General features: G+C 38.9%; 1 protein-coding gene and 2 long non-coding RNA genes across 3 annotated transcripts; 1 reads left to right on the forward strand and 2 right to left on the reverse strand.

Annotated features, from left to right (window-relative positions):
* Positions 1–18,402: 18,402 nt before the first annotated feature.
* Positions 18,403–58,832, reverse strand: LOC115215753 (polyunsaturated fatty acid lipoxygenase ALOX15B-like). The gene is made up of 9 exons (XM_036505696.1): positions 58,344–58,832; positions 54,794–54,835; positions 50,794–50,922; positions 40,379–40,479; positions 37,719–37,851; positions 35,342–35,437; positions 28,466–28,562; positions 20,427–20,544; positions 18,403–18,621 (listed from the first exon to the last, which is right to left on the reverse strand). The coding sequence occupies exons 1-9, from the start codon at positions 58,830–58,832 to the stop codon at positions 18,558–18,560; spliced, it is 1,269 nt and encodes a 422-aa protein (XP_036361589.1). The 3' UTR covers positions 18,403–18,557.
* A 15-nt stretch (positions 58,833–58,847) lies between these two features.
* LOC115215569 lies at positions 58,848–80,175 on the reverse strand. Its single transcript, XR_003882009.2, has 3 exons — positions 80,128–80,175; positions 68,899–69,009; positions 58,848–58,942 (listed from the first exon to the last, which is right to left on the reverse strand). It is a non-coding gene; the product is annotated as an uncharacterized LOC115215569 (long non-coding RNA).
* A 31,336-nt stretch (positions 80,176–111,511) lies between these two features.
* LOC118764744 lies at positions 111,512–121,395 on the forward strand. The gene is made up of 3 exons (XR_005000540.1): positions 111,512–111,523; positions 120,479–120,486; positions 121,183–121,395. It is a non-coding gene; the product is annotated as an uncharacterized LOC118764744 (long non-coding RNA).
* Positions 121,396–144,179: the final 22,784 nt, after the last annotated feature.

Here is a 144,179-nt window from a genome sequence, read left to right on the forward strand (position 1 = left end):
TGGACTGTTATTTCTGCAACGTTAATGTATGTGGGTTTACTGTAAAGACCAAGCATAAGATTGTGTATCCCAACTTGGAATCAGCAAGAACACCAGCAAGATGAAGATCTTCTTATTCTAATACCACCAGAAAATGGCCTTCAGATGTTTGACGAAGGCGTATTTCCTGAAGAAAAAACTACTGCTGTGGAAGAGACCGAAGTGGATGCAGATTTCATGAGTGAAAATGAAGACGTACCACAGAAATTTTTTCAAGGAGAGTTAAATGATTTAGTTAGAGACTTGCCATTGTTGAAGGATAAAGTTGAACTTGGCTACAAGAAAAGTGTCTGCTTAAGAAATATGTTTGTATTACTCATTTCAGGAAGAGAAATAGGGATCTGACTTCATGCTTCTCTGTTGATGTTTCAGTAATAACAATGATGAGTTATTTCGCTGTTTGTTCCAAGAGCATGTTCCAGCCGAATGGCGCTTATTCATTGATTGATCTAAGAGAAGCCTCAAGGCAGTACTACTACACACTGGCAATAAGAAAACATCCATTCCCATAGGACATTCAGTGCACGTGAAGGAGTGTTATGAAAACATGCAAGTACTCCTCAATGCCATAAAGTATACAAACTACAGCTGGAAAATATGTGGAGACTTGAAGGTGATTGGAATGTTGATGGGAATGCAATTTGGGTTCACCAAATATTGTTGCTTTTTATGCCTATGGGACAGTCGTGAAACTAACAAGCAATCAGAGTGACCTTTGCGAAAATCATATGAGCAGGGAGTCTCTAGCGTCCCGAGAAAGCCATTTTAAACCCAGAAAATATTCTTCTCCCTCTTCACATAAAGCTTCGCCTCATGAAACAATTCATGAAGACACTTACCAGAAAAAGCTCAAAAGGTTTTGAATATGTGAAGGTTAAATTTCCAAAAATCCCCGAGGCAAAACTGAAGGAGGGCATATTCATAGGTCCACAGATAAAAGAACTCCTGAATGACAACCACTTCCTCACAGCACTGGATGAGATTAAGCTTAAAGCCTGGGAATCTTTCAAATGGCTCTGTGAAAATTTCCCAGGCAACAAGAGATCTCTAGAGTTTAGAAATGGAGTGAAATGTCTTCTAGACTCCAACACTGCAATGGACTGTCGGATCTCCATTTCCTTGATTCTGGACTTTTTTGCAGGGAACCTTGGAGCAGTGTTTGATGAGATGGGGAACGCTTTCATCAAGATATTGCATCGATGGAACATCGATATCAAGGATTTTGGAATGCAGGAATGTTAGCTGACTACTGTTGGATGTTATACAGGGATGAACCAGAGACAAAACAACATAGAAAGTCCAAATCCCAAAGATTTTAAGTTGTTATGCATTTGAGTGTATTCTAAATTATTTTTACACAATAATTTTAATTTTGTACAATAAAAATCCATGAAATCATCGTATCTTGTATTCAATATACTTTATATAGACATGCTTTACGTATCCTATAAGTTAAAACAGCAGGCATCATTAACATGAAAATGTGACCTGACAGAGGAAATCGGACTTCAGATTCGTAACCAGCATCAAAATTTAACCCAGAAAAGTTAATCAGCAACTCTGATGATTAAAAAAGGTTTCATTTTGTTGACCAGTGTATTCTAGATAGTTGCTTGGCTAACCAGAAACAGCAGTCAAATCTCCTTCTAATCGCACACTTACGCTTCAATCTTAATGAATCTCTCCACCAATTTTGTCCTATTCTTCTTTATAATTTGATTCATATCCAAAATGTTTTATAGAGATTCTAATTCGCACCAACACCAACAACAAGTAGTTGACGACTATATTGTGTAATCCACTCCTAAGATAATTAAAAGTTAAGGTGGCCTCCATAGGATTTGAATTCAGATCATTAAGGACCAAAAATAAAAATAAAAACACCAAGGTATATTTTCTGTTATTCTAATGATTTTACAATCCACTGTAAAAAGAAAAGCAAAAAACAAAAAAAAAAGTATTTAAAAAATGAAACTAAAGAGCCATAACGGGACTAAGCAACGTCAGCAGCAGCAGCAGCAGCAGCAGCAGCAACAGCAGCAGCAGCAGCAGCAGCAGCAGCAGCAGCAGCAACAGCAGCAGCAGCAACAGCAACAAGATTTTACTTTGTATAGAATTATGAACAGGAAATACCTTCAATCCACCTCTGCTTGGCACGGACATATTTTCTACCCAATCCTGCAACTCTCCGTCCCCATCAACATCTTCATCCTTTTCTGAAATTATAAATAAATGGGGAATACGATTGTTAGTCGCAGTCAGTTGCAGGAGAGAACTGACACGTTCCTCTCAACTCCTCAGGTGTATGAAGCAGTTGGCCTCCTACAAAAATTTCTCAGTCAATTCCCGATTCTTTCCACACATTTTTGGTAGTGCTCTCTCTCTCTCTCTCTCTCTCTCTCTCTCTCTCTCTCTCTCTCTCTCTCTCACACACACACACACACACACACACACACACACACACACACACACACACGCTATAATGAATTAAAAGCAGCACTAGTGTTGTGAACATTATCGACCGCACATACTCAATGGATGTGTTTTGCTTGTTCACTGGTACGCTCTGACATAGCGCTGTGGGGACGACTCCCTCTTAACACTGAGTGAAAACCACTGAAAGTCATAGACAGGCGAGACAACTCGTCCCCCGATCGCATTCAGGAGCGATGGCTGCTGATATTTCGCCATTTCTGTAGTTTATCAATATAACGGACCCGAATTGAACCAGGGACAAGAAATATGAGTGGACAGATGAAAGAAAGAAGCACTCAACGCGGCTGGTTGGAGTTGTATGTATTTTATAACATTTACACTCAGCTCTACATCACTTACAATTTGTGATTGTAGAACACGTGCACATCCTGAGATGTTCGGAGACAGAGTAGAGGAATTTTTAAAAGATTTAGAAAACTTCGAGGTGAGATTGTTTAGGCTTCCGTTGGCCTGTCACCTTAGAAAAAATTGGTGAAAGCAATGTTTTCGTCATAGACGTCAGCAAATCTTTGGACCGTGTCTGGTATGCAGAATCCTCTCGCCTAAGATTTCCACCAGTCTCTCATCTCTTGGATCGGTAGTTTTCTATCAGATCACATTAATGTGAGGGACGAAACCGGATATGGACGGGTACGGCTTTGACTTGTCTGGGTGAGTAACCGTACCGTTTAAGTAACTTGACCGTGTGCTGGACCTGATTCTGTGACTGCACACCCGTTAGAGATTGAAGAATTTGGGAGAAGCGAATGAGATGTTGGGGGTTGATAATAAGGTATGATGAGGCAAAGACCAAGAGAGAGGAAACAGTAAAATTAAAGAGAGCAGAAGAACTGAGGATGGAGTGTGTGTGTGTAGGGGGGAGTAGATGGAGAGAGAGAGAGAGAAAGAAAGTGAGAGAGAGAGCTGTTCAGGAGCTTAGAGATTTCAGAGATAACAGAGTGAATTCGAGAGAGTTAAGTAAGGAGAAAAGAGGACAAAAGAAACAAAGGAATCGAGTTGTAATCGAGAGAGAGAGAGAGAGAGAAGGATGGCAACGAGCTATTGTAACTAAATTTCTGGTATTTCTTTTGTCCAATACTGTGTTGACTCCTCCTCTCCCATCCATTTCTATTTATATCTTATAAATAAGATGAATGAATAATCGAATATAATTACCATAGTGGAGATCTATATAGCTGGACACGTACTTATATACACAGTCGTACAATAAAAGCGAATCATCTCTGAAATAGTATTTGGGCAAAACTTTCGGATCGTCAACCTGAAATATGAGAGCAAAGAGTGATATCTTCATAGATAAAACGTGCCAGACAAATGTTTTCTTTTTATGCTTCATTAACCTTGCTGAGGAATTGTTTATTAATAATGAAACCTCATGCCAAGTTGCCTAAGAGACTGACTGCGTCTTGCTTTCACGTAGAACGAAATCCTTTATGAATATGTATTTGTGTATTCATTGAGTTTGCAAGCGTTGAGTGTATGGAATAACGTTTCATGTACCCCAGGATAGATGTGCATATGATATATAACTTACGTATTACAACCCAGAAATATATGTGTATGTGCTTATATCATATGTACGAAAATACTGGAGTCAGCTGAAGAGTTCATCGACTGATCAAGATGGTCTCATGGAACGTGACCAAATGAGGTGTATTTTTCAAGATGTCCTCCTTGCAGTCTACACACTTCTTCCATCGGCGTTGCAGTGCTTGGATCTCATTGGTTGAGAAGCTTTCATCCGACTGGTAAAAAATGTCATCAACAGCAGATATGATGTCATCAACGTTGCGATACTGGTTCCGAGGCAAGTGTTTTATCAGATGAAAGTCAGATGGGATCCAAATCATAGAATGAGGATGGAGAGAGTGATCAATCAGTTCAAAGCCACAGTGACGCATAGCAACCATTGAAACCAAAGACTTGTCTTGATGACCACTTTCACCAAACCAAAATAATAATAATAATTACTCATTTACGAAGACGACGAACTGGCAGACTCGTTAGCACGTCGGGCGAAATGCTTAGCAGTATTCCGTCCGTATTCATGTTCTGAGTTCAAATTCTGCCGAGATCGACTTTGCCTTTCATCCTTTCGGGGTCGATAAATTAAGCACCAGTGAAACACTGGGGTCGATATAATCGACTAGTCTCCTCCCCCAAAATTTCAGACCATGTGTCTATAGTAGAACGGATTATTTTGGGAAGATTGATTTAATTGAAGCTAATGAAACAATTGCAAGCTAAACAATAAACGGCGTTTGATAACTTTTTTCTTTGATGTTCTTTTGATATATATATATATATATATATATATATATATATATATATACTATGTGGTGTTTTGTGGACTTTCGGATTGCTAGTGTAACGTGCTCCAGAGGGATATCTCCACTTTCCAACTTCCATACAGCCACCATTAATACAAGTTCTTCATGAGGAAAATGCCGGGATCACACAGCGACATATAAATAAGAATACAAAGCTGGCTCTTTACAAATCATTTGTCTTACTGTCCCTGTTGTATTCTTGTGAAACATGGACTTGTTATAAAAGGCATTTTAAACTGTTAGAACAATTCCACCAGAAATGCCTTCATTGCATTTTAAAAATTAAATGGAGTTCTTTTACTCCAAACACAGATGTTCTTGTTTCTGCAGGCATCACCCCAATTAAAGCTATGATTTTGAGGAACCAACTGAAATGGTGTGGCCATATTGTTCAATGAAAGATGAACGCATGCCGAAACAGCTGTTTTATGGTGAGCTTGCAGAGGGGAAACGCTATCGACATAAACCTAAAAAAAAAGGACTACTATGAAGTTACTTGGAATGGTTCCAGAAGATATAGAAACCCTTGCTTCGGATCGAGTTGGATGGCGAACAAAGGTGTGGAGTAGAGTGAAAGCATTTGAAGAGGCCAGGATAACACAAGTAAGACTCAAAAGAGGTCCAAGGAAGGATGTCACGATCGAGACGGTGAATCACAATGTCTTTCTTTTGTGCTGGGCTCAGATCTCATTTGCGAACTCATGGAAAACGAACCTCTACCAACTATTCTGCCTATATGTCTGTGCACACCTTTGAATGCAATGTATGCCTGAAGGTTTGCAAATCCAACGGAGGATTCAAAAGACATTTGAGGATCCACAAAGATTAGAATTTAACTGCAGCTCTTGGTGGTCCAAATCAGAGGTGCAATCTAGGTGGGTGTCTTTTCAGAACACTGTCTGGTTTAAAAAGCTACATCAGACACCATGATGGACCTAAGGTGTCTATACAGAAGGTGATCAGACTCTGCATAAGGAGTAGACACCCACCATATATATATATTTATAAATACACACACACACACACACACACACACACACACATTCATACACACATGTGTGTGTTTGTATGTATGTATATATAAATACATACATGCATATACACACACACATACACATATGTATATGTATAGTCTGAGTATCCTGTCGTTGCCGGATAATTTTCACAATAGAATGCCTTGGCGGACTTTTGAAATAGCATAAGTTGGATTTTCTCCCTTTTCTCGTTTTTTTTTAATGAAAATTTATGAACCTTCCTTCTTCCTCCCATTCAGGATCGATTTTGGCCATTGCGTTTTTTGCACAATGCACTTAAAACATGCGATAAGAGAAGCCTTGATGGTTGAAAAAAATGGAATTCGGTGATTATCTTTACAATTCCCACTTCCTTTATTTTCAAAGAGAAAATGAAACGTAATTTTAATAAATAGTGAAATTCTTTCATTAAGAATATACTCTAAAATTTCGGGGGTTTTTTTTCCCAAAAATATTGTTTAATCATATTTTTAAAATACGAACAGTGTGAATCTGTAATTTGTTTCCGTTTATAATTTCAAATCAATTTCCAGAGGAAAAAGTTGATTTTAAGGGAGAATTAGCAGTTGTTTCGTGAACATCCCACGGGTACCTTGATATCTTCTTTGTTTCTTTGTCATTCTGACATGTATTGATGTTTTTCAGTATTCTTCACTCCCCAAAAACACATTTTATGAAATGATAAAGCAATGATCTATTGCTAAGATGTAAGCAACAACAAAAAATTGTAATTGTGTGTGTGTGTGTGTGTGTGTGTGTGTGTGTGTGTGTGTGTGTGCGCACGCTCGCTTCAGTAAGAAAAAGCATTTACTAACAGAAAAGCATGTTATTAAAATAAGTTATCTTTTAAATACCTTTTTAAATCAATGTTGACCTAATGAAGCTCCTTACTCATGTGCACACACCCACACACTCAGCGTGAGCGATATACTTTTATTGAGAGTGAGAAAGTTTATCATGAGAAAATGAAAGATGAATTTCGAAATTTTTAAAATTAAGTGAAAAATTTCAAATTTGGTATATTGTACTTTTTCACGACGAATCCAAGTTCGTGATTCGTTTATTCCTGAAAGATCTTAGTAAAGTGTTACAGAGGTTTAAAGTTTCATAATTTTAATCTAATGGGAAAACAGAATTTGGAAGCTAAGCATTTTTTGTGTGATAAATTGTGTATCATAAAATGAAAGTGAGCATTAGAAGACCAGGTTTTAAACAAAATGAAGGCTATGTGTGAGAATTAATACATATACGAGTAAGAGTGAGTATCAAAGAGCATGGTAAATACAGATAGATTGATGGAGATAGAGACTGGGAGAATTGTCGATCTAAAAGTCGAGTTATTTCTCATAGAAAATTACATTTTTTAATTATTATTAACGGACAGCATTGTCTTTGGGATGCAGATTTTGAAAATGAAATTAATTTTTCTCGAAGATGCACTGTTTCAGAGCCTTCTAGGGCTAAACACACATACACGTGCATTGTATTTTTTACACACACACACACACACACATATATATAGATATTTCTATATAAGAAGTTTGTAATTTAATGTGTCTCACTACAAAGGATAATAGAAAGGAAAGTTCAATAGTCTGCAAGTGAAGTCAGCGCACGCTTCTCCAAAGACGTGTTTTACTGGCAACAACAAGTCCAATTTAAAAATACTAGGATCATTTGAAGAGTACAGTTCTTTGATTCACTCCGACCATTTTGAAGCGGGAGCAACAATGAACAGCATCAATTATACCCAGAGAAAATAGTAATCATCGGAATTCTCTTGATTAGATATGTGCATGGCAGGGGTTAACTTGACGTTAAACAACACCTCAGATGTGTATGATCTGCCAGAGAGATGTAAGAAACGTGCATAGCGAAAAATGCAAGAAACGTACAAAGTGAAAAATGTAAGAAATGTTTCACGTACGTTATACAATGTAGTCTTAGATTATTCTAAGTAGAATGAATAATTAGAGAGAGAATACTTCGAAGAATGATCGTGAATCTGTCGCCTCAATGAAGATTTACCTGGGGTTAAACCAAAATAATAAGCAACAAAAGAATTACTTACTTTTCGGTTTGTAAAATCATTAGCAGGAATTCTATCTCGATAAAAGTCCCATTCTTGTATTCTGAAAAAAGTATATATGCATGTGTATATGTAAATATTATACCAGTATGTTATAAAAATATTTTTGCTATTCCTGAAAATTATTCTTCCAAGCACTTGAAAGACTGTTGAAAAGTAGTGGATACCTACCAGGTATAAAAGCTAAATTGACTTCGGTGGAATTTGAACTCAGAAATTAAAGACGGAAGAAATTCTGCTAAGCATATCACCCAGCATGCTAACGATTCTGCCAGCTCGCCGCATTAATAATAATAATAATAATAATAATAATAATAATAATAATAATAATAATAAGAAGAAGAAGAAGAAGAAGAAGAAGAAGAAGAAGAAGAAGAAACAACAACAAAAGCTATAAAACAAATGAAATCGAAACTAAAACTAGAACAACAACGGACCATGATAAAACGATGGCAAGAAAAACTAAATGCAAAAGAAATAGATAAAGAAAAATCCCAGGATTGGTTGAGAAGCTCAGGACTCAAAGCAGAGACGGAAGGATTTTTAATTGCAGCACAAGACCAAAGCCTCCCCACCAGAAATTACCAAAAACATGTAATGAAAAGAAATATGACAAGTAACTGCAGAATATGTGGAGATGGACAAGAAACAATAAATCATATTATCTCTGGCTGCCCAGTCCTGGCTAGGAAGGAATATATTCACAGACATGACAGAGTTGGGACCTACATACACTGGAAGCTATGCCAACATTATGGAATAACAACAGAAAAAAGATGGTATAGGCACACTCCAGAGAAGGTCACAGAAAACGAGACGAGAAAGCAACCATACTCTGGGATATGCCAATACACACAGATAGAGAAATTAAGGCCAATAGGCCAGATATAGTTGTTAGGGATCATGAAGAAAAAGTGCTTTCTAATTGATGTATCAATACCAGCAGATGACAGTGTCTCTAAAAGAAATGGAGAAACTTTCAAAATACAAGGACCTGGAAATAGAGGTAACCCGAATGTGGAATCTAAAAACAGAAACAATTCCTATCATAGTAGGCGCATAAGGTAATATAAAAAATAAAAATAAAAAAAATAATAATAATGATGATGATGATGATGATGATGATGATGATGATGATGATGATGATGATGATGATGATGGAATGTTATTGCAGAGTAAGAGAATACTCAAGACAGAGCTGAATGTGAGAAACAGGATCGAAGCGATCAATGCTTTAGCCAAACCAGTTGTGCCTTACAGTTTCAATATTGTTACCTGGTCAATTACTAAAATATGTAATCTTGACAGAAAAATACGAAAATTGTTGACAATGCATAGAATGCACCACCCTAAGGCAGATATAGAACGACTTTATCTGCCAAGAAAAGAGGGAGGCCGTGGACTTTTACAACTGGAAATAACAACGAAGATTGCTACAATTGGCCTAGACACCTACCTGAAAAACTTTGAGGACTGGATGTTAAAACTTGTCTCAAAACATGAAAACAAGAAAGCATCATACTCCGTAACAAAACAGGTAAAGGAATATCTAAGTGAATTCCGAATACAACAAATTTCGGAATTAGCCATACAAGAAACAAGCACAGAAAAAGCTAAGCGCATGAAAACCCGTGCTAAAACTGCTGCTTTAGATATTCTGAATGATAAATGGCAAGAAAAACCTCTCTATGGCAAATACGCAAAGAGAGAGAATAATGCAGATATTGACAAAGCCCTGACCCATCAATGGCTAATGGCCTTTCGCTTAAAATCTGAAACAGAAGGGTTTATCATAGCAGCTCAAGATCAATGCCTACCTACAAGGAACTATCAGGCCAACATATTAAAGAACGGCAGTAGCCCAACATGTCGTGTATGTCAACAACAAAATGAAACCATTGATCATGTTGTCTCCAAGTGCAGTCTTCTAGCGCCTACAGAGTATCTCAACAGGCATGATAGGGCAGCACAATATATTCACTGGGTAATTTGCAAAAACCTGGATTTGCCCCATGAAAAAAACTGGTGGGAACACAATCCACCTCCTGTGCTTGAAAATGACCACATCTCACTCCTCTGGAACTTCACCATTCAAACTGACAGGAAGATAGATGCAAATAGGCCAGACATCATATTGAAAGACTTCAGACAAAGAAAATGCCTCCTCATTGATATGACTGCCCCAATCGATATAAACGTATCTGTCAAGACCTACCAAAAACTGAGCAAATATAAAGATCTTGAAATAGAAATCAGCAAAATGTGGAAACTGAAGACTAAAACAATACCTGTTGTTATAGGTGCCCCGGGAATGATAGCAAAAGGGGCTGATTGCTACCTAACTCAGATACCAGGAAACCCAAAAATGGCAGAAATTCAAAAGATAATGCTCATGGGAACTGCTCATATCCTACGCAAAATACTTTCTATATAATCTCAAGTTTTAAAACAAACATAATTTTCGTATGTTTTTTTTAGACATTCACTAGTAAAACACTAAATACAAAACCAAATATATGGCACACTAGGCATAACAACAACAGGAACTTCCAACCTGTTGTCTCTTGAGGTCTCTGGGTAAGACTTGAGCCAACTTGTACAAATGTAAAGCAAAAGTCAAACATAATATGATGATGATGATAATAATAATAATAATAATAATAATAATAATAATAATAATAATAATAATAATAATAATAATAATAATAATAATAATAATAATAATAATAATAATAATAATAATTATTATTATTATTATTATTATTATATAATAATAATAATAATAATAATAATAATAATACTGTGACTACACATAAAACAATATCATTGGTGATGATGGTGGTGATGGTGATGGTGATGATGATAATGATGATGGTAATGGTGGTGATAATGATGATAGTGATGGTAATGGTGATGATAATAACAATAATAAGCCGACTACGGCTGCTATAATGGTACGATTATAATTGTAACGGCAATGATGGCCGTCTCCCCACGAGCCAATCAAAGCTAAAAAAATGATAACATTATCGTAGCACCAAAATGTGTTTGGAAACTAAAAGGAAAACTAAATCAGTATACCAAATCGCTTGTCCTATGGTTAATCTGGAAGCGCGTCCCCCAGGGAAGAGCCAGCCTGGGATCGAAAAGTCATCAACTGGCACAAACTCTTCTCCGAATACGGACATGGATGGTCACTTGAACGGGAAATCCCCCAACTCGAGCCCTCCAAGTTCACCACCACAACCACCACAGAAAGAAAAATGTAAGCGGAACAAATGGACCCGAGAAGAGTATAAAGAAGTAATATACGCTTATTACTATGCATTAGGTAGGCCATCTCAAGAGAGACACACCGCAAACTCTTACAGTATATGGAGAACACGGAATCAAGACAGTAGGCCCTATTTGGACGAGAACAAATTAGCAAATGTGAGGAGGGATATCTTTAGAAATAACAGACTCACAGACAGTGAAATAAGCGCGATCAAGCACGCAACGGAAAATGACATAAATATAAGACACAAAGGAAATGAAGAATCAGATGAACAGTATAGCCCGCCACGAGGCTTAATTGAAACACTGCCATCTGACCAAAGTACGCAAAGGCCTGAAGATACAAGAAATTCTATTGTACCTGTTAAAGATAGCCAGGAAAACGAAAAAACAACAGTAACTGAAGATCTCGCATTTGCTGAAGAACACAGAGAGTCCATGGCAGAAATGAGGCAGAAAATCCTGAATACGCTTGAAGTTGTAAGACATACAAGTATGAATGATAGAGAACCGCTTCATAAACTCTCAAATACAAACCAAAATAAAAAACAAATCCAAATTGGCAACTATGTAACAAATGAAATAATACGAGAATTAAAACCTGATTTTACTGAGTTAAATGAAATTATTTACGCTTCTGCTAGGGCAATTGAAACCAGCTGTATGCCCCCGAAAAAACAAAGAAAACAAAACCTGGGAAGAAATCAAACCTGGAGAAGTAAAATTGAAAAAGAGATTGAATTTATGAGAGGGGAAATATCAATATTAAATGAACTAATATGTGGAAATGATGTAAGATCCAGAACAGGAAGAAAGATGAAGAGAAAATTTGGATCCTCACCAAGAGAAGAACTGATATCAATAAAAGAAACGCTGAAACAAAAAGTCCAAGCAAAAGCCCAAAGAATACGAAGATTTGAGAAGAGAAACAAGTTTTAAAGCAAAATAAGCTGTTCACATCCAATGCCAAAAAATTCTACAGAGAAATAGGGAAGGAGAAAGTAACCGTTAAAGACCCCCCTCCCATGGAAGAAGTTCAAAACTTTTGGAAAAGGATTTGGAGTGACAAGAAGACGTACAACATAAATGCAGACTGGATTATACAAACTGAAGGATCCTACCAAAATTTACAACAACAAGCATGGGAAGACATCACAATAGCAGACCTAAGAAAAGCACTCACGAAGGCCCATAATTGGAAATCCCCCGGTAAAGATAGGGTGCCGAATTTCTGGCTCGCATCGCTCCCGTGCGCACACGGTAAGCTAGTTCAGCTGCTCAATGGAATTATGAGAGACCCAAAGAAAACACCTGAATGGTTAGCAAGTGGCATTACTTACCTACTCCCAAAGAATAACGAAACCAACCTTCCAAAAAACTATCGGCCTATAACCTGTCTATCCACCACGTATAAAATCCTAACATCTATCCTGGCGGAGAAAACATATGCATTCATGGAGAAGAACGATATTTTCCCCATTGAACAAAAAGGGTGCCGCCGAGGCTCTTACGGATGCAAAGATCAACTGCTAATCAATCGTATGATCCTTGAGAACTGTCACAACAAGCGCAGAAATCTCAGCACCGCATGGATTGACTATAAAAAGGCCTTCGACAGTATACCGCATCCATGGATCTTGAGATCGCTGGACATCTTCAAAATTTCCCCTGTGATTTCAAACTTCCTGAAGCACAATATGTCGTTGTGGAATACGAATCTCCAATTATACCACTCTAATGGAGTACTTGCCTCAGAAAATATAAACATCAACTGTGGAATTTTTCAAGGTGACTCACTTTCACCTTTAATATTCTGCATAGCCCTAATACCCCTAACAAGTGAATTAAACAGAACAGGGTATGGGTATAAAATTGCCAATAAAAAAATAAGCCATCTATTTTATATGGATGACTTAAAACTTTATGGTAAAGACAATAATGAACTTGAAGGCCTATTGCGCACCGTGAAAGCATTCAGCGATGACATCGGGATGGAGTTTGGACTTGAGAAGTGTGCCAAGGCCACTTTCCAGAAAGGGAAAGTGAAGACCACAAATTCAGTCGTGTTAGATGTTGACACAGTCATAAGAGAGCTTGAGCAAGAACAAACATACAAATATTTAGGGATAAATGAAGGCTCTGGTATTCAGCATGCAAGCATGAAAGAGAAAATCAGGAAGGAATGTTATAGGAGAGTTCGTGCAGTCCTGAAATCTGAACTAAATGCACGTAACAAGGTGTTAGCTATAAATTCCTTAGCAGTTCCAGTTGTTACTTATAGCTACAATGTGTTGAACTGGAATATGAGTGAAGTAAAGAATATAGATAGAAAAATACGCAAGCTGCTGAGTTGTAATAGGATGCACCACCCAAAGGCAGACGTAGATCGCCTTTACCTTCCCAGAGCCCAAGGAGGTCGAGGCCTGATCCAATTTGAACTAGCTTACAAAACAACCACAATTGGACTGGCCAAATATCTCGAAATATCGAATGACTGGATGCTAAAGCTCGTGGAAAATCACGAGAGACGAAAGAAGCTTCATTCTATCATCAAGGAAAGCAAAAAATTTGCTATTGATCTCGTGCAGGATACCCAAACTGAACAACCCGAGGGAAGTACGGCAACTATTGTTGCAAAGAAGGTGAAAATGATGGCAATGAAAAAAGCGCACGAGCAATTGGCTGATAGGTGGGAGGAGAAACCTCTGCACGGCAAATATGTGACCCGCAGCAAACAAGCTGATGTTGACCAGAAGCAAACCCATCAGTGGCTGCGGAGCTCAGGGCTAAAAGCAGAGAGCGAAGGTTTCATCCTGGCTGCTCAAGACCAAAGCCTATTAACCCGGAACTACCAGGCCAATGTGATGAAAAATGGAGCAGACCCAAAATGCCGATTCTGCAACGACATGATTGAAACAGTGGACCACCTAATCTCTGGATGTAAAGTCTTAGCACCAGTGGAGTATAAATTAAGACATGACAGAGTTGGCCAATATCTCCACTGGCTAATAAGTCGGCATTACAATATCAAAACTGCCGACAAGTGGTATAATCACCACCCTGAGGCTGTAACTGAAGGAGAAAATGTAACCATTCTGTGGGACTTTCCAGTACATACAGACCGAACCATCAAGGCCAATAAACCAGATATTGTTGTGAAAGACCAAAACAATAAAGTTTGCTTATTGATCGACATGAGCATCCCCTGTGATCATAATATCTCAGCGAAAGAGTTTGACAAGCTCAGAAAATATAAAGACCTACTCATTGAAATTGAGAAAATGTGGCATCTCAAGGCGGTTACAATACCAGTGATCGTAGGAGCACTAGGAATGATCAAGAAGGGAACCGAAAATTATATGAGAATGATCCCTGGCTTACCATCCCTGCAAGAAGTGCAAAAGATTGTCTTAACTGGTACATCACACGTATTGAGAAGAGCATTGTCGATGTGAGAACTGTTGCTGCTCATGTATTTTAATTTAACTTTAAAAAAAAAAATTTTTTCAATATGAACGAAATACTGAGTTTGGTTTAATGGCCTACCAATATACACTATGAGTTTCTTTGCCCTAGGAGTCGGGAAGACACTCGGCAAGAAATGGAAGAAAATTTGAAAGAAGAAAAAAAAAGTAACAACAACAACAACAACAACAACAACAACAACAACAACAACAGCAACAACAACAACTATAATAATAATAATAATAATAATAATAATAATAATAATAATAATAACAACAATAATGGTAATAATATATGGTTGAGGTAACTCCTCCAGAAGATACAGAAGCAACAAAAGAAGAGTGTCATTGTTATGAAGTGAATGATATTTCGACATCTCGTTTGTTTTGCACAGGTTCAAAAAAATAAACTTGTCAATCTACTTCCTTTATTGCCCACAATGGCCTAAACACAGAGGAGACAAACAAGGACAGACAAATGAGTTTCGAGTCCAGTGCTCAACTGGTACTTAATTTATCGACCCCGAAAGGATGAAAGGCAAAGTCGACCTCGGCGGAATTTGAACTCAGAACGTAACAGCAGACATAATACCACTAAGCATTTCGTCCGGCGTGATAACGTTTCTGCCAGCTCGCCGCTTTTGTTTGAGTTTATCTTGGCTTTATATAGTCTCTGATAAATTTATCTTTTCGGATATAGATGGAGCTCTATTGGATGATAAGTGTATCACTTCAGGTCTGGAGGTTGAAATCGAATAAAAGAAATCATTTTAAAAACATAGTCCACAAACTTTACCTCTCCAAAAGACAATGGTAAAATTTTCTTAGTCGTAATCAAATAACATCAAGAAAAATTAACTCCGGGCTAGAAGTCTGCTGACCAACCAAGCTGTCCATCTACATACATCTTTTTGTGAACCCTAAAGAACAAGGTAAGAAAATTTTTATAAATCTCTTAAATAAAGCTCAAATAATATCAACAAATAAAGGAATTTGCTGACCAACTAACCTTTCCGCCTACTGTCTTTTCTGAACTCTAGATAATCAAATTTCTAAGCTTAAATCTTCATGACCTAAAGCTGATATGCTTAAATAAACACACCGAATCACAAAATTTTACATGTTGGACAGAACGCTGCACAATAACTTCTAACTTCATAAAACAAACAAGTTAAGTACAGATAGCAACAACAACAATAACTCAACCTACTTACTTAGCTGCAGAATAACTTATAACTTCTCACCTACCTTCATTTTCTTGTGAACCCTAAAAAACAAGCTCAGAAGCTGACACACATAAACAGACACACCTGATTGCAATGTTGTACACATGCCACTGAACTCTAAACAATAACACAACTCCAACGTTTATTAATAAAAATCTACTGTAATATTATTGTATCAAACCTCGTCATACAACCAGAGCTCCATCTACAGCAGAAAAAAAAACCCAAACTTACTGGAGACTATATATGACCCAGAATATCTGAGTCCGCGGAAGGCTAAAACTTCAAAGTCACTGACAACACTATTCTTGTAATATATATATATATATATCACCGTGATCACTGTGACCGACCAGGCTATCAGATGTTGCTACATATCGCTGGTCACAATGCGCTTCGCATTATTTTAGCCTTCAAATGACGCCACCTCGCTGGCTAAGCGAGCAGGCCAATATATATATATATACGTTCAGCAAAATTTAGATTCAAATGAACATGGTACTTCAGTTAGATGCGCCAGAATTTTGTACGGTGTTATCCATATAAATCCATGGGGTGATTATAATCAAAATAAGCAACAAGAATATCTTCAGTAATTTGGTACGATCGTTTCACGCTACTTCATTTTATTAAGCATTGTAAGTATTACAACAGTTTTAAAATGTTGAGCAATCATCAGCCATTAATAGAGGTTTTCCATCAATACATATACTTATTTTCTTGTTAATTGATAATATTATAAAGCGGGTAGATATACGGACAGAGATGTTGATTTGAATGTTAAGAACATTAAGGTCTTAGAATTTATCTTCTGACTGAAGAATATTCTTTAAGTTATATGGAAATGCTAGAAAGTGGGGAGGGATGTTCTGTTGGATGGAGACAAAAGAGATTTTCTATTTATAGAAGTAGGTAGGGGTGAAATGTCAGAAATTATTCCTAAAGAAAATTAAAGTGGAAGGGGTTATATTGTCTTAGAGGCTGTTTACTCCTATTTGGCAATGCGATTTTGTATCAAGAAAACTAGGTCAATGCTAAATGATCACAATGGCCATCCATAAACTAAATAGTTACAGAAAATACAGAGATTCCTTTATACTTATACAAACATATACAAATATGCATCCGCTTTAATCTATAAGATTATACTTGGCTAGTAGGGGTTGATTATTTCAATAAGTTGGATTAAAAGAGAATTATAAATCTAATATTTATTAAGATCGTACCAGATTACCGAAGATATTCTTGTTGCTTATTTGGATATATATATATATATATATATATATATATATATATATATATATATATATATATATATATATATATATATGAAAGGAGGTGCGAAAATGCAATTTTAAAAGATGTCTATTCACTTGACCGGTTTCACTTTTTTAGAAAAAGATTATCAAAAGTAAACTGTAAAGCTTTGTTGTGTTAAGTACTGGTTGTCACAAAAATATTACAATATATATATATATACATTCTTTGATAATAATAAGAACATGTTAAAAACAGTTTACAATGAAAAATCTTGGGAAAATATAAAAAAAAGTTCATTAAAATATTGGGCACAAAAAATTACAATACATATATACATTCTTTGATAATAAGAAAATGTTAAAAACAGTTTACAGAAAAAATTTTTTTTGAGAAATTATATATATATATATATACATATATATATACTCTTTTACTCGTTTCAGTCATTTGACTGCGGCCATGCTGGAGCACCGCCTTTTAGTCGAGCAAATCGATCACAGGACTTATTCTTTGGAAGCCTAGTACTTATTGTATTGGTCTCTTTGCCAAACCACTAAGTTACGAGGACATAAACATACCAGCATCGGTTGTCAAGCGATGTTTGGGGGACAAACACAGACACAAATATATGCACACACACATACATATATAAATGTATATATACACATATATACGACGGGCTTCTTTCAGTTTCCGTCTACCAAATCCACTCACAAGGCTTTGGTCTGCTCGAGACTATAGTAGAAGACACTTGCCCAAGGTGTCACGCGGTGGGACTGAACCCGGAACCATGTGATTGGTAAGCAAGCTACTTACCACACAGCCAATACTAGTAATATCAAATATATTTGTATATGCAAACATGTGCATATATATGTGTGTTACACACACATACACACATACATATGTAAGTCAATGTATGTATACATATATACCCATGTATATCTATGTGTGTGTGTATATATATATATGCATATATGTATACATACGTATAAATGTGTGTATGCGTCTGTGTGTGTATACACATATAGATATATACATGTATATATATATGATATAGGTGTGAATGTACACACACATACACACATATAGATATATAAACATGGGTGTACACATATAAATGAATAGATATGCTTACATTAATGTAGATACATATGCGTTTAAATAAATATTTATGGGGGTAGATGGACGGGTATTTATATGTGTATGTGTGTGTGTGTGTGTGTGTGTGTGTGTGTGTGTGTGTGTGTGTGTGTGTGTGTGTGTGTGTGTGTGTGTGTGTGTGTGCGTGCGTGCGTTCAGCATCTACCTTACCCTTTACAAACCAGTTTTATCATTCCCTCCTATCCAATGGTCATTGTTTGGTCGACCCAAGCACCAGGATTTATAAGTTTCTTGAATGCGAAACTGCAAAAACATAGATTCAGGAGAAAAAATGTATTAATTCACATAATAATACTGTAGAGAGGAATATTTTTAATATATATATATATAATAAAAAACGATTACCTATGTACTAATTAGTTTCACTCGTTAATATTTACGTATATGGACATGCAAACATCTGCAAGATCATCAGCATCTGTCGTTAATTTTAAATAAAAAAATGTTCTCTAACCGGTAAATTGACTGCTGTAGTTTATTAACTGCAGAGTAATTCCCGATCTCAGCGCGCCAAAGTGAAGGCATTTGAAAGATACCCATACATATAATTTGTAGAACTTTATACATGCTGAATTGCGGTTGAGCGTTCTGTATCTAGTTCTGGAAATTGTGTTTTATAAAATTTACGGCAGCGAATTCGTGACGAACCCTTTTTCTTTTCACTGTCGTTTTTTCACTTCATCTTTTTTACAGCGGCCCTCTCGATCTATACCTGTTGTTGTGCTATTTCCTTCATATCTTCGTTACCAGCTCCTTCACTCTCTCTTTCAGACCTTCCTCTTCCTATTTCCCCTCTCCTTTTTCATATCTTCTTTCGTTTTCCGCTTCCCTCTCCCTTCCTTTGTCTCTCTTTACACCTATCTCTCTCCCTCTCTTTTCCATATCTTTCTCCTTTTCTCATCTCTTTCCCTCATTCTGTCTCTCCCTCCCTTTGTCTTTTTCTACATCTACCTCTCTCTCTCTCTGTTTCATAACTCTCACTTTTCCTCTCCTCTCCCTCCATTTCATATCTTCCTCCTTTTCTCACTTCTCTCTCCCTTCTTTTGTCTCCCTCTACATCTACCTCTTTCCCTCTCACCTCACCCTCTCCCTCATATACTTCTCTTCTCACTCCGTCTCTCCACATCCTTCATTCTCTCATAAGACAACATAAGACAACACAATATAGTCACATGCAATACATATCGCCCACCAGATGGTCCAAACCACATAGGCAAGTTTGACGATTGCCTCACAAGAATTAAAGAAATCCTCATGAAACTGGAACACCACGTGAGCGTATTTCTTATGAGTGATTTCAACTTCCCCAACGTCAAATGGCCCGAAGGACTCATGCTTTCAAGAATGACTCATTGCAGGCAAGCACAGGTGGAGTCCCTGCTCAACCTCACTAATGACCTATTCACGGAGCAAGTTGTACTTAGACCAACTAGGGCGAATAACATTTTGGATCTCTGCTTCACAAATAATATGGACATCGTTCATGGTGTGAAAATGACGCCGACACTAGTTTCGGATCACAACATAATAGAAATGTCTATGTATGGACCAAAAGTAGCTAGAGAAATACAGTCTTAAGGAAGCACCCAGAATCTCTCCAATCGGAACCAGAAATATGTCCCACAGCATAAGGCCAACACAAAAAGGAACAAGATTCCAAGGAAGAGGAAGATCCTCATGAGACGACGGACGAAGGATGCAAATAACCTCAACCAACATTCCAAAAGTGGTGAAAGGTCCCGCCTAAAAACAACACTGATGGAGAGTGAAAAAAGGCTGTGTGTGAGAGAGAGAGAGCAGTAGTAGAAGTGGTCGTTGTAGTGATGGTGGTGGCAGTGGCAGGAGTGATAGGAATGATATTACAAACAACTGGGGTTTTTTGTATGTTTCTGAATGGCCTTCCAGGCTGCAATTGCTTTGGTTTCAGCGCATCATATCAGATCAAAACATCTGCTACGCAAGTACGTCTCCGATAATAAAATTCAAAAATATCTGTTAGAAAATGGTGTACTTATTCATTAAAATAACAAGAAATAAAAAGCACTTACTCGTTGATAAGCATAAGTAAATAAGTGTGAGGGGCCAAAATTTTGAAGAGTGGATGCGTCGGAAATATATTCCTATGCATGTGAGCAATGACAATTTGCATCAGCATATGGGTTAAACCTGAAAAAGAATATTATTTTCATCTTGTATTTAACATCATATATGCGATAAGCGATTTAAAACGAATACATTTTTATAGTTTTTTGCTGTTTTACTGGCTTCAGTGTTACAGGGGTGACCACAATGGAGCAATGCTTTCATGGGTTTTTAGTCCTAGTCTTCTATAAATTTAATTTATTAATATCTAGATTGTTTTATAGGAAGCCTGACTCGAGTTCACAACTATCTATCTATCTATCTATCTATCTATCTATCTATTTTTCTTCTTTTTTCATATCTTTTTTCTTTTGTTCCTTTTCCTTTTCATTTTTTTCTTTTTTCTTTTTATTTTTTCTTTTATTTTATCTATTTTTTTTGTTCTTTTCTTCTCTTTTACGATCCCTCTTGATCGAAAACCTACGCCACCCTTTTTTTTTTCATCCCCCAAAAGAAAAGCTCTACCTTGTAACTTGTTCCATCTGTGTGCAGCCCTGTGTGGCCAATAAAGAAACTTATCTATCTATCTATCTATCTATCTATCTATCTATCTATCTATCTGTCTATCTATCTATCTATCTATCTATCTATCTACCTGTCTATCTGTCTACCAGTCTGCATGTCTCTGTATCTCTCCGTCTGTCTATCTATCTATCTATCTATCTATACATGTTTGTATGTATGTATTGCAAATTTTATTAGCAATAATATATAGATATTTTGTTATTTTATGGTTAATTTTCCATAATATTTTCCCAGAAAATTTGGAGATGTTCCTTATAAAGTATTCATCATGCATAAATTACTGTCACCGACAGTACAATGCATCTCTACGACTTCCAAGGAGGAGGAAGTGGACCAGCGAAGGAAACAGGATAGTGATGCAGTGCTACTTAGAAAGTGAACCTAAAAGAAGGGGCCATAGAAAATGGGTGTTGATACTTTGGGTAGAGAAGGGTATGTTTCAAGTAACTGAGCTGAGATCAGTAGATCAGGCTAATGAAGTGGATGAGAGAAACGGAGGGGAGAAGAGATCAGTTCAGAACTGGAAAAGAAAGACCAGACAGTGGGAAAGACAAACAACGACATAAGAGATACAACTGAAACAAAAGAAGAACCCAAAGGAAAAAAATAATAACAATAAGGAAGGGACAACTGGCTTTGAGTGATTTGAGTGATTTAAGTGGGGAAGATCAGAATATTTTAGATGAGTTTCAGGAAATAAATGAGTAAAGAAACAAGAAAAAGATTTCCAGCATTAAAAGACATCAACAGAAGGAAGCTACAAGAAGTGACTTGGAAAGTAGATTCTGTTGTCAGTTGGATAGGATAGATGCTAAAAATATAGGAGACACTAACTTATTGATCTGTGCAGGAGGGGTAGTAGTAGTTGCCACAAGATTAGATATTCCACTGGGTAAGATTAGAAAAGAGCAAATGTGGAAAAGGAGACTACAAAACAAAGTGGAGACTTTAAAACAAGACCTGGGTAGAATAGAAGCCTGGAAACTGAACAAGTTAGGAAGCACAAGATACAAATCTTCCCTTGAGAAAAGATACCTAGGCAAGAAAGCATTTGGGACAATAATAGAAGATTTGAAACAGCGTATCATAGCAGTAGCAGGCAGCATCTCCAGTTATAAGAAAAGAATAGATCTGTATCAACAGAATAGATTATTTGAGACAGACCAGAGGAGATTTTATAACCAAATAAAGATGAGAAACCTAATGCAAAAGAAGCTAGAAAGTTTTGCAGTAATATTTGGGATAGACCAAATGCAGTATGGTTAAAGAAAGTGAGGAAAGAAGCAGTGAGTGAGAAACAGCCAAATCTATGATTAGCTACTCTCTTTTACTCTTTTACTTGTTTCAGTCATTTGACTGCGGCCATGCTGGAGCACCGTCTTTAATCGAGCAACTCGACCCTGGGACTTATTCTTTTGTAAGCCCAGTACTTATTCTATAGGTCTCTTTTGCCGAACCGCTAAGTTACGGGGACATAAACACACCAGTATCGGTTGTCAAGCAATGCTAGGGGGGACAAACACTGACACACAAACACACACACGCATATATATATACATATATACGACGGGCTTCTTTCAGTTTCCATCTACCAAATCCACTCACAAGGCTTTGGTCGGCTCGAGGCTATAGTAGAAGACACTTGCCCAAGGTGCCACGCAGTGGGACTGAACCCGGAACCATGTGGTTGGTAAACAAGCTACTTACCACACAGCCACTCCTGCGCCTAGTGTATTAAGTGTTAGGAAAAATGCCGAATTGGATGGCGCCAGGACTAGAGTTTGTTCAAGGGTAATGGCTAAAGAAATTTAGTAGTTTACATGAAGGTGGATGAGGGAATAATTCCAGGATTGCCTTAATGGAAGAATAATACCAGATTAGATGGCTAGAGGGAGGACACAACCCCTTATGAAAGATAAAAGCAAGGGTAGTACAGCTAGCAATTATAGACCAATCACTTCCTTACCACTAGTGTGGAATCCGTTAACAAGAATGCTTTCAGAAAGCATTTACGAGCACCTTGACAACCAGAACCTACTACCAGAAGAACAGAAAGGTTGCAGAAAGAAGGCTAGAGGAAAACATGATCTATTATACACAGAAAAAGCAATCAATACCACCCAATCTAAAAAAAAAAACCTTAAAAATAACCTACAAACAAGATGATTTGCAAAAGTCGGCATTACTTGGAACTGCACGCATATTGTGTAAAGTACTGTCTGTGTGAGGTCCTTGTTGTGACTTGACAAACAGTACAAAACCCCGATAGATACAACATCTTCAATCAACAACCACATGATATTGTATAATGTGCGGCGACGTCTATAATAATAATAATAATAATAATAATAATAATAATAATAATAATAAATCACGAGAGACGAAAGAAGCTTCATTCTATCATCAAGGAAAGCAAAAAATTTGCTATTGATCTCGTGCAGGATACCCAAACTGAACAACCCGAGGGAAGTACGGCAACTATTGTTGCAAAGAAGGTGAAAATGATGGCAATGAAAAAAGCGCACGAGCAATTGGCTGATAGGTGGGAGGAGAAACCTCTGCACGGCAAATATGTGACCCGCAGCAAACAAGCTGATGTTGACCAGAAGCAAACCCATCAGTGGCTGCGGAGCTCAGGGCTAAAAGCAGAGAGCGAAGGTTTCATCCTGGCTGCTCAAGACCAAAGCCTATTAACCCGGAACTACCAGGCCAATGTGATGAAAAATGGAGCAGACCCAAAATGCCGATTCTGCAACGACATGATTGAAACAGTGGACCACCTAATCTCTGGATGTAAAGTCTTAGCACCAGTGGAGTATAAATTAAGACATGACAGAGTTGGCCAATATCTCCACTGGCTAATAAGTCGGCATTACAATATCAAAACTGCCGACAAGTGGTATAATCACCACCCTGAGGCTGTAACTGAAGGAGAAAATGTAACCATTCTGTGGGACTTTCCAGTACATACAGACCGAACCATCAAGGCCAATAAACCAGATATTGTTGTGAAAGACCAAAACAATAAAGTTTGCTTATTGATCGACATGAGCATCCCCTGTGATCATAATATCTCAGCGAAAGAGTTTGACAAGCTCAGAAAATATAAAGACCTACTCGTTGAAATTGAGAAAATGTGGCATCTCAAGGCGGTTACAATACCAGTGATCGTAGGAGCACTAGGAATGATCAAGAAGGGAACCGAAAATTATATGAGAATGATCCCTGGCTTACCATCCCTGCAAGAAGTGCAAAAGATTGTCTTAACTGGTACATCACACGTATTGAGAAGAGCATTGTCGATGTGAGAACTGTTGCTGCTCATGTATTTTAATTAACTTAAAAAAAAAAAAAAAAAAAATGAACGAACTACTGAGTTTGGTTTAATGGCCTACCAATATACACTATGAGTTTCTTTGCCCTAGGAGTCGGGAAGACACTCGGCAAGAAATGGAAGAAAATTTGAAAGAAGAAAAAAAAAGTAATAATAATAATAATAATAATAATAATAATAATAATGGTAATAATAATACTAAACACAGTAGAAAGTGATAAGTGCAGAATCTCAAGGCAACTACAGTACCAGTGATTGTAGGATCTCTAGGAATGATAAAAAAAGGTACTGAAACCTATTTGAAAATGATTCCAGGCTTACCATCCCTACAGGAAGTGGAAAAAATCGTGTTAACTGGTACGGTTCATGTACTGAGAAGAGCACTATCGCTGTGAAAACAACATCCATCCATGAATTTAATATTTATTAATTTTTAAATACATATTTTATCTGTGAATTTGCGCGTGTAATCTGGGAATGCATGCAATGCCCTTCTCTGCCCTAGGTGTATGGAAAACACTTGTCGAGAAACGGAAGAAAATTTGAAGAAGGAAAAACATAATAATAATAATAATGATAATGATAAAAATGATGATGATGATGATGATGATGATGATACTAATAATAATAATAATAATTATAATAATAATAATAATAATCATAATAATAATAATAATAATAATCATAATAATAATAATAATAATAATGAACAGGTATGGGAAGACATCTCAATCGCCAACCTGAGGAGAATACTAACGAAGGCTCAGAAGTGGAAATCCCCTGATATTGATAGTGTACCAAATTTCTGGCTCTCATCACTCTCGTCCGCACACAAAATGTTAGTAATTTCTCTATATATAAACGGCAAAATGTCTGTGTGTGTGTCCTTTATAGAGATCCACAATTTTTCAGTTAGTGGGTTCGCACTTTCTATGATCATTTCAAACCGTCCAAGGGTGGTCGTGCACATCTTTACATTTCCCAGTCACCCCGCAAAGGCATTAAAAAATTAATAGAAATGACTATTATGTGAATTTTCTATCCGAAACCCAATCAAAGTGCCCGAAACTTGATACACCAATTGAATGCCAGCTAGCTGTATGTGATTGGTCGGAGATTTGGACAGTACTCGCGTGTACGTGTGCACACACGCAGCTGTATATGCATGCACTAGCACTATATAATAGTATTATGAAAGACCCGGAAAAAACACCCCATTGGATGGCAAATGGTATTATTTACCTCCTCCGCAAAAATAAGAAAACGAAAGACCCAAAAAACTACCGGCCTATAACATGTTTATCTACTACCTATAAGATTTTGACATCTATTCTAGTAGAGAAAACATATACGTTTATGGAAGAGAATAACCTCTTCCCCACTGAACAAAAAGGATGCAGACGAGGCTCATACGGATGCAAAGATCAGCTCCTAATCAATCGCATGATCCTTGAGAACTGCCATAACAAGCGCAGAAAGCTCAGCTCTTCATGGATTGATTATAAAAAAGCCTTTGACAGCATACCGCATTTGTAGATTCTGAAATCGCTGGACATTTTCAAAATTTCTCCTGTGATGTCAAATTTTTTTAAGTATATGTCACTATGGAACACGAAGCTCCAATTATATCATTCTAATGGAGTATTGCGCTCAAACAATATTAGCATAAACTGTGACAGTGTTCCACCGGGCAGGCTCACAGATACTGGTCCGACTCCAGCCTGTCGTTACCCAGCAATGGACCAGCACACATGGCATAGACGGAACACAGAAATCAATGCTGTTGTCATGGAGTATTACTACCTGAGCAACTCTGTAGACGAAAAAGGGGTTCATATAGGGGATACTGACAGAATATGCATGATCAACTCACGGAACAGAGATTATGTGATCAAGCTAGAGCAATGAGAAAAAATCGTTGGTTCACAAAAGTAGAACTCGAAGCTATCAAAAGACAGTTATTGGAAAACAGCAGCAGAGGAAACGATGAAAATACAGTTCCTACAGATAAAAGTAATCTCATAGCAGAAAACAGTGTTGAAATCTCTAATAAACCACAGTAAAAGAACAGTGATAGCTTGCTCGATGAGAGACATATAGATGGTTTGAGAGAAGACAATAAAACTAATGGTGACATTACAGATGGGCCTTCGACAGAATAAAGGCAAGGCTACAGGAGATTGATAGCGACATTATTTGCAAACTTAAAAAAGCTGATCGATGGAAATTGAACCAAGAAACGAAAAATGTCAATGAAATTCTGAAATACATCAGAACAAACAACATCATAGAAACAAATAATTTGATCAAAGCAGCAAGTATTGTTGTAGCAGAAAATGTGGTGTCGATGTCAAGAAAAAGAAACATAATGGGAGTGACAAAAGAAAAGATCCATGGTGGAAAAGAAGAATACAGGCGAGGTTAGATATGCTCTCGAATGACATTTCTGAGTTAGGCTGAAATGAGAAGGGGGAAATTAAAAGCGAACAAAAATACAGGGCATTGAAAAGGAAGTATAATATTGAAAGAAAGGGCCTGAAAGTGGTAATGGAGGAACTGAAACAGCGCCTCATTGCAAAGAAAGCAAAGATGGTAAGATAGAGCTAAAGTGTGAAGGGTTACCACCAGAATAGTTTATTCAGAGTAGATCAGAAGAGATTCTATAAAGAAATAAATGGAGGATGTACAGATGAAAATTTGATACCAGATAACATTGAAAGTCAGAGGTTTTGGAATGACATCTGAAGCAAAGACAAGGAGCACAAGAAGGATGCTGAATGGTTGCAAGAACTGAAACAAACAGTAGCCTGTCCAAAACAGGCAGAAATAGTCATTTCAGTTAAGGAAGTGAAGAAATCAGCAAAAAAAAAAATGAGCAACTTGAAGGCCCCGGGACCAGATGGAGTTCAAGGCTACTGGATCAAAAGATTTGGTGAATGTCGTGCATGAATAGCTGCGCAACTCAACACTTTGTTAAATGCCGACCAAGCAAAACCAGAGTGGGTGGGACATTGGGTAGGACTGTGCTGTGCCTGGAAAACATCGGAAAAGGCAATACGGTAGACAATTACAGGCCGATATCCTGTTTGCCACTTATGTGGAAATTGTTGGTTGGAATAGTCGCAGAGTCAATGTACGGACATCTGGCAAAAAATAGAGTCCTGCCACATGAGCAGAAGGGGTGTAAGCGTAAGTGCCAGAAGAAGACAAAACTGTACTTAGAGACTGCAAGAGGAGGAAAACTAACTTAGCAATGTCACGGATCGATTATCGTAAGGCGTACGATACGATCCCACATTCTTGTGGCAGGAGTAATCGCATGGATACTTTGCAACAAGTATGGACTTGACAGAGCAAAAAAGTGGTACGAACATAAACCCGAAGGCACCATCGAAAATGATAATGCAAAGATCCTATATGATTTTATGATTCAGTTCGACTAGGAGATAGAGAATAGGAAGCCGGACATAGTCTTAATTGAGAAAAAAGCAAACGATGCTGGATGATAGATATAGCATGCCCAGCTGACAACAAAGTATGTGATAAGGAAGAGAGAAAAGTCGAGAGATATGACAGGTTAGCTTGGGAAGTTAAGCAGTTGTGATCGCTGAATAAGGTGGTAGTAGTACCAATAATTGTTGGAGCCCTGGGGACAGTGAGTAAAAATCTCGAGAAGTACGTGGAACAAATAGGGGCTGCAATAAGTGTGGAGACTTGCAGAAAACAGCACTGCTTGGAACCGTTCGAATACTCCGGAAGGTGCTCGAAAAATAAGAGGTGTTACCTTAGTTCACTGGTAGTTTACAGCTGACGCTGTAGTACATCTTCAGTGCTAGAAGCTGTGCAAAGACAATAAAATAATAATAATAACAATCCTTTCTACTGGAAGCCCAAGGCCTTAGAGTTGGGAGAAGGGACTAAGTCGATTACATCGACCCTAGTGCATAACTGGTAATTATTTAATCGAACCCGAAAGGATGAAAGGCAAAGTCGACCCCAGCGAAATTTGAACTCAAACAACAACAACAATAATAATAATAATAATAATAATAATAATAATAATAATAATAATAATAATAATAATACCCAAGTGCACAACACATTGATGATAATTGGCATCAGCCATATTGTACCACATTTTAGCAAGAGTCCAAACGCTTTCATCGTCTGTTGGAAGAAAGACCTAAAAGAAAGTGGTAAATGTCAATATTTCATAAGTAAATATTTGAACATCGAAATGAAATTAACTGGAACACACAGACATATAGACAACCAGATCAACGCATACGCATAGATATCCAGCATGGTTGCATAGACATGCAAATCTCATGGGAAGTTGATTTCCTCAAAGAATTGTAACATACATAGGATATAGGGAGAAGTAAGAAGAAAAATAAGCGGAAATGCACATTGGAACTCAAAAAAAGTAAAGGCTTTTTATGAAAAGTAACGATAGATATATACAATTAGATGAACTGAGGTAGGAATAAAAGTAATGAAAGTCATTATTGTGAATTGTTAAAGAGATTCAAAAGCATACCGGTTTCGTAAAATTATTAATCATTGCTTTGAATGCACACCGATCACTGCACGGTGTCAGGTCTACTAGTCCCTGAGTAAAAAGATGTGTAAGGGAGATAAGTAGTTCTGGATTTGGTGCAATTAGGGTAGAAATATATCTTTAATGTGAATGGTATATGGGATGTATGGGGATTAGTGGTATTAATTGAAAGGTTAGTAATGTTCTGTATTATATTATGTATTCATATTGAGTTGTGGAATATATTTATTAATGAAAGTTGCCTCTTTATTCATTCTTTGTTGTACTGAGGTATTCTGTGAACATTGATAGAAGGGGAAAATTAGGATTAAGATTCCTAGCACACCTTTCTATATGTTCCCTAACCTGTATCCGTCTGTATTTTGTGTGTCGGATTTGTTCTTTGTCTTAGTGACATTCCTGTTTGCCCAATATATTGATTACCGCACCCTAAGCGTGTAATGGCATAGATTAGGTTTTCCGAAGCACAGGTAAACTTTGACTTTATCTTAAATATTTCACCTTGTTTAAAGTGGAACTCTGTACCCGCCAAAAGGTGGGGGCATGTGCCACAGTTAGATCGTCCGCATTTTTTCACTTTTGGTTCCTTTGTAATAGATATAGTCTTGCGTTGGTTAATATTATTTTTAATGATTTCGGTTGCATTTTGCTCTTGATAATTTTGTGTGAGCCTAAAATTTTGTTCATTGTTTTATCTCCTGTGAGAATGGATAGATTTTGTATGATGATGGGTTTATATAAGATGTCTGTTTCGATATGGCTATTGACTATTTTAATTAGGATGTCAAGAAAAGGAAGTTGTTTATTGCTGTGGTCCATGCTGAATTGTATGTTGCTATTGATATCGTTGTGCATTATTTTGAAATCGAGGAGTTTGTCAATGCTATCTTTCCAAAGTATAAAGCAATCATCTAAATAACTCTTCCAGTGATGCCCTGGATTTGTAGACTTCGAATCTGCTTTCTCCTTTCTTAATTTCTCAAGACTGGTACGTAGGCAGTGTATTACATATCCCAGTTACCCAATAATTACATGTATAAACCTATTATGTCGCACGTTCGGATGACCTCTAATCAACTCAACTCTCGACGTCTAGACTTCTCCCTCTATATCTACATATTGGGCTAGCCTACTTCATCGTCTGGGGGCGTCCACACAACACCTCCCTCTTTTGAGTTTTTTAAACCCGAATTTATCAATTTTATTTCCTCGGTGAGAATCTGGCATATCTTGTTCTCTTAGCGTTAATTTCCATCATTTCTGTAGGTTTTCTCTTCCTGTTCGACCTACGTGTCGGTTCTGCTTTTGCTTGTGGTTCTGGGATCCCGAACACTTTTGCTTGTGGTTTTGGGACCTGGAACAAATCATACCATAAATCTATTCTTCTCGCCTCTCTTGGTTTTTGGTATATCTTTTTCTAATCGGTTTAAATGCCTTCTGTGTTCATATTTTGGTCCTTTTACCATGTACATCACATTACCCAGACGTCCAGTTATACTTCCTTGTTCCCAGTCCTGTTTTTCGTTACTATATATTTTAAAATACGCTTTGTCACCTGTGTTAAAAACTTCGTTTTTCTTCCCGAATTTTCTATTTTCTATTTCTGTTCGGCAACCATTTGTCAAAAATAGAACGAATTTTTCTGGAAAACATCAAATCTGCGGATGAGCTACCCGACTCTGCATTTGGATTCGGTGTTATTCACTTGCAAAAACTTTGTCATATTTGTATCTTCAAAGATTTCCCGTCAGGTCTTCCCTAAGGCTCTCTTGAATGTGTTGACGAATCTTTCCGCTAACCCATTTGACCTTCGATGGTATGGCGGAGTTAACACATGCTTCATTTGAACCGACTTACAGAATCTTTCGAACTTTTTCGCCGTGAATTGTGTACCATTATCCGACACGATCGTATCTGGCACTCCATAACGAGCGAACAGTTCTTCCAAGAAGTCAATAGTCACACTTGTGTTTGGCCTTGAACATTTACACACTTCAGGCCATTTGGAATAGCTATCCACCACAATGATATAATGAGAGCCATTTATTGGTCCTGCGAAATCCACATGTTGTCTAGACCATTCCGAATCCGTTTTTGGCCACGGCTAAATCTGCACTGGAGGCGCCTTTGCTGCCATAGCGCATCCCCTACACTGTTTTACCAGTCTCTCAATTTGCTTGTCCACATTCGGCCAATAAACGTAACTTCTAATAAGGCTCTTCATCCGGACAATCCCCGGATGTCCTACATGTAAGTCTTTTGATACTCTGTTTTGCAGTACTTAAGGTATTACCACTCTTTTTGCATATAATAATACCTCATCACACACTAAACATTTTTTAATCTTATTTATGAACCTATCATTTCCCGATTTTAATTTAATTTCTTCCAGCGTTACCGGCAAATTACGTACTACTTTGTACAAAATGTTCTTCAGTTCCATTTCTAGTTTTAACTATGCAATCACCGTATCTTCAAAAGGTTCCTCATATTTTGGAATTAGCCTAGACAACCCGTCTGCGTGTCCCATTTTCATTGATAGCAAAAACTCCATATGGAAATCGTAATTCAACAGAGTAGTTCCCCAGCACTATAAGCGGTTTGCTGAGTGCGTGGGGATATCCTTTTTCGAACCAAAAATAGACAATAACGGTCGGTGATCCGTTTGCAGTGTAAACTTCTTCCCATGTAAGAATTTATGGAAATTTATTACTGCGAAGATTAATGATAACGCCTCTTTTTCAATCTGGCTGTAGTTTCTTTCTGCTGGTAATAGAACTCTCGATGCATGTGCAATAGCTTTGATTTTACCATCATTAAATTTATGCAATATCACAGCTCCTACACCATATTCATTGGCATCCGATGCCACAATTATTTTCAGATTTGGGTCGAAATCAGTTAATGATAACTCTGATGTTAACTGCTTTTTAATTCCTCGAATGATTTCTGACATTCGTTTGTCCAGCTCCATTTCGAGTCCTTCTTTAGCAACTTATTCAACGGAACTCTTAGCTCATACATTTTAGGTATGCACAACTGGTAATAACTTACCAAACCTAAAAATGCTTGTAGTGTTGTTTTGTTAGTGGGAGCAGGCATTTTTTTATCGCGTCGATCCTAGAAGGGTCCGGTTTCCGCCCGTTTTCATCGATCACCTGTCATAAGTACTTTATTTTTATCAAGAAAAATTCCCATTTATCCTCCCTTACTTTGAACCCGTAATCACACATTCGTTTGGAAACCTCTTCTATATGTTCAATATGTTGGTCCCTTGATTCACTTTTGATCAATATGTCATCCAAGCATGGGACCGCGAACTCACAATCTGCTAGCATAGTATCCATCACTTACTGAAACATTGCTGGTGCGACCTTTACCCCAAATGGCAGTCTTTTGAGACGGTACAGACCTTTATGAGTATTGATTGTTAATACTTCAGCACGTTCTTCATCTACCAGTGATTGGAGGTAGGCCTCTGACAAATCCAGCTTGGCAAAACTTTTCCCACCATTGCACTTAGCAAATATTTCTTCTGGGTTTGGAAGCGGATAATTGTAATTTATTAAACAATCATTAAGACCAGTTGAGAAGTCCACACATACTCTTATCACGTTGTTCTTCTTTTTTATATATAGAGTAGGAGCCGCCCACTCAGAGTAGTCTACTTTTTCAATCAATTCCATGTCTTCCAATCTTTTTAATTCCTTCTCAACTTGATTTAACGCCGCAAAAGGTTCATTCCTTTTCGGTTAGAACATCGGCACCGCATTTTCTTTCAACTCAAACATTACTTTAATTTTTTTACACGTACCGAGCTCTTTCGAAAAAATATCAGGGTACATCTTTTTCAATTTTAATTTCATTTTTTCCGATGCTTTCTCTGACACAGACTGTGATGCCTTCACCTTGTTACATAATGTATTCAGTGATAGATCCTACAGGTCGAATTCATCCTTCCATTAAATCTGTCCCGAACAGATTCATTGTATTCTTAGATACCATTAGTTTACATTTCCGCGTCCTATTTTTAAGTTTTATTTCTGGTGAAATTTCGCTCAAGAATTGAACTCGTTCCGCTGACACACCGTAGAGTATCCTAGTAGTTTTTTTATACAACGATCTGCCTATCTTACTCCATGTTGCCGTATTTATTATCGATGCGTCTGAACCGGTATCTAATTGCATTTTGGTCTGAAACCCATTTATTTCTACCAACACAAATTTTCGGTTTTGTCTGGTATAATTTGCTTTTGTTGAGTAGACTTTCTTCTGTTTTACCATTTTCTTTGACCGGCATTTCGTCTGTATATGTCCAATTTTACCACACTTAAAATAGGTTTTATCTTTTAAGGGGCAATCTTTCCTCAAGTGGCGATCTCCGCAATCATACCACCGTTTTGAATTAAAATTTTTCCTTCTTTCTGTACTTTCTTTACACATTTGTACATTATTATTCCTGTCTTCTATCTTTCTTGTATCATCTCGAAGGTTTAATATTTGTTGGCATTCCTCAACCACTTTCTGCAAAGTGAGTTTCACATCTTGATTCATCTGTGTGGTTACTCTTCTCTGTCCCAAATCACTATGTCAGTTCTATTATGTTTATTGAGGTTTTCACTGGGATATCCCACCAGTGTTCCTTTTTATTATGAGTGGCTATGGCTTTTACCATACTGTGTGTTCTTATTCATTTGACCTCAGAACTATCCTTTCGAGTGATCTCCTTATGCAGTGTCCTGGCTGCAACATTGTCTCATCGGTACATAATACCATGATGACATTTTCGGACAACTGCTTATGAAGAGAAGAGAATAGGAAACTGTTAATGAATCATTGTTAGGAAAGTATCAAAAGTATCTCAGGCAGCCAAGAACCCTGGTGACAAAGTAAAACTACAAAATGACGTGTGTGCAATATAAAAATGGGTTGATGAAAATAACATGCAGTTCAATGCTGATAAGTTTCAAGCACTCCACCATCGGCCCACAAACAGACAACTATAGAAATACATACGAATAGAGGCTAGAGCAATCCCAGAATTAGAATTGGGGTGTGACCTGGGAATGCACATGAGTAGTGATGCAACATTCCATGTGTATATTACCAGGATGGCAAAACTGTGCAGGCGAGTAACTGGACGGGTCCTTAGATCATTCAAAACCACAAATGAAGATACCTAGCTACTCCTATGGAGGACATTTGCCCTCAGTCTTCTGGATTACTGCCCATCCCCCCACTGTGGTCACTGCAGAGCATAATATATTAGTGACGGAACTTGAAGCAATCCAGCACCACTACACAAAGAACATTGACTCGTGAAGCAGATGAGCTGCTACTGGGAAAGGCTACAAGAAGGGAAACTGGAGAGAAGGCGAGGAAGGTATGCAGTGATATGGAAGATCCTGGAAGGTCTAGCTTCCAACTATTAAATACTATACCTATTTCTTTACTACCCACAAGGGGCTAAAGACAGAGAGGACAAACAAGGAGAGACAAACGGATTAAGTCGATTATATCGACTTCAGTGCGTAACTGGTACTTAATTTATCGACCGCGAAAGGATGAAAGGCAAAGTCAACCTCGGCTGAATTTGAACTCAGAACGTAACGGCAGACGAAATACCGCTAAGCATTTCGCCCGGCGTGCTAACGGTTCTGCCAGCTCGCCGCCTTATCTATTAAATACTATACCAACCACCGAAATAGACGGCATTGCTTAGTACCAAAGATACCGTTTTCTTCATCTCAGATAAGGACTCAGTATTGCAACAGCTTAGGCTGTTTAACACCTTCCCAAGGAACCTTAGAGATCTGCAAGGGTTAGATGTGAAAACGTTCAGAAAGCACCTGAACAAATTTCTATCTGAACCCCCAGATGAGCCCACATGGTGACAGGAGGCACAAAGAAGAGCAGCTTCGTCCAACTCGCTTCTTCACCAAAAATAGTACCAAAAGGAGACCCCAAAACATTGAATGGCGGTGCTCCAGCATGGTTCCAGCTTCTGGCTGAAACCAGTAAAAGAATAAAAGTGATACAGAGAATATTGATGTACAGTATTAAGAGTGACACTGTCGTTTGACGTTTAAAGATGTTTCATAGCATTAGCTAATATGTAGGTGAGAATTAAGACTGCTGAGAGCAACAAATATTTAGTGAATAAACACTTAAGCTTTAATCCATTCAATGAGGTGATGGTAGCACAAGCTTACATTGTTTCAACAGATCTACCGAAATAGTGATAAATATGGAAAATCTCTGCTCTGACAGTTAGGTATCAACTGGCTTGTTGAGGTTGTTGAGACTGAGAATTTCAAACAAAACCGAAAGACTCTCAACCTAAAATATACGCAAAAGCAATTGTTAAACAAAACTAATAAAATTATTCTAGAAACACTTACAGGATTTCCTTGTCTTTTGTCTTGTTGCAGTTGTATTGCAATTGGTGTCAAATCGTCGTTTGAATCCAGCATAAATAATGCAATGGGAGCACACATCTGAAATATATATACATGCATATACATACATATGCATACATAACCAGAAAGCAGAAAGCTGATTCGAAGACTACAGATCCAATCCATCACTGGAGCTGTAAACATCTGTAAAACTTTCAAGAAGTTTATCATTTAAATATATATGAGCATATATATGCATGAGAATACGTACATAAAACAAAATACACAGATCTTCACATGTACATACAAACAAAAATACCCAGTTGATGGGTAAATACCCACCATCTGTCCGTTGCCCTTTGCCAGCCCCGTCTGGGACCTGTGCAGGTGGCACGTAAAAAGCACCCACTACACTCACGGAGTGGTTGGCGTTAGGAAGGGCATCTAGCCGTAGAAACACTGCCAGATCAGACTGGGCCTGATGCAGCCTTCTGGCTTCCCAGACCCCAGTTGAACCGTCCAACCCATGCTAGCATGGGAAGCGGACGCTAAATGATGATGATGATGATGATGATGATGTTGAAATTCCAATGAAGGTGTCTTGGATCTGGGTTAGAACCAGCTCTTTCTCTATTGCCAAGAAATCTTGAAATATTATCTACATACACACACTCACACACACACACATGTTAATGTTTTTACTTGTTTTAGTCATTAGACTGCGGCCAAGCTGGGGCACCACATTGAAGAATTTTTAGTCGAATGAATCGACACCAGAACTTGTTTTAAAGCCTGGTATTTATTCTATCAGTCAGTTTTACTTAACCGCTAAGTTACAGGGATACAAACACACCAACATCGATTTTCAAGCAGTTGCGGGGGACAAACACAGTCACAAAGACACACACACACACATGCATATAAGACGAGCTTCTTTCAGTTTCCATCTCTCATCTCCGCACAGAAAACTCTGGTTAGCCAGAGGCTATAATAGAAGACACTTGCCCAAGGTGCCATGGCGCCGCACTGTAGGACTGAACCTAGAGCCATCTGACTGGGAACGACTACTACTGTTATGCTTGGCACTCCACGTAGATTACCATAATCCACTTTACTTCCTGTATAGTCATTAAGTAACTTCTATACCGGGTACTATTACTAGTTATGACCTACAGGGCAAATGTAGATGAAATAAGGATAAACACAAGTTTATATTAGGGTTCCTCTTCGCGTTTGACCATTATGGTTGATTGAAACCCAGAAGTAAATGTTCCAAATGCTTTTTAAATGACCAGCCACAACAAATTACCAGGGACCGTTTTACTGTATTTAGTTAGAGATAACTATGTGAAAAGTTGGAAAGATGACGAGGCATTTTATACTCGTTTTGGAATGCAATGGGATGAGAAGGAAGTGTACAAGGTACAGCAGAAAATGGGTGAGAGATAGAAAAAGTAACTAGAGTAATAAAAAGAGAAAAAAGAAAAGAAAGGAAAAACAGAAGGAAATAAAGAAAGAAGTAAAGAGGAAATTAGGAAGAGATAAAAAGGAAAGAGAGAGAGAGAGAGAGAGAGTAAGAATGATTTGCACAGTTGAAGCAGAAATGAATAAAATATAAGGTATATAATATGTATAAAAAACGAAAACATAAAATATAAATTTACGGAGATGTACTTGCATAGCAAGTGACCTGATCTGAGAGTGTGTGCTGAAATAAAAATAATTGCAGAGTGGAAGGCGTTTATGAGCCATTTAAAAACACACAAAAACCGTTAGATTCACTTCAACATTTAAATTAAATTTGTCAAAATATTTTTGTCGCTTTGAGACCGCGTCCTGTTCACTGACAAAATCCCGTGATGCAGCACGAAAATATTTTGACAAATTAAATTTAAATGTTGAAGTGAATCCAACAGATTTTGTGTGTTTTTAAATGGCTTATAAACACCTCCCACACTGTAATTGATTAAATATATTAAATAAATTAATGGAGAAATAGATAAAGATAGTTAAGAGAGAAAGGAGACAGAGACGAATGTAGAGTGATGGGGAGGGCAGGCGAAAGATGGGGTAGAGGGGAGTGAAAGATAAATGAATGGGAGTCAACTATCTGTGAGTCATTAGTACTTAGGCTGAGGATGAATAGAAACATGAATCCACAAACGATAAGAATTCAAAGGCTATTTTTAGAACGATGCATATTTTTTCATAGCTGGGTAGAAATATTATGTGCATGTATGCTTGTGTGCATATGCATCTTTGTATCTAAGTGTATATGCGTGTATGTGTGTGTGTGTGTGTGTGTGTGTGTGTGTGTGTGTGTGTGTGTGTGTGTGTGTGTGTGTGTGTGTGTGTGTGTGTGTGTGTGTGTGTGACTTACATCATATTCTTTTCTGTGTATAACACCATCCAAAATTTCTAAATCTGTGTAAAACAGACGTTTCTTTTTGATCAATCCTTCCAGTGTTTCTCCTTTCAGAACTGGTTCCATAATCGCTTCATCCACACCAGGTCTACGAGAAAAAGTTTAAAAGCACTCAAAAAATTCAGTGGTAATCAATGGTCGTCTACATTAGAAAAAAACTATTGAGTTGGGTTGATAGATTTTAGATAAATTCATTTGTTTTAGAGAGAAGGAATATGACTTAGATATTAAGGGAACAAATTATTTTATTCATTTAGAAGTAGAAAGAAAACTTAATTAGATCAGCATTCATTCACATTCACTGACCACTAATGATCAGATGAATATCATACCATATAAAGTAAATGGACATATTTAAAAGAAATCTAAAGAAAGGAGAAATATCGTTTCAATTTGAGTAATGAGACCAGCCCATAGCAATACAGTTTTATAATGTTTTTGAACATTACAAGTTTGTATTAACTGAGACGAGTAAATTGAAATTCTAATGATTTTGTCCCAATTCACAAGAAAAGAAAAGGAAAAGAAAAAATCTAAAACTTTGAGGTTTTGGGCAAATTTGTCAAAATCTAACTAATGTAAAATGTAACTAAAATTAACTTTACTGCACTTTTAACTCTGTGATTTCTAATTAAAACCTTTATTTGGAAAATACTTGAATACTTTTCTAAACGACTGTTAATTTGCTTCCGCGATTCAATAACCTGCAATTAGAGGTAAGAATATGGAATATTTCTTCCAAGCAGAGATCACATTTCGAATTCCCAACATTAAACGGCGGAGTGCTATTAATATTTGTCCACTTAATATCATATATATCACCCCTATTCTTTAAAATCCAGATGAATCCACTCAAACTTAAAATTCATTTTCCCCCCATTTTTGAACGAAGAAAGGTGGTTGCGTAAACTTTGTTTAAAATAAGCAGAACAAGAACATATGTAATAATCAGAAGTGCCATCAGTTGTTACTATACATCTAAAAACTAAGCATTTTTACGAGACATTGCCTTCAAGTGGACATACTAATTTGTTCTTATAGTTACGATAATGCTTATTAGTACTAACTTATGCTTGCTACCGGTAGAAATATCATGTACCCCATCTATAATGTTACGTATCACTTTATGGTTATTATCAGTTTCGCTATAGATTGAAGTAGATGTATCATTGCATTTCCTTACTCAGCTCATTTAATTCAGATGAGTGTAGTTTGGGCTCAGCTGCCTCCTTTATACTATCTTCTGTAGTTCTTTAGTGTTTTCGCTACTACTGCTAACTAAATAGTTCATTATCCCACAAGAATCATTCATATTATGTTCCACCTTATCCGTATAGTTATTATTATTACTAGTTATATTACTAATATTTATATTGGTTTTATTATTTGTGCTTACTAGGTTCCTATTAGTTAATTCTCTAACTCTAAAAATTGTACGCTACAATAATTTGGGCTAGGTTCGTACTTGTATTAAAAGCAAATCTAATCGTGTGCCGATTGAAAATCTGACTCTATTTGTTAGATGGTGGAAACTTAATGCAGCGAAAGATTTTGCAGGTATATTTGTGACTATCTGAGTTCCGAAGACTGCATTATAATATAATATATCTGTCTAGATCTAGCTTTTCTTTTAGTGGGTAGGGGTCACTGTTTTTGTTAACAACTTCACTTTTATATCTGTTGTATGTTTTTTAAAATAAATCTATTACTACATTTAGTACGGGATTTACTTAAAATAACATCGTTATCCATTATTCTTATTATTGTGGTGTTTGGCACGATGACTGGACATTTCATTATCTTTGTAGAGCTTTTTGTTTTATGCTCACTTATTTACTTATATCTGCTGGGTTCATAATATTAACCTTATTCAAATTTTATTAAGTCATTCTATGTTTAAGTGATATTAGAACTATAGCCACAGCGTATTTCAAAGCAATCTTTGTTGGCATGTACCCTGAGATTCTTATGATCCCTCACCTAGAATATACTTTAAGAAGGACTTCCAAAAACTTGAATCCTCAGTTCGCTTCATCCAGCCAAACTGAACAAAGCTGCATAGGAATGTCTGCCTCCGATGAATGTGTAACGCAAGTGAATCAACTGAATGCTCATAAATGCCAGATCAAGGGATACTAGGACAGTTATCCAGCAGAAACACGTGTCGGATTGGTATTTGCTGAGAATAACACTTGAATAAATAGATTTTGAAGATGTATAATTCTCCATTCTTCTTTATGATGTCTTCTTGATTCTACATGTGTGTATACAGAACGGGTCTCCAAGCAGTTCGTGCCTATTAAATTCCACTTAGAGAACTACGTTAAGTGACACATGCTCTAGAACCACGCGATTGCCGCTGCCAGTTCTAATAAACCCACTTTTTCTGCTTCTTTACATACTAAAAAAAATTACAAGAAAAGTCTAGGTTTTTCCTGTATTAGAAAATCTGTTTATGGATAAAAAAAACAAACAAACAAACAAAAGAACTGAAAGGGAAATTAATATTAAAACTGTTTTAATATCTGTGGACCTCAGTAATGCCTAGCGAGTCCCAGATATTTAAATTATTGTTTAAATATATAATTGTTCTAAATAAGGATCTGCTGACTTACTTTGAAGGGATTTCTTCACACAATCTTATTAATTTGGGGTTACAACGATTAAGACGTTGATATCCAAACCACGTGTCTTCCTTCCAATGTTTAAGAGAATCCTGTATGTATGACAAAGACAACAAAACTAAACATTGATTTCTAATATAGAAACAAGATTTCCAGTTTTATTTGTAATTGGGAGAAGGTTACATGCTGGCAGGATCGTTAGGGTAGCACACCGGACAAAATGCTTAGTGGCATTTACTCCGGCTTTACATTCGGAGGTCATCTTTTTGTGGTCGATAGAGTAAGTTCCAGTCACTCACTGGAGTCGATGAAATCGACTATCTCCCTCCCCACAACATTTCAAGACTTGTGCCTATCGTAAAGAGGATTTGTAGTAGGAAAGGTATAGTTAAGACCCACTACCAATACATAATTTGCATTTCATTATCGACCCCCAAAGAATCGAAAGCAATCGTGACTTTGGTAGTAATCGGAACGAGACCATAAATAAGTCTTATGAAATACCATAACGAATTTTTGTACGACGCACCAGAAATTACTGTCTATCGACTTAACTTTTGTTTGTCCTTGTAAACCAGAACTCACTGTTCTGAAGCAAAAAAATGTAACTAAACTTACATTAGAGAATTTAGTACTAGAAACAAGATACTTGAGGGAAAATGTGCTTCCCCGCCTCCTCCTATGCCTTCCTTAGATATATATATATGTATATAAATAAATATATATATATATAAATAAATATATATATAAATATATATATATATATATAAATATATATATATATATAGATATATATATATATATATGAATGTTGACCCTACAGAGGGACCAGCTATCCGAGTTGATAGTTCCGTGGTAGCTAAGGCAATTAGAAGCATGAAGACAGGGAAAGCCCCAGGCCCATCAGGAATTACTGCAGAGATGCTCAAAATATCTGGCAGTGTCGGCTATAACCTAGTCACCCGTATAGTCAACCAGGTGATACACGAAGGAGTCATACCCAATGACTGGTGCAGCAGCATACTAGTCAACTGCTACAAAGGTAAAGGTGATGCCCTAGATACAAATAATTACAGAGGTATCAAGCTGTTGGATCAAGTAATGAAGGTTACGGAGAGGGTCATAGCCCAACTAATTAGAGAGAAAGTTAGTTTAGATGAGATGCAGTTTGGGTTCGTGCCAGGGAAAAGTACCACTGATGCTATATTCCTGGTAAGGCAGCTGCAGGAGAAATACCTAGCCAAAGATAAGCCCCTGTACCTGGCTTTCGTTGACATGGAGAAAGCTTTTGATAGGGTCCCCCGATCCCTTATCTGGTGGTCAATGAGGAAACTAGGGATAGATGAATGGCTGGTGAGGACTGTGCAAGCCATGTACAGAGATGCCGTAAGTAAGGTTAGGGTTGGCAACATGTACACAGAAGAATTCAAAGTAGAGGTTGGGGTCCACCAGGGTTCAGTACTCAGCCCCCTCCTATTTATCATAGTACTCCAGGCAATTACGGAGGAATTCAAGACAGGCTGTCCCTGGGAGCTCCTCTACGCTGACGACCTTGCTCTTATTGCTGAGTCACTATCAGAACTGGAGGAGAAGTTCCAGGTGTGGAAGGAGGGTTTAGAATCAAGGGGCCTTAGAGTCAACCTAGCTAAAACCAAAGTACTAATAAGTAGAAAGGTAGACAATCCACAAATATCTTCAGGAAGATGGCCCTGCTCGATCTGTAGAAAAGGTGTAGGTAGAAACTCTATAAGATGTACCCAGTGTAAGCTATGGACACATAAGAGGTGCAGCAATGTCAAAGGTAGGCTAACTGGGAAGATAGTTTTTGTATGTGGCAGATGCTCGGGAGCATTAACCTCCGAAAATCTGCAGAAAACAACTTCCGTCACTTTCCAGGGGGAAAAACTAGAAGTAGTTGATAGCTTCCGTTATCTAGGTGACCAAGTCAGTAGTGGGGGTGGGTGCGCTGAAAGTGTAACTGCTAGAATAAGAATAGCCTGGGCAAAGTTTAGGGAGCTCTTACCTCTGCTGGTGACTAAAGGCCTCTCGCTCAGAGTAAAAGGCAGACTGTATGATGCGTGTGTACGAACAGCCATGCTACATGGCAGCGAAACATGGGCCGTGACTGCTGAGGACATGCGTAAGCTCGTGAGGAATGAAGCCAGTATGCTCCGATGGATGTGTAATGTCAGTGTACATACTCGACAGAGCGTTAGCACCTTGAGAGAAATGTTGTACCTAAGAAGCATCAGTTGTGGTGTGCAAGAGAGACGATTGCGCTGGTATGGTCATGTGGCGAGAATGGATGAAGATAGGTGTGTGAGAAAGTGCCAATCCCTAGCAGTTGAGGGAACCCGTGGGAGAGGTAGACCCAGGAAAACCTGGGACGAGGTGGTGAAGCACGACCTTCGAACTTTAGGCCTCACTGAGGAAATGACCAGAGACCGAGACCTTTGGAAATATTCTGTACGTGAGAAGACCAGGCAGGACAAGTGAGCCCAGCCCACTTATGAATGCCTTTCCTCCCTTGGACACAAAGACCGGCTGAGGCAAGCGAAGTCGATATAGAACCTCATCCGACGACAGACACCCATGCCAACCCCCCATGCTTGCGAAGACATGTTGGGGCAAGCGAAATCGAAATCGAAACCGAATTGAACCAGCCAGGATCCCTGGCCTGGTGGTACGTAAAAAGCACTATCCGACTCATGGCCGTGGCACGTAAAATACTCCAATGCGACCGTACGACAGGCACCCATGCCAACCTCCTTTGCTTGTGAAGACATGTTGGGGCAAGCGAAATCGAAATCGAATTGAACCAGCCAGGATCCCTGGTCTGGTGGTACGTAAAAAGCACTATCCGACTCGTGGCCGTGGCACGTAAAATACTCCAATGCGACCGTACGACAGGCACCCTTGCCAACCCCCTTTGCTTGTGAAGACATGTTGGGGCAAGCGAAATCGAAATCGAATTGAACCAGCCAGGATCCCTGGTCTGGTGGTACGTAAAATGCACTATCCAACTCGTGGCCGATGCCAGCACCGCCCGTCTGGCTTCCGTGCCGGTGGCACATAAAATACACCAATCTGACCGTGGCCGTTGCCAGCCCCGCCTGGCACCTGTGCAGGTGGCACGTAAAAAGCACCCACTACACTCACGGAGTGGTTGGCGTTAGGAAGGGCATCCAGCTGTAGAAACATTGCCAAATTAGACTGGACCCTGGTGCAGCCTTCTGGCTTCCCAGAACCCCGGTCGAACCGTCCAACCCATGCTAGCATGGAGAACGGACGTTAAACGACGATGATGATATATAAATAAATATATATATATATAAATAAATACATATATATAAATATATATATATATAAATAAATATATATATATATAAATATATATATATATATAAATAAATATATATATATATATATAAATATATATATATATATATAAATAAATAAATATATATATATAATAAATATATAAATAAATATATATATAAATAAATATATATATAAATAAATATATATATATAAATAAATATATATATATAAATAAATATATATATGTATATGTATGTATATATATATATATACGTGTGTGTGTGTGTGTGTGTAAATAATAGTAATGGCATTTTTATATAAGCTTAAAGCTCATGGCGATCATCGTGCAATGACTAAGGAAAATAGTCCAATAAAGTGGCGTATAAGCCCTCGACAGAATAAAGAAGGCTTTCCAATCGGTGTCATCGCACGGTAAACGTTAAGCTTATATAAGAATACCATCATTATTATTATTTAAAGGATTGTAAACTCGGCGCCGTATATAAAAAAACATTCGCACCGAAAGCATATATATATATATCTGATGAAATCCGTTGCTTCGTACAACCAAATTTCCTTTAAAAAAAAAACTGATTGGTCAATTCTAGACAATTAAAATCACATACTCCGGCTGCCGTGCTGTAAGATTGAATTAGGTTCAGCCTGATAGAAAAGGAAGTCTCCTTGCTACACAACTCTACCTTCAGTTTATCATTTATATTCTGACCCTTAAAATGTACTATTTGGGTTAGATATAAATATTGTTATTGAAATGTATTGTTTGTTTTCAGATTCATTTCAACTCTGATAGAGCAAACGTTTTGATCGAAAGCATTCCAGCCTTGTTCAGGTTGTCTTTTCTTCAGATTTAGTGCGTTTAAGTATGTATTAAACCCAATTTTTTAAGACGGTACGCATGACGCATGGAAGATTTAGCTATTACTTTTAATAGATCAAGCAACTGTATACAGCATTTGTTCTTTTAGTTGATCCATCGTCCTCTAATCAACAATCACCCTCCTAACCAGGCTACCGTCTGCGGCCTTACCCTCATTTTCGTTATAGGTATACATAATCACGTGATCTCGAGTGCTGTATATCTGAAATGAAATTGGATGGTGGGAATGTCTTTGATCATAGGTTTAGTCTGTTGGGTAGATCTATAGCAACTGATAACTTTAGCCTATTTTGAATTTCATGAGTTTCATATATAATTAGCCCTTGTTGTTATTTAGTTCTATACTAATCGCCATTGAGCAAACAGAGTATCAGAAGCGTCCATCATATATATATATATATATATATATATATATATATATGCTTTCGGTGCGAATGTTGTTTTTTATACGCCGCCGAGTTTACAATCCTTTAAATAATAATAATGATGGTATTCTTATATAAGCTTAACGCTTACCGTGCGATGACACCGATTGGAAAGCCTTCTTTATTCTGTCGAGGGCTTATACGCCACTTTATTGGACTATTTTCCTTAGTCATTGCACGATGATCGCCATGAGCTTTAAGCTTATATAAAAATGCCATTACTATTATTTACACACACACACGCACACACACACATAAATATATATATATACATACATACATATATATAAGGAAGGAAGGCATAGGAGGAGGCGGGGAATCATGACCTTCGAACCTTGAGCCTCACAGCACAGAGGCAATGACAAGAGACCGAGACCTTTGGAGAGATGCTGTGATTGTTGGACAGCATGCCATGCTTGAAAAGATGAGTCAAGTAAAATCAAAATCAAAATCAAAATGGAAATTGTACTTGTGGCTGATGTCAGCTCCACCTGACTGGCACCCGTGCTAGTGGCACCTAATAAGCACCATTCAAGCGTAGCCTGTGCTGCCTGACTGGCTCCTGTGCCGGAGGAATGTAAAATTACCCTCTACATTCTCGGAGTGGTTGGCGTTAGGAAGGGCATCCAGCTGTAGAAACCTTGCCATATCAGATTGGAGCCTGGTGCAGCTACCTGGCTTGCCAGTCCCCAATCAAACCGTCCAACCCATGCCAGCATGGAAAACGGACGTTAAACGATGATGGTGATGATCATGATATATATATATATATAGTAGAAATAGGTTTCAAAGAGAAAAGAAACTACACTTTGTATAAATATGTAAAAACTAAAAATAAAAGAGAAAATGCACATTGCATATGAAAAAATATAGGCTTTTTATGAACAGCAATGATAAATATATACAATTAAATGACCTGAGGTAGAATTAAGAGGTATAAAAGTCATTATTTGTTAAAGAGATTCAATGTCATACCGGTATTGTCAAAAGCTGTTCACTGTCTTTGAATGAGCACCGATTTCCAAACGGTGTCGGGTCTACTCTTTGTCGGAGTGACATTCCTGTTTGCCCATCAGTACCCGCCAAAAGGTGGGGGCATGTGCCACAGTTAGGCCGCCCGTATTTTTCACTTTTGGTTCCTTTGTTAATAGATATAGTCTTGTGTTGGTTAGTATTATTTTTACTGATTTCGGTTGCATTTTGCTCTTGATAATTTTTTGTGAGCCTAAAATTTTGTTCATTGTTTTATCTCCTGTGAGAATGGATAGATTTTGTATGATGATGTTGAAGGCCTCATTGTTTCTATGGTTGTGTGTGAAGAAGTATGGGAGTATTTTAAAGTCTGGTTTGGTATTTCGGTTGACTTCCCTTAATGTTCGTAAGTCTATTTCCTTTTCTCGTTTAATCCCATCATTTATTAATGATGCTGGGTAATGTCTCTTGATTAGTATTGATCTGAGTTCAAGGAGTCTTCGTTCACGAGTATAGGTGTCCGAAACTATAATACAGATTATTTTCGCTAGATTATAAGTATATTAATTTTTATGTGTTTGGGATGGCATGAGTTGAATAATAGGCATTGTTTAGAATGTGTGGGTTCATAGAAGATGTCTGTTTCGATATGGTTATTGACTATTTTAATTAGGATGTCAAGAAAAGGACGTTGTTTATTGCTGTGGTCCATGCTGAATTGTATGTTGCTATTGATATCGTTGTGCATTATTTTGAAGTCAAGGAGTTTGCCCATGCTGTCTTTCCAAAGTATAAAGCAATCGTCCAAATACCTCTTCCAGTCTTCCTTTAAATAGCAATGAAATGAGGTGCCATATTTTTGTAGTGAGGATTGGTATATTTTAAGTGCTAGGTAACCCATTACAAGGTTCGCAATCACTGGGGCAGCTCGAGTTCCCATTGCAATTCCACATTTTTGTCGATACTAAACTGTATCTAACATTAATTAGCTGTTCAGTAGGATGAATTTGAGTGCTGCAATTATGAATCTGTGGTTGATGCATCCTGGGATCTCTTCCGGGTATTTTTCTAGCCAGAAGGTGATTGCTTCTATACCATAATCGTGTGGGATATTAGTGTACAAATTCACCACATCGAATGATAATAACAGGGTTCCTTCATTTATTGTCTTCGGGAGATGGTTAAGCATGTCTAAGTCTTCCCTGATGAAGATTTTCACATATTTTAGAAACGGTTTGAGTAAGCTTTCGAGAAAGTTGCTCAAACGGTGGGTTTCACAAGCAGGGCTAGCAATGATGGGTGTGAAGTCAGTAGTGGGAGGTATATTAATGCATACGCTAGGAGAATTTTTGCAAGATTTACAAATATGTAGATTTTTGTGTATTTTAGGTACTCCGCAGAATAGAGTAGATCTGAATTTAAAATTGAATAAATAGTTAATTTCATGTTTAGTGAGGCCCTTTCCATGTATTTGAAGTAAGGAGGATAAGCTTTTAAGTGTCTTCTGTGGTTTGTATTGTACTATCTTCTCATAGTAAATATTATTTTCCAATTTGGAGAGTATAACATTTTTGTAGTACTCTGTGTCCATCACCACTGCCGCACTTCCTTTGTTGGCTTCTGTAATGGTGAGGTTTATATCATTTTTTAACTCGATTAGGTCGTTCCATTCACTTACATTAAGGCTGGATTTGATTCGTTGTTTTTGTAGGGTATTAAAAGGAAAACTGGTAATGTGTTCATAAAAAGCATCAAGTGATTTATTTCTGCCTATTGTAGGACAGTATTCACTTTTGCTTTTTACTATTGAGTCATCTTCGCTGGTGTAGTTGTGAAGTGCTTCTGTGTGGCGTAATTTTCGGCAAAAAGCCATAGTGTTATCCTTAATTTCATTCGGGTTCGATCAGCGGGGGGTTGGAGTAAATTTTAAACCTCTTGCTAGAATTTTAGTTTGTGTAGTACTAATGATTTTCTTTGATAAGTTGATTATTTCCAGTTGTTCATGTATATTTTGTTCCATTTCACATCTCTGTTTCTCTGATTTAGGTCTAAAAAATGGTTGTAGGAGGTGGATTGATGTGGAAGGTCTGTATAGGAGAAAATGGTTGCACAGTGTGTCTGTGGTAGTATGTCTGTGGTGGGGTGACTCTGTAGTGGACTAAGTTATGGTTGTACTGGGAGTTGTTATATTGTCTATGGTTGATGTGGCTTGGGTTAAATTTATTCTTAATTTTGTGATGTGGGTGGAGGGAGAAGTTCTGTTGTCTAGTTAGGCTGTGTCTAGTTGAATGCTTGAAGTATCCATGTTGAGGCTAGGTGTCAGAAGCAAATTTGTCCATTATCTGAGAGATGATGGGGGTAGATTGGTAGGTAGTGGTTCTCGAATGTTTGGGTTAGTCTGGAGGCTTGGGTGGATCTTTTGATTTGTGTGTTGGGAGCCTTGAAAATTACGTCAGGATTTTCTACTACGAGCGGATTCCCTGTTTGTGGTTTGTAAGTTATTTGTAGGTAGAAGTGAGGTGAGGTTGGTTGATTTGTGTTCCCTAGATTGTCTGTGCTTCGAGCCAATGAAATGTAAGGTCATTTTTGCGTGGGTTTTTGGTTTATGTTTCTTCAGGAAGGGGTTATCTGATATGTTTTCTATGTTGAACTGTGTTTCGTAGTATTGGAAACAAAATTAGCTTCTCTTTCCCAGCGTTGTTGGCAATTCTTCAGTTTCACAAGTTGTTGTCCATAGTTTAAAAACACTCTCCAAGAGTTGACCATCTCAATGTTTCCTTAATATGGAATATATTTCCTCATCTATGCTTTTAAATTTATGTTCATTTCTTAACGCTTAAGTTTAAGGAGTTCGATTTCCGTTTTCCTTTTCTTCCGATGCTAGTTTCTCTCTTAATTGTCTTTGTTGGTTCTGTTCGTTTGGTATTAGTTTAATTTGAATTTTACGAGGTAAGATTACTGGAGTTGAATTTAACCAGCGTTCATAACTTTCTGCCGTGTAGTTGTTTTTAATAATATTCCAGAAAGAAAGTTTTCTGGCTTTAAGTTCCTCCTTCCAAACATGGATAATACGGTTTTTAATTGATTGCATTAACGTAGAGGAGGTTCTATCGTGTGTATCATTTGTAGGGGATTTTCATTTATGCAAGAGATTGCCCTTTCTCTTCTTGTGTAAATCGTTTATGTTCATCAATCTTATTAATTATGTGTCTCAAATTCGAGCTAATCTTTCATAGTTCCTTTAGAGTATCTTCGTTGAAAGATTTAACTGAGAAGTTTGGTATCTGTGGCATTTTAAATCTCACTTGTAGTAAAACACAATAGAAATAGGTTTCAAAGAGAAAAGAAACTACACGCGGTATGAATAAGGGAAAAGAAAAAAGAGAAAATGCATGTTGGATATAAAAAATAACGACCTTTTTATGGGTGCAGTAATCAATATATTGGGCAAACAGGAATGTCTCTCCGACGAAGACAACTCTTCACAAAGAACAAATCCGTTATCCACAATACAGACAGATACAGGCCAGTGAACACAGAAAAATGTGCTAGGAACCTTAAACCAAACTTCCTAATTTTCCCTTTCTATCAATGTTCACAGTACACCTAAGTACAGCAAAGAATGAATAAAGAGGCGACGTTCATTAATAAATATCATCAAGAACTCAATATGAACACATAACATAATACAGGACACTACTAACCTTACCAACAATACCACTAATTTCCATGCATCCTATACACCAATCATATTACAATATATATATCTACCCTAATTGCACCACTTCCAGAACTGCTTTCCTCCCTTGCATATAATCTTTTTACTCAGGAACTAGTAGACCCGACACCGTTTGTAAGTCAGTGCTCATTCAAAGCCAGTGAATATCTTTTGACGATACCGGTATGACTTTGAATCTCTTTAACAATTCAAAATAATGACTTTTATACCTCTTAATTCTACCTCAGTTCATCTAATTGTGTATATATATATATATCGTTACTGTTCATAAAAAAGCCATTATTTTTATATGCAATGTGCAGTTTCTCTTTTTTATTCTTACCCCCCCCCATATATATATATATATATATATATATATATATATATATATATATATATATATATATACGCTGCCGTTGTTCTCTTTTAGAGAGACTTAGTAATTTTAATATTTCTATTATTGAAAACAAGTGGATGTACTCCACCGAAGCTAGGTAAATAAAACCTTTGAACAGAGATTGTCAGAAGCGACACCTACTGGCTGGCTACGCTGCATTGAAAAGGGGCAATACCCCGAAACGCGTCTGTAGCTGCCGGTCAAGTAGTGTGGAGCGACTGACCTCCCTTGTTCGAAGGTTATATGGATACAGTTTGTGTATCAAATAGCTAACTTAAGGCGATGGCCTCATGGAGCTAATAAGCGGACAGCTTTATTCTTATTTTTATAAGAATGCCATATTAGTATGGCGATAACTATTATTTTCCGGGAACGGGGCCGTTGTTCTCTTTTAGAGAGACTTAATAATTTTAATATTTCTATTATATATATATATATATATATATATTATATATGTATGTATGTATGTATGAATATATGTATATATGTATGTGTGTATGTGTGTGTGTATGTATGTATGTATGTATGTATGAATATATGTATGAATGTATGTATGTATGTATGTGTGTATGTATGTATGAATGTATGTATGTATGTGTGTATAAGTTTGAATATGTGTGTTCCTCCTAAAATTCATGAGGTATTTTCAAAAATAAAACTATTCTAAGCACATACCTTCGGTTGCGGAAGAAGGCTGCGGCTGTATATCAAGTTTAAGTCATCTAGCTTCTCCAATGTCCATATTGTCAATCTAGCATACAACTCTTTAATGTCGGTTTCCGCTACGTCCAATCCGATTCTTATCTGAAATGAAATGTTACGTTTTATTTAAGGGTTGAAAAGGTCAAGTTTGCATGAGAGCAAAGAGACGCGACTGATTCGGACAGTACGTATATTCGATACATGTTTTCTATATTTTCTATGGATACCTACTCATACATACAAATATAAGCACAAAAAATAGATGTATATTTATCGCGCTCCTCCCACTCTCTCTATTTCTTCTTCATCATCATCATCATCTTCTTCTTCTTCTTCTTCTTCTTCCCCCCTCTCTCTCTCACACACACACACTTAAACGGAGCATTAGTAGATTCAACATTTTATTCATCATTTTCAGTTGATTGGGACTTCAAATTTTGCCTTAACAGACTGTTCAGCTAGTTAGATTCACGCTGATATACTCAATTCAACATTATGCGTGATTCCATTATTTCACTTATATATATATATATATATATATATATATATATATATATATATATATATATATATAGTCAATTCGAGGATGTCAGGTCTTCATTAAGAATTAAGGAATCCAAAAACCTTTCAACCTCATTATATCATACAAATAAATTATTAATATATCCATAAGTCTCCATTTATATATATATATATATATGCATATACCTACATTATTACATACACACGCACACTCACACACACACACACGTATATATATGTATGTATAAATAAATATATACATATTATAAGAATTTTTTGCGTAATGAGATAAAAAACCAAGGCTGTGTAGATATTAGAACATTTATAGATAGAAGGCCTTACAGCTGTTTCCAGGATATTTAATAATTATATCCCTTCATTGGAGACAGTGTGAGAGGATGGTTGGGTCTCAAGGACACCATTACCTCTTATAACCTCGATATATATATATATATATAATATATATATATATATATATATATATATATATATATATATATATATATGTGTGTGTGTGTGTGTGTGTGTGTGTGTGTGTGTGTGTGTGTGTGTGTGTGTGTGTGTGTATCCTTTAAGTTCTGTCTAAATTTTGAATAAAGAAAACAAGTGATCAAATGTTAATCATCAATGTACTTTCCCTGATTATCAATGACTTCCTTCCATCTATTTACAAGCTTTTTAATCCCATCAACGTAAAACTCTTTTGTTTTCAAAGGGAAGAACTCTGAAATGTCAGTTTCGACCTCCTCCTGGCTTGCGAAAGTTACGTCCCCCAAATTATTCTGTAAACTACGAAACAAATGGTAGTCTGAAGGAGCAAGGTCGGGAGAATAAGGTGGACGAGGAATTTTTTCCAACCAAGCTCTTCGATCTTCTGTGATGTGATCTTTGCAGCGTGGGGTCGTGCATTGTCCTGATGAAATATCACTCCTTTTCGAATCACTAAAGCGGGTCTTTTTTTTCTTCAAAGCTTGGTTCAAACGCTCTAATTGCTGACACTTGCTTTGAACATTGATTGTTGAATTAGGTGGTAACAATTCAAAGTGAATTACTCCTTTGCAATCCGAGAGAAGAACTATTTTTCCATGAAGTTCCCTTCTCAGTTGTGGTTGAGTTTTTTCCCTTTTACCAGGCCACTGTTTACGACATTTAACATTTTGATAAAAGATCCATTTTTCGTCACCAGTCACAAGTCTATCCAAAAGGGGTGAAATGAGTTCACGAGAATGGAGAGAAGAGCAGATGTCAACTCGGGATTTGCAGTTGCTTTCGGACAATTCATGAGGCACCCATTTTCCAAGTTTAGAAAACCTTTCCAAGTTGTTGAAGATGACGATGAATAGTTGTATGGTTTGAACTAAGCTTTATTGCCAATTCTTCAACTGATAATGCAGGATTTTCTTCAAGTAATTCCTCAAGGAGCTTATCATCAAACTCAACTGGACGTCCTGTTCAATCTTCATCTCCAAGGCTGATATCGCCACTTCTGAGTTTTGCAAACCATCTTCATCAAGTTCTTTCATTCAAGCATTGTTTCCCATAAACTGAGTGTATGTTTCGAGTCGCTTCGGCTGCAGAGTTTCTTTTTTTGTACTCATAAAGCATTATGTGCCTCAAACGCTCTTTGAATACTTCCATGTTAGAAAGGATTTTAATCAAAGAAATTTTAATTCTATTATTCTGTAAAATAATATTTGATTAGTTTAAATGTACACAAATGCATAAAAGTAATTTTTAATTCCATTAGACATTCTAAAATACTATTAAATTTCTTTTAATTCCCAAAAAGGTAAAATTGGACAGAACTTATGGGATGACCTGATATATGTATGTATGTATATATATATATATATATATATATATATATAGATATATACATATATAAGAAATTAAAAAAGGAAAATACGCACACTTACATTGTTATAGTATAATTTTTAATGTATCGACCGGTTTCGCAATCGCTATTCATGATATAATGTTTAATTTATATGACAATATATTTTTTCTTAAGAAGAAATATGGTCCATGTTATTTGTAATGAAATTCACGAGTGAATGATTTTACAAGTTGACAAGTAAAGGGAGGTAATTGGTTGTTATTATTGTTATTGTTGTGTGTAAGTGAGATAACTGTTTAAGTTTTGTGTGTACAGAAAGGAGACAGGTTTAAAAAAAGGGCCTTGTTTAGTAGGGGATTTATGTACAGTGATGTAGTGTGTAAAAATATAAAAATATAAAAGTTGGTTATGCGTGCTTATTAAGATGCGCTTTGTATTTTTCAATGAAAACAGTTTCTTTATTTAAGCTTTCTAGTTGAGAGATTGTGTCTTTGCACTGGTAGAAATGGAAGACTGTAAAATTTGGTTTGATGTTACCTGCACATTTTTCTATGTGTTCACTAAGAGGAATTTGTCTGTATTGCGGGAAACGGATTTGCTCCTTATGCAGAGTGATTCTCTTCCTCAAAGTTAAAGTTGTCCAATGTACTGATGACTGCAACCCGAGCAGGTTATTACATAAATTAGGTTCTCAGAGGCACAGGTGAAACTAGTTTTATTTGTGAACCTCTGTCCTAGATTGAAAAGGAAATCCGAGCCTTCAAGCAGGTGGGGGCAGGTTCCACAGTTTGGGTGTCCACACTTTTCAACCGTTGGTTTCGTGGTTGTTTTGTAAAGCTTCGCGTTTGTTAGTAGTCTCTTTAGCGATTTGTCTTGTTTTTTGCATTTGATGAGTTTGTGTGTTTTCAGGATGTCGTTCATTTTTGGATCTCTAGTTAGTAAAAGGAAAGTTTGCACAATAGTGTTGAATGCCTCACTGTTTCTGGGGTTGTGTGTTGATATAAAAAGTAATGTTTTGGTTTGAGGTGTGGTGCTATGTTTTTTGTTCTTAGTGTTTTTGTGTCTAATTGTTTGGCATGTTTAATTCCCTCGTCGATAAGAGAGGGTGGATATTGTCTTTCAATAAGTGTTGTTTTGAGGTCTTGAAGACGAAGGTCCCGAGTTGTTCTATCAGACACTATTGTGCAGATCCTTTTTGCTAAGTTAAAAGGGATGTTTATTTTTATGTGTTTCGGGTGGCATGAGTTAAAAAGAAGATATTGTTTGGAGCCAGTTGGTTTATAATAAATGTCAGTTATGATTTCATTGTTAACTTTTTTTATATTTCTTCTTAAGAAAAAATATATTTTCATATAAATTAAACATTATATCATGAATAGCGATTGCGAAACCGGTCGATACATTAAAAATTATACTATAACAATGTAAGCGTGCGTATTTTCTTTTTTTTATTTCTTATATACATAACAATCTACCACGTGGGGACAACCGAAATCCCTTTTTCTGTTACTAATATATATATATATATATATATATATATATATATATATATATATATATATATGCATGCATATATGTGTAAACATAGATATAACCATAAACATTCATTCTTACCGTGTATATCAAATCTTTTTCGTTGCGCGGCAATGTTTCCAACTGTCCAGGTAGAAACAGAAAATGGTTAAAATCAATTATATTATTTAACTTATGAGCATCCTTCCAATTGAAATTGTGTTATTTAATTATGTTTCCTTGCGTCTTTACATCAAATGTCACCACGATCCAGTTTAACTTTCCTAATTCCAGAGGAGGAGATCGATAATATAAAGAAGCAATCAATATCGGTACTGTTAAGGTCACCTGAAAATAATCTTTTCTACTCTAGGCACAAGGCCTGAAATATTGGGGGAGGGGACTAGTCGATTACATCGACCCCAGCGTTTCAGTAGTACTTAATTTATCGACCCCGAAAGGATGAAAAGCAAAGTAGAACTTAGAAGAACTTGAACTCGGGACGTAGTGACAGGCGAGACACCGTTACGCATTTCGTCCAGTGCGCTAACGATTCTGCCAGCTCGCCGCCTTCAACCAATAATGTGTGTATCCTTGTGGGCATTTGAAAAATCTTTATGAATTATTACACAAAGATAAAAGGTTAGAAATAGCAGCCAAAATTACCCTTAAATAACACAATCCAGTGCTGTGGAGCACGTCGTTCAATGGGACATCTGGACGGCTTCCGATTAGCTGAGGTTCTACATATCGTTTATAGTACTGTGTAGATTCGTACCCGTGGTAAAAAAATAATTTGGACTCCATAGTTACTGGTCTCAACCGATCGAGTTATAAAATATGCAAACAGAGGAACACTTTCTGATTAACGAATGTTTCTTTCCGTTTGCAACGATGATATGATATCGTTCTACCTGCTGGAAATAGCAGTTAAATACCACGCTACCACTGCTTAAAAATCATTTTATTCTGTAATACCAGGTATACGATCATACATGAAAGGTAAGACAAGGCTAGAATATTTATGATCACATATCTGCCAGATTGACTTGGATTTAAGTTTATTTCGAGAGGAAAAAAACAAAGAAAGTCTCTATGCAGCGGCATGACCTGCTAGAAATAGCTGCCCCATACCTCTCAAATCACAGGGTATCCCCTTTAAAAGTGGGACACATTGGAAAGTGTAATTATAGACACTGATGTGAAAATACGACAGGAGAGGTGGTCACAACTGGAACACCGTGATTATGCACTTAGCAACCAGTGATATTGATGCTTTATATCGCTTCTACTTACTATTTTATATAGCTTTCTGTAAAGTGTTATACGCAGGTGTTTCATTTAGCTTTATATTTTATACACTGCTCTTTCTGCTATTGACATGTCATATACAGGAAGAGCTTATATACAGCCTTACTTTTTGATTATTGCTTATCTTTTATTTACAATGCTATACTTTATATAAAGAGTCATTAGTGGCATGCCCAGAGTGTTCAAGTTAAATTTGACGATTTTTTTATGTGTCCTGTTTTCAAGAATAGCTTGATCTATTGATGAACACTCAACAGCGTTGGAGAGTATTATGATTACAGTTGTAACTGAAAAACAGTTAGGTGACTGGAAGTCATCTGAATATTGGGAAAGAGTTATTTGTATCATGAGGATTCTCATCAGGTATCGAAATGCCGACTTCATCACTGCTGCTCAACTTACTAAGAACACTGTAAAGGATGTAAGACCTGACATGGACAGCTAGAACGGAGACTACGAAGCTGTGCTCAGCAGGAAGGGACACACCAAGCGTTCTGATTGCGTCCGTACGCTGGAATATATCCAACAACTGCAGAACAAGGTGATGGCAGATCCAAGCAAAAGAATCTGAGCCTTGGCGAAAGAGATGGGCGTTAGAGTGAAGTTGGCTCTGAATGAGGACCTTTGTACTACTACTTACCACTAGTACAGGAGGCACAAGGGACACATTCTGGTCAAGGACAGCCACTTGACAAAAGAAAATAGGCTTTTGAACAAGATGAGGCACCGTGTCGAGCCGAGGATGAGCTGGTTATTCTCAGAAGAATAGAACTTCTGCCGGAACCAGTTGCATAACACCTAGAATAACAAGTGGCTTGCCGGCAATCCCCGTGGTGTCCCATTTATCATGAACACCAAGTTTCCCAACCTGCAATGGCCTTTGTGTGTGTCTCTAGTCAGGTTGACGTCATACAGCCCCATATCTTTGAACAGGGCCTTAGGCTCGAATCAGACGACTATGTGAAGCTGCAGGAAACTATGGTCAAATCCTGCTGGAAGGCCATAAGTTAAAGAACAGGATTTATCTCCTTGCCATACTCCAGGAAAGAGTTAGAAGTGATTGTCAGAGAATTTCTACAACTTTATCAGCCCCAATTTCTAGCCTTCTCAGTCCCCCAATTTTGTGTGCAGTTTAAGGGCAGTTTAACTGCTATGTTTAGCACATCTAAAGATCACCTGATATACTTCATGTTTCTACGTTACTCTGACGTATTGATGCTTTTTCTATACCCCCCCCCCATAAACACACTTAATGGTCCCTTGCTGGAATTTAAGCAAAAAATTCGGACTGTCCATATTTTAAATTCTGAGTAAAAAAAACATTCAAAAATTCAGAAAATTTTTTTTTATATATTACAATTGACGGATATTTGTCCTCATCTTATTTGTTGTTAACACAACGTTTCAGGTCACTGCCTGGAATCGAACTCGGAATCTTGGGGTTAGTAGCCCGCGCTCTTAAACACTACACCATATGCACGTGGGCAAAAAAAAAATTGCTTAAAAATTCGGAAAATTTAAAAAAAGAATTACCAAAATCATATGAATTCCTTTGTGTAGAACTCAAATTTGCAAAATATTTTTGACAATTTAAAAAAATAAAAGGTTATAGGGTGCTTAAAGCAAAATTCCGCTGAAGATTTTGCCAGTAACACAGTGAGGAACGCACGTGCCAGGTTGCAGAGCCGTCTTGAGACCGTGATGGAAGCTGTGGGTGGCTATTTTGAATAAACTGCCATCTTTATATTTTTATTTTTATATGAGATGTTATTTTCTTTTCCTTTTAAGCAGACTGTCAAATTTAACCTGAACATCCTTTATGTGATAACTCCATAGCAATTAGATTATAAAAATCCTTGAGAAATGTATTTTGTCGTTGACCACTGGGTCAGTCCTGGACAAGAAAAACTATGGTTTTTTTAAGTTAGATATTTGAACAATAGGAATGACGTATGTTGAGGGGAAATTTGGCTACTATTTCTAGCAGATTGAAGGGTTACATAATGTAGTTTCTTGGTTGCTCTAAGTCTACGATGTAGGTTTGATTAATGGCCAGAGAAATTTAACTGTAATGGGAAATTCAATTGCTAATAACAACTACCAAAGTAGGAAGTCTAAAATTATTTCATATACAACATTATTATAAAATATTCTCTTGAATTTTGTTTACAAAACACATAGCCGATCCCATTCGCACTAATCGGTAGTATGGTTACCAGGCAAGCGATAAATTCATGGCCTGACTCAGCCATATAATTCTAACCATTTTGGGCTTAATCATAAATAGAAAACAAAACAATTAAAAATCATCTTTTTATTACAATACCAGATATATACTCACCTTAAGAGGGAAGCCTCCTACGTATTTTAACTTATAGAGGTCACGATACTTCTGCATTTCATTTATTCGTTCGGCTTTACATGGATCTGCCCCTCGCGTGAATGGATAAATACTGATGGGAATATGTGATCCTGGCCAGAGCCAGCGAAAAATACCAATTTCGACTAAGTTTCCAATAGAATCACCGATAGATATTGTATCTATGAAACCGACTTCTGATCCGTTTACAAACTCACCGGCAGGTTCTCTAAATTCTTTCAGGCTTTCATATGATTTCGAAAGCTCAAATTCAACGGGGCCGGTTTCAAATTTATCTTCTCTATACACCTTAAAGTTGGTAATAAGGTTTTCAGTGTAATTACTGTGGGTGTGTCCTGTTGTTGCGAGCTGGCTCAGTCCGAGCTGACTCAGTCCGGGCTGGCTCGGTCCGGGCTGGCTCAGTCCAGGCTGGCTTTCACCACCTCGCTTCGCAGGTGAGGGAACAGACATGACGGCGGACTCCAAATCTGATTTCTTTGAAGAATTATATACTTTAACATGAAAGGTGGCATTAATTGGTGCAGCTCCCCGGTGGAAGCTTGTCATCAGATCATCCATTTCTGTTTTTAGAAAATAGAGAATGAAAGACTTGTGTCATATTACAGCAATAACCCAAACAGTTTTAGTTTTCTCAATATATGCTCTCTCTCTCTCTCTCTCTATCTATCTATCTAGCTATACACACACACACATATATATTTAAGTCACAATATATGGCTTCAAGTAATCCGGGAATATTCATAAAAAAGCTACTTAATGTATCATTCTACAAAACAGAATACAAAGGAAAATGATAAGGAGTGTATAACAATATAAATGACGGGAGTAAATATAATGATAAAGTTTATTTAACTATAAGAAATTTCAAATATCACAACACATTGTTTTGTAATTTAAGGCATGTTAACATAATTTATTTTGTTATATTTAATAATAAATAAATTACTTATCTTAAAAATCGTTTAAAACAATGCAGAAATTAAGCTACATCCTTAGATGAAAGAAAACTCTTTCTTAAATACTAAATACTTTAGAATCTAACAAAGATTTTTCTTTTCACCTGAGAATTTAGATAAATTTCTGCTTTGTTTTAAACGATTTTTTGTATTAATGCAGACATGTAAGTCACTCATATCGCTTGACCGTCGTGTCTTGTCCCAGACATTGGTCTGATTACGCCGGAGCGTATACTCTTCCGCTTCTTATGGAGGGGATGCGTCCCGGTGGTCAGGCGGTCTATCTGCTGTCAACACCCGCTGCGTGGTGGACTGAGCATGGTGGTTGATGATGTGCAGTTATGCACTGAGGCTACGAGAACTCCAGTGCTTCCTTGACGGTGAACAGGTGTGATTGCCATTCGCCAGACACGTATTTCCGCAGTTAGTTTCTTTAGCGGAGATGCAGTCCTTGGTAAAACAGAGACCGAGGGGGAGCATTTGGAAAGTGGAATGTCTTCAAGTGCTTCCCTCAGCTAATAGGGAACTGCTTAGGTGGAACATCCACTTTAGTATTTTATAGAGGATTAGTGGAGGAAAAGTGCGACAATGTTATTGGGTGGCCTTGGGCATCGGGAGAGATCTGCTAGTCGCTCTTTTCCGGAGAACTTTCGGGCTGTGACCAATGGATAATTTCCCAAAATCTCTGACCTGGAAGTGCTACTGGGTAGCTTTGCCTGTCGGGATAAACTTTACAGGCACGGAAGTTCCGTCAGCCGAGCATGTTCGAGATGCACGCAGGACGACGAGAAGGTCCTGCATGCACTCGTCCAGTGCCCGAGCATTGCTGTCCTCTGGGTTTATGTCGAACACCTGCTGTCGCGTGTGGGACGGATCCTGCTGTCAACTGAATCCATTGCGAAGATCACCCTGCCGCCTTCCCTTAGCCGGGAAGGAAAGGCTGTTTTTATTTGTCCGGTGGCCATGGCGAAAGAGGTTGTATGGTGGACGAGATTGAAGGGACTGAAGACAAACACTTTTCTCTTTGGCCAATCCCTGTTGAACTTCTTCCAGTTTCACTTTTAGCCATTTTGCTAAAAGGTGGATGAAAGAGGCGAGAATGGTGTGAGTGAACGAGCCTGCCCTGAGCATTCGCCTGTAGTTGGAAAAAAGGAAAGGAAAATAGGCAAAAGTCAGGGTACCCATGTTTTTTTTACGGGCTTTTTCCATGAGCATCCCCCGAACGTCTCCTTCCTACTGAGGATTACACGGCGTTGATTTCTCTCTCATTGAAAAAAATTTGTTAGACTTGCTTACACGCAAAATCCTTACACATATCTCTCACACATATACACGAGATTTTGTTTTGTCCTGAGCTGTCCATAATGTTTTTCTAATGTAAACCTTTGTGGTAAATAAAGAAATCATCATCGTTATTATCATTATCATTATTATTATTATTATTATTATTAAAAACAGTTTGCTTCAACCCCATGTGATGTAACGTTTTGTAGCAGAAGTTCGTCTCTTTCATTAGATTACCAAATGGAGAAACACAGGAACTTGTATCCAGGTATGGGTGGCGTTTCTGGTATTCCTTGAAGAAAATTGTCCGTTTAAAGTGATGGGGATCCTTTTTCCTTTTTTATCAGTTTTCGGACAATGTTAAATAGGGGAGAGCCTGTTGAGGAAAAGTTGTGTCGCAGTGTACCTATATGTTGTGATCCTGAATTGTGCCGGGTACGTATGGCCCGTGGTCCCAGCCTTGGATGAACCTTGAAACTAATGTCCAGGTCGTTTGGGCAATGCAGATAGTATTTTCTTCACATTGTGCAATTGATGTACCGCTCGCGGCGGCGCTGGAGAGAGTAGAGTTTCAAGGCTTTAAAGGGGTCTCAGTGAACGAGATCAGTCATGCCTTCAATTCGTTTAGTGAGTGCCCTCTGGGGTGATTCAATATATATAGAAGGGGTGTATTTCCACGCGGGAAAAAGTATAAGAGAATTTGTTTTTGAATATGCACCTGAATTTGAAAAACTTGCTTTTAAATAAATTAATTTACATACATACCAAGCTAGTTTCAACAATTTTTTTGTCAAAAGTATAAAAGTATATAAAACAATGCGAAGAAGAAAACTAGTTTAAATGATTAAATGTTCACAAAATTCAATAACAGGGGTAGATAATATCAAAAATGATCGGCGAAGAATATAAAAAATGTGGATTACTAGAAGTTCAGTGAAACTGAGTTATTATAGAATAAATGGACAAGAGAGAGAAAAGAAAAAAAATCTTGCGTGTTATTCTTTTTCCGTCGCGTACAGGGCTTTTCGCTTTTAACGGAATGTTTTGGAATTAGTATATGTATGTATATATATATATATATATATATATATATATATACATGTGATCTCGTGAGCACCGCCAGCAATTTTTTCCTCTGTCTTCCCTTCTCGGGATCTTTCCTTCTCCATTGTTTCCGACGAAGAGCTACGCTCGAAACGTTAAACCCTCCTTCTTCCCTTCTTTCCTGGGCTTCCAATAATACTTTAATTGTTCCACGTCCTCGCGTTGCTGTGTTTTTTTCTGTGTTTTCTTGTTTGGATTAACTATATATATATATATATATATATATATATATATATATATGTGTGTGTGTTTCTCCGCGGACGGATCTAATTTTTGATTCGTTATAATTCTGATCACGTCTTATTCTTTCTGATGGTCAAGTTTAGCGTTCTGCTTGGTTGACTTCCCTGTAGGGAAGTCCGGTTGGTTGATTCTCATAAAGGGTCAGTTTGTTTTCCTGAGGGTCCGGTTCTGATTGAAAGTAAAATTCCATTCGTCTAGTGATTGGTAACGTCAGCAACTGGTGTTTGAGAGGGTGTATGGTGTTATTGGATAGTATAGGTGTGTAGTTATTGTATAGAGTTACAGTTTCGAAACCCAGGTGGAAGACTGTTACTAAAGTTTTCGAATTATGTCTGTTGTATCTGGTTGTTTTTTGTGGAGAAATTGAGCCTCTTCTACTTTCTGGTGTTGATGTTGTCAGCAAAACCAAACATCTTCAGGTATTCAACGATCTAAGAATGAGGCGTCATATCATATGCCTTCTTAAAGTCAATCCAAGCCACAGACATTTTTGTATGATGTTTCTTACAATGCCTCAACACTGTTTTATCGATGACCAGGTGATCTTTGGTACCCTGAGAACTCTTCCTACATCCTTTTTGTACACTTTGTAGTATTTCTTCTTGTGCTAGGAAAACGTATGTAGTTTCTCAAAATATTACCCTTTCTTCTATCTTTCATTACAAGTGTTGTCCTCCCAGTCACCATCCACGCGGGGACTGTACCTTTCTGGTCACACTCATTCAATTGGGCTGCTAGTCTTTCATGCGCCGAGTGGCATCTCTTCAGCCAGAAGCCACGAATCCCATCTGGTCTGGGGACTTTCAAGTTAGGCACTTTAACCACTTGTTCTTTCACATCACCCGTCCTTATGACAATATTCCTTTATTTCTTACCTCCTTTTAATTTTGTCTTGATAGTCCCTATCCACATCGCATCCCTTTTATGCACCACCTTGTTTCCCTATAATCCACTCAAGAACTCCTGGCTTGATTTACATCAGGAGCAACATTTTCCCCATTGTCTCTTTGTAACGGGCGGAAGAATTGCTTCGGGTTATTTTTGAACAATCAGTTCTCCTCGAACTTCTTATTTCTGTTCACAAATCTTCTGATCTTCTGGCTTTTTGCTATGATCCTCTGTTTTAACTGCTCTATTACTGTATCAAACCCGCTCTTCCGTATTTTATACTTCTTCCCTAATTTTTCTGTCGGTCTTTTTCCCATTTTTCCAGTTTCCTCTTAACTATTGCTCAGTTTTTCCTAGATCTTGCCTTACCCGTATTATGTCCCGTTTCGATGCGTTCTTTCCACCATGTTCTTTTGCTCCACCATTTTTGTTCCCTTAAGTTGTAATTTCTCCTCAACAAGTAGCGCAATAGCTCGGAGATTCCTTGTTTGTGTTATGTCCTCCGACTGGATGTATGGTATAACAGTATTTATCTTTCGTGTTACTTTATTTATCATACTCCTATCTTTATCATATTCATGGGTATTTTTTTCTGAAGTCGGTGAGTCGTCTTTGAATTTCAAGCAATTCATTATCTAGTTGGTTCATTTCCGCGGCATGTCCACCCACCACAGAATCAGGGTTATCCTCCTCCTCCCCCTCCTCCTCCTCCTCCTCCTCCTCATCATCATCATCATCACCACCATCATCATTTTTATTATTTACTTTTAATCTGCATGTTGCAATCACTCGCCGAGACACACCTAACATCCTAGGGCGAGAGAAGGATAAGAGATGTTATAGCATGACTGAAAGCTTGGGGAACACAAGTGACAGGGGCAATAGTGAAATATCTTCATGTAATACAATGGAAACATTTAAATTGATAGGGATTTTCTAAGGATGTAATGAGTACTTGTCAGCACAATCTGTTGGATTTGTCTTAGACATTGTTCTCCTGGGATATTATGTAGATGTTTCTAACATCCCTTTCTTATCATACCAAGTGCACCTACAATAACAGGAATAGTTCTCGTTTTAAGATGCCACATCTTTTGTATTTCAATTTCCAGGTCCTCATATTTACATAATTTTTCAATTTTTTCATCAGTAGGAACACTTACATCCATTGATCTACAAGTATTTCTTTGTCTTTAATGACTATGTCTGGTCGATTAGCCTGCATCCTTCTGTTGGTATTGACTGGAATATTTCAGAGGACAGTGCCATTTTTACCTTCAACGACTGGCTCAGGATGATGTCCATACCAGTAAGCAAGAGTGCTGATTTTGTATTGTCCGCATATTTTCCAAAGTAAATACTGTCCTACCTTATAGTAACTTGGTATTCATTTGGTGTCAACACAGGACATCCCGTGACAAGATGGTCTATTGTTTCATCAAATTTGTCGCAGAATCTGCATTTAGGGTCAGAACCGTTTTGAAGAACATTAGCCAGGTAGGTTTTGATAAGCAAGCTTTAATATTGTGCCACCACTATAAAGCCATCAGTCTCTGCTTTCAGTCCTGAGCTTCTCAACCACTGATGGGTTGTTGCTTGGACTACATCAGCATTTCGGCTTCGGAGTATATACTGTCCATGCAGAGGTTTCTGGCTCCATCGCACCTCAATTTTTTTCTGCCCGTTTTTGTTGCAGTCTTTTTGGTCCGTTTTGCTTTTTTCGTGGCGGTGGTTTCAGGTTCTTCATCTAACTCAGGGTTAATGTCAAGTTCTTTTGCGAATTTTAAAGTTTCCTTGACAATAGAATGTGTTTTTCGCTGCTTTCATGTTTGCATACAAACCGCACCATCCAGTCTTCTGTACTAGATAAGTACATGTTCATTGCTATCGTGGTGCTTCTACTTGCAACATTCCTCTTCCTCCAGACTTCTGGGTAGGTACAGACGATCAAAGCCTGCTTTTGGGTGGTGCATGATTTCATGTTAGTAGTTTTCTTATCTTCTTGTCCAAGCATTGGAGCTTTGTAATATTCCAGTTAATGATGTTAAAACTTTATTGGACTACTGGAAGTGTCAGGGAGTTAATGGCATCGATGCAATATTTGGAGTTGACTTCAGTTTTTAGTATGCGTCTTATTCTTCTGTAATACTCCTTTAGTATTTTTTCTTTCATTGTAGCATGTTGTATTCGTTTCCTTCGTTTATCCTGTGATCTTTATAGTTTCCTTATGGGTCAAGATCCTTGATGGCAGTGTCAGTATCTAATTGAATGGAAACTGTTTGCTTGAGCTTTCCTTTCACAAAAGTTATCAAGGCCCAAATCCCTCACAGTGTCACTGCTGGACTCTTTAACAGTAGTTAACAGCCCAACTAGCTCTTTGTCATTTCTAGCAAAAGGCTTCAGGACGTCCATATAAAACAGATGGCTTACTATAATATTATACAGTAGCAGAGATACCCAGCATTGTTCGGGATTAAAATGGAATAGTTTGTATACATAATGCAGTTATGTTGAAACAGGTGATACGGGGAAAGTGCAACAGTGGAAACAAGACATTTGTGGAGTAAATGATGGTCTGATTCCACTAAGCGACATGTCATGCATCCGTTTGGAGTATCCGAGGCCCTAACCTGTCATGGAAAATTGGGGGTGGGGGTATGTGATTCTTGAATGCGTCGCAAAACTGTTAGTGGATATACTCTCCTTTGCGGCGGTCGGCGCTGCATCTAACACGACCCATCGTCTGAAGTTTTGATACCTCCTTCGGATTTGTTGTATTACATCACTCATAAAGTAAAATTTAGAGGAGGTATAGTTGTTCCTTTGTAAGAAACAAGAAAGCAATGAGATGATAGACTTGCCCTTGAACTTCGAACGTCGTCATAAATCCATGTTCAACTCTCTCCTAAGATGAACCAAACGATGTCATTTGGAATGCAGAGTTGTATTGCCTGATATTATTCAGAAAATCTTTTGACTGGATGGAAGTACTTTCCAGAAGATCCATAAGAGGTTGAAGGGGAGCTGGTAGTGCTGGTAATCTTACCTTACCGCCTGAGCAGCACATGCCATTTGTTTCATTTGGAAATTTTGAATCTTTGCAGAGATAACAATTTGAGTTTAGCACACCAATTTGGATAAAATTATCAGTTTTGTAAGAATGGGATGGATTATATCTAAAAGCAGCTTCAGGAGTTGTGAAGAACAAATGTGTACGTAGTCTGTTTCTGAGAGCCGTTCTATTGGACTTCTGTCTAATCATTAAGACATTGTTTTAATGATTCAGCATTAAGTCCTGTAGCGTTCTTTTGCTGATCTTGGCAAAGTCTCATCTCACCTCTGTCTTGAGACTCCATTTGATGTGCTACAGCATGCATTTGCTGATGTTGGGAATGTCTCATCTCTCTTCTCCATTGCCACTCCATTCGACATGCTGTGAGATTCCATTTTATGTTCTGCAGCATGCCTTTGCTGATCTTGACAAAGTCTCATCTCCTTTCTGCCTTGAGACTCAGTTTTCTACAATCCTCTTTGCTTTATACTTATTTGTGCCTTTTCTTTGGCGACATATCTTTTTCAACATTGTAAACAAAAAATTATGAATAGAAAAATTATACTTTAATCTTTAAGCAGTTGTAGTATGTAGTATGTCTTTATTTTTGCATGCAGTATAAATTAACCAAATACAAGGAATTTAAAGAAATAGAAGCAATTGTATGAACTGCAAATTTAACGGTGAATGCCACAATAATTATTATAAATTTCTTAATTTATATTGGATTGGCAACTAAGTTCTCACAGTTTTTTAAAAATTTGGAATTTATTGCGTTTTTAAATTTTGGAATCTATTTTTTTGAGAATTCAATTTTTGAATCTTTTTGGAAACTATTAATTTTTGTTTATTTTTGTTTATTTTCAGATCATTTAAATGGAATGCCAAGTTAAGAAAAACGAGCATTTTCGACACCTTTTTGCTTTCAATCAAAGTTCTAAGGCCACAAAAGCTGCTCGCAACATTTTTGCTGTGTATGGAGAGGGTGCCATAGCTGAAAGAACCGCTCGTGATTAGTATGCCAAGTACAAAATTGGTAATTTTAACTTCAAAGACGCACCTCGTTCTGGCCGTCCAGTTGAGTTCGATGAAGATCGATTAAACCAACTTTTGCACGAAAATTCTCGTCAAACGACAAGGGAACTGGCAGAGAAAATGGAATGCTCCCACACTGCTATAGAGAATCATCTTCACTCAATGGGAAGGTTCAGAAGTATGGAGCATGGTTTCCGCATGCTTTAAGTGACAACAACAAAAGTCAACGAGCCACAATCTCCGCTGGTTTGCTTGCTCGTCACCGCTCAACTCATGGACACAAACAACGATTTCTTTATCGAATCGTTACTGGCGACGAAAGATGGAGCCTGTACATCAATATGAAGCAGCATAAGGAATGGCTTAGCCTCAGTAGACAAGCGACACCATGCGTAAAACAAGATCTTCATCCATGTAATACGATGTTGTGCGTATGGTGGGACGGGGAAGGGATTATCCATTACGAATGGCTTGAACGGAACCAAACGGTCAACGTGGAACTCTATGTTCAACAGATGGAACGACTCAACATGGCTATTCAAGAGAAAATACCTAATCAACAGTATGGAGTTCTTCTGTTGCATGACAACGCCTGCCCTCATATCGCCAATATGACCAAGAAAACCATTCAAACGCATGACTGGGAAGTGCTGCCACACCTGCCGTACTCTTCTGATTTGACACCAACGAATTTCCATTTCTTTCGACCTCTTTCAAATGCTATGCGCGGAGTTTCGTTCAATACTGATGCGGAATTGAGAGCTTGGTTGGATTAATTTTTCGAGTCGAAATCGGGTGATTTCTACCAACGAGGTATTGAAAATCTTGTTGAACGTTGGGAAGAAGTTGTAAACAACAAGGGTGAATACATTGTTGATTAATTAGTTGTTATTTTTTATTAAGACTTTTAAAAAATTTAATTACAAAAAAAACGGTGGTAAATTAGTTGCCAACCCAATATATATTAAGCACTGTTCCCGTTAAGTTATCAAATATTCATTTATTTCATATATAACAGAAATAAGACGAACTTAGTGTTATCGCATTAGAATTAAATGTGAAAGAATAGAAGTGAAACAATATTATATCACATCACAATATAGATCTCATTCTTTCACTTTTGACACGGAATACAAAACCAGTGCCAATGTTATATTGTTCTAATCCAAATGAAAAAAAAATTACATGTTGACACTCAAGTATCCTAAATGTTGGAATCAGCACCGGTAGGGCAAATGCATTGTGGGATATTGTCTTGTAAGAGGAGAGAGTTCGGACTAATATTTTTCTTAGTCTGGTGTAATAGTCTAGGGTCACTCTATCTTTATCCACAGTACCTTGGTATGATATATGTTCATCATTGCCAAGGTACTTGTAGCATTCTTTGTATGTTACAGGTGAGATAGTGAAACCATTGATGCACAGGTTTTGTGTCTGGGAGACTGATTTTCCGCTTTTAAAAATTAGATTGTTTATATAATTAATAATTTTATCTTAACAAAATTTTACTACAAACACACACACACATGCATATGTTTATAATTATATCATTAAAATGCTTATTTAATAATATTTTACATACACACATATGTACTAAAGAAAAGACGGATATGTATGTAGTTAAATATCATGACTGATAAGCAGGCAGATACATAAACAGACAGACGGATGGACAGACAGACAGACAGACAGGCAAGCAGACAGAGACAGACAGGCAGGCAGAGAGAGAGAGACAGACAGACAGACAGAGACAGACAGACAGACAGACAGACAGACAGACAGACAGACAGACAGACAGATAGACAGATAGATAGATAGATAGATAGATAGATAGATAGATAGATAGATAGATAGATACAAACATAAACAGTAAATATGCAAGTAGATAGTTATGAAAAGCGGGAAAATATTCCATTTAATTCCTATATGCAATCTTATGGAAAAACGTCCATACCTGGTAGAAGAGTGTGGATGAAACAAATAAATCTTGATTCTTGTATGTTCCACAAAAAAAATTCTTAGCCTACGATGTCGATTGCATGTTTCTTTTAGAAGTTATGAATTGCTGAAATAGAAAAGAAAAAAATTAAATATGAGGAAAATTATATACATACATACATACATACATACATACATACATACATACATACATAACTACATACATAAATATGTGTGTATATATATATATGTATATATATATATATATATATATATATATATATATATTTCAACAATTGAGGTAAAATTAATTAATTAATCAATTTCACCAAGTATTCAGTATGCAAAGGGACCATTTAAGGCGAATTCAAATTATTACATTATATAAAAGGGCTTAGTAAAATAAATTACTTTGCCACATACTGAACTCATTAGAAATAGTAGCTAAAAAAACTTTTTTAAAACTATTTCTAATACTTAAAGAAAATCTCTCTCATATAGTGTTTGCTCAATTCAACTCACGAAAGTATGGGGGTAAAGACATTAAAAATCAAATGCAAAGGTTATTTGAGAACGTACGTTTCTAGATTTATATATATATAAACATACATATTTATATATATATTATATATATATATATATAAATTCCTCTATTTACATAACATCGAGGTCTCATTCATTCTTTTGTTATCATATTATTATCATTATTATTATTAATAATAATATAATAATAATAATAATAATAATAATACGCCTACAGAGTATCTCAACAGGCACGATAGAGCTGCACAATATATTCACTGGGTAATCTGTAAAAACCTGGATTTGCCCCATGAAAAAAACTGGTGGGAACACAAACCACCCCCAGTGCTTGAAAATGACCACATCTCACTCCTCTGGAACTTCACCATTCAAACTGACAGGAAGATAGATGCAAATAGGCCAGACATCATATTGAAAGACTTCAAACAAAGAACATGCCTCCTCATTGATATGACTGTCCCAATTGATATAAACGTATCTGTCAAGACCTACCAAAAACTGAGCAAATATAAAGATCTTGAAATAGAAATCAGCAAAATGTGGAAGCTGAAGACTAAAACAATACCTGTTGTCATAGGTGCCCTGGGAATGATAGCAAAAGGGGCTGATAGCTACCTAACTCAGATACCAGGAAACCCAAAAATGGCAGAAGTTCAAAAGATAGTGCTCATGGGAACTGCTCATATCCTACGCAAAATACTCTCTATGTAATCTCAAGGTTTAAAACAAACATAATTTTCGGTTTAAAAAAAAAAAAAAAAAAAACCCTTTTTTTTTTAGACATTCATTAGTACAACATCCCCACCCCCCAAATATATGGCACACTAGGCATAACAACAACATGAACTTCCAACCCTGTTGTCTCTTGAGGTCTCTGGGTGAGACTTGGAGCCAACTTGTACAAATATAAAGCAAAAGTCAAACATAGAATAATAATAATAATAATAATAATAATAATAATAAAGATAGTAAAACACGAAGACGAACGTAACATTTCCAATAAAAACTATGTAAACAAAAAACAACAAACCCAGACCGTAAGGATGCATAATAATGCACGACAAGCAGCAAGCCAAAATACGACAGGCAGACGTACGAACGAGAAATAAAGCGACACAAATCTAAAACCTGGAAACAACGACGGGGCGCCTAAAGATTATGATACTATAAAAAGTAGAATAATCAAAGAACTTAAGAACTCAGATCTGAAAATGGACCACCGACCATACCTCCCAAAAATCAAAATAGACAAAAATCAACATCAATTATAACTAGCATAAACCTAGCCGTCACAGAACTAATAGCCACTAAAACAAATAGCGATATCACTGAGCTAAATGACATAATATATGCAGCAGCCACTGCAGCCACAATAGAAGCTGGATACTCCCTCAAACACATCCAAACAGGAGTACCACCAAACAAACCCTGTAGATAAATAACATCTCCAAAAAATACAAAAAATGAGAAAAGATCTGTCGATTCTTAATGAAATCAGTAGACAATCAACGCTACTAAGAAACAAAAAGAAAACAAAAGTACTGTGCAAATGCAACATCACAGAAAAAGATTTACCTGAGATAAAAGAAAAGCTAAAGCAAGATATCCTTGCCAAAGCACAAAGGATCCGCCGGTATGAGAAACGCCAACGTTTCTTTGAACAAAACAAACAGTTCAACTCCAACCCCAAAAAGTTCTACCAAAAACTTGGCAAAAAATCAAAATAGACATCACTGCAGCACCAACGGCAGAAGAAGTGGAAGAATTCTGTTCAAAAACATGGTCGGCGAATGAACAACCCAAACAAAGGAGTATTAAAACAACAAACATAGCATTTGAGCAACTTTGGACCCCCATAACAACTGAAAGGTCACCCAGGCACTGCAAAGACTAAGCAACTGGAAGGCACCTGGGCATGACAAGATCCCCAGCTACTGGTTGAAATATCTAACAGGAATGCACAAAAAGCTGGCTGAAAACTTTAACAACATACTAGCAGAGCCAGAGACAATGCCTGAATGGCTCACGAAGGGGAAAATCATCTTAATTCCCAAATCCAATGAGACAGCAAAACCAGAAAACCACAGACCTTTAACCTGTCTCCCTACAATGTACAAAGCATTCACTGCAGTAATATCACAAAGATTGAACAAGCACCTGGACGAAAACAACCTGTTTCCAGAAGAGCAGAAAGGATGCCGCAAAGGCTCATATGGCTGTAAAGATCAACTATTGATTAATAAAGCAATAACTGAAGACAGCCACGAAAAGAAGAAAGACCTCAGTATGGCCAGGATCGACTACAGAAAGGCGTTTGATAGCATCCCCCACATATGGATCCTCGAAACACTAGCCATTAACAAAGTAGCACCAACAATTATAAAATACATAGGACACTATGAATGAATGGCAGACAGTGCTACAGCTCCAAACAAAAGAGAGATTTGTGAAAACCAAAGACTTCCCCATTAGAAGAGGAATATCCAGGGAGTCATGCTCTCTCCACTCCTGTTCTGCTTGGCACTGTCACCTCTATCTGATATGCTAAACAGAACTGGATGCGGATATAAATGTTACGGCAAAACGAACAGCCACCTTTTATATATGGATGACCTAAAACTGTACGCTGCAAATGACAAACAGCTGGAAACACAATTAAAGACAGTTCATGGAATCACCAAAGAAATAGATATGAAATTTGGAATAGAAAATGCGCCAAATTAACCCTGAAGAGAGGAAAACTAGTTAAGAGTAGCAACATCACACTAGATAAAGCCAATGAAATAAGAGAATTAGACCAAAGCCAAACTTACAAATATTTAGGAATCCATGAACTAGATACGATGCAACACACACAAATGAAAGAGAAAATAAATAAAGAATACTATAGACGAGTTAGATCAATACTGAAAACGGAGCTCAGTGCTAAAAACAAGGTAATAGATATTAACACTTTAGCCGTCCCAGTTATAAGTTACAGCTACAATATCCTTAACTGGACACTAATGAACTAAGCAAAATAGATAGGAAAACAAGAAAAATAATGACAGGATCTAGGATGCACCGCCCCAAATCTGACATAGAAAGACTATATATACAACGTATAGAAGGTGGTAGAGGCCTTATAAAGCTGGAAAACTATTATAAAATAACCACCATCGGACTGCAAAAATACCTACTTCAGAAGCAACGAAAACTGATACAAATAGCGGCAAAACACGAGCAAAATATAAAACTGTTCTCAGTATTTAAGGAAGCTGACAAATACAAACAAGAAATCATACCACCTAATAAATATGAAGAAGAAGAAGAAGATGAAGAAACAACAAAAGCTATAAAACAAATGAAATCCAAACTAAAACTAGAACAGCAACGGACCATGATAAAACGATGCAAAGAAAAACTAAATGCAAAAGAAATAGATAAAGAAAAATCCCAGCAATGGTCGAGAAGCTCAGGACTCAAAGCAGAGACGGAAGGATTTTTAATTGCAGCACAAAACCAAAGCCTCCCCACCAGAAATTACCAAAAACATGTAATGAAAAGAAATGTAACAAGTAACTGCAGAATATGTGGAGATGGACAAGAAACAATAAATCATATTATCTCTGGCTGCCCAGTCCTGGCTAGGAAGGAATATATTCACAGACACGACAGAGTTGGGACCTACATACACAGGAAGCTATGCCAACACTCTGGAATAACAACAGAAAAAGATGGTGTAGGCACACACCAGAAAAAGTTACAGAAAACTAGAAAACAACAATACTCTGGGATATGCCAATACACACAGATAAAGAAATTAAGGCCAACAGACCAGATATAGTTGTTAGAGATCATGAAGAAAAAATGCTTTCTAATTGACGTATCAATACCGGCAGATGACGAAGTGTCTCTAAAAGAAATGGAGAAACTTTCTAATTACAAAGACCCAGAAATAGAGGTAACTAGAATGTGGAATCTAAAAACAGAAACAATTCCTATCATAGTAGGCGAATTAGGCATGATTAAAAAGTATTCATACAAATACATAACAAAAACACCAGGACTAGCAAATATATATAACATACAGAAAATTGCACTACTGGGCACTGCACACATCCTACGCAAAACACTTTCAATACAATGAGAAAAAGAGCACCACAGCAAACCACAGCACATACCCAAGGCACACAGAGCTGCGCTCGGTAGTGAAGTGAAAGCAAGCTGTAAAAATAAAACTACTGAATAATAATAATAATAATAATAATAATAATAATAATAATAATAATAATAACAAATAATAATAATGATAAATACAAAATTTACCAAATTTATGAAAGGAGATAAATTCTACCACATATCTTGAAGTAAATTACGTAATAGCTTCTGGGTAAACAGCATTCATTGTTCTCTGGTTTGGAGCAGAGATAAATAAGTATTGCAAATTACCAACCTAGACGCATGTACATAGCCACCCAAACCCAAACCCATAGACACACTCAAATACTCACACGCTCATACACATATATATTCGCACACACACACACATATATACGCACACACACATATATACGCACACACACATATATGGAAAATAATAAATGAGTGGAAATGGAACCGGTGAGTGTGTCGATGAATAAGACAAGATATTGAAGCAGAATTACTCTGCCCAGTTACAACACTAAACACACACATACACACACACACACACACACACAAACACATATGTATGTATGTATGTATGTATATACACAAAGGGATTTGTATGATTGTGTATAGAAGAATATATTACTCAAATGAATTCCAACTCTGTTTTTCACGTTTTATTTATATTCTTATATAGGATATAAAATAATATAGTAAAAATAAATGAAATGAAGTATTGTCTGTTCTTATTGAACAAATGAAATATTAAATATTAAATATATGTTGTGACTGGGGAGGGTCATATTGTCTATGCCTTGATATCCATCACACTCACCGGTTTCATTTCTGATCATTCATTATCGATATTTCTTCTTCTAAAATTCTCGTTGCTTTTGCAAGCTTGTCGATGGATATTGACTGTCCGTTATTGGAGATGCGTTCTTCGTTGTCTGTTTGTGAGCATATGTGTGCGTCAGTGTGCATGTGTATGCACATGCATGCAATTATGCATATATGTATGAAGGTATGTATGCATGCATGTATACATATATACATGTATACACATATACATACACATTTGCGGTGTGTGTGTGTTCTTGCTTGTCCGTATTACCTATGTACCTATCTATTTCTACTTAACTATGTATCTATCTGTTTATTTACATATCCATTTATCTACCTACCTATCCTATATATATATATATATATATATATATATATATAACAAGGTGGAGTTTTAAGGTATATATATATACGCACATATAATGGCATTTTCTATATAAGCTTAAAGTTTATGGCGATCACTGTGCAATGACTAAGGAAGATATTCTAATAAAGGGGCATATATACCCTCGACAGAAAAAAAGGGGAGCTTTTCTATCCGCGTAGGAGTCGAACCTATATCCCTTTGTTAACGCGACAAAGTGTGTTACCTTAGCACAAGTGAATCAGCCTCCTCATTTAAGTCAAATTTACCATTATTATTATTTACAGGATTGTAAAAACGGCGCCGTATAAAAAAACATTCGCATTAAGTTGGAAACTAAGTTCCCGCCGTTTATTCAAATTTTGGAATCTATTTTTTTTTTCGTGAATTCTGTTTTTAAATCATTTTGGAATCTATTTTGTTTGTTTGTTTTTCTAGTTAATTTTAGTTACTTTTTGTTTATTTTCAGATCATTAAAATGGAATGTCAAGTTAAGAAAAACGAGCATTTTCGACACCTCCTTCTTTTTGCATTTAATCAAGATTCTAAGGCTTCAAAAGCTGCTCGCGACATTTTTGCTGTGTATGGAGAGGGTGCCATCGCCGAAAGTACCGCTCGTGATTGGTATGCCAAGTTCAAAACTATAAATTTTAACCTCAAAGACGCACCTCATTCTGGCCGTCCAGTTGAGTTCGATGAAGAGCGATTAAAGCAACTTTTGCACGAAACTTCTCGTCAAACGACAAGGGAACTCCAGCGCTCTCTGGTACTTTTCTTCACTGCCGAGTTGATGGTGAGTGCCCTTCCCCTCTGTGACCTGGTGGGGCAGAATCTACTAAGGTCATGGTTGTCTAGATAGTTACAGTCATAGCTTAATTTAAGGACGAAGCGCAGTTCCCTCTTGTTGACTTCACAAAACTCTACTTAACTCTCACTGATAGTCTCAATGCGTTTCTCCACAGCAAAATCTATGTCTATAGATGGGTAGAGTGAAATTACATCCACACTACCCACTACACAACCTGTCGTTGGAGTGGTTGCAACTACTGATTCTATTGAGGAGATCCTCCGGGCTCATACAGGCATCTAGGAACATTTCAGTGAGTGGTCGTAACATCTGTGAGAGGAAATAAGAGCCTATAATTGCTGGAGATATTCGCTCCGCAAACTGGCTGGGTTGGCGGCCCCAAAATAGGGTTTAGGTAGGGTTTATGGTCTATTCATAACACGACATCGTTATTGAATGCTTGGAAATTTTGTGCAGTCCTTTTCCAGGGTGAAAGTGTGTTGCACCACATTCCCATGTGTGCATTGAGGAGTTTTTCCACTCTTTCATGTTCCTGTGGTGCAACTCCTCTCATGCTATTGATGAGTTGTTGCATGGTTTGGACATAGTTCTGTGAGATGTCTATTGACAGTCTGCCAGGCTTATCCGTAGGGAGGCACACTAATTCCCTGTTCATAATTCGCTGTTTCAGCTTTTGTAGGCCTTTGGCGACTATTGAACTGAGTTGGTGGGCCACCCCCTCATTATGCTTTTTAGTAGTTTTGTTGTATCGGTCCAAGATGAATCGGAGTCTATTTCTAGCTAAAGAAATGTTTGCCTCTGTCTCGCTGTCATTGAACCCTTTTGTTGAAGGGTAAGTCTGTGGGGTAGATCCTCGTCGTGTCGTACGATTTGGCGTTGGAGTTACAGAAGGCAGAGTCTAGGGTGCTACCGCTATCACTACTGTTGCAGCAGTTATTGTTGTTGTTGCTGGTGTTGTGTTCATTGTCGATGTTGTTATTGATGTTGTTGTTGAGGTTGTTGTTGCTGGTGGTGTTGATAGTGACAGGCACATAGACTGATAGATAGAGATTAGATGTGTGTATGTGTGTGCCTGTATATATATATATATATATATATATATATATATATATATATATATATATATATATGTGTGTGTGTGTGTGTGTGTGTGTGTGTGTGTGTGTGCATACGCATATACGTATTATATATATATATATATATACACCTACACACACATATGTATAAGTACATATATACAAACAGACAAACACAAATATATACGCACATACGTATGTACGTAATATATACATACATAAATACATACATGCATGCATACATACATACATGCATGCATAAATCGTAAATGCATGCATGCATACATACATGCATGCATAAATCGTAAATGCATGCATGTATACATACACAAATGGGGGCTTGGGATATGTAACACACTGCCTAAATACCGATCTTGAGAAATTAGGCTTCTCAAAACCATAAGACTAAAGTTCCAATCCATCACTGGAACTGTAAAAATCTGTAAAACTTTCCAGAAGTTTATCATTTAAATATATATGAGCATGTTTATATATGCAACTATATGCATGAGAATACACAGATAAAGCAAAACATAAAAATCTGCACATATACATACATACAAACAAAAATACCCCGTTAATGATGTTCAAATTCCAATGAAGGAGGCTTGAATCTAGGTCAGAAACCAGCTCTTTCTCTATTGGCAAGAACTATTGAAATAAAACTGAACACTGGCATACATACATACATACATACATACATACATACATACATACATACATACATACATACATACATACATACATATGCTCTGGTGTTGAAATCAGCTGCCCTCTGGACACCAATGTGCTCAGAAAAAACATAAGAGAAAGAGGATATTTATGGACAATAGTTACGCAGGTTACACATCCAGTACCCAAGATACACTTTCAGTTTCATACGTATTATTGTTCGAACAACAGGATTCATACTATCTCCTCTTAGCTTGGGTTCTTAAAGAGAGAACGCAAATTCTTAATTCATACTCTATAAATAATCTCGATATCCGGGGCTTAAAAAATTCTGCAAGACCTTAGCAATTAAAGTATGATGGTTAAAACCAGATACATTCCTTCACAAACTTGCTTCTTTTATAGCTGGTTTGGTTACTGCTTGTAGCCGCGTTTCCTTATCCTTTGTGTAACGCTACATGTATATGTTTCCTATTTGGAATTAGATAATAAATATATTTTACTTTTGAAGTAGGAATATATATTGATAAACACGTCACTTATAGCTTACTTATAAGTGTTATCCTTAGAGATAAATCCTGACTCCAGCTACATAAACACCATAGCGAGAAATATATACTCTGAAACGCTAACGAACATTTTATGCGTGCATGTATGTTGAAGATAAACAAATTGGTGTTCTTTTAACTGCTATAAAAAAAACAGTTTTACAATTGCAGAAATAAATTGCTTTAACTAGTTGAAGAACGTGAAGAAAGAGAAAATAATTACTACATTATTTAATTAATGTGCTTTTAGCATTTATAGTACAATTGGAAAGTAAAGTCATTTTGTCGCAAAGAATTACAACTTAAAATTCACACTAGCTAATCCTTCATACTAACTGCTAGAGTTTACAACAATTTACATAGTCTTGTTGGATCTTTATCATAGACATGGCATAAAGAATAGCCAATATCTCAAGGAGTGAGTGTCGTGGAGTTTAGCAATATTCCTACGAACACTGAGTAATCTCCCAAAAATCAGGGTTTTTATAACTGCTCATATCCGAATTCTAAAATCCGAACCGGTATTTCGTGAAAGATTTCTTTGACGAAAGTTTAGAATTCGTATATGGGAAGTAATTTTAACCAATGAGATTACCAACAATTAGGCTTGTTCGGGCAAACGACCATCATATCATATTGCTGCCTTTTATAACTTGCTACACGACTAAGGAGGTGGTCGGTCAAAGTTTACTTTGAATTAAAAGTGAAAAAGAAATCACACACACACACACACACACACACACACACATACACACATACATACATACACACATACATACATGCATACATGCATACATACATACATGAATACATACACACATACGTACATGCATTACATACATATATACATACATACACACACACACACACATACACACACACATACATACATACATACATACGTACATAATCTCGGCTCTTTAGGGAAAGCTGTAAATATCTAGGTTATACTTCCCACACAAGGAAGTATTGATGCCATGTGAGGCACGTATTGTGACACCGAAGCATCAGTTACAGTAGATGAAAGTGATCCGTGACCATAAGATTTGAGACCATGAAATCAATAACATGATTAGAATTGCTAATGAACTTGAGGAGAGCTATGAATTAAGGACATTAGTAAAATCTATTTATCAGAAAAGCAAAATGAAAGAATGGACATATTCGTTTTTACTCTAGGCACAAGGCCCGAAATTTTGAGGGAGGGAGGCCAATCGATTAGACCGACCCCACTACGCAACTGGTACTTAATTTATCGACCCCGAAAGGATGAAAGGCAAAGTCAACCTCGGCGGAATTTGAACTCAGAACGTAAAGACAGGCGACATACCGCTAAGCATTTCGCCCGGCGTGCTAACGTTTTTGCTAGCTCGCCGCCTTAAGAATGGATATATTTACTGAGAATGTAGTACATTTGTATTTGGCACGTAAAACACAAACCATAGAAAGGATTGATCATGTCAAAAGCTCGGTATGGTGTACCGACAAGTTTATGACATCTCACTTTGAAGGCTGCTTCCATTGTAATTCAAGAACAAAAGATCCCCACCAAGTATCTACTGAGTAAAAGGCGGAAAGCATTGACAGAAAATAAATGTGAGCTGTGCAAAACCAAGACTGAAGACATCAACCACATTATTGTCAACTGCGAGAGACTGTCCTCGTATGCGGCATGATATGATGGAGAGAAAACTCTGGAAGAAGATAAGAAAAGAAAACACCCACAGACGAAATTGACTATATTAAGGTGGATGGGTGAAAAGAATATTAGTGGAAATTATAAATTCTAACAGCCACCAACTTACAATACAATCAACCAGATATTGTCGCATGAGACCATAAAGAAAAGATATGTTCTGTTGTAGAAATCAGCTGCTCCCTGGACACCGATGTGGTTAGAAAAATACAAGAGAAAGAGGACATCTATGGATCATAGATAAAGAATTTGCAAATATAGTACCCAATACAGACTTTTAGCTTCATGCTCATTATTATTGTAATAACAGGATACACACCAACCCATCTGGAGCAAAGCATGGCTGAACTTGAGATCTCGGGGAGAGAGCGTAAATCCTTACTTCACATCCTACAAATGATCACGACGTGTGAAACTAAATGAAATTTGCAAAATCCTTCTTAAGATTTAACAGATGACGAGCAAAACAAGATGCTTTCCGTTATTAAGAGGGTGGCCGGTCAAAACTTAAAAAGGGTGAAACAAAACATACATCCATACACACAAACGCAAACGAAACAAACTTACCTTCTGAGTTGCTGAACCACAACGAATTGCGAAGTTGTCTGCAAATGCTCTCAAGATGTAAAGCGCACGACTTTTATATACGCTGTTACTGCAACCACTACTACTACTACTACTACCTCCACCACCAACAGCACTTCCAACAATACCATTAACACCACCACCACCTCTTTTACGACTGCTACTACTACTACTACTACTACTACTACTACTACTACTACTACCTCCACCACCAACAGCACTTCCAACAATACCATTAACACCACCACCACCTCTTTTACGACTACTACTACTACTACTACTACTGCTGCTGCTGCTGCTACTACTACTACTACTACTACTACTACCTCATTTCACACGTACACCGACACGCGGTCGTACAATGAAATACATACATGTGTAGGTGTCGGTTGTGTCTTTGCATGTCAACCATAATATGCATATATATGTTTGCATGTTTGTATGTGTCTAAGCATATATATATATATATATATATACATTCCTTCTTCTTCTTCTTCTTATTATTATTATTATTATGTTTATATCAATAATAACAATATAATTATACTTATAGTAATCTTCACTAGACCATACATATTATAATAGATTCTAACATATCAGAAAATTACGAAACAAGATTAAACATATATTTGTATATATATATAAAACTGAGTGTGTGTCTGTCTGACTGTCTGTCTGTGTGCTTCCCTAAAACTTGAGAACTACACAACCAATTTCATTCAAATTTTACACATGCCTTACTTAGGGTCCATGTAGTTTCATAGGCAAAAAAATGTTCAACTTCTTGCCTAGAGCGAGCCCATAGCAATATCATATTTTCTCCACTATTTCAGTATTATGTGTTAAAAAGTGAAACAAAAATATTTCTCTATTTTATGTCAGATACTTTCACTTTAACAATAAAAATTATAATAACAATTGAATTATATGTAGTAAGTGATAATTAAAATCAAACTAAAGTATAATATAAGTAAAAATAGCAATTAGTACAAAATTGCATCAATGATTTGAAATTGAATAAGTGGTTTCACATGAATGGGAATAAATTAAAAATTAAATTAGCGTGCAGAAATGGAATAGTCCAGATGGATGATAAAAAATTAAATTAAAGAAAAGACTATTGTCTATAAAGTATACAACGTAGAGAAAAAAGGTCACGTTTTTTTCGGCTCCGTGTTTTTTACGCTCGTAAAATTCGGTAAAAAAGGATAAGAAAGAGTTGTTGTTGTTGTGGAGGTCTTGAACGGCGTTGGGGCGGTTTCGCGTTCCACTGGTTCTGCGCGTTGCACTTTTTCGGTTCGGGAGGCCGTTTTTCGGTCTGAGGCGATTGTGGGCCGCCTCCATCGGGCGGAGGAGGTGGAGGGGAGAAGTTTCTCTGAAGTTTCGACGGAGGTGTCGACATCTGAGGAGGAGTTGGCGGTGAGGGGGATGGAAGGCACCTGCGCAGGTGTGGCGAGGAGGTCGATGGAAGGAGAGATGGACCTGGCTGGGTTGACGGGCCTCCAGGAGTTTGTGAAGGGGGACGGGAGCGGGGGGGTCGAGCTGCTGCCTCCAGTAGGGCGCGGAGACTGGTTCCATCGTAGAACCATTAAATATAAAGTATTTATGAATGGAGGTAGAAAGATGGAAGTAATTAACATGGAAGCAATTGAAGAGGCTCTCAAGCAGACAGGAGAGGAAATTGTGTACATGACAAAAGGATTACAATACGGAACCATAACGGTGCAATTTAAAAGTGAAAAAGCAGCCAGGAATGTAGCAGCCAAGGTGGTGAGTACAGAAAAGTTTTACTTGTTACCCTCGTATCTGAATAGGCGGACAACCAGAATTAGGGTGGAAGGAATACCTCCACACCTAGAGGGCGAATTAATAACGGCTGCGGTTATCAAAGGAAATGAAGATAAAGTGGACATCCTCCACGCCCTTATGAAATATGAAGGCGTGAGAGGTGCCACACTAGTTATGAACATTCAAACGGAGGCGGATGTTATAGAGAGGATTACGGACAGCATAAAAACTGGAAATATTATTATGAGAGTGTGGTTGGAGGGTAGGGCGCCCAGGTGCTACAAGTGTGGCCAAAGGGGTCACATAAGAGCCTACTGCCCTCCCCCACCAAAGGAAAAAGAAAAGGAAAGCGTTGAGGAAGCCTCAGGAGAGGAAGAAAATAAACAGAAACAAACAGAGAAGGAAACGACAGAAGAAGAGGAGATGCAACAAGAGTGGAAAGAAGGGGGAACAAAGAGAAAAAGAAAGAAAAAGAAAAACTGTGCGAAGCCCCAACCCACCCCGACACCACCCATACCCTTGGAGTCCCATCCTTCCCCTGCAAACAGTGATTCCACCCACTCCCCGCCTACAAGAAAATCAAAAACAGACACACAGAGCAAAGAAAGTCCCAAGACCCATTTTTATGTGTTATACATGGGAAAGACATACAAAACGTTAAAAAACGGGTGTTAACCAAGTGGTACGAACACGAAGATTGTAGCTACACGGCTGTGGATAGTGATGATACGGGTATATTGGCGAGAAGGTTTGAGGAAGAGGGTGTGTGTTGGAAGTCAGTGGAAATGAAAGATGAATGGATAGAGATGGCTAAAAGAAAAACGAATGTTGTGATAGGAAAAAAAGGAATACTAATTGGAAATGGGTGAAGAAGGACAGATAAGTGATGCTGGCGGATGGGGCCGTCGGTATCACTCTCATATACCATTTTCATATTCCATTTTGCTCATATATATGTAATTGTGATGTTCTATGTCCCCAATGTTTGTAATGTCCCCTCTATGTAGCCCCTAGTGGGTAATAAAGAAAGTCAGGTTTTTTTCGGCTCCGTGTTTTTTACGCTCGTAAAATTCGGTAAAAAAGGATAAGAAAGAGTTGTTGTTGTTGTGGAGGTCTTGAACGGCGTTGGGGCGGTTTCGCGTTCCACTGGTTCTGCGCGTTGCACTTTTTCGGTTCGGGAGGCCGTTTTTCGGTCTGAGGCGATTATGAGCCGCCTCCATCAAACGGAGGAGATGGAAGGGAGAAATTTCTCTGAAATTTCGACGGAAGTATCGACATCTGAGGAGGAGTTGGCGGTGAAAAAGATGGAAGGCACCTACGCAGGTGTAACGAAGAAGTCAATGGAAAGAGAGATAGACCTGGCTAAGTTGACGGGCCTCCAGGAGTTTGTGAAGGAGGACGAGAACGGAGAGGTCGAGCTGCTGCCTCCAGTAGGGCGCGGAGACTGGTTCCATCGTAGAACCATTAAATATAAAGTATTTATGAATGGAGGTAGAAAGATGGAAGTAATTAACATGGAAGCAATTGAAGAGGCTCTCAAGCAGACAGGAGAGGAAATTGTGTACATGACAAAAGGATTACAATACGGAACCATAACGGTGCAATTTAAAAGTGAAAAAGCAGCCAGGAATGTAGCAGCCAAGGTGGTGAGTACAGAAAAGTTTTACTTGTTACCCTCGTATCTGAATAGGCGGACAACCAGAATTAGGGTGGAAGGAATACCTCCACACCTAGAGGGCGAATTAATAACGGCTGCGGTTATCAAAGGAAATGAAGATAAAGTGGACATCCTCCACGCCCTTATGAAATATGAAGGCGTGAGAGGTGCCACACTAGTTATGAACATTCAAACGGAGGCGGATGTTATAGAGAGGATTACGGACAGCATAAAAACTGGAAATATTATTATGAGAGTGTGGGTGGAGGGTAGGGCGCCCAGGTGCTACAAGTGTGGCCAAAGGGGTCACATAAGAGCCTACTGCCCTCCCCCACCAAAGGAAAAAGAAAAGGAAAGCGTTGAGGAAGCCTCAGGAGAGGAAGAAAATAAACAGAAACAAACAGAGAAGGAAACGACAGAAGAAGAGGAGATGCAACAAGAGTGGAAAGAAGGGGGAACAAAGAGAAAAAGAAAGAAAAAGAAAAACTGTGCGAAGCCCCAACCCACCCCGACACCACCCATACCCTTGGAGTCCCATCCTTCCCCTGCAAACAGTGATTCCACCCACTCCCCGCCTACAAGAAAATCAAAAACAGACACACAGAGCAAAGAAAGTCCCAAGACCCATTTTTTATGTGTTATACATGGGAAAGACATACAAAACGTTAAAAAACGGGTGTTAACCAAGTGGTACGAACACGAAGATTGTAGCTACACGGCTGTGGATAGTGATGATACGGGTATATTGGCGAGAAGGTTTGAGGAAGAGGGTGTGTGTTGGAAGTCAGTGGAAATGAAAGATGAATGGATAGAGATGGCTAAAAGAAAAACGAATGTTGTGATAGGAAAAATAGGAATACTAATTGGAAATGGGTGAAGAAGGACAGATAAGTGATGCTGGCGGATGGGGCCGTCGGTATCACTCTCATATACCATTTTCATATTCCATTTTGCTCATATATATGTAATTGTGATGTTCTATGTCCCCAATGTTTGTAATGTCCCCTCTATGTAGCCCCTAGTGGGTAATAAAGAAAGTCGTGCTTTTTTCGGCTCCGTGTTTTTTACGCTCGTAAAATTCGGTAAAAAAGGATAAGAAAGAGTTGTTGTTGTTGTGGAGGTTTTGAACGGCGTTGGGGCGGTTTCGCGTTCCACTGGTTCTGCGCGTTGCACTTTTTCGGTTCGGGAGGCCGTTTTTCGGTCTGAGGCGATTATGAGCCGCCTCCATCAAACGGAGGAGATGGAAGGGAGAAATTTCTCTGAAATTTCGACGGAAGTATCGACATCTGAGGAGGAGTTGGCGGTGAAAAAGATGGAAGGCACCTACGCAGGTGTAACGAAGAAGTCAACGGAAAGAGAGATAGACCTGGCTAAGTTGGCGGGCCTCCAGGAGTTTGTGAAGGAGGACGAGAACGGTGAAGTTGAGCTGTTGCCTCCAGTAGGGCGCGGAGACTGGTTCCATCGTAGAACCATTAAATATAAAGTATTTATGAATGGAGGTAGAAAGATGGAAGTAATTAACATGGAAGCAATTGAAGAGGCTCTCAAGCAGACAGGAGAGGAAATTGTGTACATGACAAAAGGATTACAATACGGAACCGTAACGGTGCAATTTAAAAGTGAAAAAGCAGCCAGGAATGTAGCAGCCAAGGTGGTGAGTACAGAAAAGATTTACTTGTTACCCTCGTATCTGAATAGGCGGACAACCAGAATTAGGGTGGAAGGAATACCTCCACACCTAGAGGGCGAATTAATAACGGCTGCAGTTATAAAAGGAAATGAAGATAAAGTGGACATCCTCCACGCCATTATGAAGTATGAAGGCGTGAGAGGTGCCACACTAGTTATGAACATTCAAACGGAGGCGGATGTTATAGAGAGGATTACGGACAGCATAAAAACTGGAAATATTATTATGAGAGTGTGGGTGGAGGGTAGGGCGCCCAGGTGCTACAAGTGTGGCCAAAGGGGTCACATAAGAGCCTACTGCCCTCCCCCACCAAAGGAAAAAGAAAAGGAAAGCGTTGAGGAAGCCTCAGGAGAGGAAGAAAATCAACAGAAACAAACAGAGAAGAAAACGACAGAAGAAGAGGAGATGCAACAAGAGTGGAAAGAAGGGGGAACAAAGAGAAAAAGAAAGAAAAAGAAAATCTGTGCGAAGCCCCAACCCACCCCGACACCACCCATACCCTTGGAGTCCCATCCTTCCCCTGCAAACAGTGATTCCACCCACTCCCCGCCTACAAGAAAATCAAAAACAGACACACAGAGCAAAGAAAGTCCCAAGACCCATTTTTTATGTGTTATACATGGGAAAGACATACAAAACGTTAAAAAACGGGTGTTAACCAAGTGGTACGAACACGAAGATTGTAGCTACACGGCTGTGGATAGTGATGATACGGGTATATTGGCGAGAAGGTTTGAGGAAGAGGGTGTGTGTTGGAAGTCAGTAGAAATGAAAGATGAATGGATAGAGATGGCTAAAAGAAAAACGAATGTTGTGATAGGAAAAAAAGGAATACTAATTGGAAATGGGTGAAGAAGGATAGATAAGTGATGCTGGCGGATGGGGCCGTCGGTATCACTCTCATATACCATTTTCATATTCCATTTTGCTCATATATATGTAATTGTGATGTTCTATGTCCCCAATGTTTGTAATGTCCCCTCTATGTAGCCCCTAGTGGGTAATAAAGAAAGTCGTGCTTTTTTCGGCTCCTGAAAATTCGGTAAAAAAGAACAAAAAGCGTTGTTGTTGTTGTGGAAATTCTGAACGGCGTTGACGCGGTTTCGCGTTTCGCTCGTTCAGCGCGTTAAACTTTTTTCTGTTTTGGCGGCCGTTTTCGGTCTGTCAGACAGAAGGAAATGGACTATGAGTCTCTAACAGACTTGTCCACGACAGATGAGGAACTGGAACAGGCAATTGCAGTGAAGCTGATGGAGGAAAAGGCTGGAGTTTTCGAGTCTTTATCAGACTTGTCTGCGTCTGAGAAGGAGCTAGAAATGGCAGCAAGGAAATTGGAAAAGAAGCTGAGTTATACTTATGCCGGTGTAACCAAGAAGGCGGAAGAGAAAGGGGTCGACTTGGCCAAGCTACCAAGTTACCAGAAACACATGAAAAAGGAAAGCGGTGAGGTGGAACTGGCACCGACACCCAGGAGAAAAGAATGGTATGATAAGAGGACCATTGTTTACAGGGTGTTCGCAAACGAAAGGAAGAGGGTAGAAGTTGTAACCATGGAATGGATAGAGGAAGCCCTGCGAAGAACTGAGGAGGAAATAAATTTTCTGACTCGAGGATCCAAGTATGGGACCGTAGTTGTGCATTTTAAAAGTGAATCTGCAGCGAGGAAGATGGCGGCGAAGGCGGTGAAGTCGGAAAAGGTAACACTGTTACCTACGTATTTAAACAGGAGGATTACACGAATAAGGGTGGAGGGAGTGCCACCAAACGTGGAGGCAGAATGGATTGTGGCGGCTGTGATCAGCGGCCACGAGGACGAAGTAGATATTCTCCATGCCTCGGTTAAGTCCGAGGGCTGGAGAGGCGTAACAGTGGAGCTGAACGTACAGGCAGAGACCGAGGTACTGGTGGACCTGACGGAAAGCATCAGACTGGGAGAGGTGATCATGAGAGTGTGGGTGGAGGGCAGGGCTCCACGTTGTTACAAGTGTGGCCTGAGGGGTCACATAAGAGCCTTCTGCCCTCCCCCAGGGAAAGAAATGGATTCCGAACAACAGAGAGAGAAGCAGAAACCAGAGGAGAAGGAAACAGAGGAAGAGAATACACAGAAATGGAAGGAAGCTGGAAGTAAGAGGAAGAGAAGAATACGTGGAAAAGAAAATAATATGGAACTTCAATCCACCCCAAAACCACCCACGCCCTCTGAGTCCCACCCTATCCATGCAGACATTGAACCCACCCGCTCCCCCCCCCAACAAGAAAACAAAAGAAAAAAAAGAATACACACACACAAGAGATTGAAATCGATATCAGGCCGTACATTTGTACTATGACTGAACAGAAAGAAGTTAAAAGTCTAATGGAAGAGTATAAATGGTATGATGTTGGTGAGACTAGGTATGCTGTGATTGAAAAGAAGAACATAGGTGACTTTATGGTGAGGTGTGAAAGGGAGAATTGGGAGGTGAAAGATATAAGAATGAGCGATGAATTCGTGGAAAATATGGATGAGTATTTCGGAGTAAGAATGGATATGGAATTTATTCGTATTGGCAAAGAACATTCAAGTGACTATGAAAAACAAAGGACAGGTAAGTGATGCTGACGGACGGGGCCGTTGGTATCGCTTTCATTTAATCATTTTTTCGTTTAACAATTCATTTTCATAAAGTTTAATTATAATGTTATATGTCCCCATGTTTCTTGGTGTCCCTTTCCGTGTCGCCCCTAGTGGGTAATAAAGAAATAAGAAATAAGAAGGTGCGAAAGGGAGAATTGGGAAGTGGAAGAGATGAGTCTGAGTGATGAATCCGTGAAAAATATGGAGAATCGTTTTGAAGTGAGAATGGAGAATATCGGTTTTATTATTGGAAATTGGAGTGACGGCGAAAACCAAAGGACAGGTAAGTGATGCTAACGGATGGGGCCTTTAGCATCGCTTTCATATTACCATTTTTTCATGTAACAATTCATCCTTCATAAATTTAACTATAATGTTCTATGTCCCCATGTCTTGTAATGTCCCCCTCTTCGTTGGCCCCTAGTGGGTAATAAAGAAATAGTGTTTTTTTCGGCTCCGTGTTTTTTACGCTCGTAAAATTCGGTAAAAAAAGATCAGAAAGAATTGTTGTTGTTGTGGAGGTTTTGAACGGCGTTGGAGCGGTTTCGCGTTCCACTGGTTCTGCGCGTTGCACTTTTTCTGTTTTGACGGCCGTTTTGGCCTGTCAGACAGAAGGAAATGGATGACCACTCCCTTGTGGAGGAGTCGGAGGAAGAATGGATATTTGAGAGCTTGTCGGAGACCTCGAACTCTGAAAGCGAGCAAGTCGGTGAGGTAAAGAATGTGGAGACTGAAAACAGGAAGACGTACGCAGGAGTTGCAAAAAAGAAGACGAAACAGGAAAAGGAAATAAACCTGGAAAAATTGCCAGGTTTCCAGAGGTATATGAGGAAGGACAGCGGCGAGGTGGAACTGGAACCACCGCCAAAGAGAAAGGAATGGTACAACAAGAGGACGATAATTTACAGGGTGTTCCTGAACGAAAGAAAGAAAATAGAGATCGTAAAAATGGAATGGATAGAGGAGGCCCTGAGAAAATCGGAGGAGGAAATCATTTTTTTGACTCGAGGATCGAAGTACGGTACCGTAGTGGTGCATTTTAAGAGTGAGACTGCAGCGAGGAAGATGGCGGTGAGGGCGATGAGGTCAGAAAAGGTAACACTCCTACCTATGTACATGAATAGAAGGATTACACGAGTAAGGGTGGAGGGAGTGCCACCAAACGTGGAGGCTGAATGGATTGTGGCGGCTGTGATCAGCGGCCACGAGGAGAAAGTTGATATACTCCATGCCTCGGTCAGGACCGACGGCTGGAGAGGAGTAACAGTGGAGCTGAACGTGCAGGCGGAGAGTGAGGTGCTGGCGGACCTGGCGGAGAGCATTAAATTGGGAGACGTGATTATGAGAGTGTGGGTGGAGGGCAGGGCTCCACGTTGTTACAAGTGTGGCCTGAGGGGCCACATAAGAGCCTTCTGCCCTCCCCCACCGGGAGAAAAGGAAATTGTTGAGGAAACTTCAAAAGAGGAAGCCCCAAAAGAAGAAGAAATCAAAGAGAAGCAGTTGGAAAGGGAAACGACAGATGAGGAAGAGACGCAAAAAGAGTATGAAGAGGTCAGAAAGAAGAGAAAAGGAAAGAAAAGGAAAAACTGTGTGAAGCCCCAACCCACCCAAACACCACCCACACCTTTGGAAACCCATCCTGCCCCCGCAAACAGCAATCCCACCCACTCCCCGCCTACAAGAAAAACGAAATCAGACATACAAAACATACAAAAGCCCCAGTCCTACTTTTTGTGTGTCGTGAGGAAGGGAGATACAGAGAATGCAAGAAGGCTTTTTGAAGACAATGTATGGCAGGAGTATGAGGACGGAAGTTATGCGGTATTCGATTTCGAACTCATAGGCTCTTTGATGAGCAAGTGCAATGAACTACGTATTAATTATTTGACAGAATATTTGAGAAAGGATATGATAGAGAGGTTTGAGAGAGAAATGAAAGGTGAGGTGAAGGACTTTGGGATCGTGATAGGAAATGGAAAGGTAAGTGATGCTGGCGGAGGGGGCCGTTAGCATTGCTTTCATGTTATCATTTTTTCATTTTTAACATTTATTTTATCATAATTTAACCGCATTGTTTTATGTCCCTCATGTTTTGTAATGTCCCCTCTTCGTGGCCCCTAGTGGGTAATAAAGAAATAGCGTTTTTATGGGCTCCTGAAAATTCGGTAAAAAAGAACAAAAAGCGTTGTTGTTGTTGTGGAGGTTTTGAACGGCGTTGGAGCGGTTTCGCGTTCCACTGGTTCTGCGCGTTACACTTTTTCTGTTTTGACGGCCGTTTTTGGCCTGTCAGGCGGGAGGAGATGGATGACCACTCCCTTGTGGAGGAGTCGGAGGAAGAATGGATATTTGAGAGCTTGTCGGAGACCTCGAACTCTGAAAACGAGCAAATCGGTGAGGTAAAGAATGTGGAGACTGAAAACAGGAAGACGTACGCAGGAGTTGCAAAAAAGAAGACGAAACAGGAAAAGGAAATAAACCTGGAAAAATTGCCAGGTTTCCAGAGGTATATGAGGAAGGACAGCGGCGAGGTGGAACTGGAACCACCGCCAAAGAGAAAGGAATGGTACAACAAGAGGACTATAATTTACAGGGTGTTCCTGAACGAAAGAAAGAAAATAGAGATCGTAAAAATGGAATGGATAGAGGAGGCCCTGAGAAAATCGGAGGAGGAAATCATTTTTTTGACTCGAGGATCGAAGTACGGTACCGTAGTGGTGCATTTTAAGAGTGAGACTGCAGCGAGGAAGATGGCGGTGAGGGCGATGAGGTCAGAAAAGGTAACACTCCTACCTATGTACATGAATAGAAGGATTACACGAGTAAGGGTGGAGGGAGTGCCACCAAACGTGGAGGCTGAATGGATTGTGGCGGCTGTGATCAGCGGCAACGAGGAGAAAGTTGATATACTCCATGCCTCGGTCAGGACCGACGGCTGGAGAGGAGTAACAGTGGAGCTGAACGTGCAGGCGGAGAGTGAGGTGCTGGCGGACCTGGCGGAGAGCATTAAATTGGGAGACGTGATTATGAGAGTGTGGGTGGAGGGCAGGGCTCCACGTTGTTACAAGTGTGGCCTGAGGGGTCACATAAGAGCTTTCTGCCCTCCCCCAGGGAAAGAAAAGGATTCCGAACCACAGAGAGAGAAGCAGAAACCAGAGGAGAAGGAGACAGTAGAAGAGGAAAAGAATACACAGAAATGGAAGGAAGCTGGAAATAAGAGGAAGAGAAGAATACGTGGAAAAGAAAATAATATGGAACACCAATCCACCCCAAAACCACCCACACCCTCTGAATCCCACCCTATCCCTGCAGACAGTGAACCCCCCCGCTCCCCCCAACAAGAAAACAAAAGAAAAAAAATAATGCACACAGACAAGAGATTGAATTCGATATCAGGCCGTACATTTGTACTATGACTGAACAGAAAGAAGTTAAAAGTCTAATGGAAGAGTATAAATGGTATGATGTTGGTGAGACTAGGTATGCTGTGATTGAAAAGAAGAACATAGGTGAGTTTATGGTGAGGTGTGAAAGGGAGAATTGGGAGGTGAAAGATATAAGAATGAGCGATGAATTCGTGGAAAATATGGATGAGTATTTCGGAGTAAGAATGGATATGGAATTTATTCGTATTGGCAAAGAACATTCAAGTGACTATGAAAAACAAAGGACAGGTAAGTGATGCTAACGGATGGGGCCGTTGGTATCGCTTTCATTTTATCATTTCTTTCACTTAACAATTCATTTTTCATAAATTTTAATTATAATGTTCTATGTCCCCATGTCTTGTGGTGTCCCCCTCTGTGTCGCCCCTGGTGGGTAATAAAGAAATAAGTATACAATGTAGAGAAAAAAGGTCGCGTTTTTTTTGCGCTCTGTAAAATTCGGTAAAAAAGAACAAAAAGCGTTGTTGTTGTTGTGGAAATTCTGAACGGCGTTGACGCGGTTTCGCGTTTCGCTCGTTCTGCGCGTTACACTTTTTCTGTTTTGGCGGCCGTTTTCGGTCTGCCAGACAGAAGGAAATGGACTATGAGTCTCTAACAGACTTGTCCACGACAGATGAGGAACTGGAACAGGCAATTGCAATGAAGCTGATGGAAGAAAAGGCTGGAGTTTTCGAGTCTTTATCAGACTTGCCTACGTCTGAGAAGGAGCTAGAAATGGCAGCGAGGAATTTGGAAGAGAAGCTGAGTTATACCTATGCCGGTGTAACCAAGAAGGCGGAAGAGAAAGGGGTCGACATGGCCAAGTTGCCAAGTTACCAGAAATACATGAAAAAGGAAAGCGGTGAGGTGGAACTATCACCGACACCCAGGAGAAAAGAATGGTATGATAAGAGGACCATTATTTACAGGGTGTTCGCAAACGAAAGGAAGAGGGTAGAAGTTGTAACCATGGAATGGATAGAGGAAGCCCTGCGAAGAACTGAGGAGGAAATAAATTTTCTGACTCGAGGATCCAAGTACGGGACCGTAGTTGTGCACTTTAAAAGTGAATCTGCAGCGAGGAAGATGGCGGCGAAGGTGGTGAAGTCGGAAAAGGTAACACTGTTACCTACGTATTTAAACAGGAGGATTACACGAATAAGGGTGGAGGGAGTGCCACCAAACGTGGAGGCAGAATGGATTGTGGCGGCTGTGATCAGCGGCCACGAGGAGGAAGTAGATATTCTCCATGCCTCGGTTAAGTCCGAGGGCTGGAGAGGCGTAACAGTGGAGCTGAACGTACAGGCAGAGACCGAGGTACTGGTGGACCTGACGGAAAGCATCAGACTGGGAGACGTGATCATGAGAGTGTGGGTGGAGGGCAGGGCTCCACGTTGTTACAAGTGTGGCCTGAGAGGTCACATAAGAGCCTTCTGCCCTCCCCCAGGGAAAGAAATGGATTCCGAACCAGAGAGAGAGAAGCAGAAACCAGAGGAGAAGGAAACAGAGGAAGAGAATACACAGAAATGGAAGGAAGCTGGAAGTAAGAGGAAGAGAAGAATACGTGGAAAAGAAAATAATATGGAACTCCAATCCACCCCAAAACCACCCACGCCCTCTGAGTCCCACCCTATCCATGCAGACATTGAACCCACCCGCTCCCCCCCAACAAGAAAACAAAAGAAAAAAAAGAATACACACACACAAGAGATTGAAATCGATATCAGGCCGTACATTTGTACTATGACTGAACAGAAAGAAGTTAAAAGTCTAATGGAAGAGTATAAATGGTATGATGTTGGTGAGACTAGGTATGCTGTGATTGAAAAGAAGAACATAGGTGAGTTTATGGTGAGGTGTGAAAGGGAGAATTGGGAGGTGAAAGATATAAGAATGAGCGATGAATTCGTGGAATATATGGATGAGTATTTCGGAGTAAGAATGGATATGGAATTTATTCGTATTGGCAAAGAACATTCGAGTGACTATGAAAAACAAAGGACAGGTAAGTGATGCTGACGGACGGGGCCGTTGGTATCGCTTTCATTTTATCATTTTTTCGTTTAACAATTCATTTTCATAAAGTTTAATTATAATGTTATATGTCCCCATGTCTTGTGGTGTCCCCCTCTGTGTCGCCCCCTGGTGGGTAATAAAGAAATATGTAGAGAAAAAAGGTCGCGTTTTTTTTTTTGCGCTCTGTAAAATTCGGTAAAAAAGAACAAAAAGCGTTGTTGTTGTTGTGGAAATTCTGAACGGCGTTGACGCGGTTTCGCGTTTCGCTCGTTCTGCGCGTTACACTTTTTCTGTTTTGGCGGCCGTTTTCGGTCTGTCAGACAGAAGGAAATGGACTATGAGTCTCTAACAGACTTGTCCACGACAGATGAGGAACTGGAACAGGCAATTGCAATGAAGCTGATGGAAGAAAAGCCTGGAGTTTTCGAGTCTTTATCAGACTTGTCTACGTCTGAGAAGGAGCTAGAAATGGCAGCAAGGAAATTGGAAGAGAAGCTGAGTTATACCTATGCCGGTGTAACCAAGAAGGCGGAAGAGAAAGGGGTCGACATGGCCAAGTTGCCAAGTTACCAGAAATACATGAAAAAGGAAAGCGGTGAGGTGGAACTATCACCGACACCCAGGAGAAAGGAATGGTATGATAAGAGGACCATTATTTACAGGGTGTTCGCAAACGAAAGGAAGAGGGTAGAAGTTGTAACCATGGAATGGATAGAGGAAGCCCTGCGAAGAACTGAGGAGGAAATAAATTTTCTGACTCGAGGATCCAAGTACGGTACCGTAGTTGTGCATTTCAAAAGTGAGTCTGCAGCGAGGAAGATGGCGGCGAAGGCGGTGAAGTCAGAAAAGGTAACACTGTTACCTACGTATTTAAACAGGAGGATTACACGAATAAGGGTGGAGGGAGTGCCACCAAACGTGGAGGCAGAGTGGATTGTGGCGGCTGTGATCAGCGGCCACGAGGACGAAGTGGATATTCTCCATGCCTCGGTTAAGTCCGAGGGCTGGAGAGGAGTAACATTGGAGCTGAACGTACAGGCAGAGACCGAGGTACTGGTGGACCTGACGGAAAGCATCAGACTGGGAGACGTGATCATGAGAGTGTGGGTGGAGGGCAGGGCTCCACGTTGTTACAAGTGTGGCCTGAGGGGTCACATAAGAGCCTTCTGCCCTCCCCCAGGGAAAGAAATGGATTCCGAACCACAGAGAGAGAAGCAGAAACCAGAGGAGAAGGAAACAGAGGAAGAGAATACACAGAAATGGAAGGAAGCTGGAAGTAAGAGGAAGAGAAGAATACGTGGAAAAGAAAATAATATGGAACTCCAATCCACCCCAAAACCACCCACACCCTCTGAATCCCACCCTATCCCTGCAGACAGTGAACCCCCCCGCTCCCTCCCAACAAGAAAACAAAAGAAAAAAAATAATGCACACAGACAAGAGATTGAATTCGATATCAGGCCGTACATTTGTACTATGACTGAACAGAAAGAAGTTAAAAGTCTAATGGTATGAAGTTGGTGAGACTAGGTATGCTGTGATTGAAAAGAAGAACATAGGTGAGTTTATGGTGAGGTGTGAAAGGGAGAATTGGGAGGTGAAAGATATAAGAATGAGCGATGAATTCGTGGAAAATATGGATGAGTATTTCGCAGTAAGAATGGATATGGAATTTGTTCGTATTGGCAAGGAACATTCAAGTGACTATGAAAAACAAAGGACAGGTAAGTGATGCTAACGGATGGGGCCGTTGGTATCGCTTTCATTTTATCATTTTTTTCGTTTAACAATTCATTTTCATAAATTTTAATTATAATGTTCTATGTCCCCATGTCTCGTGGTGTCCCCCTCTGTGTCGCCCCCTGGTGGGTAATAAAGAAATACAATGTAGAGAAAAAAGGTCGCGTTTTTTTGCGCTCTGTAAAATTCGGTTAAAAAAGAAAAAACAACAAAAAGTGAATTGTGGTTGCGGAATTGGAACGTCGGTTGGTACGGTTTCACCTCGCACTGCTTCTGTGCGTCTCACGTTTTCTGTTCGGGAGGCCGTTTTTCGGTCTGAGGCGACTATGAGCCGCCTCTACCAAACGGATGAGATGGAAGGGAGAAATTTCTCTGAAAATTCGTCGACATCGGAGGAGGAGTTGGCGGTGAAAAAAATGGAAAGCACCTATGCAGGTATAACGAAGAAGTAAACAGAAAAAGAGATAGACCTGGCTAAGTTGGCGGGCCTCCAGGAGTTTGTGAAGGAGGAGGAGAACGGAGAGGTTGAGCTGTTGCCTCTAGCAGGGCGCGGAGACTGGTTCCATCGTAGAACCATTAAATATAAAGTATTTATGAATGGAGGTAGAAAAATGGAAGTGATTAACATGGAAGCAATTGAAGAGGCTTTCAAACAGACAGGAGAAGAAATTGTGTACATGACAAAAGGATTAGAATATGGAACCATAACGGTACAATTTAAAAGTGAGAAAGCAGCCAGGAATATAGCAGCCAAGGTGGTGAGTACAGAAAGGTTTTACTTGTTCCCCTCGTATTTGAATAGAAGGACCACCAGAATTAGGGTGGAAGGAATACCTCCACACCTAGAGGGCGAATTAATAACGGCTGCGGTTATCAAAGGAAATGAAGATAAAGTGGACATCCTCCACGCCATTATGAAATATGAAGGCGTGAGAGGTGCCACACTAGTAATGAACATACAGACGGAGGCGGAAGTTATAGAAAAGCTTACGGACAGTATAAAAACTGGAATTATTATTATGAGAGTGTGGGTGGAAGGTAGGGCGCCCAGGTGCTACAAGTGTGGCATGAGGGGTCACATAAGAGCCTACTGCCCTCCCCCACCAAAGGAAAAAGAAAAGGAAATCGTCGCGGAAGCCCCAAAAGAGGAAGAAACCAAAGAGAACCAAAGGGAAAAAGAAACGACAGAAGAAGAGGAGATGCAACAAGAGTGGGAAGAAGGAAGAAAAAGAGAAAAAGAAAGAAAAAGAAAAACTGTGCGAAGCCCCAACCCACCCCAACACCACCCGCACCCTCTGAATCCCACCCTTCCCCGCAGACAGTGAACCCACCCGCTCCCCTCCAACAAGAAAACAAAAGAAAAATAATAATACAGACAGACAAGAGTTTGAAAACGAACCCAGGCCGAACATTTATATTGTGACTGAACAGAAAGAGGTTGAAAGGGTAATGGAGGAGTATGAATGGTATGAAATGGATGGGACCAGATATGCAGTGCTGGAAAAGAAGAATATAGATGAGTTTGTGTTGAGGTGTGAAAGGGAGAATTGGGAGGTGAAAGATACAAGAATGAGCGATGAATTCGTGGAATATATGGAGGACAGTTTCGGAGTAAGAATGGATATGGATGTTCTTCGTATTGGGAATGAACATTCAGGTGACAGTGAAAACAAAAGGACAGGTAAGTGATGCTGGCGGAGGGGGCCGTTAGCATCGCTTTCATATTATCATTTTTTCATTTTCATTTGCTCATAAATTTAATCATATTGTTCTATGTCCCCCATGTTTTGTTATGTCCGCCATTCTTCGTAGCCCCTGGTGGGTAATAAAGAAATAACATGGAGGAAATCAATTTTTTGCGTTTATTAGTAAGTTGATATATTTTTGCTCTCGTACTATTATCTCTGTTATTATATACTGTTGGTCTACCTGTTTTGTCTTTTGTTGTCTAACCGACGAAGTCAGCCTTCGCGCGAAGACTTCGCGTTGGTGTTCCCCCCTCCGTGGGGGAAAACTACAATTAATTTGGATTTACCAAAGGCTTGTTAAAGCCATTTGTTCAAGATGGAGTCCCCCATCTCTTATTCGCCCGTGACGAGCGAGGATGAATACCCGGCGTTGTCGCCAAGAAAAAAAGAGGCGTTGGCGCCAAGAAAAAAAGAAGCGTTGTCGCCGAAGAAAAAAGAGGCGGCGTCGCCCAAGAAAATGGAAAAACCAGTACCAGCATCAACTCCAGCGAAAAAATTCGCTGAAGTGGCGGGGAAAAGATTAAAAAAATAAATATAGAAAATTTGGAAAACTTTGCAGACTGTGTAAAAAAAGAGGGCACAGAAGTGACTGTGGCCACAAACATACAAAAACATGACGATATAGAAAAAAAAAGAATAATATATAAAACTTACGACACAACGACAAAAATGATCCAAAAAATCGAAGAAAAAAAAATAGAGTTTTGTCTAAAACCTTTTATGGATAAAATAACGTATATAAACAGAGGAAAAAGATACGACACAGTGGAGGTGCGTTTTACTACGGAGGAGATAGCGAAGAAACTATCGATGGAGCCGATCAAAGCAGAAAACATTGTCTTACTACCATTGTATAAAGGAAAAAGGACGTCGAAAATTTCAATGAACAACATACCGCCAGAGGCAGATGCAGAATGTCTGGTGGCAGCAGTGATGGTAGGCCTGGAGGAAAAAATAAACATCCTCCATGCCACAGTGGAGGAAGAGGAGTTTTGGAAAGGGCAGAAAATAGTGATAGCCATTCAGGCGGAGGTGCAAACACTGGAAGAAATTTCAGAAACGGTAAAGATTAGTGAAGACGAGAAAATAACAGTGTTCGTGGAGGGCAGGAAGCCGAGGTGCTTCGGCTGCGGCAAGAAGGGTCATGTAAGGGCGGAATGCCATCCCCAACCCAAACCGCAGGAAGCACCTAAGCCAAGAGAAAAAGAAGATAATGTGTCACCAGAAGCAGCGTCGGACGGCCCAGAAGGGAAGACCGAAGGTGTGGAGGTGACGGTGACAGCAGAACCAGCGGCGGAGGAAAAAAAGAGCGAGGAAAAGATAAATGAGGAGGGGTGGGAAAAAATTACCGGAAAAAAAAAGAAAAACGGAAACCACCCCTCCCAGAGTAATTTTAAAAAAGAAAAGAGAGTCAATGAACTCGTATATGGCCGTAAAGGCAGCAAATAGCAGACTCGGAAACGTGTTGGCAGCCATGGCCAAAGTGGAGAAAGTAGTGAATAAAAACGACTTTGTAATTTACAGAATAGGCCGGAAGGATTACGGGCGGATAAAGTCAGAATTCTTCCATGACGTAGGCCCACTTAGATTGGATGTGACATCTCCACATATATTCGAGGGCCTACGTCAGCTCCTCCACGAGGCCCAGAAAAAGAGTTAGAAGAACAAGAGAAAACCGAACCACTGATATAAGGGTAAGTAATGGATTACATTTCTGTTGGTTGTTAGAATGTGCGCGGCCTGGGAGCAGGCTGGAAGCAAGGTCGCTTCCTGCATGATATCAGGTCGCGTAATTTAGATGTTATTGTTGCTACAGAAACCCGGTTAGAGGGGCCAAGAGGTCTACTCCCGCTGTTTGACGGCTACGAGAGTTTTTTCTCTCCTGGCAGTCCTACAGGCGGGAGTGGGGTGTTGGTCCTATTAAAAAGAAACCGGGTTTCTGAGAAAAAGTTAATTTTTGCAGATCCAGAAGGTAGGCTGGTCGTCATGGATTTGACGTTCAGTAATGGTAAAGTTATCAGACTGGTTGCAATTTACGCACCCAACCATACAGGGCAAAGTGATTATTTTCGTGAACTAGAAAACTTTCTTGGTACTTCGCATTCATTAGTGGTGCTAGGAGACTTTAACACAATTTGCAAAGCGGATGTAGACTGTGTTGGCTCGCGTCCAGATAGAAAAGGCAACAGTGGCTTCATGGAACTGCTAAGCCGCTTTGAGCTAGCAGATCCTTATAGGCTGGAATTTCCGAACGCTCCATTGTGGACATGGTCAAACAGCGACGGATCTTCCAGGTCATATTTAGATAGAATACTAATTAGAAAAGTAGACAGTAAAATAGCTAAGTGTCCACAGTTTTACCCGATCAGCTACAGTGATCATAAAATGGTCACTTGTAAGCTTGACATAGATAAGGTTAAAAATAGAGGATCCGGTTACTGGAAACTTAATACGTCCCTTTTGGCGATTAAGGAGTACAAAGACCGGATTAGGAATATAATTCAGAGGGCACTATCTGGTACCATCATTAATAACAAATGGTGGTACGCCCTCAAACGAGCCATCAAGTTTGAGTCTATTAGATATAGCATAGGAGTAGTGGCTAGAGAGGCTAGAAGGGAAACTACTCTAGTTAAGGAATTAGAGGAAGCCATGAAAACTGGCTCTGCGGCTCAGGTGGCGTCCAAGAGACTGGTGTTAAACCAGCACCTCGAGGCCAAACACATGGGCTGCATTGTCAGGGCTAGAATCCGCCATATGGGATGTGAAGGAATCAACGCCGTGAGATGGACCCGAGTGGTGGAAGCTCAGCATGGTAACGATGCCACGATTCGATCTTTGACAAACCAACAAGGTGAGTTGATAAACGAACCCGAGGAGATGTGTGAGGCCTTTCAGGAGCACTTCGCTCAGCTTTTCGGTGAGTGCGGCGGACTGGATAGGAGGAGGGCCTTTACGGACCTACTCGACGGGCTGCCGCTCCACCCGTAATGTCTTCCGGTCTGTCCCATCATTCGATTTCTGTCCATTTATTGTAATTCATGAAAATTTTTAAATTCGATTTATTGTAAAAACCCATTCGTGTGTCTGACCCCATCATCAGATTGTATTGTCCCATCTATGTAGCCCCTAGTGGGTAATAATAAAACAACATGGAGGAAAGCACCTTCGAAAAGTGTCTTGGTGCGACTATGAAAGTTATCTAATCAGAGGCGGTAAATTCGCCACGATAGAAGCAAGGTTCGAGGGAGTACTCGACTCGAACTTGCAAAGTGGAAATGTTTTATTTTTACCTTTATATCTGAGACGTAGGACGTCCCGCAAAAAAATTTTTAATCCCCCCCCCACCGAAGTAGAGGTAGGCTGGATTGTAGCCACACTTCTATACAAGAGGGAGGACAAGATACAATTGATCGAAATTATAAGAGACGGGCTAACAATTCCAGTCTGTTATATATTTTGAGTATTGTTATCACTAGCGATATCAAGATATAACTTTGTATTTTGTATTTTATGTGTAGATGTATATATATAGATGTACATGTAATATGTACATATATATACATACACATATATACATGCACTAGCACTATGACCCGGCATCGACGGGTTTTTAATGCTAGTATATATCTATATATTCATACATATAATATATGTATACAAATATAAATGAATATAAACATATGTTAGTTAGTTAGTTAGTTAGTTAGTTAGTTAGTTAATTTGGCTCAAAAGCAAATAGCAAGGCCATGTAGGGGGACATGGAGTTAAGTACAGGGTGGTGTTCATGTAAAGAGTTCAGGCCACTTGAGGTCAAGGGAGGCTTTGAACAAAGCGGTCATCGGCATCTTCACCATCTCGTCTGGCGGCTTGTTCCACGGATCCGCAACCCGGACAGGGAAAGCTCCTCTCCTTCGATTGAGATGAAATCGTCGCATGTAGAGCTTTTCGGAATGACCCCGCAGCCGACGCTTTGGAGCAGGAGTGAAGAACAGCTCTTTCGAGAGGTTACACTTTCCGCTTATGATGTTGTGGGCGAGAATGAGATCACCACGGCGGCGGCGTTTTTCTAGAGAATAAAGGTCGAGCGTCCTCAGCCTTTCTTCATAGGAAAAACTTTTGAGACCATGAACCATGCGGGTAGCCAGCTTGTGGACTCTTTCGAGATGCTGTATGTCTTTGAGGAGATAAGGAGAAGAGGCCTGAATCCCGTACTCCAATATGGGTCTCACCAGCGTGACATAGAGTGGTAGGAATATGGCTGCTGTGAGCATTCCGAATGACCGTCGAATCAAGAACACAATTCCGCGTGCTTTGTTGGCAGCATGGACGCACTGGGCCGAAGGCGAAAAGGAGGAATCCACCAAGATACCCAGGTCCTTTACCTGATCGGTCCTCTCCAGCAGCAGACGACCCGGCTCGAAATCAAGTTGAGTTGCAGGAGGAGAGCCAACAGGCAGATGACAGCACTTTGACACATTCAGACACAGGTCCCATTCGTTAGACCACCTCTAAATTTGGTGGAGGCATCGGCGAAGATCCTCTATATCACCGCGAGGAGCGACCAGTTTGATATCGTCGGCAAATAGAAGGGTGTGTTGCGTGAGGTCGTCGGGCAAGTCATTTATGAAGACTAAGAACAATAAGGGCCCAAGCACTGAACCTTGAGGCACGCCATTGCTCGCACTGGAGACGTCGGATCGCGAACCATTAACTTGGACTTGGAAGGAGTGATCTGAGAGGAAGGCACCAACACATCGTACAATATCCGGATGGAAACTATATGTTTGAAGCTTGACAAGTAATAGGCGGTGGCTTACCGAGTCAAAAGCTTTGGCAAAGTCCAATAAAACGATGTCAACAGCATCACTATCATCGAGGATGCGCGTCACCAATTCTTCCATTACCAGTAACATACAGTTAGAATATGGTTATCATTGTATACATCCTAATACAAAGAAAATCAATTGTAATATCCAAAATAAATAATTTTTATCTTTTCGTCAAAGCTGAAGTTAAGCCATAATAATTATGCTCTATGTTATATTAATATTAAAAATGTTCAACATAATGTATTTATATATGTATATGGCGTATGGTATATCTATTTTATTTCATCGAATTGACCATGAAGGTCGTACATAGGTAAAGGTAGCCGCGGGCTGGACAGAGACATTAATGTGTATGAAAACGACAAGGATGGAAAAAAATGTTAATAATGGGAGGGGCACCGGCGCCCGCCGACCGATAACCCCGCGAAATCATTGTTCAATTTAAATCAATATAAATCAAAATTGTAATAAAAATATTCAAAAATTAAAATTAAAAATTACAAAAATATATTTTTCATTATTCTTCGTCTTCCTCATCCGGGGCCCCAAGTAAGTTTTCTGTCGCCTGCAGGAAAGCCTGCATCGGCAGGCCCGGACCGAGGGAAACAGAATCTTCTTTGTTACAGGTCTTCCTGGCCTCAATTAGTTCTTTCTGATTTATGACCTCTGCAGCCACCTGCGGAGGCCAACTTGGATAGTCTATACAGGTCGAGTCATATCGCTTTCGGTCTAGTAGACTGTCCAAGTATAACTCCACAGGCCCTCCCTCGAGACAGAGAATGACAACCTCTTCCTCACAGAGAGAGGTCTCATCCTGCTCTGTCAGTGGCACAGTTCCCACTGACAGAGCCTCTAGATCCGGTGGCACACTTCCCACCGGAGGAACATCGGGTTCGTTCGACATCCACTGACCGTCTCCCGTTTTTCTTCTTCCTCTTTTTTCTTCTTCTTTCGGTGCGGGAGTCGGGGCCTCCGTAGGCACATCCGAAGGGTCCTCCTCTTCTCCCGCAACATGCACGTCTCCTGGTGAGCAACCACCGTTGCTCACCTTTCTCTTTCTTCTCGTTGAGGTCGACACCTCAATGACTTCCTGCCTTTCTCCCTGCAATGGAAGAGCGGAGGACTGTAAGGGGTTCTTTGGGTGGGTATTATATGTATCGGTGTGGGTAGAATGCCTTGTTTATTATTAGTGTGAGAGAGGGAAGCATTGAGGAGGGGATAATTCCTAGTGTATGGGAGGTTCTTGATGGTTCTTGTCGGTGAGGGTGGGGTATTACAATGATTAGAGATCCAGGTTTTGGGGTGGGTCTTGTTTGAAAGGACGACGTTTCTGAATTCTGCAGAAAACTTCGTTTAACAGAAGCTCTGACAGATCAAAAACAAAAGTAACTTCCTACCACCAAAAGGAAGAAAGAAGGCACTGGACGATTTTTGCAAAAATATCCAGAGTCTCCCCTTTACCCCAGGCAAAACCAAGGTAAAATCCAACTTCAATAGGGAGGAATGGAAAAACCTACGTGACCTACAACTGGACAAAGACCTAACCATCAAAGAAGCCGACAAAGGGAGTTCTGTGGTCCTTATGGACACGAAGTTTTATAAACACCTAGTGTTTTCCATGCTAAACAACAACAACACTTTCTATGAGGTTATTAACAACTATAAACAACAAAAAACAATCAAAAACCTCACCACACACATACTCCAACTCGGTCAGGGACTCATAGAAAAAGAAAGGGATTATATCACCAATTTCAAATGCAAGCCTAGCCTTTTTTATGGCCTTCCTAAAATCCATAAAAACAAATACATCACCGAAACCTGCAAACTCTCCTCTGACATCCACATCAACATCAAAGCACCGGAGGACCTAAAACTAAGGCTCATCGTGGCTGGCACCTCCTGTGAAACACACCGCTTGAGTAATTTCCTAGATATCCTTTTGAAACCTTTCCTTACTCACATCAAAAGTTTCATTAGGGATGATCTGGACATGCTCAAACACCTCCCGAAAACAGTTAACGAGGAGGCGCTCCTGGTGTCCTTTGATGTCATCAACCTCTACTCCAACATCCCACATAAATATGGTATTGAGGCAATTGATTTCTGGCTAGAGAAACACCCAGAAGCATTCCCTGACCGCATTAACAAGACCTTCATTACGGAATCACTCAAGTTCATTCAGACAAATAATTATTTCCTCTTCGATAACACACACTACCGTCAAAAATGTGGTATTGCGATGGGTACCAAGGCTGCACCAGTCCTTGCGAACCTCATAATGGGCTTCTTCGAACTATCACTGTATGAGATATCACGCCAGAAATTTGGACACGTTTTCCACATCTACCTCAAGGAAAACTGGAAAAGGTATTTGGATGATTGTTTCATCATATGGAAAGAATCTTATGAAAAGCTTCTGGAATTCAAAACCATACTGAACAACATACATCCCAACATGCAATTCACTATGGAATTCAGCAAACATCATCTCCCTTTCTTTGATCTCCTAATTATAAAAACACCTAAGAACCAAATCATAACAGACATCATTATTATTATTATTATTATTATTATTATTATTATTATTATTATTATTATTATTATTATTATTATTATTATTATTATTATTATATATGACATAACAATCTGAAATGAAATTATAAATTGGTTTATGTAAATTAATATAATTAGAAAACAATATAAATAAAGTGTTAAAATCTGAATGTCAAGTTAGCAAACAATTATATATAAAAAGATAATGCAAATGAAGCTAAAATGATAATTTTATAATTTAAGGTTTATTAATATCCTATCTTACAAAAAATTGATAACCCCAATTGAAGAGCAAAAAATCCACAGAGTTGTCTCCCCTTACTCACGGGAACTGGATAACTCCTACCCCATTTCCTGTTTTGACATTCATTTAACAAACATCCTAAATTAAACACCACATGGATTTAATCACGTGGATCTCAATCCTCCAAGGTAATTTTTCCAAGAACTATCATTGAACTCAAGATACACAAACACTTTACAATGTATCGGTGTACCTATTTTTTAATTTTTGTATATGTTTATTATTTTTTTGCAAAAACAATGTAATTTTCTTTTTTCCCCCTCCTCAATCATAAAAAAAATTTCTTTTCACCTCACAATTCTTGAAAAGTCGCATTGCGACGACAACCGGTTGGAGTTTATATATTAAAAAAAAAAAATTTTTAATTTTCCATACACCCATTTTCACTAAAATTTACCTTCAATTCTGCCTCTTTATAATTCTGCCTTTTTATAATTTTTCCTTGCCTATCATTTCTCCACGTGCGGTCAACACAACCCCACCATTTATTGTTATATATATAGTTATTATTATCTGAGGGAATATTATTCCTAACTTAGAGGAAAAATTCAATTTAGAAATACTAAATCAAATTTCACAAAATATAATATATATATATATATATAAAAATTAAGATAAAAACACCTTTTATCGATTCAAAATGAACAATTAAATTACAACATCTAGAAAATTACATATAATAGAAATATTAAAATTAAAATAACAATAATATACTGAATATTAAGTAAATTGCAAAAAAATAATAATGATAACGTATATATTAGGTAGAATAACGACACGGGTTTCGTGGCTATATTTAAGAAATGATTATAGAAGTAGTAAAATCACATCGATATAAATATAGCTACTCATCAGGTTAAAAATAAACTAGAATAATAAAATAATCAATTAATAAATATGCTTTAAAATCTCCCTCTCTCTCTCTCTCTCTCTCTATATATATATATATATATATATATATATATATATAAGACACTAAATATACATTAAAATTAATTAATATACACAATGTTTGTACAAACCATTAATATTGCAATCAAAATAAGAAATGGTTCAAATATAGACAAACTCATAATATAAGCTAACTATATAACCAAGAAATAGTTTTCTTCATTTTGTTTAAAATATTAATATAACATATAATAGAATAGTAAAATATACTCTAATACTATTAAATAATATCTACAATAAATAAATAAACCACATAAGATTGAATAAGGTTTAATATATACTAAAGATAAGTTAAATGTAATATATAGGTACATAGAATTATTATAGCATTAGATTTAAATGACTATTTACTATAAATTTAAAGTCTAAATAATAAGTAATTAAATCAAATATATATTATTATGTTGGAATTGATTTATATTATTATAATAAATATTTAAAAATAATATAATTATTTATTTATTAGCTAAATCTATTGTAAAGTTACTTTAATTATTATTTACGTTTAATTTTACGTTCGTCCAAAATTTACCAACGCATAATTGTTGTTAAATAATATTTCCTTAATTTCGTTATTACAACGAGAACAATTATTACTCCCTATAGTATATGATTTAGCCCAACAAATAATATCCCAATTTAATTTATATTTAATAGATCTTGATTTAAGGTCCCAAATATATTTACTGAAACTTGTTGAATTTATAAGATTTTTATTCCTAAAAGAATACATATATTGAGAAATTCTAGATATCATTTTATTCGAAGTGGACCCTATATAAATAGTATTTAAATAGCGATTATTCAAATTCTTATCATCTATTATAGTTACCATTCACCTATAGACTACATTATCTAATTTACAATAATTGTTAAATTTACATATGGACTTATCCCTACACGTACAATAACTTACATCTTTATTATTAATATTGGAATTAATATTTAATCTATATCTATAGAATTTTTTAATTTAAAAATATTACATGAAGAAATAATATTGCCAATATTATTAGTAGTTGAATAACCAACATCAAAAGTATCTTTAGAAAAAATATCATAATATTTCTTATTATCCCTAATAAATACTTCAATCATATTTACAATCTCTTTAATGAGATTTTTTAAACCTCAGCGCCAAAAGGAATGATTAACCAAATTTTATTTTTATTTAAATCTTTTTTATTATTATTATTATTATTATTATTATTATTATTATTATTATTATTATTATTATTATTATTACAATTATTATTATTAATATAATTATTATTATTATTATTTTTATTTTTATTTTTATTATTATTATTATCATTATTATTATTATTGTTATTATAATTATTATCATTATCATTATAAATATTATAACTATCATTATTATAACTATAAATATTTGTGATAGTATTAAATTTATTATCTTCATTAATTGAATTAAATTTTATTTTATTTTAAGTTTTATTACTATTCTTTTATTTTTTATTTTAATACTAAATTTAGGCTTTACATCATCAAAATTCCTACAATTATTAAGACGATAAATAACTAAATAAAATTTATCATAATTCAGATAATTAGGTCTATCATTATAAAAATCATTAAAACTATAATCTTTTAAGTTATAATTATGTTTACAAATGTTAAATATAAATATATATATATATATCTGGGGAGGGGGTGCCTGTCTATCTGTCTCTGTTTATCTCCACCTCTCATCGATTGATAACTGAAGCTGATGTGTTTACATCCCTGTCACGTAGCGGTTCGCCAAAAGAATCTGCTGGAATAAGTACTATGCTTACCAAGAATAAGTCTTGGCGTCGATTTGTTCGCCTATGTGCGGTGCCTCAGCATGGCCGTATTCAAGTTGCTGAGAAAAGTAAAAGAATAAAAGAATATATTCACACACACACACGCACGCACACACACACACACACACACACACACACACACACACACACCACACATATATATATATATATATATATATATATATATATATATATATATATATATATATATATGTATATATTTGTATTTCTGTCTGTGTGTTTGTCCCCTACCTTCACTTCAGAACCGGTGTTGGTGTTTCTAATTCTCCGTAACTTAGCGGTTCGGCTAAACAGATAGAGAGAATAAGAACTAGGCCTACGGAGAATAAGTTATGGGGTCTATATGTTCGTCTAAAAGCAGTGCTCCTGCAAGGCCGCAGTCCGTAATTGTAATAACTGAAACACATAAAAGATTACACACACACACACACACACACACACACACACACACACACACACAATGGCGTCATTGTTACTGAAATCTTTATATTGATAAACAGGTAAGGAATGTGTGCATACACCCACCCACATACAATGGCTTCGTTGTTACGGAGATCTTTATATTGATAAATCTAATGATCTCGTTTCATTTGCAAACAGTATAGCTTTCCCTAAGCAGGAAGGCTAAACTCTGGAGCTTGACGTTCTGATTGGACCAAGTGGTGTCCTGGTTGTGCATCAAGCATCAGGTTTAAATTTTATTCATGCTTTATTATTTTTGTTTGTTTGTTACTTTGGTCTACGTGTTTTTCAAATCTGGGCTTCGTTTCCGGCCTAGGGTTATACAATTTCAGCATATTTTCTTTATGAAACTGTACTGCTTTTATTCGTTCCTTTTTTGTTTTTTCTCTTTCGTTTTGCTCTCTTCTGTTTTCTATTTTTTATTTTTAAGTCTCTTATTCTCTTTGTTTTTGTTTTGGTTTTGTTTTTTACCTGACACACACTTAATCGGTTGAATGGAACTCCTCACAGCATCTTCCGTTTCACTTTCCGTACCAACTTTCATTCCTGCATTTTATACTATTTCCAGATTAACGTTCTGCTAGAAAACAAAGACGAATTCTCAGAAATTCATTGTCTTCAGCTCCCTATCTTCTCAGATTCTCACACATAAACTGCACTGAACTTTATATATTTTTCATTGGCTTTCGTAATTTTATTCACAGTTCTTATTCACTTGAAACCTCTTATGATTCTACCAATAAATATTTATGAAAACCCCTTTTTCGTAACGGATGGTTGGGGTCAGCTAAATGTCGTAATCTCTCTGTTTTGTAATCAAATAGAGGAGATTCAATTCAAGGGAGACATGTTTTAGTTTCAAATATTTTTGACTTGCAAATTGTTGCATGGAATCCCTTCTCGATGACTCGTACCCTAAAACGCATGAATTAAATCAACTCTTCCGTCTTCTTCACTAAGCCTTTCACATAACTAAATCTTTCTTGGTGGAATTTGAATATTTAAACTAAATATAGGACTAGATATTCATATGAGACGCTTGATAGCTTTCCTCTTTGTAGACAGCGTTGTATAATTAACAAGCGTAGTATAACTCGGGCAATACTCCATTCAGTGTGTCCTCCTCTCGTTATAGAAGCGTCGGGTGGCTGTCATGATACACGGATAGTCTTGGACATTCAAACCATACTGGTTCTTGTGTTTCACGAGCTCTGACGGAAACAGAATCCTTGCAGTGAGGAAGAAAAGGAGGCAGAGAGATGAGAATCGGCACAAAGAAGGGAATTAGTAATTTATCGATAATGAAACAGCGAAAGGCATAAGTGGCCTGAGATGAGATTCGGACAAGAATGTAGAGAAAAGGAAAGACTACACAAGAAATTCTGTTCCATGCCAATCCGATGCCAATGTTTGCTAATAGTAATGGTGCAATGGAACATAACATATATAGCAGGGTCACTAGCATAGCTGGCGTAGGGCGGTAGGTGTGGTCCGCCAGAGTGACACTTTTAAAGGGGTCTGGATGCGGCAAACGTAGGGGCCACTCCGAGAGGCACACATTCTAGCTCCGTTAGTGAGCACAGTGTATACATTTCTTTTATATAATAGTAACGGAAGCACTTGAGTGTAGAAAGTATCCCGTGCTCCGTGTGGCAGAACTGATCCTAATAAAGCGGTAATTACGAAAGGTCTGTATTTCTAGGAACAATGGAGGCAGTTCTGAGAAACTGGCTCCGAAGTATCGTTTGCCGTGTGTTGGGAGAAACTGTTGGAAAGTTTCGACTCACTCGCATAGGAAAGAATTTATGTGAGAGAAGCGCAACTATTTGTATAGACATAAAAATCAATAATAATTTATAAGCTAGGCAAAGAATGCCTACAGAAATAAACACACATGGGGAGCGCCCTGTATTGAGCCTCTTTATGTTGAAGCATCTGCAGACGTATGACAAGTGGTGAAACATCATTTCACTATGGCAATATGAAATGGAAATATTTATCGACTTCCTACACACTCAGTAATAAGACTCATGCTCTCAGGAACGACTCATTGCAAACAAACACAGGTGGAGTCACCTGCTCTACCTCACCAATGCCCTAGTCATGGAACAAGTTGTACTCAGACCAACGAGGGAAAATAACATTTTGGATCTCTGCTTCACAAACAATATAGACATTATTCATGATGTGAAAGTTACGCCGACATTAGTCTCGGATCACAACATAATAGAGCTTTCTATGTTTGGGCCGAAAGAAGCCAGAGGCATACAGCCAAAAGGAAGCACCCGAAATCTCTCCAATCGGAACTTCCACAAAGTAGACTGGAAACCGATCCAAAAAGAGATCCGCAGACAACTGTCCGAAATGTCTCTCGGCACCAGACGTTGGCATGAAACTAGAATATTTCATGTCTGTTATGCAAGCCATATGCCAGAAATATGTTCCAGAGCACAAGGCCACAACAAATAGGAACAAGATTCTAAAGGAGAGGAAGATTCTCATGAGACGACGGACGAAGGTTTCAAATCGCCTCAACCAACATGCCAAAAGTAGTGAAAGGTCCCGCCTAAAAACAACACTGATGTAGATTGGAAAAAGCTTGAAACAATTTTATGAGAGGGAGAGAATAGACGAAGAAGCCTGGTTTAGTAAAAACATTAAGTCAAATCCAAAGGCCTTCTTTCATTACGCCACAGAAACAGCATCAATGCACCGCAAGATAGGATCCCTCTTCCTAAAGGATGGCACCCTCACAGAAAGCCCAACCAGGATCAGTGAGGTACTGAATGACCAATTCAAAAGTGTCTTTATCACTCCGTTGGAACACAGACAAGTGAATCAACCGGTGGACTTTGTTTGCCGCCTCACCTATAACCAGCGAGGCAATTACGATGGAATACATCGACATTAGCGAAGATTTACTAACCATAGATGAAGTGGACGCAAACTCAACGGATGGTCCTGATGGTTTACCAGCAATCCTCCTCAAATCGTGTAAGCATGCCCTGGCAAAACCCCTCCAGATTTTCTTCCAGAGCTTTCTTGCAAATGGCAGACTGCCAAGCAAGCTGAAGGAGGTAATAATATGCCCAGTCAACAAAGGAAGCAGAGCAGATGCCAAAAATTATTGGCATATCTCTCTAACTTCACACATCAGCAAAGTCATGGAACGGATCGTCAGAGGGAAACCAATTGCATACCTTGAAGAAAATAATTTGTTGAGTGATACCCAGCATGACTTTCGAACAGGTAGGAGCTGCCTGACCCAGCTCTTACAACATTATGACTTGGTGTCGAGGCAGTTACTCAACAACTCAAATGTGGACGTAACATACCTTGATTTCGCAAAAGCTGTTGTTTAGGGTATGATATGCCACAAACTGCGATTTCTCGGCGTAGCAGGAAAACTTGCTGTGTGCTTTCATGACTTTCTGAAAGATAGAAGTCAGGAAGTAGTGGCCAATAGCGCCTCCTCAACGAAAACACAAATAGTGAGCGGTGTTCCACAGGGCACTGTCTTGGCACCGCTGCTTTTCATAGTGGCCCTCTTAGATATGCCCTCAACTGCCCGGATAGCTACCCTTGCAAGGTACGCAGACGATACGAATGTCTCGTAGAAAATACAGAAGCCCAGCAATGTTGCGCACCTGCAGCAGGAGATGACCTCAATTTACAGATGGGCTGAGGATAATAATATGCAGTTAAATGCTGAAAAATTCCAAGCCCTGCGCTACCAGCATCCAAAACTGAATATGAAACTTACAGGGTACACTGGTCCACAGGGAATTTTAATCCCAGAGCCTAAGTCAATGAAGGACTTGGGTATCGACATGCGTGATGATACCGCTTTTCAAGTGCACATTACCAGGATGGTGACAAAGTGCAGACAACTGACTCGATGGATCCTGAGAATATTCAGAACGAGCGAGAAGGAAACCATGATGGTCCTCTGGAGGACATTCTTCTCCAGCTGCATGGATTCCTGCTTCCAGCTATGGTCACCCAACAGTGTAAAATTAACAGCGGACCTTGAAGCAATCCAGCGAAGCTTCACAAAGAAGATCGTCTCATTGCAACAGCTCAGCTAATTGGAAAGGCTGCAACAGCTAAGACTCTACTCCCTGAAGCTAAGGTGGGAGAGGTATGCAGTAATATATACATCTGGAAGATCCTGGAAGGAATTGTGCCACATTTTGGCATTGGAAGCTACATCAATGCAAAGAACGGGTCGACACTGTACAGTGCCAAATATCCCAGCAATGCCATCGAGCTTCAGGACCAGTTACTGCAACAACCTGTGTTTCGGGGGCCCAAATCTTGTTTAATATTCTCCCAAAGAACCTGAGGAATCTGCACAAAGTAGATGTAGGCGTTTTTCAATCAAAGCTGGACGACTTCCTGTCGAGAGTCCCAGATGAACGTACCTCAAGGCAAGAGGTGCAAATGAGGGTAGCTATATCAAACTCCATTCTAAACCAAGTGGCATATATTAGAGGAGGATCTCAGTAATCAGTGTAGCAAAACAGTGGTGCTCCAACATGGCCACAGCAATGAGCTGAAATTATAAAAATGTATGTACATATTTTTTATATATATATATGTATGTATGAAAGCGCATGGCTCAGTGGTTAGAGCGTCGAGCTTACGAGCGTGAGGTTGTGAGCTCGAATCCCGGACCGGGCTGCGTGTTGTGTTCTTGAGCAAGGCATTTTATTTCACCTTGCTCCAGTTCACTCAGCTGTAGAAATGAGTTGCAACGTCACTGGTGCCAAGCTTTGTCTTTCCCTTGGATAACACTGGTGGCGTGGACTTGTGTCTTGGAGGGTAACATTCTAGGTGCTATCCCATGGTCATTCATGACCGAAGGGGGTCTTAACCCCTTTTATATACATATATATTCATATATATATATATATATGTATATACATATATATGTATATATATGTATATACATATATATATATATATATATATATATATATATATATATATATATATATATATATATATATTATATATATATACATAAGGTTAATCCAAACGAGAAAACAGAAAAAGACAACAACACAAAGAGGTGGAACAATTAAAGTTATATATATATATATATGTATATACATACATACATATATACTTTGATACTTTGATACTTTGTTAGGTTTCGGCCATTATTGGCCCAGGCCATGTCTAACTTAATAGCACCACCTGGTGAAGTCTTTCAAGTCAGAATTTGGGCATTATGGCCCATTCAAGTAGAGAGTTATTGTTTACAGAGACATATCCGGGTGTAGGGGGCTTATCCGGGATTTCTTGAAGGAATCTGTCCAAAGACCTCTTGAACCCTATAGGGTCAGTTTCTGTTTCAATGTGTTTTGGTGTAATGTTAAAGAGAGCGGCGCCAATTGAGGTGAAATAATTGTGCCGTATTGTTGTTATGAGATGAGAGTGCGATTTTTGTTTTGGGCGGATGGCACGGGGCCCAAGCCTTGGATGTACCTTGAAGGTGATGCCAACATCATTTGGGCAATGCTGATGGAATATTTTCCACATCATGCAGATGATGTAGCGCTCACGACGACGTTGGAGAGAATAGAGTTTTAGCTTTTCTAGTCGACCCCAATAGTCGAGGCCTGTCATGCCATCTATCTTTTTTGTGATTGCCCTTTGAGGTGCTTCAACCTTTATGATACCTTGTATTGTGTGGGGAGACCACAGTGAACAACAGTATTCAAGGTGGGGTCGGGCAAAAGTGGAGAAGAGAAGGATAATGGTGTGGATATCTCTCGACTGGAAAGTTCTGAGAATCCAGGAACACATTCTGCGGGCCATGTCAACTTTGGTGTTTATATGAGTGGACCAGCTTATGTTGTTGTCCACAATTACTCCCAAGTCTCTGATGTTGTTGGATGCCGCGAGAGTTTCACCTGAAGGAAGGGAGTATGGGAGTTTCAGGGCATCCTCTTTTCCAAAGTGGATTAACTCAAATTTATCCTCGTTCAGCAGCATATTGTTTTTTTCTGCCCATTGGATAACAGCCAGTAGATCTGACTGAAGGCATGTCCGGTCACTCGCCTCATTTATGACCTTCTGTAGCTTGGAATCATCTGCAAAGATTTTTATGTTGCTGTGCTTGATGATGTCATTAATGTCATTAATGTAAATGATGAAAAGAAGTGGGCCCAGCACAGTGCCTTGCGGAACGCCACTACTGACTTTGGCTGGGCTTGATTTTACCCCTTCAACTACAACATGTTGAGATCTGTCTGTCAGGAAACACTTGATCCATTTCAGTAACTTTCCAGAGACACCAATGTTGGATAGTTTTTTCAATAGGATCTTGTGATCGACCCTGTCGAAGGCCTTACTGAAATCAAGGTAGATGACATCGGTGTTGGAGCCCTCTCCCAAAGCTCTCAAAATGTCATCAAAGTGATGCAGGAGCTGCGTTAGGCAGTCCCTTCCATTACGGAACCCATGTTGGTTGGAGATCAGCCGTCTGTTGCTTTCCAGAAATTGGGTTATTCGAGATCTCACCACCCTCTCAAATACCTTGATGATATGAGAGGTGAGTGAGATCGGACGGTAGTTCACTGCAAGGGACTTGTTTCCCTTTTTGAAAACTGGGACAACAGACTGGGACAGAAGGTTTTTTGGAATATAGCCAGCATCCAGTGAGTTTCTCCACAATTAGCAAGGGGAGATGCAAGTTGGTGTCGACACACCTTCAGGACACAAGCAGGGAACCTATCGGGGCCTACTGCTGAATTGTGTTTTATTTCGTTTATCGCCGCTAAGACATCAGGGGCACTAAACGTTATGTCCGATATAGTGTGTTGGGGGTTGACATCACTGATACAGCCCAGATCGGCCATATCAGGATTGCTGAAAACAGAGCAGTATTGTTTCTGCAGTATCTCGGCCATGGATTTGGCATTTACTTGGAGAGTGCCAGTTTCATCAATTAGAGGGCCAACAATGGAGACAGTGACCCTGCGTTTCCTCGCAAATGAGAAGAACACTTTGGTGTTTTATTTTGATTTTTTCAATGGCCCACTTCTCCTCAGCTGATCTTTGGTTATTGATGAGGGTCTTCATGCATTGTTGGAGGTTATATTTTTTGGATTCAAGCAGTGCGATAGCCGTCGAATGTGTGTGTTGCTGTTGGCAGTACTTTAGTTTGTTAATTTTTTGTTTGTTCTTTTTATTTTTCTGATAATGGTTTTTCTGTTTTGGGGGATTCTGCACTTTTTGTTCACAGGTCTTGGTGGGGAGTGTTTTGCACATATGTCTGTGACGGTGTCTACAAAGATCTGCCAAGATGTTTTATGGTTGGTGGAGATGTGTGTATGTGTAAAGGACCAGTCAACATGTGATAGCTCGTTCCTGATTGCATCCCAGTTGGCATTATGGAGATCCATGTTGTCAAATGTGTGGGCTGGAGGGAGGTCACTAGGATTAGCTTTCGGCTGGTGGAATTTCATGTTACAGAGAACCATGTCATGGTCTGAAAGAAGGGTTTTTTTCCACTGTAACGTTATGTATAGTGTTAGTGTGGTTACTAAACACTAGGTCCAAAATGTTCTGATGTCTTGTTGGTGCAAGGACAAGTTGGGACAAGAAAAACTCATTCGTAAAGTCGAAAAGTGACTCTGCTGCTTCTTTGTCAGCGGTTGAGGCGGGAGTGCTTGGTTTCAAACAGTTTGTAGTCCAGTCAACACAGGGTAGATTGAAGTCTCCCATCATGAGTAGGTTGCTAGAATGGCACTGTTGAATAAAGCACTTAATGCTGTTGAGGCATTCTTTAAAGCACAGTATGGGTTTTTGGGGCGGCCTATAGAACCCAATTACTGTCAGGTCATTGGCTTTGTTGTGCACGGTGACTGATTCACAGTAGCCGTTGGAGAATATACTATTTCCATCTGCCGTAAACGAGTCATGCAGGAAAATGGCAGTTCCACCCTTCCTCCTGCCGATACGATCCGCGCGGATGGTTGTGAAATTCTTCACTCTCACTTCGGCTTCCAAGTGGGAGTTGTCAAGGTGGGTCTCAGTGAGAATGAAGAAAGGGATGTGGTGTGGATGGTTACCAACCCAGTCTTCAATGAATTGGACCTTCCATTTTTGTGCATTGATGGAAGGGCTGACACCTTGTGCATTGAGTAGAAATGTGGAAGTTAGTGTAGTGGCTGGTTTTGACTGTTGCAGGGGGCTTGGATTTTTTGTGTGTGTTAGTGGCAGCAATGTGGGGAATTGGTGCACTGGGGTAATAGCATAGGATGGTGTTGAGTGATGGCTAGAATATTTTTGTGTATCTCTTTTGCCATGTTCAACATGGCTAAAAAAGAATTTTCCTGCTTAGGGAGAAGTTTTTGGCTGGGGGTGTGGTTGCACTGTTGAATGGGGTTGTAGTTTCCACTTTTGTTGTTGTTGTTTTTGTGTCTTCCTGAAAAGACTGGACCAGGATTACTGCAGCATGGTGTGTTTCTATTTTTATTTTTATTCAGGTTTGTGTGTTGGCTTGAAGCCCCGTTTCTGTTTGTGCGTCGGGTCCCTGGAAGATGAGTGAAGGGACAGTCACTCAGCAGACATGTTCTCTCACGTTGGGAATACCGGCAGATTTTGGGACTACGAGTCGTGTGTGTTTTGAATTTCGATTTACTATTTGGTGGTGTTGATGTTATTGTGGGATGCGTGCTTTGGCCTTGACCGGTAGTGCGTCTAGTGCCGGGTAGATGCGTGAAGATGCAGTCACTATTTGTGCAGAGTCTCTGGCGCAGTGAATAGCGGCATATTTTGGGGTTTCTTGTTTGTGCCGTGGGGGGCGCATTCTGCTTCCTATGTTTCTTTAAGTTTTTGTTACTGCAGTAGTATTGAGGTGGTGATGTGGGGAAAGAGAGCAGTGGTTTCATATTTGTTTTTTTGTTGGTATTTTTGGTGATAGAAGACGATAGTGGCAGCGGTGGTGATGATGATGATGATAATTGTGGTGGTTGCCGTGAGAGCGGTGAAAAGATACTGGCATTTAGTGAATCATCTAGTATGCTAGAGTTGAGGAGTGGCTGTTGTTGTTCTTGTTGCTGTGGCTGTTGTTGTTGTTGTTGTTGTGCTTGACCGATGTTAGGGTCAGCCATTGTGCTGGGAACCAGGAGTGGTTCATTCTGTTGTTGTTGTTGTTGTTGTGTGCTGCTGATTTTCTAGCTGTTGCTGTTCTTGAACAGTGAAAATATAAAGAAGCTTTTCAAAATGGCCTTTTGTCAGTTTGAAAGATACTTCGATATGTTTCAGCTTGCTACGAATCTGTTTGACGGATCGTGTGTTGACCACTTGTGATGTTTTTTCGGCAATCTCATTCAAACACAAAACATTTAAATTTTCTGTTTGGGAAAGAGAGAACCATGTGTTTATTAAAACATCAATTTCATTATCAGACCAATTTCGTCTGTTGCAGGCCTGCAAGCTAGTCATGTTTGTTTTTCTTTTGATTTTTGATATATATATATATTCTTTCTTGGGAGTTAAAGAAGTGTATCAATATATAAATGTTCTCTCTTAAGGGTGTGAGTTTTGATTATTTGGTTGTTTGAGGATATTAAAAAAAAACAAGTGTATATAACAATTTGTAGTTAAATAAAAACGTACTTACGGGTTTGTAGGCAAACACGTGATTACAAATATATATATATTTAAGGTCAGTTAAGTTTTGAAGCTGTGTAGCTTGCTACTGACTTGGGAGAGAAACAAATAGACGTCCATCCAGTTCAACAGAGGCACTACATATATATGTATATATATATATGTATAATAAAAACTTAGATAAAACTTAGATATGTTTCGACCAGAGATTGGTCCAGGCCATGTCTAACTTAATAGCACCACCTGATAGGATTATTCGAATCCTGTTTAAGTCAATTTTGTTCAAGTAGTGAGTTCTTGTTGGGTGAGTTGTATCCAGTTTTGTTCAAGTAGTGTGTTCTTGTTGGGTGAGTTGTATCCAATTATGGGTGGCTTATCTGGTATTCTTTGAAGGAATCTATCCAGACTCTGTTTGAAGTTGATGGGATCCTTTTCCTCTTTGATCTCCCTCGGGACAATGTTAAATAGGGCAGGGCCTGTTGAGAAAAAGAAATTATGTTGCAATGTACATGTATGTTGTGATCTTGAGTTTGGCAGGGGACGTATAGCCCGTGGTCCAAGTCTTGGATGAACCTTGAAGCTAATGTTTAGGTCGTTTGGGCAAAGTTGGCGGTATATTTTCCACATCGTACAATGATGTACCGCTCACGGCGTCGCTGGAGGGAGTAAAGTTTCAAGGCTTTAAGGCGATCCCAATAATCGAGAGCAGCCATGCCTTCAATTTGGTTAGTGAGAGCCCTCTCGGGTGACTCAATTCTGGAGATGTTTTGTCTTGTGTGAGGAGACCACAGTGGGCAGCAGTATTCAAGGTGTGGCCGTACAAAGGAGGAAAAAAGTGGTATGATGACACCTTGTTCTCTGGACCGGAAAGTTCTTAAGATCCAGGAACTCATCCTACGGGTTATATCGACCTTATATACATATATATATATATATATATATATATATATATATATATATATATATATATATATATATATATATATATATATATATATATATATATATATATATATATATATATATATATATATATATTGCCGGGGGGGGAGTGTTTGTCTATCTGTCTCTGTTTATCTCCACCTCTCATCGATTGATAACTGAAGCTGATGTGTTTACATCCCTGTCACGTAGCGGTTCGCCAAAAGAATCTGCTGGAATAAGTACTATGCTTACCAAGAATAAGTCTTGGCGTCGATTTGTTCGCCTATGTGCGGTGCCTCAGCATGGCCGTAGTCAAGTTACTGAGAAAAGTAAAAGAATAAAAGAATATATTCACACACACACACACACACACACACACACACACACACACACACACACATATACACATATATATATATATATATATATATATGTATATATTTGTATTTCTGTCTGTGTGTTTGTCCCCCACCTTCACTTCAGAACCGGTGTTGGTGTTTCTACTTCCCCGTAAATTAGCGGTTCGGCTAAACAGATCGAGAGAATAAGAACTAGGCCTACAGAGAATAAGTTCTGGCTTCTATTTCTTCGTCTAAAAGCAGTGCTCCTGCATGGCCGAAGTCCGTGATTGTAATAACTGAAACACATAAAAGATTACACACACACACACACACACAATGGCGTCATTGTTACTGAAATCTTTATATTGATAAATCTAAAGATCTCGTTGCATTTGCAAACAGTATAGCTTTCACTAATCAGGAATCTTTATATTGATAAACAGGTAAGGAATGTGTGCATACACCCACCCACATGCAATGGCTTCGTTGTTACGGAGATCTTTATATTCATAAATCTAATGATCTCGTTGCATTTGCAAACAGTATAGCTTTCACTAAGCAGGAAGGCTAAACTCTGGAGCATATTTTCTTTATGTAACTTTACTGCTTTTATTCTTTCCTTTTTTCTTTTTTCTTTTTCGTTTTGCTCTCTTCTGTTTTCTTTTTTTTCTTTTTAAGTCTCTTATTCTCTTTGTTTTTTGTTTTTTTGTTTTTTTGTTTTTACCTGACACACACTTAACCGGTTGAATGGAACTTCTCACAGCATCTTCCGTTTCACTTTCCGTACCAACTTTCATTCCTGCAATTTATACTATTTCCAGATTAACGTTCTGCTAGAAAACAAAGACGAATTCTCAGAAATTCATTGTCTTCAGCTCCCTATCTTCTCAGATTCTCACACATAAACTGCACTGAACTTTATATATTTTTCATTGGCTTTCGTAATTTTATTCACAGTTCTTATTCACTTGAAACCTCTTATGATTCTACCAATAAATATTTATGAAAACCCCTTTTTCGTAACGGATGGTTGCGGTCAGCTAAATGTCGTAATCTCTCCGTTTTGTAATCAAATAGAGGAGATTCAATTCAAGGGAGACATGTTTTAGTTTCAAATATTTTTGACTTGCAAATTGTTGCATGGAATCCCTTCTCGATGACGCGTACCCTAAAACGCATGGATTAAATCAACTCTTCCGTCTTCTTCACTAAGCCTTTCACATAACTAAATCTTTCTTGGTGGAATTTGAATATTTAAACTGAATATAGGACTAGATATTCATATGAGACGCTTGATAGCTTTCCTCTTTGTAGACAGCGTTGTATTAACGAGCGGAGAATAACTCGGACAATACTCCATTCAGTGTGTCCTCCTCTCGTTATAGAAGCGTCGGGTGTCTGTCATGATACACGGATAGTCTTGGACATTCAAACCATGCTGGTTCTCGTGTTTCGCGAGCTCTGACAGAAACAGAATCCTTGCAGTGAGGAAGAAAAGGAGGCAGAGAGATGAGAATCGGCACAAAGAAGGGAATTAGTAATTTATCGATAATGAAACAGCGAAAGGCATAAGTGGCCTGAGAGATGAGATTCGGACAAGAATGTAGAGAAAAGGAAAGACTACACAAGAAATTCTGTTGCATGCCAATCCGATGCCAATGTTTGCTAATAGTAATGGTGCAGTGGAACATAACATATATAGCAGGGTCACTAGCATAGCTGGCGTAGGGCGGTAGGTGTGGTCCGCCAGGGCGGCACTTTTAAAGGGGTCTGGATGCGGCAAACGTAGGGGCCACCCCGGGCGGCACACATTCTAGTTCCGTTAGTGAGCACGGTGTATACATTTCATTTATATAATAGTAATGGAAGCACTTTAGTGTAGAAAGTAATCCGTGCTCCGTGTGGCAGAACTGATCCAAATAAAGCGGTAATTACGAAAGGTCTGTATTTCTAGGAACAATGGAGGCAGTTCTGAGAAACTGGCTCCGAAGTATCGTTTGCCGTGTGTTGGGAGAAACTGTTGGAAAGTTTCGACTCACTCGCATAGGAAAGAATTTATGTGAGAGAAGCGCAACTATTTGTATAGACATAAAAATCAATAATAATTTATAAGCTAGGCAAAGAATGCCTACAGAAATAAACACACATGGGGAGCGCCCTGTATTGAGCCTCTTTATGTTGAAGCATCTGCAGACGTATGACAAGTGGTGAAACATCATTTCACTATGGCAATATGAAATGGAAATATTTACGACCTCCTACACACACAGTAAGTAAAACTCATGCTCTCAGGAACGACTCATTGCAAACAAACACAGGTGGAGTCACCTGCTCTACCGCACCAATGCACTAGTCATGGAAAAAGTTGTACTCAGACCAACGAGGGAAAATAACATTTTGGATCTCTGCTTCACAAACAATATAGACATCATTCATGATGTGAAAGTAACGCCGACATTAGTCTCGGATCACAACATAATAGAGCTTTCTATGTTTGGGCCGAAAGAAGCCAGAGGCATACAGCCAAAAGGAAGCACCCGAAATCTCTCCAATCGGAACTTCCACAAAGTAGACTGGAAACCGATCCAAAAAGAGATCCGCAGACAGGACTGTCCGAAATATCTCTCCACACCAGACATTGGCATGAAACTAGAATATTTCATGTCTGTTATGCAAGCCATATGCCAGAAATATGTTCCAGAGCACAAGGCCACAACAAATTGGAACAAGATTCCAAAGGAGAGGAAGATTCTCATGATATGACGGACGAAGGTTGCAAATCGCCTCAACCAACATGCCAAAAGTAGTGAAAGGTCCCGCCTAAAAACAACACTGATGTAGATTGGATAAAGATTGCAACAATTTTATGAGAGGGAGAGAGTAGACAAAGAAGCCTGGTTAGTAAAAACATTAGTAAAAACAGAGCTTTCTTGCAAATGGCAGACTGCCAAGCAAGCTGAAGGAGGGAATAATATGCCCAATCAATAAAGGAAGCAGAGCAGATGCCAAAACCATAGGCATATCTCTCTGACTTCACACATCAGCAAAGTCAAGGAACAGATCGTCAGAGGGAAACCAATTGCATACCTTGAAGAAAATAATTTGTTGAGTGATACCCAGCATGACTTTCGAACAGGTAGGAGCTGCCTGACCCAGCTCTTACAACATTATGAATTGGTGTCGAGGCAGTTACTCAACAACTCAAATGTGGACGTAACATACCTTGATTTCGCAAAAGCTGTTGATTAGGGTATAATATGCCACAAACTGCGATTTCTCGGCGTAGCAGGAAAACTTGTTGTGTGCTTACATGACTTTCTGAAAGATAGAAGTCAGGAAGTAGTGGCCAATGGTGCCACCTCAACGAAAACACAAATAGTGAGCGGTGTTCCACAGGGCACTGTCTTGGCACCGCTGCTTTTCATAGTGGCCCTCTTAGATATGCCCTCAACTGCCCGGATAGCTACCCTTGCAAGGTACGCAGACGATACGAATGTCTCGTAGAAAATACAGAAGCCCAGCAATGTTGCACACCTGCAGCAGGAGATGACCTCAATTTACAGATGGGCTGAGGATAATAATATGCAGTTAAATGCTGAAAAATTCCAAGCCCTGCGCCACCAGCATCCAAAACTGAATATGAAACTTACAGGGTACACTGGTCCACAGGGAATTTTAATCCCAGAGCCTAAGTCAATGAAGGACCTGGGTATCGACATGCGTGATGATACCGCTTTTCAAGTGCACATTACCAGGATGGTGACAAAGTGCAGACAACTGACTCGATGGATCCTGAGAATATTCAGAACGAGCGAGTAGGAAACCACGATGGTCCTCTGGAGGACATTCTTCTCCAGCTGCATGGATTCCTGCTTCCAGCTATGGTCACCCAACAGTGTAAAATTAACAGCGGACCTTGAAGCAATCCAGCGAAGCTTCACAAAGAAGATCGTCTCATTGCAACAGCTCAGCTAATTGGAAAGGCTGCAACAGCTAAGACTCTACTCCCTGAAGCTAAGGCGGGAGAGGTATGCAGTAATATATACATCTGGAAGATCCTGGAAGGAATTGTGCCAAATTTTGGCATTGGAAGCTACATCAATGCAAGGAACGGGTCGACACCGCACACTGCCAAATATCCCAGCAATGCCATCGAGCTTCAGGACCAGTTACTGCAACAACCTGTGTTTCGGGGGCCCACATCTTGTTTAATATTCTCCCAAAGAACCTGAGGAATCTGCACAAAGTAGATGTAGGCGTTTTTCAATCAAAGCTGGACGTCTTCCTGTCGAGAGTCCCAGATGAACGTACCTCAAGGCAAGAGGTGCAAATAAGGGTAGCTATATCAAACTCCATTCTAAACCAAGTGGCATATATTAGAGGAGGATCTCAGTAATCAGTGTAGCAAAACAGCGGTGCTCCAACATGGCCACAGCAATGAGCTGAAATTATAAAAATGTATGTACATATATATATATATATATATATATATATATATATATATATATATATATGTATAGAAAGCGCATGGCTCAGTGGTTAGAGCGTCGAGCTTACGATCGTGAGGTTGTGAGCTCGAATCCCGTACCGGGCTGCGTGTTGTGTTCTTGAGCAAGGCACTTTATTTCACGTTGCTCCAGTTCACTCAGCTGTAGAAATGAGTTGCGACGTCACTGGTGCCAAGCTGTATCGACCTTTGTCTTTCCCTTGGATAACATTGGTGGCGTGGAGAGGGGAGGCTGGTATGCATGGGCGACTGCTGGTCTTCCGTAAACAACCTTGCCCGGACTTGTGTCTAGGAGGGCAACAGTCTAGGTGCAATCCCATGGTCATTCATGAACGAAGGGGGTCTTTACCCCTTTTATATATATATATATATATATATATATATATATATATATATATATATAGTTTAATCAAACGATAAAAGAACAACGAAAGATAACAAAAACAAAAGTGGATACATATATATATATATATATATACATATATATATATATATATATATATATATATATATACTATAATACATATATATATATATGTATATACATACATATATATATGATATATATATACATATGTGATAAAAAAAACAAGACGGTTTGCATGATTCGACGAATTAATAGGCGAAAACTCATAAAAAACGTAGAAATTGTTACCTTATAGACGTGTACTTGGATATTTTGGTTAAAAACCGCAATATATTCTGCTACAAGTCAAGTTTGTACACTTGAGTTCAACAACGCACGCCAGATTTTCCTCTTTCGAAATTAGCACGTGGTGAAATCTTCAAAATTTATTTCCAGTCGACTCTAACAGCAAAAAAGAACCGTTTTTCTTTTCTTTCATTGAAAAACCTATTCGTATACCTTCTATAAGATAAATACCCTTATTACATTAATTAATTTACCCGTAAATAAACGTAAGGTCTGTTTACATTCTGTAAAAATCAATCTATCGTTAATATACATATATATATATCGTCAATTCTATCGTTAATATATACATATATATATATCGTTTATTTCTATCGTTAATTCTGTAATTCTATCGTAATAATCTATCGTTAATAAATATATATATATATATATATCGTAAATTCTATCGTTGATTCTGTAATTCTATCGTAGTAATCTATCGTTAATATATATATATATATATCGTTAATTCTATCGTTAATTCTGTAATTCTATCGTAATAATCTATCGTTAATATATATATATCGTTTATTTCTATCGTTAATTCTGTAATTCTATCGTAATAATCTATCGTTAATATATATATATATATATATATATATATCGTAAATTCTATCGTTATTCTGTAATTCTATCGTAATAATCTATCGTTAATATATATATATATATATATATATATATATATATATATATATATATATATATATATATATATATATATATATATATATATTCGTTAATTCTATCGTTAATTCTGTATTCTATCGTAATATCTATATATATATATATATCGTAATTCTATCGTTAATTCTGTAATTCTATCGTAGTAATCTATCGTTAATATATATATATATATCGTTAATTCTCTCGTTAATTCTGTTTACATTCTGTTAATTCCTTCTCTCTCTGTCTCTTCAGTTCTCTCCCTCACGCCTCTCCTTGTCTCTTCATTACTCTCTTCTTTCTTACTCTCCTCTTTCAGCTCTCAATCTCTCCTCTCTTCTTTCAGCTCTCAATCTCTCTTTAAGTACAGAGACGCTTTCTCTCTCTCCCTTCAGCTCTCAGTCTCTCCTCTTCCTCTTCTCTCTTACTCTCTTCTTTCGGCTCCCAATCTCTCCTTAAGTACATAGACGCTCTCTTTCTCTATTTCTTCCCTACACCCTATTGCACTATTAGATCAATATAAATTAATATAATCAGATAGATAGATAGATAGATAAAATATCAAGAATGTCCAGGACTTGGAAAAGTGACGAACTGGCTTTGTTCCTGAGAGGATGGCAATGCACTGACGGAGAAAATCCAAATAACATAATCACGGCTGCGCTGAAGAGCAGCGGATACAAAAGGACGTCAGCCCAAATAGAGCGAAAGAAGCAAGAATTTATACGCTCCTACGCACTTGTCAGATCGCACATTAACACGCTGGATGCCATCTTCGACAGCGAAAAACGCGAACAAAGTAAAGATGGCAAGGATGGAGACGCGGGCGCTGATGAAAAAGGTCACCCCCACCTGGTAGACGCCCAGGAAGAAAACTCCAGTGAGAAACCTGCCCGGGAGGTAAACCCAAGTGCGGGTGCTCCTACCGGCACCAAAAGCCATGGACATGGAGATGAAAGAACCAAAAAAGGAGGAAAAACTAAAACTAAAAATCAGGCAAAACCAAAAAAAAACAGCCAAGGATAGAAGCAAACCTAACTATCCGTATGCCAAAAAGGATGGAAACAAGCAGCGCACAAGGGTATGTAGGTTCTACCTGAGAGGTGCCTGCCGGCATGGAGAGGATGGTGCAGGCTGCCGTTTTGCTCATCCGGGACCCTGCCGCAGAAACCAACCACCGAAAGGAAAAGGGATGGACCACGCACCACCTGCCCCAAAACGGAGGTACGCAGATGTGGTGCGGGCCACAGACCGCCAACCTGTTGTTGAAAGGGCAGCTGCTGAACAAGAATCTTTTTTGTGCATGGCACAAAAGATTGTACAGCAGCTAACCTGGCTCAATCAAACTCAAGCTCACAGATGGAACTACCCACAGTTCACAAGACCGCCACAGCAGATGGACCCAGGGTGGACACCACCGGCAACACCATACACCTCACCTCGATGCTCCTACTGAACATCAGAGGACTACTAACACACAGTAACAGGACAAAAGTCCCGTTCTTGAGAGACTTTGTTGCATGCAATCAAGCCTTATGCATAGCACTTACGGAAACACACCTGAAACCGGACATAGCGGATGCGGAATTACACATACCACAGTATGTTGTACTACGGACCGACAGAAAAGAAAGGAGTCATGGAGGAGTTGCTATGTACATCCGTGAGGACCTCACACCCCAGGTCCTTTTGTCATACTCAAACTCGGTGTGTGACACACTAATTGTACATGTAAGGCAACTTGGTGTAGTTGTGTGTGCTACATATCGCCCTCCAGATGTCCCAAGCCATATGGGCAAGTTTGAGGACTGCCTTATAAAAATAGAAGAAGTTCTAGTCACACTAGAACAGCACATAAGTGTACTTCTCATGGGAGACTTCAACCTACGCAATGTCAGATGGCCCGAGGGCTTTTCTCTCCCAGGAATGACACGATGTGAACGGGGACAGGCGAGGTCCCTCCTGAACCTCATCAACACCCTGTACATGGAGCAAGTAATACTCCAACCAACCAGGGCAGGTAACACACTGGATCTCTGCTTCACAAATAATATGGATCTCATCCATAATGTGAAAGTGACACCGACACTACTCTCGGATCACAATATGGTAGAGCTGACCATGTACGGGCCAAAGGAAAGCATGGGCATGCAGCCTACAAGAAACTCTCAGAATCTTTCCAGCTTGAACTTCAATAAGGCAAACTGGAAACAAATTGAGAAAGAGATCCTCAAACAAAACTGGCCTGAATGTCTCTCCTCGCCGGACATCGACATGAAACTTCAACAATTCATGTCTGTAATGCAAGCCATATGCTACAAGTGTGTCCCAGAGAGAAAGGCCACTGTACACAAGAACAAAATCCCCAGAGAGAGGAAAATTTTAATGAGACGGCGTACAAAATTTCAAATCGCCTAAACAAAAAATTGAAAGCAGTGAAAAGTCCCGCCTGAAAATAAAACTATTGGAAATTGAGAAATGTCTGCAACTCTCCCATGAAAAGGAAAGAGCAGACAAAGAAGCCTGGGCTATAGACAACATAAAAACAAACCCCAGAGCTTTCTACAGGTATGCCAAAGAAACAGCTACGGTGCACTGTAGGATAGGGCCACTCCTTGAAAAGGATGGCACACTCACAGGAAAACCAATGAGGGTAAGTGAAATACTGAATGAGCAATTCAAGAGTGTTTTCACTCCACCCCTTGGGCATTTCCAAATCAGCAATCCAACTGACTTCTTTACCACTGCAGGTATAAAATCAGAGGCGGCGACGATAAATTACATCGATATAAAGGAAGACGATGTAATAAAGGCTATAGATGAAATGAAAACAGACTCAGCTATTGGCCCCGATGGATTCCCGGCAATCCTCCTAAAAGTATGTAAGAGAGTCCTAGCAAGACCACTGCAGTTCCTCTTTCAGAGCTTCCTTGCAGCTGGCAAACTTCCAAGAAAACTGAAGGAAGGTAAAATATGCCCTATTCATAAAGGAGGTAGCAGAGCGGAGGCCAAGAACTACAGACCTATCTCTCTCACCTCACACATCAGCAAGGTCATGGAACGAATAGTCAGAAGGAAACTAATCACCTTCCTTGAAGAAAATGACTTGCTGCCTGACACCCAACATGGTTTCCGACCAGGAAGAAGCTGCTTAACTCAGCTCCTACAACACTATGACTGGGTGCTGAAACAACTGCTCAACCACTCAAATGTGGAAGTCATATATCTCGACTTTGCAAAGGCCTTTGATAATTTCGATCATGGAATGATATGTCACAAACTGCGTGATCTTGGCATAGTTGGAAAATTGGGAGAATGGCTTCATGACTTTCTGAAGAATAGAAGTCAGGTGGTAACAGCCAATGGGGCCACTTCCATTAACACGCAAATAATGAGCGGTGTTCCGCAGGGCACTGTTTTGGGACCACTACTGTTCATAATGGCCCTCACAGACATGCCCTCAGCCACGCAGAGAGCTACGATCACAAGTTATGCAGATGATACAAAAGTTTCACAGGCAATACAGAACCCTGAGGACACTAAGCACCTGCAATGTGAGCTGGACGAAATATACAAGTGGGCTGAAAAGAATAGCATGCAGTTCAATGCTGAAAAGTTTCAAGCTTTATACTATCAGCATGCAAAACTGAATGCAATACCCAATGAATACACTGGACCCGGAGGGATTGCAATCCCAGAGGCACAATCAGTGCGTGACCTGGGTATTCACATGAGTGATGACGCGACCTTTCATGTACATGTTGCTAAACTGGCAATGAAATGTAGACGGCTGGCTGGATGGATTCTTAGAACCTTCAGAACAAGAGAACAAGAAACCATGATGGTCCTCTGGAAGACACTTGTCCTAAGCCACTTTGACTATTGCTCTCAGCTATGGTCACCATCCAGTGTCAAGATGATCACAGAACTTGAGGCGATCCAACGAAGCTACACGAAGAAGATAGCCTCTGTGCAGCATATGAGCTACTGGGAAAGACTCAAGAGATTAAAGCTCTATTCGCTGGAGCGTAGGCGAGAAAGATATGCCACAATATATATCTGGAAGATCCTGGAAGGACTTGTCCCAAACTTTGGCATCGAGAGTCACACAAATGCCAGAACCGGGCGCCATTGCGTAGTACCAAGGACTCCAAATTTGCCATCAAGATGTAGGACAAGATATTGTGATAGCCTGGGCTTCAGAGGCCCACAGCTCTTCAATATCCTCCCAAAGAACCTCAGGGACCTGCGTGGTGTAGATGCGGATGTCTTTAAAGTAGGAGTGGACCTCTTCCTGTCAGGTGTCCCGGATGAACCAACTTCACGGCAGGAGGTGCAGATGAGGGCAGCTGCATCGAACTCTCTCATGCATCAGATGGCGTTTGCTATATATATATATATATTGCCGGGGGGGGAGTGTTTGTCTATCTGTCTCTGTTTATCTCCACCTCTCATCGATTGATAACTGAAGCTGATGTGTTTACATCCCTGTCACGTAGCGGTTCGCCAAAAGAATCTGATGGAATAAGTACTATGCTTACCAATAATAAGTCTTGGCGTCTATTTGTTCGCCTATGTGCGGTGCCACAGCATGGCCGTATTCAAGTTACTGAGAAAAGTAAAAGAATAAAAGAATATATTCACACACACACACACACACACACACACACACACACACACACACACACACACACATATATGTATATATATATATATATATATAAATATATATATCTGTATATATGTATATTATATATATATATATATATATATATATATATATATTATAGATATATAGATATATATATAATATATATGTAATATTTGTATTCTGTCTGTGTTTTGTCCCCCACTTTCACTTCAGAAACTGAAACTTTAAATTCACAAATCTAAACATCACACACACACACAACACACAATGGCGTCATTGTTCAGGAATCTTTATATTGATAAACAGGTAAGGAATGTGTGCATACACCCACCCACATACAATGGCTTCGTTGTTATGGAGATCTTTATATTGATAAATCTAATGATCTCGTTGCATTTGCAAACAGTATAGCTTTCCCTAATCAGGAAGGCTAAACTCTGGAGCTTGACGTTCTGATTGGACCAAGTGGTGTCCTGGTTGTGCATCAAGCATCAGGTTTAAATTTTATTCATACTTTATTATTTTTGTTTGTTTGTTACTTTGGTCTACGTGTTTTTCAAATCTGGGCTTCGTTTCCGGCCTAGGGTTACACAATTTCTGCATATTTTCTTTATGAAACTTTACTGCTTTTATTCGTTCCTTTTTTGTTTTTCTTTTCGTTTTGCTCTCTTCTGTTTTCTATTTTTTATTTTTAAGTCTCTTATTCTCTTTGTTTTTTTTTGTTTTTACCTGACACACACTTAACCGGTTGAATGGAACTTCTCACAGCATCTTCCGTTTCACTTTCCGTACCAACTTTCATTCCTGCAATTTATACTATTTCCAGATTAACGTTCTGCTAGAAAACAAAGACGAATTCTCAGAAATTCATTGTCTTCAGCTCCCTATCTTCTCAGATTCTCACACATAAACTGCACTGAACTTTATATATTTTTCATTGGCTTTCGTAATTTTATTCACAGTTCTTATTCACATGAAACCGCTAATGATTCTACCAATAAATATTTATGAAAACCCCTCTTTCCTGACGGATGGTTGCGGTAAGCTAAATGTCGTAATCTCTCCGTTTTGTAATCAAATAGAGGAGATTCAATTCAAGGGAGACATGTTTTAGTTTCAAATATTTTTGACTTGCAAATTGTTGCATGGAATCCCTTCTCGATGACGCGTACCCTAAAACGCATGGATTAAATCAACTCTTCCGTCTTCTTCACTAAGCCTTTCACAAAACTAAATCTTTCTTGGTGGAATTTGAATATTTAAACTAAATATAGGACTAGATATTCATATGTGACGCTTGATAGCTTTCCTCTCTGTAGACAGCGTTGTATAATTAACGAGCGGAGAATAACTAGGACAATACTCCATTCCGTGTTTCCTCCTCTCGTAATAGAAGCGTCGGGTGTCTGTCATGATACACGGATAGTCTTGGACATTCAAACCATACTGGTTCTTGTGTTTCACGAGCTCTGACAGAAACAGAATCCTTGCAGTGAGGAAGAAAAGGAGGCAGAGAGATGAGAATCGGCACAAAGAAGGGAATTAGTAATTTATCGATAATGAAACAGCGAAAGGCATAAGTGGCCTGAGAGATGAGATTCGGACAAGAATGTAGAGAAAAGGAAAGACTACACAAGAAATTCTGTTGCATGCCAATCCGATGCCAATGTTTGCTAATAGTAATGGTGCAGTGGAACATAACATATATAGCAGGGTCACTAGCATAGCTGGCGTGGGGCGGTAAGTGTGGTCCGCCAGGGTGGCACTTTTAAAGGGGTCTGGATGCGGCAAACGTAGGGGCCACCCCGGGCAGCACACATTCTAGCTCCGTTAGTGAGCACGGTGTATACATTTTATTTATATAATAGTAATGGAAGCACTTGAGTTTAGAAAGTAATCCGTGCTCCGTGTGGCAGATCTGATCCAATAAAGCGGTAATTACGAAAGGTCTGTATTTCTAGGAACAATGGAGGCAGTTCTGAGAATCTGGCTCCGAAATATCGTTTGCCGTGTGTTGGGAGAAACTGTTGGAAAGTTTCGACTCACTCGCATAGGAAAGAATTTATGTGAGAGAAGCGCAACTATTTGTATAGACATAAAAATCAATAATAATTTATAAGCTAGGCAAAGAATGCCTACAGAAATAAACACACATGGGGAGCGCCCTGTATTGAGCCTCTTTATGTTGAAGCATCTGCAGACGTATGACAAGTGGTGAAACATCATTTCACTATGGCAATATGAAATGGAAATATTTATCGACTTCCTACACACACAGTATAAAACTCATGATCTCAGGAACGACTCGTTGCAAACAAACACAGGTGGAGTCACCTGCTCTACCTCACCAATGCCTAGTCAAGGAACAAGTTATACTCAGACCAACTAGGGAAAATAACATTTTGGATCTCTGCTTCACAATCAATATAGACATCATTCATGATGTGAAAGTTACGCCGACATTAGTCTCGGATCACAACATAATAGAGCTTTCTATATTTGGGCCGAAAGTAGCCAGAGGCATACAGCCAAAAGGAAGCACCCGAAATCTCTCCAATCGGAACTTCCACAAAGTAGACTGGAAACCGATCCAAAAAGAGATCCGCAGACAACTGTCCGAAATGTCTCTCGGCACCAGACGTTGGCATGAAACTAGAATATTTCATGTCTGTTATGCAAGCCATATGCCAGAAATATGTTCCAGAGCACAAGGCCACAACAAATAGGAACAAGATTCCAAAGGAGAGGAAGATTCTCATGAGACGACGGACGAAGGTTGCAAATCGCCTCAACCAACATGCCAAAAGTAGTGAAAGGTCCCGCCTAAAAACAACACTGATGTAGATTGGAAAAAGCTTGCAACAATTTTATGAGAGGGAGAGAGCAGACAAAGAAGCCTGGGTTAGTAAAAACATTAAGTGAAATCCAAAGACCTTCTTTCATTACGCCACAGAAACAGCATCAATACACCGCAAGATAGGATCCCTCTTCCTAAAGGATGGCACCCTCACAGAAAGCCCAACCAGGATCAGTGAGGTACTGAATGACCAATTCAAAAGTGTCTTTATCACTCCGTTGGAACACAGACAAGTGAATCAACCGGTGGACTTTTTTGCCGCCTCACCTATAACCAGCGAGGCAATTACGTTGGGATACATCGACATCAGCGAAGAAGATTACTAACCATAGATGAAGTGGACGCAAATTCAACTGATTGTCCTGATGGTTTACCAGCAATCCTCCTCAAATCGTGTAAGCATGCCCTGGCAAACCCTCCAGATTTTCTTCCAGAGCTTTCTTGCAAATGGCAGACTGCCAAGCAAGCTGAAGGAGGGAATAATATGCCCAGTCAACAAAGGAAGCAGAGCAGATGCCAAAAACTATTGGCATATCTCTCTGACTTCACACATCAGCAAAGTCATGGAACAGATCGTCAGAGGGAAACCAATTGCATACCTTGAAGAAAATGATTTATTGAGTGATACCCAGCATGACTTTCGAACAGGTAGGAGCTGCCTGACCCAGCTCTTACAACATTATGAATTGGTGTCGAGGCAGTTACTCAACAACTCAAATGTGGACATAACATACCTTGATGTCGCAAAAGCTGTTGATTAGGGTATAATATGCACAAACTGCGAATTCTCGGCATAGCTGGAAAACTTGTAGAGTGGTTACATGACTTTCTGAAAGATAGAAGTCAGGAAGTAGTGGCCAATAGCGCCTCCTCAACGAAAACACAAATAGTGAGCGGTGTTCCACAGGGCACTGTCTTGGCACTGCTGCTTTTCATAGTGGCCCTCTTAGATATGCCCTCAACTGCCCGGATAGCTACCCTTGCAAGGTACGCAGACGATACGAATGTCTCGTAGAAAATACAGAAGCCCAGCAATGTTGCACACCTGCAGCAGGAGATGACCTCAATTTACAGATGGGCTGAGGATAATAATATGCAGTTAATGCTGAAAAATTCCAAGCCCTGCGCTACCAGCATCCAAACTGAATATGAAACTTACAGGGTACACTGGTCCACAGGGAATTTCAATCCCAGAGCCTAAGTCAATGAAGGACCTGGGTATCGACACGTGTGATGATACCGGTTTTCAAGGCACATTACCAGGATGGTGACAAAGTGCAGGCGACTGACTCGATGGATCCTGAGAATATTCAGAACGAGCGAGAAGGAAACCATGATGGTCCTCTGGAGGACATTCTTCTCCAGCCGCATGGATTCCTGCTTCCAGCTATGGTCACCCAACAGTGTAAAATTAACAGCGGACCTTGAAGCAATCCAGCGAAGCTTCACAAAGAATATGGTCTCATTGCAACAGCTCAGCTAATTGGAAAGGCTGCAACAGCTAAGACTCTACTCCCTGAAGCTAAGGCGGGAGAGGTATAGTAATATATACATCTGGAAGATCCTGGAAGGAATTGTGCCAAATTTTGGCATTGGAAGCTACATCAATGCAAAGAACGGGTCGACACTGTACAGTGCCAAATATCCCCGCAATGCCATCGAGCTTCAGGACCAGTTACTGCAACAACCTGTGTTTCGGGGGCCCACATCTTGTTTAATATTCTCCCAAAGACCTGAGGAATCTGCACAAAGTAAATGTAGGCGTTTTTCAATCAAAGCTGGACGTCTTCCTGTCGAGAGTCCCAATGAACGTACCTCAAGGCAAGAGGTGCAAATGAGGGTAGCTATATCAAACTCCATTCTAAACCAAGTGGCATATATTAGAGGAGGATCTCAGTAATCAGTGTAGCAAAACAGCGGTGCTCCAACATGGCCACAGCAATGAGCTGAAATTATAAAAATGTATGTACATATTTTATATATATATATATATATATATATGTATGTATAAAAGCGCATGGCTCAGTGGTTAGAGCGTCGAGCTTACGATCGTGAGGTTGGGAGCTCGAATCCCGGACCGGGCTGCGTGTTGTGTTCTTGAGCAAGGCACTTTATTTCACGTTGCTCCAGTTCACTCAGCTGTAGAAATGAGTTGCGACGTCACTGGTGCCAAGCTGTATCGACCTTTGTCTTTCCTTTGGATAACACTGGTGGCTTGGAGAGGGGAGGCTGGTATGCATGGGCGACTGCTGGTCTTCCATAAACAACCTTGCCCGGACTTGTGTCTAGGAGGGTAACATTCTAGGTGCAATCCCATGGTCATTCATGACCGAAGGGGGTCTTTACCCCTTTTATATATATATATATATATATATATATATATATATATAATACTTATATATATATATATATATATATGTATATACATATATATATTTATAATATATATGTATATACATATATATATATATGTCTGTTGTCCCAGTTTTCAAAAGGGAAACAAGTCCCTTGCAGTGAACTACCGTCCGATCTCACTCACCTCTCATATCATCAAGGTATTTGAGAGGGTGGTGAGATCTCGAATAACCCAATTACTGGAAAGCAACAGACGGCTGATCTCCAACCAACATGGGTTCCGTAATGGAAGGGACTGCCTAACGCAGCTCCTGCATCACTTTGATGACATTTTGAGAGCTTTGGGAGAGGGCTCCAACACCGATGTCATCTACCTTGATTTCAGTAAGGCCTTCGACAGGGTCGATCACAAGATCCTATTGAAAAAACTATCCAACATTGGTGTCTCTGGAAAGTTACTGAAATGGATCAAGTGTTTCCTGACAGACAGATCTCAACATGTTGTAGTTGAAGGGGTAAAATCAAGCCCAGCCAAAGTCAGTAGTGGCGTTCCGCAAGGCACTGTGCTGGCCCACTTCTTTTCATCATTTAATTACATTATGACATTAATGACATCATCAAGCACAGCAACATAAAATCTTTGCAGATGATTCCAAGCTACAGAAGGTCATAAATGAGGCGAGTGACCGGACATGCCTTCAGTCAGATCTACTGGCTGTTATCCAATGGGCAGAAAAAAACAATATGCTGCTGAACGAGGATAAATTTGAGTTAATCCACTTTGGAAAAGAGGATGCCCTGAACTCCCATACTCCCTTCCTTCAGGTGAAACTCTCGCGGCATCCAACAACATCAGAGACTTGGGAGTAATTGTGGACAACAACATAAGCTGGGCCACTCATATAAGCACCAAAGTTGACATGGCCCGCAGAATGTGTTCCTGGATTCTCACAATTTTCCAGTCGAGAGATATCCACACCATTATCCTTCTCTTCTCCACTTTTGCCCGACCCCACCTTGAATACTGTTGTCCACTGTGGTCTCCCCACACAATACAAGGTATCATAAAGGTTGAAGCACCTCAAAGGGCAATCACAAAAAAGATAGATGGCATGACAGGCCTCAACTATTGGGGTCGACTAGAAAAGCTGAAACTTTATTCTCTCCAACGTCGTCGTGAGCGCTACATCATCTGCATGATGTGGAAAATATTCCATCAGCATTGCCCAAATGATGTTGGCATCACCTTTAAGGTACATCCAAGGCTTGGGCCCCGTGCCATCCGCCCAAAACAAAAATCGCACTCTCATCTCATAACAACAATACGGCACAATTATTTCACCTCAATTGGCGCCGCTCTCTTTAACATTACACCAAAACACATTAAAACAGAAACTGACCCTATAGGGTTCAAGAAGTCTTTGGACAGATTCCTTCAAGAAATCCCGGATAAACCCCCTACACCCGGATATGTCTCTGTAAACAATAACTCTCTACTTGAGTGGGCCATAGTGCCCAAATTCTGACTTGAAAGACTTCACCAGGTGGTGCTATTAAGTTAGACATGGCCTGGGCCAATAATGGCCGAAACCTATCAAAGTATCAAAGTATCAAAGTATATACATATATATATATATACATATATATATATATACATATATATATACATATATATATATATACATATATATATATATATATATATATATATATATATATATATATATATGTATGTATGTATGTATATACATAAGGTTAATCCAAACGAGAAAACAGAAAAAGACAACAACAAAGAGGTGGAACAATTAAAGTTATATATATATATATATATATATATATACATACATATATATATTATATATATATAGTATATATATATATATATATATATATATATATATACATATATATATATTATATGACCGGGGGGGGAGTGGTCTGTCTATCTGTCTCTGTTTATCTCAACCTCTCATCGATTGATAACTGAAGCTGATGTGTTTACATCCCTGTCACGTAGTTGGTTCGCCAAAAGAATCTGCTGGAATAAGTACTATGCCTACCAAGAATAAGTCTTGGCGTCTATTTGTTCGCCTATGTGCGGTGCCTCAGCATGGCCGTATTCAAGTTACTGAGAAAGTAAAAGAATAAAAGAATATATTCACACACACACACACACACACCACTCACACACACACACACACACACACACACACACACACACACACACACACTATATATATATATATATATATATATATATAATATATATATATGTATATATATATTATCTTTTAGTTGTCCCCCACTTTCACTTCAGAACTGAAATCTTTATATTCATAATATATAAAGATCTCGTTGCATTAATATATAGCTTTCACTAATCAGGAATCTTTATATTGATAAACAGGTAATGAATGTGTGCATACCCCCCCACATACAATGGCTTCGTGGAGATCTTTATATTGATAATCTAATGATCTCGTTTCATTGCAAACAGTATAGCTTTCACTAATCAGGAAGGCTAAACTCTGGAGCTTGAGTTCTGATTGGACCAAGTGGTGTCCTGGTTGTGCATCAAGCATCAGGTTTAATTTATTCATGCTTATTATTTTTGTTTGTTTGTTACTTTGGTCTACGTGTTTTTTCAAATCTGGGCTTCGTTTCCGGCCTAGGGTTATACAATTTCAGCATATTTTCTTATGAAACTGTACTGCTTTTTTCGTTCCTTTTTTGTTTTTTCTCTTTCGTTTTGCTCTCTTCTGTTTTTCTATTTTTATTTTTAAGTCTCTTATTCTCTTTTGTTTTTTTGTTTTGTTTTTAACCTCACACACACTTAACGGTTGAATGGAACTTCTCACAGCATCTTCCGTTTCACTTTCCGTACCAACTTTCATTCCTGCAATTTATACTATTTCCAGATTAACGTTCTGCTAAAAAACAAAGACGAATTCTCAGAAATTCATTGTCTTCAGCTCCCTATCTTCTCAGATTCTCACACATAAACTGCACTGAACTTTATATATTTTTCATTGGCTTTCGTAATTTTATTCACAGTTCTTATTCACATGAAACCTCTTATGATTCTACCATAAAATTTTATAAAACCCCTTTTTCGTAACGGATGGTTTCGGTCAGCTAAATGTCGTAATCTCTCCGTTTTGTAATCAAATAGAGGAGATACAATTCAAGGGAGACATGTTTTAGTTTCAAATATTCTTCACTTGCAAATTGTTGCATGGAATCCCTTCTCGATGACGCGTACCCTAAAACGCATGGATTAATCAACTCTTCCGTCTCTTCACTAAGCCTTTCACATAACTAAATCTTTCTTGGTGGAATTTGAATATTTAAACTGAATATAGGACTAGATATTCATATGAGACGCTTGATAGCTTTCCTCTTTGTAGAGAGCGTTGTATAATTAACGAGCGGAGAATAACTCGGGCAATACTCCATTCCGTGTGTCCTCCTCTCGTAATAGAAGCGTCGGGTGGCTGTCATGATACACGATAGTCCTTGGACATTCAAACCATGCTGGTTCTCGTGTTCACGAGCTCTGACAGAAACAGAATCCTTGCAGTGAGGAAGAAAGGAGGCAGAGAGATGAGAATCGGCACAAAGAAGGAATAGTAATTTATCGATAATGAAACAGCGAAAGGCATAAGTGGCCTGAGAGATGGATTCGGACAAGAATGTAGAGAAAAGGAAAGACTACACAAGAAATTCTGTTGCATGCAATCCGATGCCAATGTTTGCTAATAGTAATGGTGCAGTGGAACATAACATATTAGCAGGGTCACTAGCATAGCTGGCGTAGGGCGGTAGGTTTGGTCCGCCAGGGCGGCACTTTTAAAGGGGTCTGGATGCGGCAAACGATGGGCCACCCCGGGCGGCACAATTCTAGCTCCGTTAGTGAGCACGGTGTATACATTTCTTTTATACAATATTAATGGAAGCACTTGAGTGGAGAAAGTAATCCGTGCTCCGTGTGGCAGAACTGATCCAAATAGCGGTAATTACGAAAGGTCTGTATTTCTAGGAACAATGGAGGCATTCTGAGAAACTGGCTCCGAAATATCGTTGCCGTGGTTGGGGGAGAAACTGTTGGAAATTTTCGACTCACTCGCATAGGAAAGAATTTATGTGAGAGAAGCGCAACTATTTGTATAGACAAAAAATCAATAATAATTTATAAGCTAGGCAAAGAATGCTTTCAGAAATACACACAAATGGGGAGCGCCCTGTATTGAGCCTCTTTATGTCGAAGCATCTGCAGACGTATGACAAGTGGTGAAACATCATTTCACTATGGCAATATGAAATGGAAATATTTATCGACTTCCTACACACACTGTAATAAGACTCATGCTCTCAGAACGACTCATTGCAAACAAACACAGGTGGAGTCACCTGCTCTACCACCTCACCAATGCCCTAGTCATGGAACAAGTTGTACTCAGACCAACTAGGGAAATAACATTTTGGATCTCTGCTTCACAAACAATATAGACATCATTCATGATGTGAAAGTAACGCCGACATTAGTCTCGATCACAACATAATAGACTTTTCTATGTTTGGGCCGAAAGTAAGCCAGAGGCATACAGCCAAAAGGAAGCACCCGAAATCTCTCAATCGGAACTTCCACAAAGTAGACTGGAAACCGATCCAAAAAGAGATCCGCAGACACTGTCCGAAATGTCTCTCCACACCAGACATTGGCATGAAACTAGAATATTTCATGTCTGTTATGCAAGCCATATGCCAGAAATATGTTCCAGAGCACAAGGCCACAACAAATAGGAACAAGATTCCAAAGGAGAGGAAGATTCTCATGATTACGGACGAATTGCAAATCGCCTCAACCAACATGCCAAAAGTAGTGAAAGGTCCCGCCTAAAAACAACACTGATGTAGATTGGAAAAGCTTGAAACAATTTTATGGGAGGGAGAGAGTAGACAACGAAGCCTGGGTTAGTAAAACATTAGTAAAAAACAAGCCTTCTTTCAAATACGGCAGACTGGCAGAAGCAATCCTGAAGGAGGGATAATATAGCCCAATCAAAAGGAGGCAGATGCCAAAACCATAGGATATCTCTCTGACTTCACACATCAGCAAAGTCAAGGACAGATCGTCAGAGGAAACCAATTGCATACCTTAAGAAAATAATTTGTGAGTGATACCCAGCATGACTTTCGAACAGGTAGGAGCTGCCTGACCCAGCTCTTAACATTATGACTTGGTGTCGAGGCAGTTACTCAACAACTCAAATGTGGACGTAACATACCTTGATTGTCGCAAAAGCTGTTTTTGATTAGGGTATTAGATAATATGCCACAAACTGCGAATTCTCGGCGCGTAGCAGGAAAACTTGTTGATGTGGTTACATGACTTTCTGAAAGATAGAAGTCAGGAAGTAGTGGCCAATGGTGCCTCCTCAACGAAACACAAATAGTGAGCGGTGTTCCACAGGGCACTGTCTTGGCACTGCTGCTTTTCATAGTGGCCCTCTTAGATATGCCCTCAACGCCCGGATAGCTACCCTTGCAAGGTACGCAGACGATACGAATGTCTCGTAGAAAATACAGAAGCCCGGCAATGTTGCACACCGCAGCAGGAGATGAACTCAATTACAGATGGGCTGAGGATAATATATGCAGTTAAATGCTGAAAAATTCCAAGCCCTGCGCTACCAGCATCCAAAACTGAATATGAAACTTACAGGGTACACTGGTCCACAGGGAATTTAATCCCAGAGCCTAAGTCAATGAAGGACCTGGGTATCGACATGCGTGATGATACCGCTTTTCAAGTGCACATTACCAGGATGGTGACAAAGTGCAGACAACTGACTCGATGGATCCTGAGAATTTCAGACGAGCGAGAAGGAAACCACGATGGTCCTCTGGAGGACATTCTTCTCCAGCTGCATGGATTCCTGCTTCCAGCTATGGTCACCCAACAGTGTAAAATTAACAGCGGACCTTGAAGCAATCCAGCGAAGCTTCACAAAGAAGATCGTCTCATCTCATTGCAACAGCTCAGCTAATTGGAAAGGCTGCAACAGCTAAGACTCTACTCCCTGAAGCTAAGGCGGAGAGGTATGCAGTAATATATACATCTGGAAGATCCTGGAAGGAATTGTGCCAAATTTTGTGACATTGAAGCTACATCAATGCAAGGAACGGGTCGACACCGCGCACTGCCAAATATCCCAGCAATGCCATCGAGCTTCAGGACCATTCTGCAACAACCTGTGTTTCGGGGCCCACATCTTGTTTAATATTCTCCCAAAGAACCTGAGGAATCTGCACAAGTATATGTAGGCGTTTTTCAATCAAGCTGGACGTCTTCCTGTCGAGAGTCCCAGATGAACGTACCTCAAGGCAAGAGTGCAAATAAGGGTAGCTATATCAAACTCCATTCTAAACCAAGTGGCATATATTAGAGGAGGATCTCAGTAATCAGTGTACAAAACAGCGGTGCTCCAACATGGCCACAGCAAATGAGCTGAAATTATAAAAATGTATGTACATATTTTATATATATAATATATATATATATATATATATATATGTATAAAAGCGCATGGCTCAGTGGTTAGAGCGTCGAGCTTACGATCGTGAGTTGTGAGCTCGAATCCCGTACCGGGCTGCGTGTTGTGTTCTTGAGCAAGGCACTTTATTTACACGTTGCTCCAGTTCACTCAGCTGTAGAAATGAGTTGCGACGTCACTGGTGCCAAGCTGTATCGACCTTGTCTTTCCCTGGATAACATTGGTGGCGTGGAGAGGGGAGCTGGTATGCATGGGCGACTGCTGGTCTTCCGTAAACAACCTTGCCCGACTTGTGTCTAGGAGGGCAACAGTCTAGGTGCAATCCCATGGTCATTCATGAACGAAGGGGGTCTTTCCCCTTTATATATCTATTGATATATATAATATATATATATGATATATATATATATATATATATATATATTATATATATATACATATATATATATGTATATACATATATAGATAAATTAATATATAATATATGTATATACAACATATACACAATATATATATGATATTATAATATGTATATCCATAATATAAGTATATACATATATATAATATATATATATATATATACCATAAGGTTAATCCAACGAGATACAGACAACAACACAAAGAGGTACATTAAAGTTATCATATATAATATATATGTATATACATACATACATATATATAGTATAATATATATATACATTTGTGATAAAAAAACAGACGGTTTGCATGATTCGACGAATTAATAGGCGAAAACTCATAAAAAACGTAGAATTGTTACCTTATAGACGTGTACTTGGATATTTTGGTTAAAACCGCAATATATTCTGCTACAATCAAGTTTGCACTTGAGTTCAACAACGCACGCCAGATTTTCCTCTTTCGAAATTAGCACGTGGTGAAATCTTCAAAATTTATTTCCAGTCACTCTAACAGCAAAAAAGAACCGTTTTTCTTTTCTTTCATTGAAAAACCTCTTCGTATACCTTCTAAAAGATAAATACCCTTATTACATTAATAATTTACCCGTAATAAACGTAAGGTCTGTTTACATTCTGTAAAAATCAATCTATCGTTATTACATATATATATATATCGTCATTCTATCGTTAATATATACATATATATATCGTTTATTTCTATCGTTAATTCTGTAATTCTATCGTAATAATCTATCGTTAAAAATATATATATAATATCGTAAATTCTATCGTTGATTCTGTAATTCTATCGTAGTAATCTATCGTTAATATATATATATATATATTATATTAATATGTTAATTCTATCGTTAATTCTGTAATTCTATCGTAATAATCTATCGTTAATATACATATATATATCGTTTATTTCTATCGTTAATTCTGTAATTCTATCGTGAATAATCTATCGTTAATATATATATATATATATATTATATATATATATATATCTATATATATATGTATTCTATCTAATTCTATCGTTAATTCTATAATTCTATCGTTAATTCTAATCGTAATCGTTAATCTATCGTAATAATCTATCTAATATATAGATAATCGTTAATTCTATCGTTAATTCTGTAATTCTATCGTAGTAATCTATCGTTATATATATATATATATCGTTAATTCTCTCTCGTTAATTCTGTTTACATCTGTTAATCCTTCTCTCTCTGTCTCTTCAGTCTCTCCCTCACGCCTCTCCTTGTCTCTTCATTACTCTCTTCTTTCTTACTCTCCTCTTTCAGCTCTCAATCTCTCCTCTCTTCTTTCAGCTCTCAATCTCTCTTTAAGTACAGAGACGCTTTCTCTCTCTCCCTCAGCTCTCAGTCTCTCCTCTTCCTCTTCTCTCTTACTCTCTTCTTTCGGCTCCCAATCTCTCCTTAAGTACATAGACGCTCTCTTTCTCTATTTCTTCCCTACACCCTATTGCACTATTAGATCAATATAAATTAATATAATCAGATAGATATATATATAGATAGATAAAATATCAAAATGTCAGGACTTGGAAAAGTGACGAACTGGCTTTGTTCCTGAGAGGATGGCAATGCACTGACGGAGAAAATCCAAATAACATAATCACGGCTGCGCTGAAGAGCAGCGGATACAAAAGACGTCAGCCAATAGAGCGAAAGAAGCAAGAATTTATACGCTCCTACGCACTTGTCAGATCGCACATTAACACGCTGGATGCCATCTTCGACAGCGAAAAACGCGAACAAAGTAAAGATGGCAAGGATGGAGACGCGGGCGCTGATGAAAAGGTCACCCCCACCTGGTAGACGCCAGGAAGAAAACTCCAGTGAGAAACCTGCCCGGGAGGTAAACCAAGTGCGGGTGTCCTACCGGCACCAAAGCTATGGACATGGAGATGAAGAAAACCAAAAGGAGGAAAAACTAAAACTAAAAATCAGGCAAAACCAAAAACGAACAGCCAAGGATAGAAGCAAACCTAACTATCCGTATGCCAAAAAGGATGGAAACAAGCAGCGCACACGGGTATGTAGGTTCTACCTGAGAGGTGCCTGCCGGCATGGAGAGGATGGTGCAGGCTGCCGTTTTGCTCATCCGGGACCCTGCCGCAGAAACCAACCACCGAAAGGAAAAGGGATGGACCACGCACCACCTGCCCCAAAACGGAGGTACGCAGATGTGGTGCGGCCACAGACCGCCAACCTGTTGTTGAAAGGGCAGCTGCTGAACAAGATCTTTTTTGTGCATGGCACAAAAGATTGTACAGCAGCTAACCTGGCTCAATCAAACTCAAGCTCACAGATGGAACTACCCACAGTTCACAAGACCGCCACAGCAGATGGACCCAGGGTGGACACCACCGGCAACACCATACACCTCACCTCGATGCTCCTACTGAACATCAGAGGACTACTAACACACAGTAACAGGACAAAAGTCCCGTTTCTTGAGAGACTTTGTTGCATGCAATCAAGCCTTATGCATAGCACTTACGGAAACACACCTGAAACCGGACATAGCGGATGCGGAATTACACATACCACAGTATGTTGTACTACGGACCGACAGAAAAGAAAGGAGTCATGGAGGATTTGCTATGTACATCCGTGAGGACCTCACACCCCAGGTCCTTTTGTCATACTCAAACTCGGTGTGTGACACACTAATTGTACATGTAAGGCAACTTGGTGTAGTTGTGTGTGCTACATATCGCCCTCCAGATGTCCCCAGCCATATGGGCAAGTTTGAGGACCTTATAAAAATAGAAGAAGTTCTAGTCACACTA

Source organism: Octopus sinensis, linkage group LG9 (assembly GCF_006345805.1).
Source record: "Octopus sinensis linkage group LG9, ASM634580v1, whole genome shotgun sequence".
Taxonomy (NCBI): domain Eukaryota; kingdom Metazoa; phylum Mollusca; class Cephalopoda; order Octopoda; family Octopodidae; genus Octopus; species Octopus sinensis.

Bases quoted from the DNA above. Each gene is read 5' to 3' on its own strand.
- LOC115215753 (XM_036505696.1), bottom strand. From the start codon at position 58,832: ATGTCTGTTCCCTCACCTGCGAAGCGAGGTGGTGAAAGCCAGCCTGGA. The intron at 37,852-40,378 runs GTAAGTCAGCAG...TTTTTCTCGTAG, and splicing joins TGTGAAGAAATCCCTTCAAA to ACCTGGTGTGGATGAAGCGA. The intron at 18,622-20,426 runs GTAAGTGCTTTT...ATGTTTTTGCAG, and splicing joins TTACTTATGCTTATCAACGA to TTTCGCATTCAAGAAACTTA.